Genomic DNA, 124,252 nt, shown 5'->3' with positions numbered 1-124,252 from the left:
CAATACTTTTAGTTTGAATTATTCAATTTTTTTATTAAAATCAAAGAAGTAATAATAAGAAATAAGAAAATAATAATAAGACGTAATAATAATTTTATTAAGAAGGGATGATAGATAAATGTTGCTGGTAAATGTTTTTAAATAAAAGAAGAATTAATAATTACATGTAAATAATATTATAACTTCTATGCTGATGACAGGTACGATATCTGGATCTTCTTTGCTTATTAATAATCGTATTATGTGATTGTTCTATCAATTGTTAATGAAGGGAGAGTATTTTAAAATTTTTGTTTTAGATTTGGCCGGTTTTGCTACAAACGAAAGCTTAAATTTCGTTAATGTAAATACTGTTTTTTTTTAAAATTACATATCGGAAAAAATATTTAGTTTACTTAAATTGAATTAAATAAAAATTAAAATCATAGTTTAGGTAGAGAATCAGTGATGCAATCACATTTTAAGGGGAAAAATCACATTTTAAACACGCGACATTTTAAAATTGGATGACTCAAAAAACTATTCGTCCGATTTAGTTCAAATTTCGTATCAGATACTTTAAAATGATGTAAGAATTTTTATACCTTATGATTAAAAGTGTTTCGACTATTATTAAATAAATAAAAAATACTAAAGTGTTAAAAAATATTTTTGCATTATTTTTATATAAAGGCATTTTGGATTCGCTTAAAAAGTTCTTGAGATAGTGAACTACACAATAAGTGAGATTAACATTAAGAGGTCCAAATTTTCGATCCCTCTTTTCCCTGAACAATAACGACCATATTTCCTTGATTGCGGTCACCCATTTCCCTTATTTTAAGGGTCAAGAATCCAAATCTCTCGTAGAAAATTTATTTTCATTCGAAGATACGGTTTTTTTGTGTTTTTTCGTAACTTAAAAAGTCGACAGAGGTAGTTAGCATATTTAAGGTTAGGCCTGCTAAATCATTAATATTGAGTCGTGAAATCCGTTTATATTACTAGTAAAAATCTGATCATTAAATCAAAAGTTATTCAGAGTTTTTACCTTTTTTGCGCTCCATACGCATAGTTAAAATGTATCCTTTACTTTCCTCATTTTAAAATTGCAATGTACCTAATAAAGCATCCTCGATTATTAAAATTTGTTTTTATTTTCAAATATGTCACGTGCAGGATCACGATTTTCCAACCCAGCGAAGTTTAACGACCCGTTCTCCTGTTTGGCATTTTCTTAAATGAAAAAAAAATCCTGATTCGTGATCTAGTTGGCCGCAATTATAATGGCAATGCTAACTAAAAATCCTGATTCGTGACTTTTTTCAGTTAGTGTTACCATTATAATTGCGACCAACTAGAACAAAAAAAAAAAAAAAATTCTCCGAAAAAGTGAGTCGTTAAAAGCCGCTGGATTGTAAATTAGCTGCCGAACTGTAACTGATTGTGTATTTATTTTTCTGTTTTTCATATTACATCAAAGGTTGCTAGGCGGTGTTGGTCCGGAAACAGCAATACCAATGAGGTGATGCAGCAAGCAATGAAAGAGGAAGACAGACTTGAAATTACAATGCCGAATGATGTGGTGGACGAGGATCTTCTTGAAAAATCTCTTAAAAGCAACTAGGAATTTGAAACATTTCGCGAACTTGAAGGAAGATTTGTAGAGTTAAAACTTTTGTCTACTTAATCCTTACCTTATTCACGCTTAGAGAAATCATTTAAATGACAGCAAATATTTTGTAAATAAATTTTTTAAATATCATTTGTCTCAAGAATGTACATTCTTGTTCGTAACAATTTTTAATATTGTTTACTATTATTCAGACTTTTTTTGAACCTTACTTAAAAGTGTATGCTTTGTGCTCTCAATTAAATCGATTTTATTACAAAAAGTTTACTGAATTATATTTAATCATAATCAATCTGTTATTTTTAAGTTTTAGCACAAGAAAAGAAAAAATAATAAATTTTTTATATTTGATAGATTTCTGGAACATTATTTTTAGCTACCATAGCATTAAACCGTGCAAAAAAAAAAATTGTTTTTTGTGAGAAAAAACTTACAACATGTAATAATTCTTTTCGAATAACTGACGGAATGCTGGTTTTTTAAGTACGATTGCACGGCTAATTGTACAACGATGGTGAGTGAAGAGAGAAAAAGTAAAAAAAAAAAAAAAAAAAAAAAAAAAAAAAAAAAAAAAAAAAAAAAAGAATGTTTCAAAGATTTGAAAAATATCTGTACTATCCAACAACAGTTGTACATTAATAGTCGTAAACTCAGAATTGGGTCGGCTGTTCAACGCCAGTTATAAAATAAAATATCCAATAACTGAGTAGTGGTGGCTCAAGGGATAGAGCTCTCGCCTCCCAATGAGGTGACCCAGATTGGAATCCTAGCGATAGCTGGTCGATATGAATACTGCACCCGGCTCGCACCGATCATGGTGCTGACATTAAATATTCCCAGTGGTAGACAGATCACGAGTTAAAGTCTCCTTGTTGTCTGGCTAACCGTTGGGGTTTTCGTGGTTTACCTCTCCATGTAACGAAAATGCGAGTTAGTTGTGCCAAAAATTGCTGTGCGAAAGCTAGGTTTTCTCCATGACTGATCCAGAAGTTCTCTTGTCTTCTGGGTTTGATTCAAAATTACAAGGCTACAGAGTTGATGATTGATAGTTGTAAACTTAGAATTGGGTCATTTGTCCACCGCCGGTTTTAAAATAAAGTATCCTATAATTATCCTGTTCATTTTAAAATTTTAGTATTTTGCTGATGATATTGGTGTTATATTTTATACCAATTAAACATGGATAGATAAAAATTTTACAAAAAAAAGAATATTTTATCATTATTTGAAAATTTCATTTGTTATATAATTACATTATATAATTAAATTATATAATTACATTATATAATTACATTATATAATTAAATTATATAATTACATTATATAATTACATTATATAATTATATCTCTTATAATTACAAAAGAAAAAGGAATTTTTATGTTGAAAAATCATTTGTATAGTGTCATAGTTTCCCAATAACCCCTTCAAATAAAAATTCGTATACAGAAGCAGCAAAATTACAATTTAATGTTTGAAGGAAAAGTATTCTACTTAGAGAATGTGGAATAGAGAAATGATAATGTAGAGAATGTATTTCTGCCTCGTGCCTTTTCATTACATTATTCGCACTTTTCTGTACTACGTACTTCATACTGTCTTTTTTTTTGAAATCTCCATTATACTTTTCTTTACGTCACTCTTTAATGAAAGTTTATTGCGCGTCAAAAACTAAAAGATACTTAAGTTGTCGTTCAATCATAGTTTTCTTTCCTCAAGTAACACACAAAATATCGGATTTATCAGCGAAAAATAAGATTTACCCGAAGAGGAGAAAATAAGAGACACCACTCCACCTTTAAAAACGTATATAAAATTTAAAACGAGCTCGCCTTCTAATGATACTATCTAGGGACAATGATAAAAATAAAAGTTTTTCCTTATTAATTTCAAGAATAAAATATACAATAAATGTCGTTTTTTATGCTATTCCGGAGACATTAAAATAATTTTCACCTTTTTTTCATGGAAGAAGGGATAAAAGAAGCCATTTTTTAAAAAAAGAAAATTTCATAGCGTAGTTAATCGATATCTTTGATTTCAATGAGTTAAAAACTTTATGTAACTATTAACTATAATAACTGGTGCTGCTATCTAGTGATGTTTATAGAAAGTAAATGCTTATCATTTTCCTTCCTTACAAAAAATATAACTTATTTTGGTATTTTAAGAAAATGCGCACTTTTGAAAAAATATATCTAAGAGTATTCAGCTCAAATATTATTTACTTATATTTCGATCGAAGAAATTAAGCAGTACGAGCTTTTAATTGCTATGATAAGAATGGGAAAATGTCGCCAAAACTGTGGTGGCGCTGGTAGTAGAACAGGACTAAAGAGAATAGAAGGGCTGGTTCACTCCTTTGAAGTAGCTCTCGCCGCGCCAATCCTCCGATTTTCTCTAGTGACGTCACTTTGGCGCAAAGATCACACTTTTACTTCAAGAACGGAGCGTTCGGCCTTACTAGCTCTAACTAATATTGGAGCATTTCCTTTTGCGAGATATTCTAAGACATTTGTTATTTTCTATAATGACTCTCCTCAGTTTTTGCAGTGAATTTACAAGAATTTAAAGCTATTTTCGAAATGCCAGTTTGCGCGATTGCAACTTGAAAAAATTTTGATAGAAAAACAAAAGGAAAAAGTATAATTTTTCCGCGTTTTCCCTAAAGTAAATGAACAACTATGCAAAGAATGGATTTCGAAATGACACAGTTAATATAAAACAGCAATACGTTTATTCTGTCGTTAAGAACTTTTATAAAAATTCATTATCTAAATAGAAACCGCCTCATTACTTCAAAAAGAAAGGCAGGTGAAAAAAATTAAAAAATGGATAAAGTCAAAGAAAATTAAAATGTAAATAAAAAGTATAAATAAAATATATAGTATATAGTTGGAATTCTCCTAATTTCATAACATATTTTTTAATGTAGTTATTTTAAATATTTATGATTTTTTTTTTAAAAATTATGTTCTCTTAAATATCTATAAATTATATCATCGTAAATTTAAATATCTATAAACAATTGTAAAATTTCTAATGTCATTATGAACCTAAATTATTATTTTGTTTCAGTAATTAGTTCTTAAGGTTGATGTTTCCTAATGATTAAGTATGAACAAATTGCTATTAACGGCATATTTTAAAATCAGGGATTCTGAATTTAACTCAACTTATTGTTAAAAAAGAATATGTAGAAAAAAAAAAGTGTTGATATATGCTTTCATTTTTCTTAATAATTAAAGTTAAAACTGAGCTTTTTAAAATAAAGTATTTATAGTGTCATTTTCGACAACTAGTAAAACATTTTTATAAGTTTAAAATGGTATTTTTTTTAATATAATGGCCAAGAAAGTTTTTTTGAACTATGTTTATGAACGGAAATAATGTGTTAATTACGTAAAGTTTGAAAGCTAATAACCAGAAAAAATCTAACTTATTTTTACAAAGAGAAAGATGCAAAGTTATCATAATATGTTTGCTTGCGATCTCCGAGATCTGTGAACACAGTGACGTCATGAGGAGGGAAATCGTAGCTTCAGCTCTAAGAGCGGAGTGAACTAGCCCTTCTATTCTCTTTAGCCCTGGTAGTAGAAGGCGGAAAAGCCCCAGATGTTCAGCAATATCGCATCGTTTTTTTTTTATAGATATTTTGGCTGGAGTGGTTTAGGATTTACTACAGTTTCACAGCTATTTACTCTGATTCAATGAAATTTTTTTTAATTAAAACAGTTTCATAGTGCACGTCTTTTTGTACATTTCTCGCTGATGTGTTACTATGTTATAAAAACAGAATTATAAGAAAGTTAGCAAAAAGTTAGTCTCAAACAATTCAAATGAATTTTTCTTTCGCTTATTTTCTTCTTCTTTCTCTGAACTCTATTTCTTTCACACAGAATTACATCGGAATAATGTCATATTCATGCACTAAATAAGTGCTAAAAACAATAATGCATCACAAACATAATAAATAACAATGTATCTTAGCGATTGCTTAAAATAGGATAGCAACAACATTTTTATGAGTATGTATATACTACAGTATGATCCATGTTTGTTTATATGACAGGACAACTAAGACTTATTTCCTTAAACAAGTCAAAAACAAGACGATATCTGTGAAATCTCTTAACCCTTTTGACCCTGATGGGATACCGGTGCCACTTTTATATATATATTTTTCCGATGCTCTAATTACAAGCAAAAATATATTTCGGTATTTTTTAGTTATTAAAAACAATCTAATAGTAGTTTTAAAAAAATTTGTTAAATTATCGAAATTATATTTGTGTTAAAATATAAAATCCAATAAAAATTCATCGTCAAAGGGTTATAAAGTATAGCCTCAGAGATTTAAAGATATTTTCACTGGGTTCAATTAGAAATTTAACAGTTAATGTAATTTTGTGACTTAATTACCTTAAATGTAACAAGTTTAAATGTACATTTCTTGTTATGTAATTATGTTCGAACGTTCATATCTATCTATGAATGATTATGATTTGAGTTGCAATGTTTATATCTGCAAGAGAAGAGCAGTTCCTGCAATGACCCACTTATCTGGAGGATCTTGAGTACGAAGCGGAAATTCCCAAACAAATGTGGAGCCCCTCTGTCGTGTTCTGTAAACAGGACATTCATAAGCATTCCGAATGTCAACTTTATCCGAAAGAACTGCTTTCAGACAAATAACTGGCATCGGTGGGTGAAGATTTTTCAATAGTGGATCTACAATGCAACCGGTAGCAAAATCCCAGCGGCCACCCTGCAAAGAAGAGAAATGTATTAAGAATGATTTATTGCAGATTATACAAAAAGTGACTTATTAGAAATAGCAGGCAATATGTGAATTATAGAGACTTATATATGAAATTACGAATGATAGCCAATTATATGACATGAAATTGTGAATTATAGATACTTAGAAAAAATTTATCTATATTTTAATTCCATGCCATGCATATTTTCAGGTGACAAGGGACTTTCAAAGAAGCAAAAATTTGTCAAAAAATCGATATTTTACATTTTATATTTCTGAAATCTTGGCATTTAACTGAACATTTAAAAAAAAAATTCTGGAATAAGAGCAAAACTGATGAAGTTATGACCATTTCAGTTTTGACCACACCCCTTTGTTTACCTTTTTTTGAATGCAGCTCACTGTTACAATTAGTTTAGTTTAAAATTAATTTTAAATTAGTTAAATATTTTGTTAATTTTTTTAAAGAAATTTAAACTATATAGTTATTAAATTATTTCATTAGACAATATTTATAGGTATTTATATTAAAAACAAGAAATATTTGTTCAGAAGTAAAATTTGCAATGAAAAAGTAGTAAATGTCATTTTTCTCAAAATGTCTTTTTTGACAAATTTACAAATTTCAAACTGTTCCAGCATAATGAATTTTCGTTCTATTGACCTGGGAATTTAATGCTATATATTGATGAATATTATTAACATTTTGTTGGAAAAGTTTTTTGAATTAAGTGAATAGAATTTTTTTTATACATGATATTTTATAGAGGTATGATGATTTTTTACTAAAAATGTAGGTTTTTTACTGTTTTTTTAATGTTATTTGTGTCTATAATAAAAAATAAAAAAAATACTCCCAACAATTTTTCAATATTATCTAATATTTTATTATTATAATTTTAATATATTAATTATTTTAAAAGAATTTTGTCATTTTGACAAAATTTCAGACGCGAGGAGTAATATAAAAAAACATAAAAAATTCAAAAATTTTAATTTTTTAATTTCTTAAATTTTGAAATATTTCTTTGAAATTTTGTATAAAAGTTGTTTTTAACAATATAAATGTATTCTGAAAATTTCAAGCAAATCCCTTCATAATTTCAAAAAAAAAAATTTGAAAGCCCCTTGTCGCCTTTTAAACATGGAGGAGAAATACTACTGCATTGGAACTATTAAATCTGTATTCTTACGTTAATTTCTATGACTGTTCTTATATTTTATTTTATTTTTTGGAGAATTCTGAATTTTTGAAGATTAATTTGTTTTATTTGTTTGTTATTTTTGTAATTGATCTTAAACATGCAGTGTTGAGTGCTCTATTTTTCTATTCTTTTTATTATCTTCTCTGGTTGACTTTTGATAAATGTAGTAAAAAAAGTATTGTCTTGCATTTTGCAGAGCGAAATATGTGTCTTTAACGTCAGTAAGTCTAAATGGCCCTTGCTCTGAAGTATCTGTTCGAGTCCACACTCATGTAAATCCGATGGAGGACATTCGGTTCCATAAACATGTGCCCGTTCTTTGTTTAAATAATTCAGAATCGGCAAAAGAAGCGCTTCCCCCGTCTCACATGTATCAAAAGTATGCGTACTAAAGAGTATATATAATACGAGATGTAATAGAGCGTTATCCAAAAGTACCCAATTAAAATTACATCCGTGTTATCGTGATTCGTGAGAGTCTGGCACGTCTCATATATGATACTGTGAACTATGAAGGGATTTCGTGATCAAATATATCCGATCACGGTCCTGTACGAGTTAAAGTGGTTGTTATAAGAAGCTTGATTATATATACAGTTTCTAAATAGTTCCTATTTATACAGTCTATATCTTCTACATGGTCACAAATGTTTGACCACTAAGCTACATCGAATTTGATCTGAATGTTTCTTAGAAAAAGTTTTAAAGCATGTAATGGCAGTTCAGAGAAAAGAAAAATGTAATTGATTTGAAAACAATATTAGATGAATTAAGTCTACTAGTAATTATAACTATACACAGTTAGTAGCGTTTAATATCACAATTGTAATCGTACTTTATGGTTGCTTAAAATAACAATTAAAATTGCGATAGTAATTATAATTACTTTTAATCACGACCAAAAGTAATTTCTTTCTTGAAATAAATTACATTTCCCCCAACTATGTCCCTCAATAAGGTGATTTTATTAGAACGAGAGAAGCATTCTGACCTCCATGTAAAGACCGGAGATATTGGCCCCTTCTCTAGGTGTTAAAACAAACTCTTCTGGCGTTTTCTTGGTGACCTCGCATTGAATCGATAACTTATCCAAAGGTAGGTCATGTTTCCTTCCCGATGTCTGTATGACTGCTGTCAAGAATGACTGTGGGCTGAAGAGTCCACCCAGCCAGACAGTTGGAGGAAGAGTGAAGTCAGCTTTCATCCAGGTACTTAATGCTGAAAGAAAAAACAAATAAAAATAAATTACTTTCATCTTAATTGTAGCGGAATGTTAGCCTACTAATGCCTAGCTCCAAAAAGTGGTCAGCATATAAAAATCATCTATGCTGAAAAAGTGGTATCATATAATTTCTCATATAGAATGGATATTTTTCTCTATTATTTACCACTTTAGCAGCTTTAAACAAGCACCGTATTTTTAATTTATTTACAAATAAACATGGTTAAATTACAGAACCTTAACGGTTGGATACTAAATTAACTTACCATCAAATATAATTATAAAAATCATAATTATAATTATTATAATTAATCATAATTAAGTAAATTCATTATAATAAAATTAATTATATGTAATACAATAGTAAAAGTAATAAAATAAAATGACTTTTACCTCCATATACGTCGGATTCAGTAAGTAAAGTGCCATGGCGGCCATAAAAAAAGTTAATATTTTATGCCTATAGTTTACCACAGCAAACTTCGAAAATAAAAGGTTTACAAAACGACCCTTTACAAGTTTACACCGATCAGTTGTTCGGTTTTAAAAGAGAAAGAATTGAAATAAATTATTTGATACCTCTATGCCTCAGCAGTAAATCAGAGAACCAGGATCCCAATGGTAACAATGAGGGATAAGCTTTGACTGCCCATGCCTGAGGTACAGCATCAGCGGCAAGTGACTCACCTAGTTCATCCATATCGTCACTCCAAGGAAGTTCACCCTATTGAGCAGTAATTTTCAAACAAGTTAACTTCAACAAACTAAACAAAACAAAAATTCTTTTTACCACAACGTATCACTCAAAATTGTTAGAATAGATTTTTTTTCTCGTTATAAGCTACACAGATGCCATCTTGCTCCACTTAGTGATAAAAGTTTTTCTAGTGGTAGCATCCTGTTTTAATGCATGATTTTTGGTTTATTAAATTTGATTTAAAATTTTTTCATCAACCACAATATTTAAATAATTTAAACGAATACATAAAATATCATTTTTATTCCCCTCAGTTCGTGATAAAGCTTTGAAAGTGTTATCAGAAATTTGCATAGTTCTGCAATCTTCAGTTTTTATTGCTTTTCCACTTTTCTAAATATTCTGCCGAAAGCGGAGCAGTTGCCATTTCTGAATCTATGTTCTTTTAAATTTGATTTATATATTGATTTATTTATGAAAAGATAAATATTAACAAAGAAATGTTTAAATAAACAAATGAGTAGCTTAAATACAACAAGTTATTGAACAACATATAAAGAAAATTTGTAACTGAAAACTGATGACCCTTTTTCTAATCAAATTTTGAATGTTTCTGAAATTTAAATTTTTAAATTTTGAATGCTGTAAAAACCTAATTATTCTAACATTTTTAATATTTCATCCCATAAGTACCGTTTCTAAAACCTGATAGAACAAAGATTTCATTTTAAAATGAAAATTGTATCAATATTTGCGTTATATATGAGTCAAAAATAAAAAAGGTAACAGCATTTAAAGTAAAAGATTTCTTTTAATGAATTATATCTTAAGAAAACTAGAAAACTACCATTTTTGAAACAATTGCTTCTCTTCTACGCTCCTACGTCTTAAAAGGTTGCAGACCTTTTTTTTAAAATTTTATTTTTGTTAAAATGTTTTCACATTGTAATGTTAAGTGATAAGAAAAGTTTGCTCCAAAAAATTTGTAGAACAAATATCTAAAAAAAAACAAAGCAAAACTTTTAAAAACTACATATTTAAAAGTAGAATAAAACGCAGAAAACAATTCTTCGTTTTTCAGACCAAAAATGAAAAAAATAAGTGCATCATTTAAAAAAAGAATTATATATATATATATATATATATATATATATATATATATATATATATATATATATATATATATATATATATATATAGATAGATAGATAGATAAATAGATAGATAGATATTTAAACGCAGTTTCAAAAATTCGATTTTAATTTGTTATTATTTTTTTTTTCTTTTCAGATACTTGTCAGTTTATTTATGAAAAAGTATCGAAACTCGATTGGTTATGGAATGATGAAATATTTTGCTTGAAATATGTATGAAACAGTTGTAACTTGTATTTTCAAAAGGCATAGAGTTTCAGTTAAAGTTTTAGCAATCTAACTATTTGGAAAGAGGTCGAAATTTTGACTGACGGCAAATTCTATCTAGTGATAAAATTCGCTTGCCAGCGTTCAGGAAGCAACTGTAATTTGCACTGTATAATCTTTAGTTAAAACTAGAACACTTAACTGTTGGTAAGTAGTCGGAATTTCGATTGTCAATAATATGGCGAAAAATTATTTTTTGAGCAATTAGGAAACAATTGAAACTTTTATTGTCATCAAACACATACTTCTAACTAAATTTGATAATATGATAATTAAAAACTCTCTTCACGATTATTTGCTTCTACTTGGCGAAAAGATAATAAATTCTTCGTTCAATGGTCAGGAAATGATTAGCACTTCTTCTGCAGTCAAGCACAGAGGTGTGGTTACAATTTGAGCTTTTTAGCTGGCTAGAAATTAGTCGGAATTGTCATTTGCGATAAACTCATTTGACGATAAAATCTTTTTGCAGTGGTTATGAGACTATTGAAAATTGTATAGCTATTAAGCATTTAATGCCCGTTAAAAATCGATCACTTAACATATTATAAACGTAATCAAAATTTTCACTGACGTTAAATTTTAATTGGATATATTATAAGGATAAATTATTTCATTAGCGAGCGTAAAATTACTAAAATTTGTGATATCATTCATCCATAGAGCGTCAGTTAAACTTTTAATACTCCTGCTAATCTTAAAGCTGCAAGAATTTCGAATTGATGATAAACTCTCTAGGTGATGATATTCTAATAAATTCTACTTGAGCCGTGGTGGCTCAGAAGATAGGGCGTTCGCTTTCCAATGAGTTGAACTGAGTTAGAATCTCAGCAGTGGCTGATCTATACGAATTCCACACCTGGCTCGCGCTGATCACAAAACTGACGTAAAATATCTTCAGTGGTAGACGGATCATGGGTTAAAGTCCCCTTGCCGTCAAACTAACCAGCGAACGTCTTCGTCGTTTTCCTCTTCACGTAACGCAAATGCGGGTTAGTTCCATCAGAAAAAACTCCACGAAGGCAAATTTCGGCCAATACTTGATACAGGAGTTTCTTTGTCTTCTGGATTAGGTTCAAAATTGCAAGGCTACGAAGCTGAACATTAGTAGTCGCAAACGCAAAATTGGGTCGGCTGTTCAATCACAGTTATAAAATAAAATAAAATTCGACTTGTAATGATCAGGAAATCATCGAAACTTACATAGCTATCATGCACAGAGCACCAGTTTAATTAGCGCTTTAACTGATCTTAAAGTAGTTAGAATTTTAAATTGACATTAAATTTAAGTTGGCAGTAAAATTACGATACAGATTTTAGTTGTATCGATAGGGAAATGATTGAAATATGCACTTTTGTTAAACACAGTGCTTCAGTTATTTTTCGATCATTTTAGGTAGCCGGAAAGTACGTTAAAAATGCAACGAACGAGCAAAAAGCATAAGTAAGATATAAATCATGACCTTACAGCTGTTTGGATGCTTTAGAGAAGTATTTAAACAACTGCATGCACCAGATCTATACATTACTTTTGCTTTTTACGATATTTATACCAATTTTACAGCACTTCCTGTTATTTCTGAATATAAAGAAATGTGGGCGGTCAACTGCATGCACCAGGTCTACGCATTACTTTTGCTTTTTACGATATTTATACCAATTTTACAGCACTTCTTGTTATTTCTGAATATAAAGAAATGTGGGTCTAGCAAATTCTTATATTCAGTGCCCATCAAGCATTTTCTAGCACACATCACATGTCCTAATCCTCCTAATCCCATGTCTTTTATAGAGACATATATAAGATGGTACTTGAAAGCTAAAATTATAATATTCAGGCTATTTAACATACCTTCAAACCTTTTTCAAGATCACTCAGGGAAGTGCTCAGCTCCAGCAAAAGAACGTTCATGCGTTCGCATTCCTGAAGTGCAACAGCAGTGAAAGGTGCTATGACACTTTCTTCAGAAGTTTTCCCATAAAGATCGGATAAAGGAAACTCCTTCGGTATTTTGTCCAAAATATCTTCCGATATTTGTCGAATCTGTACCGAAGATAGAATTTCAAAAAATTAAAATAATACGTGTAACAGTTAAATAAAAAAATATTTCATGTGTTGATTCGTTCGCGCAAAATATAAAAAACTACAGAATGCATTAAAAAACTTTCAACTGCTGTAACAAACTTCCATGTATTTATAGAATCATTCAGTATAAAATATTTAAAGCCGATTAAAATTATTATGCTTTATGAAGATATTCTAATCTCCTGCATTTTGAAAATGGACTACAAGTGCAGGGTTCTTATAAAATGCCGCGAGATGTTTAAAACCCAAGATGTACTGAGCGCAATGTTAAATCTAAACGGAACGGAATCAGGAGTGCAATTCATATGTATGAATGAAAAAGAAATAGCACTGTTGTTGTTTCCAATCCCAGCTGGGATAGCGGAGCTATGCCAGATCCCTGAGGCCGTGAGCCTTAAAAAATCGAGGAAAAGGAGAGGTCTCTCAAGAACCTCTTCCATGGTGAAATCCAGGCAATCAAGTAGATGGTGAGGACTAGCCTCGCTGGAGTTGCACTTTTTACAAGGTGGAAAAAGTTTAATTTGTCCACTGAAAGTGAGGTTCTTAGTATGCCCACTGACAAATCTACAGGTAGCGGTTTGGTCGGCACGTGTACCCTGAAGATCAAGGGCTCCTCCAGGACACTTGCGGGGATACCAATTGTGATCCGGTGGAGCAAGACAAGCTTTATTAACTTTAATATAATTTAAAAATAGCACTAAAAGTCATTAATGAGCAAAAATTTATAACATCAAGCATAGTTAATGATTGCTAAAACATCGGAGTGTGAGACGGTTATATTAAATCAGTACTACTAAATACTGTTTCTTATCAACAAAAAAAAATTTACTTATTGTTTCAGTTGACAAATACGTATTCATTTATTACACACATAGTGCTCGGATATTTGTTGTGTTATCCTGATTTTTTCCTACTGGCTACTTTTGGTACCAAATTATTATTTTTTTTAAAGAAATTGAATACATACTCCGCTGAGTGTATGCAATAGGGCATGTAACATGTAAAAACATTCCACCCAATATCTCTTGATATGGGGTTCTAAACACCTCTCGTTGTTATATGTGCACTATTTATACAAATAAAAGCCTAAAAGAAAATTAATCTGATGAACAAAAATTTAAAACACATCATCTGAACTAAATTTCAGTCTGCACAGAGCGCGTAAACACGCTCCTCGTTATGAAACACGTTTGGCTCACCGATTTTGCATTTTGCAATTAAGCCTTGCTTTGTACATTCCATTATGAAGGATATGATCCACTCCTTTTCGATCACTATTTAAAGTATGTATATAATTCCAAGGTTAATGTCTACAACTGAGTAACAGTCACAAGAAAAATTTCAGTGTGGAGCCTTATCCCAAAAGGAGAAAAAAATGGCAGTAAAACAACTTTATTTCAAAGTTGTTTTTATTTGTAGAAAAATATCCGGAAATTCCGCGACTTATTAATCTCGTTTTTATGATAAGAAAAATCAATTTAAAATGTATATAAAACTGTATAGAGTCTTACTCGGAAAAGAGAAAAAACTGGTAGTAAAACAATTTTATTTCAAACTTGTTTTTATACGGAGAAAAATATCTGGGAATTTCACGACTTATTAATCGAGGCAAAATGTAAGCAAAACTGTATGGAGTCTTACCCGAAGAAAAGAAAAACCTGGCAGTAAAACAATTTCTTTTCAATCTTATTTTCACGAGAAATAAAATATCCGGTTTAACAGTTTTGCAAACATACATTACTGTATTCAATTTTTTCTCATTTCAAGGTTTATGGCTCCCTGTAGCATTATATTTGTGCAGGTAGGTTAATACCTTCTCTTCATTAGGAGCAGCAGAAACAGCAGTCATTTCGTCAGGTTGGAGGAGAAGCATTGTGTCGTGAGTCTCAGCAGTTGATGGTTCCAGAAAATGCAGAGCCCTCAGCAAAGAATTTGACGCATCTGTCAAGCATCCGATTTCTGCATTAGGATGCAGACCGTACATGATAGGACTCTCTGCGGGTAGATTTTCAGTCACATAGTGATGGTATCCTTCGTAGTCAAGTATAGGAGGCATACCAAACCCTGGGCAAAGAGGGTAATCAGGTTCTAACTGAAATAAGAATTATAAATCAGTACCTTGCTCCTTTTGGGATTAATACTCTCTTTAGTCTGACTCAAAGATTATTACTAACAGGCCAACCTGCGAAAAAGTATGAAACCTCTAGAATATCTAATAAAGCTGAGAAAACTACGAAATACTTTACGTAGTATGAAATAAAAATAGAAATTAATTTCGAAAGTTTCATGTATATGTATTGAGTAGAATTTCACACTTTTTAATAAGTTGTCAAATTATATCAAAATAGTTTTCGAAACACTCGTAAAGTAATTAAAAATATTTTACGAAAAAAAGGAAAATAGAGAAAAAAGATAGAAATGGTAGAAAAGGATTACACATTCATATTTGGAGGAAATATTTGATAAATTAAAAAATATATGTATCAATTGTAAGACTATATTTGAAAAGAATATTTATTTCTGAATATTTTGTTCATTGATCAGTTTCTTGTTTTTGACATAATATTACGCGATATGGTATTTTGTGCATCCTGTTTTTGACGTATCCGTGTTTAATCCTTCCATTTCCTCCTGTTTTTGACGTATGCTAGTAAATAGTAAAGATTGCTCGTATACTAGCAAAAACAGATAGAAAAGCAAACTGTTAGGGGTTAAGCTTTCTTATGAAGTTTACTTGAGCTACTGTATATTAAAGTTTTAACGATTTACGAATTTCAGTAAAGTTACATTTTTTATAAGATTAGTGTAGAATTAATTCTTTTTGATTGAATTGCTTTGAAACTAAGCTAAGGAAACTTTCGTTGTGGTTGTTTTCGTGATCAGCAAGTTTGATTTAGTACAAGTACAGAACAATCGACCTTCTTTTAGATGCCTAAAACAAAAAGTTTCTTGTTGTTGTTGAATTGCGTTAGTTATCAATGCGTTTAATAATAGCATGCCTATGGCATTCCTGTATCAGTTATCCGAGTTCAATTCATAATAATTATTAACATACTTAAAATGCATAATTAACAAGCATTTTCCACCTGTTCGTTATTGAAGTATCTGTTTAAATAAGCAGCACAGACTTTACGATCCTTGTCGTCAGTGATGTGTCCACCATACATAATTTCGCCAAACAAAAATCTAAGATCATCCCATGGAATGTGCGACGTCCGACCTCCCTCACTATCCAGATGATTATGAAGAACATTTGCGCTGCGTAAGGAAAAAAAATGTCATTAAATTTAATTTATAATAATGTTATGTTAATACCTAACATATTTACGAAAAGATCATTTTGATATAATCCTTGGATTTTCATCTACTAACTAAAGGGCAATATTTTTAATTCGAAATGCCAACCAAGTGATTAAGTCTTCTAAATTGAGCTGATATATGAATGGTTAACTGTATAAAGCTATGCACAGGTGTCGCTAGGGGTTACATTTCATCGTAAGACTTCCGGATTACTACTTCCGATTTATTTTTATGCTTAACATGGTTTATCGAAGGTCTGTCACCAAGTAAATTTAAAAAAAGCCACTGTTTAAGTACCTTACACTTGAAGCAAAACGATAATTTTAAATTATATATATATCATCTTACTGTGAAGAATTATCTGGACTTTAGAGCGGACGAATAACTTAAATATTTTTAAGGCATTAAACATTTTAAAAAATCATCAATTTGGCGATATTTCTCCACCAACAGAAAAATTATCAAAATCACAGCACAAAATACCCTACAGCTTTTGAAAATTTTTGAGCCCAGATAAGGTAGCATTGGTGTAAGTTTTTAAGTATTAAAAAATTAGATCACAAACGCTTTTCATTTGGACAAAACTGTGGCTTTTTTAAACATTGACGTTTCACGCCTTTTTCAGCATAAGCATAGACATCGCTGGGAATTGATATGCTAAACTTTCCCCAACAGTCACAAGTAATTGTCCCAAACTCACAACAGTTATGAAAATATCATATTACTTGCAAAAAAGCATAATTTTATATGACAACGATACCTTCGAATATTTTTATGCTTGAAGTGTTTATAATATAACGCGTTCGTTCAATTTAACTTTCAACGAAGCAATCAACAAACGAATTCGAAAGATTTCACTAGCATACTCTGATGTTATCCAAGAAACTAAAAATAATAACATTTTACATAAATTTAGCCAAACAAAGGATAACATTCAAAACATGGGAAACCTTACGCTTTTCTTATGTTGTAATATTAATTTTCTCAAATTTACTTACGACTCACGACTTTTTAGAATTTATAAATTGCAGAAAACTCTTATGAATGTTAAAATCATAGCTAAATTTAAATAAAAATCATAAAAATTAAATTTTCAAAATAACAACACTGCTCAGACTGTATCGTAACATTCTATATCGTAACCGTATCGTGTTTGCGTTCATTCTGTATCGTAAACGTAACATAAGCGCGGAGATACACCAAAAATTTTCCATATTTTTTTCTTTTTTAAGAAACTTGTTATTGTTTACATTCACTCACCCATTTATAGTATACATAGAATGTTTTGAGTTTGAATGTTCAGGTTAAGTTTCGAGCTAGGCAACACTGTGCGGATTCGCCTGGATTGCTCGATTTGTATATTGACCCCGATTTTTACACTGATTATAATGTTGGTACCTTAAATTATAAGTAATTTTTCTTTGACTGACTTACAAAAGGTTTTCGCAGGTTTTCTCTCTTTATAATACAAATTCGGATTTATTAATTTCAAAAAGTCATCCAAGAAGGCTGTTAAAGTGTCTTTGTCTTCATATTTGGGTTTTAAATTACAAGATTATAAAGTCGAACGTTAAGCGTCGATTAAAAAATATTATACATTAATTCTGAAATTGCTTATTTTTAGTTTTCTATTCAGACAAACATTCAAAACCCTCACTATAAACTTCTAGGTTTACATAAACTTGCTTTTGTTTTAGTATTTCACTTTCTGTGATTCAGTTACTAAACTAAACTCAGCGGCGCGACAGCTCTAGAGGGCCAAGGCCTACTGTGCCCATCTCAGTTTTCTTGATCTTAGGCTCTGGGGTGCAGAAGCAGATGTTCCGGTCAGGTGGTCAGCCGAACATGGAACCCGCAGTGTTTAGTTCCCAAGCATGCCTGGTACTCATTTATCAACCCACTGAAGGGATGAAAGGTTGAGTCAACCTTGCCCGGCCCAAGGATCGAACCAGGGACTCGTGGCACGACAGCGCGGAGCGCTACCGCTCAGCCACCGGGCGTGATTCAGTCAGTACAGTTAAAACCTCGTTGATTTGTAATTGCATACAAAAAAAAAAATCGTGATGGAAACTTAAAATACTCTTTTTACTTCTTATACTGACTATACGAAATTTACAATTCAACTGTACTATATTTACAAATATTATGTAGTTGAAATACAATTATATTATGTTTCAAGCATTAGAATATACTACGAAAAAAGAGGTAATTTTTTTAAAATTTACCTTTGGAACAGATAATAATACCTTATAAGGAGATCGCTATCGTTGAAAGGGTAAGGATAGTTCCAGCCTTGAGATCCGAACTTCCTTCTTTCTGTAAGGACAGCGTGGAAATAACACAGAGTGAACAGTAAGTTCTTGAAATCGCTCTCTCGAGCACTGGAATCGAATGTTTCCTGTTAGAAATTAAAAAGGATTAGAAAACCTTATGGCAACAAATTATTATTATGCTAATAACCCCAAAACATACTGAAATTGGAAGGGCAATCAATTACACTTTAAAGATACGAGAAAATATGTATTTTAGTTTTTGTGTTAGTCAGGAGTGTTCTAAGAAAAAAATTACTAACACTAGGATCTTGTAAAAAAGGTTAAAAAAATATTGGAATGATAAAAAAGTTTTTTCTAATTGAAATTATACTTAAAGAAATTCAAAAGATAGTCTAAGATGAAATGACTTAAGCATTTTTAAGTTCTAGACGTGATAATAAGCCCAGGGAAGTGCAGAAAAATTGACTTTAAAATTTACATAAGAGTAAATATGCTTAAGCTCACGTCTCTGAAATGACCTAAATACCAAACCTGCGTCAACTGATTACCCCCAGCAACAAGACTCTAGCCTGTGATATATTATAACTGGCCTTGATATCATTGGAAGATTTACAAAGACATAAAAATTATTGAATTGATGAAGATCAACTGATTTTCCTCAGCCTTAAGAGTAACATAGTTGACTATGATTTCCTAGTCAACAACTACACTAATTCTAATTTGCAATTATTTTAAAATTTGCATCGTTATAAGAGATGCCTAAGCTCACTTCACTTAAGTAACTATACCTTCAAAATTGCATCAATCGGTTGCCAACAGCAACAAAACTCTAGTGCTTGAGACGTTGCAATGGGATACCTGCAAGTGACGTAGTATGTGTATCTCGATCAACGTTATGTTTCAATGTGTGATTACGTTAGCAACTATTCTTTCCATTCTATTTCGAGTAAGCCAAGCCCGTCAAGTATCAATTCTCTTAAGTGATACATTCTATATTCTTACACAAAGATTCTTTCATAAAGATTTCAATTTTTCACTATATATTTCTCACTTAACATAGAGGCAAACTTGAAGCCATGCAGAACATAAACAAACTTATTATGCATGGAAGTTGCCAGGAACACAAAAGAAATATATAATACAATTACAATAAAATACATAAACGAATAATAAATCTATGTTAAGTGAAAGACGTAGTCAAGAAAGAATTTTTCAATGAATTCGATGTGCGATACGGTACAGCATTTAATTAACTTCGTTAATTAACATTCTAACTTAAGCGAAGAAACTTAGCTGAACTTTAACTGGCCATTTTGCTTAGCAACGATCAGCTGGTGCTGACGTCATGAGTCATATGTGTGAGTATCCGTGATCATCTTCTTCTTGAAATGTAAGTACCCAATTGAAAAAAAATCTTGTTGTTTTTAGCACTTTAATGCAAAGACAATTGCTAAAGTGTTGGTCAATCGATCGATCCAGTTCAACTTTGGTGGTTGAAATTATCATTCACTAAATTATTTCTTACCTGAGAAAAGTTATCCAAAGCTTTATGAAGATTAGCTTGCATTCCTTTTGGGGGTTCATTTGTGATTTTCAAGCATGCTTCCAGCACACCGGGTGGCATGAAATCCGAATGTTCTTCTTCTTCAAGGGGATTTGCGCTCAGGAAGAGTCTGAATTCTGAGTGGACCTCACATTCATTTATCTCTTCGAATTTCTTCTCCAAGCAAAGAAGCCAGGCTTTCGCTAAATGAATATTCTGAAAAATTGAAGACGTTGTTAATTAGTCTCCAGTTTATACTTAAACTTATGATTTAATATTTTTAAGTGCAATATTGAATCTTAGAAGAAAAAAATCCATTGATTTATACCAAATTACTTTTGTATAAACCTATTCAACAAGATAACGAGTGGTTTATGCATATTTTATAATGATATGTTCTTTGAGAAATTGTTAATTCTAACCTGAAGTACAACCCAATGGCCGTTGCTCAGTCCGTCTGTCAGAGTCTGTTCCGCAACTGTTTCTTGGCCCTGACCAAGAGAAACGTTCTGGAAGTTCTTGAGATCTGACGAGAAACCACGTCTGATGCCACAAGCTTCAAGATCATGAAGTGGATCTACACCAGGACTCAGAATGAAGAGTATAGGAGTTTTGGCATTGCATTCATCCAAGATTTCCTCTAAATCGTTGCTTCGGCTATCGACAAATTCTGGGCCAAGAATTTCAGCCACAAAGTCCCTAAAAAGAGGAATTTAAAAAAAATTTTGATTGACAGTTTTCGTGTTTCCGAACGTTGGCATTATTTCTGGAAGAAAAATGTTTTGATTAACAACACAATTTACATTGTTTGAAACTGGCAATAGTATCTTTTATCATACTTTTTGCAACCTAAAGATGGTGTTATCTTGAACCACATTGTGTACAAACTCTATTTCCTTGACTTGGTTTCAAGTAAAACAAAAATACAAAACTTAGCCTAATACCTCATTGTTACTTTTTCAGTAAATTTATACGATATTATGGTTCAAACTTTGTTTATAGACAGTATGAGAGAGATTAATAACTCTCCTCAAGAAACGATAACAAGTTCAAAAGTTCAAAAACATTCTCAGATGTGATTTTCTTGAAAGACAATCATCAATTGGAGATTGGACAAGTTATGGCTAAGAGTGATGTTTCATACGTTTTTCATCAGCAACTCATTAAAATTAAGTTACCTGACGAGCAAAAGAAAGAGGCAAGTGAATTAAATCAAATGTAAAAAAACAAACAAACTAATACCTGATTGCGTATATGACTCTATCCGGTCTGAGACACTTAAGAATGCACAACTTGTGAAAGTTTGTAAATCTATTTTTCCATTCTTGGGGAAGCGCTTCTCTTTCTGGAAACTCAGAATCCAAAAATTTTCTCCAACGCTTTGGTGAGGCTTCCATATCACGATCGAGTCCTTGGAATTCGTCTAATGAAGCTAACGCCTTAAAAAATTTAAACAAAGAATCAATGAATAACATTTACTCAATATATACACATAATAAAATGAAGAATTTGTATGCCTGTATCTGTGACTGTATATCGATTTGCTGGTACACTTTTAGCACTAAAAATAAAACTATCAATATGAAGCTAAATGAGTATGTTTTCAAGCAAATTACGAAGCTCTATTGTTAATTTTTCAGAGGTATTTAACGAGCGATTTGTGTGAATTTTTCGACATGTCTGTACTACGACGCCCATCCTGTGCTAAAATATTTTCCATTTTTTTCCATCGTCAAGTTCAAACTTTTCCCATCAAAACTTGATGCATTTCATTTCATTCATCCATTTCATTTTTAAGGACGATTTTCTTCTACTTAAAAAATAATTTGAAAAACCCACTTTTTTGTCGTCTTTTCCCCCCCGAATTTTTTAAGTTATGCAATCAGTGAATCTATTAAGTTGTTAAAAAAGTTCTGCAGCATATTTGCAACATCCCTTGCTGAAGGATCTCGTTTATAGCAATAACGAATCAAAACCCGAAGTTCAGTTTTTCAAAATCATGTAGAGCTTGTGGATGAAAGTTTGAACTAAGAACATCAAGAAACAACAACACAAAAAGAAAATTCATAAAAGATGAAATTTTCGCAAGTGTTGCAGAACTTTTTCAACAACCTAATATAACAGATATTAACTTCGAATTTCAATAAACATAACAGGCTTCTTCCCCATTTCATTTAAGATTCGGAAGAAGAAAAATAAATAATGAGACTATTTTTAATTAATTTCTAAGCGGATAAGAAATTAAAAATTTCTGATTCCTTCGACAACCATTTCTTCTATTGATGCCAGATCATTTCGTTTTGATATTATCGTCTGCACATTAATATTCAATCATTACACTGGGGAACAATTTTTTTTTCGTTTTCTGTTGCATGAGATTGCTTAACGGATCTTAAGATGACTGGTTTTAAATCTGCAATAAATTTTTCTCTCCAAGCTACGGTTCTTTTTTAAAAATGGTACTTAGAGTCTATTTTTGTCGAAACATACAAGTTTAAAAGAGTTATATATAATAGGGGTCGCATAAATATTGCGACAAACTTCCAGAGAAGTTAGGGATCATTAGGATAAAAAGTGCCTTGGAATTAGAGCCCGAAAATGCCATCATAATAGAGAAGTGCCTCTTCGATGACGTTCTACGCACTATTAACCCTGATGACGTGCCCTAGTTCCCCTAGATGTTTGTCGCAATATTTATTCGATCCCCTATTTAAATATTACGTTTTTAAACTTCCACATTTTGACAAAAAATATATCAAAAATATCTTTTAAAAAAAATTGTAGCTTGGAGAAAGAAATCAATTGCTGATTTGAAATCAGCAATATAAAATCCCTTAAACTCTGTTAAAAAATCTCATGTAACAGAAGACAAAAGAAAATTGTACCTCAGTGTTATTAATCGATGGCAGTAACAAATCAACAAACATGTGTCTGTCGGTTATGAATCGTTGGCTGTAGTAAAATGTAACAGAGATACAGCATGGACATTTATGTTAGAAAAATCTTTGTAATTAATAATTAATAAATACAATTTTATTAATCAAAATCTCCTATATGTGTATCTTACTCTTATTGCTGCCCATGACTGATTACTCATAAACTCAACCGGACTTTCTAGAGTCGAATCCTCAATATTTTGATGAAGGAGAAATTCGGCTGCTTCTGCTGGAATCTGATTTTTCATCTGAAGAATCTAACAAATGAAAAAAATCTATAGGTTTCTAAACGTTAATAAGCTGTTTAATTAAAATTTTTAACACTTTGTTTAGGTAATTTAGGAGAAACAAAGTCAAGTCACAAAATTCATTCGCTTAAATAGACTAGTGTTTCTCAGTAATATGGAGTGTTTCAAAACTCATGCAAGATTAGAAGCTTGTAGTTGACCATTTGTGCACTAAAATGCTGCTAACGAAGGAAATAAGTCTACAGGAATCGTTGAGGTTAGTTAAATTTCTGCTTAACTTGATAAAACAACGTATTTCATGGTTCAGCGATATTTTGAATAATTCACTGGCCGAGTAATTTTTAATTTTGAAGATCAGAATTATGTTATTTAATAACATAATTCAGATAATGCTATTTAATAACATAAGACCTTTTTCTCTTGTTCTTCTTAAAATTTAATATTTATGCTCACGAGACCGCAGCCCTCATGCTTTGAATAAGGAAATTAAACGCTGTAAACAATAGTCAGCAAAATGGTCTAAAATTTCGGTAAAACTTGCGCTAGTAAAATCACGCAGGTCATTTGCTATTCAATAAACTAGTGGTCTCTAGGCCGGGATAGCCTGGTTGGTAGGGCACTGGGCCCATGTCCAAAAGTTCGTGGGTTCGATCCCAGCCGGCGGAAGACTTCCCGTGTAGTAAATGGTGACTGATGCATGTTAAATCTGTGGAGTCGCAAATTCCTCCATATTCCCATAACAAATCAATGCCACGGGGGGTACTTATCCAGGAGTTTCCTTGGCTGCTGAATTGGTTCAAAATTACAAGGCTACGGAGTTGAACATCAGTAGTCGTAAACCCAAAATTGGGTCGGCTGTTCAACGACGGATATAAAATATTAAAAAAAAGACAGTGGTCTACAAACCTAATATTTTTATTAAGTGTGCATGACTTTCCATGGACGACAGGTTAACCGGGAGCTGAGAGATGTCACCTAAAGCTGCACCAATACCAAGCATTTAATAGTATTCTATTTTGAAGGCACGCCCAAATACTATCAAATTAAAATTATTAAATCAAAACAATATAAAATATAGACAATCAGCGTTCTTAGTAGACAGCTGCAAAATTATCAAAAATTGACCGATTTGGGGTGATAAAAATGCTAGGGAGCACTGCCATAACAATCCTATTGACGAATCAGTAAAAAATTCTCATCTTTTTTACAGTAAAAATCAGTTCTTTTAAGCAAAATTCTTTCCTTTGGGAATTTCGGAGTATCCTATGCACATTTTGTTTTCCTTTGAGAAAAAAAAGCACTTATGCTGGAAAAATAACTAACTAATCCAGTCTAATTTTAAATATATTTAGATTTCTATGCATATTAGTCGAACGTCTAAACAACGTTTTATGCTTCTGAAAAACTTTATACACATTTTTAAATAAAATACATAGTTAGATTTTTTCATCACTTTTAATTTATTCGTTTACTGAAATATAATTGTTACCTGGAACGTTAAGTGGGTGGCCAGTACAATCTTATGGTTTTCAAACAAACCTCTGCTGACATACCGGAAAATAGATAATGTGACATCTTGAACGAGAAGTCTCACTCTCGCAGCTACAGCTTCTGTGTGGGCGCATTTATCTATGGCCTTATGAAATACTTCTTTGATGGACTGAAAGAAGAAAGCATTCGACATGAGCACAATCCAAATTTAGAAAAGGGACTTTTTTTAAATCTGGAAGCACAACCATACAGTATAAGTGCAATTTTAATTTTTATGTATAATATAATTCCCAACTTCAGATTTCAAAATCTGAAATCAATCAAATTCCAATCACTAATTAAATAATTCCTTTTTCTGCTTTTGGAATTATTATTTTGTTTTCAAATGATGAAACGACGAATTTAATTTCTTCTTGATTTATGTTGAGAATACACTGTTGAAATTATTAGCCCTAATAGCGGGCAAGTTAAATCTTTCTTACATTTGAGGTAGGTAGGTACTTTATTTACGTCGCACTAGAGCTGCACAATGAGCTATTGGTAACTGTCTGGGAAACACCCCTGAGGATGATCCGAAAACATGCCATCAATATTCTGATCCTCAGCAGAGGGGAACTCTCCCCACTTTAGTAGCCTGACAACCTGTGCACGAAGTCGAGCACTTTGTGGTAGAACAGTTTAACGAGGAGCGATACCACGCGCCTTCGGTCCCTTTGGAGGCTGATCAAAGTGGTCACCCACCTACTCACTGACTGCAGCAAGTCATGCTTCACTTCGTGATCTACTGGGAACAGTGTCTTTGCGATCAGTCCACGGTCGGACTTCTTACATTTTATTATTCGATATTATAAATGAACGAAATTATCATCATGCCGAAATCATTACCCTCAATATATATTAAGAATAATGATCAGAAATGGAGTGAATAAAGTGTACATATTAGGCGCCTCAAATCAATGTTTATACGAAGAATGAGCGAAAATTCCATCTAAATCTGTCTAATCACACTACGGAATAAAGCATTAAACATTAAAACCTGTTTGATTGACGACAGAAGCAGAGAGGAGTTGAAAGATGATTGCTAGAAGCCCCTTTAAATTGTATCAGGAAATTAAACTAATTTTAAAATTTATACCACGCCTTCTTCACTTATGATTTCACAAATCTTAAAAGCGTTTTTTTTTCTCTGCTTAAAAATTAATTTACGATCTATAATGTAATATATTTTTTTGTACCACTCATGACAAGGATTCTAAAAATAAACATTATGTGGGAGGACTACTGAAATTCAGATGTTAACGATATAAATGAAGAACTTTTCTCTATCAGAAATAAGGAAAACGAATTGTTTATTGTTATTTTCCAACTCGATAATTTTTTAATTTGTTACTTAAAGCAGTTATATGATCATATGAATTAATTCAGAACCTGGAAAATAAATATAACTTACTCACATTTAATGCATACAAAGGTTTATTTTTTTCTACTTCCTGTATGTCCTATTTACAACTTTCCAAGATTTTGTACACATTTTCGTACTTTATTATGGATTTAAGATTAGCGGTAAAAAAAGGAGAAACTTATGAAGTCCATTATTTATGATGTTCAGTTGTTCGTTAAATTAGAAGTAGTCATGCGCAGAATTAATATGTACATTTAAAATTCAAGTGTTTCGTACTTTTAATTTGGACTTAGTATTATCTGCGAAAGGAAACATATATATGATATATAATAGCTTTAAAACTCAACTGTAGCGTTGTTGTACAAATAGTTACACAAAGAATCAATTTGAGCATTTAAAATTCCTGATGTTTTATTTTTTAACATAGGCTTAGTAATCAGCAAAAAGAGAAACCTATGATGTAATGTCAGTTTTAAATTTCAATCGGGACGTAATTGCCTAACCATGCACTGGATTTACGTAATCGCTTAAAGATTCCAAATTTATCACATTTTTAACATGGGATCGCAAAAAACGAAAAAACAATAAATTAAAACAAAACTTATGAGGGTAGTTAGCCTTGAAGTTAAAATGGGTACTTGCAACTCGAGAAGAAGGAAAAGACGTGATTTGGCCCAACCATGTGATTTAAATCAGATTTAACTGAATATGTAACGCGTAAGAGTCTAATCTGATTGGCTATAGAATAGACGCATGTCACGATGACGTCGCTTGAAGGTATCCAGTTATGGCGATTATGACGTTCTTTTATGAATAGACACAAGATGACTGTGATAACTTAAAATTTTTTTAACTATCTTCATTCTCACTTACTTTTAATGAGAAAAGGTACATGGGACTGAGTGTGGCAAGGTCTTGGATAACGAAATATACTAGAGAAGCACGAATGGCAACATCTCTGTACATTTCCCTTGCCTCATTAATGGAAGCCTCAGTCAAACTGCCTTCCGTGGCTTTTGCTTTTATTTCAGCAGCCGTCGCTTTAGTGGATTCCAGACTTTCAACCAGAGATACATCTCCGACCAGATTACCTTCTGCTTGAGATAATCGCGAGAGAAGACTTTCCTCCAGACTTTTCAAGGTGGTGGCGAATTCACTTTGTTCTTTAGTCAATCTTGCCTGCATTTTACAAATGAAGAAACGTTTTAAAATTTTATACTCAGCAGTTTTATTGAGATTAATTATAAAGCCATCGTGTTTACAATTTTTTCCCTTAAAGAGTCCGTTTTTTTGCAGCATTTTTTCAGAGCATTAAGGAAATAATTTTAAAGAAAATGCAAAATCTTTGTATCATTACTGCGGTACAATATGAATACCTCATAACATCATCATTTAATATTATATTATTTACAATAATATGGTTAAGATGATTGATGAATTATGGTGTTTGTTTGTATAAAAGCTTGTTTAAATAAATGCCAATATGTATTATTATATTGGCATTTATTTAAACAAGCTTTGGCAAACTGTCAGTTGTGACAGTACAAGATGCAGCGTCATTAAATTTTGAGAATGTGAAAAATTTGTGAATTTACTCCCAGCTCAGTTTTTGGATGTTTTTATTTTCCTACGAAATTTAACTTCAAATTTTCAGCACTAAATTTTAATTTTAACACATATTTAATTTTAATACATTTTTAATACCTATTTTAAATTTAAACACAGAGTTTCAAAACAGAATCAATTTGCTGTGGTTTCATACCACTAATAAAATCTCAAAGTAAATTTCGAATAAAAAATCCATTGAAAATTAAATAAAAGATTAAGCGATTAAAGGGATATTTTTACGAGCTTAATAATACTAATCTTTAAAAAAATGTTTCTCTACCTTTTAAAGTGTGCATCTAGTGAGGGAGATCCCGCGTCACACATTCTATGAAAAGATATGGTTAAATTATGTACGTTTTATAATTATATTTATCGATAATACACTGTGTAGTTAAAGCTCGTGGCAAGTACAGTGTTAAACCATCATACTTTTTTAAAATGCGATGCTCCACAGAAAATAAAATTGTACTCTAGTGTTATCATTGTTTTGCACTCCTTTTTTTTATCCTTATTTCATATCACTATTTTTCATTGTTTGCATTGTTTGTAACAAAATAAAATCTATCCACACTTCACCTTAGATTCTTCGAGATCTGGTCTTTCTTTAGAAACAACTTCCGCCAGTAGTTGATCAGCCAGCCCTTCAGCTGTTACACCGAAATTGATGACGGTTGTCTGAGCCTGAATTTCTGGTCCATATCGTGGATTGTTCAATTTCGTGTGAAGAATGAGCTGGAAATCTGGATTAAAAGGAATTTCTTTCGTTCCTAATTTAATTGCTCTGGAAAAAAATTGATCAAAATATTACATTGAAATGTTTATATGATGAATTTATATATATTTTTTGCGGACGTTCTAATTACAAGTAAAAATATATTTTGGGATTTTTTAATTATAAAAAACAGTCTAATAGTTAGTAAAAAACTATGTCAGATTCTCGGAATTATATTAGTTCTAAAATGGAAAATTCAAAAAATAATGATTAATTTTTTTCATTCAGAATCAAAAATTTATCAATAATGGATTTCAGATATTTTAATGATGAATTACTATTTTTCTTTGTTCTAAGTAACTGCAAATAAGAGCAGATTTGAAAAATTGTTTGGAAGTGAGCCATGTTTGGAAAAATTTACCTTTAACGTAAAAGGACTGTATTTGCTGTATTTCATAACAAAAAATTATTAAAATACTAAATATAACATTTTCATTTTATTTTGATTTAAATTAATACAAAATAATAAAAAAAGTATGAAAAAAATGGATTAATGAAAATTCTTCATCAAAGGGTTAAAGAAACATACGAATTTCTTATGTTCAAGCGGATATTGACTGTAGGGAATTAAAAATTAAAAAGAAAGAATTAATTTATATAAAACTTTAATTTTGAATTAAAGTAAAGCTTTCTCGTAACTGCCAGCTGTGAACCAGTTCATGGAGAAGTAAGGCTGAACAATTTAGTGGCAAATGTGACAGTGTGATCAGCATTGCGCACAATGCAGCCCATTGTGATAAGCATGTGGTGATACCACTTCCCAGATGTAGTACTCGTCGATATGAAATTGGATAGACTCCAAGCCTCTAGTGAGGATTGAATCCTAGTTGTTTCTTTTGTGCTATTTTGAAATAAAATTAATTTCAGATTTGCAAAATAAAGCTTTTAAGGAAATTAATTAAAATTTTCAACTGATAACAATTAAATTAAAAGAATGTAAGTGCGAATAAAACTGCCCTAACACAGTAACCCTGTATGAAAAGTAAATTATTTACTTTAAACGTAAAAGTAACTTTAAACGTACTTTCCTTTTTTCACAAAATTGCAGAATATCAGTGGAAATAAAAGTGGATCTATTTTCTCAGAAAGATTTTCCACTAGAACAGCTTTTCCAGATGTGACAGCTTCTTCTATTATATCTAAGTACCTGTAAGATTGCAATAAATTTCTTCTTATGCCAATCGATGTAAAATGTTTTAGAGAAGAGTTTAATTATACTATGAAAAAATACGAAATGCATACAAAAATACTGTACCTCCTTTCAAGCACTATACTCATAAAAACAATCTCTAGTTACAAAGTTGCTATAATAGCACACGTGACGTGTTACTACGTGAGATTATTTATAGTGTCATTCATTGACTGAATTTGGAGTCAAAATTTTAATCCCCTTAATTTTTTAAGATATTAATAAAAATATAGAGCATCATTGACTTCGTACGACACAAGATTATTTTAAAGGGGAAAATGAAGCAGAAACAGTCATGGTATTTCACTACCATTCAGATAAAAGTTTAGACTTTTAGTTTGTAAGGTGAAGTTACTGCGGGAAATAAGTGAACATGTAATCTGTTTCGGGGAAGATACAAAATATCCTCTACTAATATTGAGCTATATTTTATCCATTCTGAAAGCAAATACCTTGTGTTAAGTAAAGCAAACTTAGTTTCCTATTTAATGATAATCACTTTAATTTGTAATTTTAAAGGTGAATATAACAACTAATTATTGCAAACAAAACACTTAGATAAGTAGATCAAATTTTAAAATGTCGATCCGATATTATAAATATCTTACCCTTTTTGATCCGTTCTTACAATTAAAAGTTTATTTCCAAAAATGGTTTTTATCCAGGGAATTGCTCTGATTTGTGGATCAATGATGAGTGGCCAACGCCACAGCAAGAAACATGAATTGAAGAGAACTGCGTTCTCCACTGAAGTTTTGTCGCCAGGTAAGCCTAAATTTCGCCATCTTCCAACAACAGTCTCGTCTTCTAGTAACAAAGCTATGATTGGGCTTTCTGTCCCAGCTCTATCTATGCAATCCAAACCAACTGGTAGTTTATTCTGGAAATTAAACAATGGTGATTTAAGTTTTAAAAAAATATTAGCCCTCTTAATTCAGAAATTTGGGAGATTGAGGGTGATGAATCTGTCGTAGTTTCATTGGAGAAAAAAATGGGACTCCTTGCAAATGTCGCCGGCTTTTTGCAAAGCTCCAGGTTTATTGAAAAGGTCTTCAGAAATTTTTAATCTGTATGTTATTTTTTAAGTTCATTAAATCAGTTTCTATGATTTTAGGCAAGTTAGGAAACTGCGAAGAATTACTTACACTAAATTTGCTTACGCTTATTGAAATAAACCCTATTTAATAATTATAATAAAGCTTATTTAATAAAGTCTATTTATTATGAAACTTCACTACTGCCTCATATAAATTTGGTTAATTGAGCAATAGATGATGTATTTTCCAATAAGCTTGGATATCAATAAGATTAAAAATTGTGTGGCTGATTGTAAATTGCTAGGGACTTTTTACAACAAGCTTTGAGCATTGTAAAATGACGGAGTCTGTTTGAGAGTCTGATTACTTAATTAACTTTCGAAAAATGCGTTGAAATTTAATTGTGCATTTCAAAAGTGATAATTCTATTCATTGTATACTACATTTAATGTTTACGTATACAACAATACAGTGCACCAAAACTAGAATGTTTCATACCCAAGTGCAAAGAGATTACAGGATAAAGAGTTAGGTCTGATTGCGTAAGTCACGTAATTACCGCTCAAAGTAGACAATGAGATGTGGGACAAATTTTTAGATTTATAAAAAGAAAAAAATACGAAATTTTAAACCGTAATTACGCAACATTTACATAAAATGTTTATTGATATGTTGCTAAAATTATACCATTTTTTTAAAATCAATTTCGTGGAACAGCACATCCACTAAAAATGTTTGTGAAAATTAAACCTACATGCGTTACCAAATTAAACTCAAAAAAGGACGAAATCTCAGTATCAACCATGAATATAAGTGAGACTAACTGATATTTTCGTTAAGCGATATGAAATTTGAAAAAATACTCCAAGGTTAGATCGATGATAACAAAAGACTTTGCACCAGTGGCCTATTTATAATTGGGTACATTTTATGTCTATAAAGTTGTCATCACACTCTTGCTGTCGTAGTATACAAACCAAGTAGCTATGAGAACCTGGTACTTTTGCAATAAAAATGAACTCTCTCGGTTCGTTTTTATTGCTCGTTTACCTTGAATCAAAATAGACATTATAACTAGTAACTTTCCGTGTTATACATCAAATTGCTCTTCACTATTACTTTATTTTTAAATATCAAAAATTATACAATTTAATTTCTAAAATCATAACTAATTTATTTAATCAAATGTTTTCCAATTTGTTTTCAAACTTATAAACAGTGCAGTTAATTTCATAAGTTTAAAATAACACAAACGATATAGAGGAATAGAAACCTTATATTAATCTTCTGCAATTTTTTCCTTGATCTGATATTTTTTTACCATTTCAAAACCAAATTTTTAATTTATTAATGTTTTTTGAAAGAAATTAACCTAGCCGCAAAATATTACCAATCTAGCTGTAAAATGTTATTTAGGACTCACTAAAATACTCACTTCATTTAAAAAGGGAGTCCAGTACTCGTGTATAAGTTGTAATCTATACAGTTTAGTGAAAGGACCTAAATAGGCCACAAAAGCAGATGACAGAAGTACATCTCCCGGTAGAGTACTGTCAAGGCGTCTGAAATCGGTTGCTAATTCTGACCATCGCTGTCTCTCAGATGCTAATCCTCCCAGAAGTCGGTTGGCTAGGTGGATGCTAAAGTTAGTTTTTTCAGCCTCCGCTTCACACTTAGCTTTTGCTTCTCTGGCAGTTTCACACCTAGTTTGCAACTCTGCCAGACGAATTTCAGCTTCCTAAAAATATGTTATAAGCAATAGGGAAATTAGCAATAAGTTTCTCTCAATTAATAATTCAAAATTAATACAGTTTTTGTAAAACACTAACCGTGACTTTTTCTTGGATCCGAGCCAATTTTTCTTTCGCAACGTTGTATTCGGCATTAGTTTCAGCCAATGCTTTACGCTTTGGATCTACATCACAATATACCTTCAATAAATAAGTGAATGAATGAAGATAAACTTTTGAATTACACAAAATTATTCGATAAAATAGTTAATGATTTATCTTATATGATTCATAAATAAGAAAGAAATATTTTAGCGCTTTGAATTCAAACCTAGAAGACAGAGTTACTAAAATAAACATTTGGGCAAACTTGCTTGACTCTGTTTGACTTTTTGAGTTTAACTAACTCGCATTCGTGTTATATGGATCGTTAACTGAATTTAAGCAGTAGCAGGATTTTAAAACTGTTATTGAATCTAGAAAAATTCCGGCGCAGTCGCATCCCCTTATTATGTTATGTTTTACGAGATGATGTGTGAACAGATTTCGAAAGACTTCTAGACTTAAATTTCTAAGAAATTTTATTATTTTGATTATATTTAGATTTATATACAATTTTACTATTCATAAGATTTTTTTTATTTCCGGAAGTCGAGAGCCACTAATGAATTTAAAGAAATTAACATTACGACCTAAATGAAGTATAAGGGTTGTCTTCAGTATCTTATGAATTCAGCTAAAGTTAAATGGCTTTTTTTAATTGAATTATAAATAGTTCAAGTAATATTATTAACATTATTTACAAGATGACGCCCGGTAGCTGAGTGGTAGCGCTTCGCTCTCCCGTGCCACAGGTCCTGGGTTCGATCCAAGGGCAAGGTTGACTCAGCCTTTCATCCCTTCAGTGGGTCGATAAATGAGAACCAAGCATGCTTGGGAACTAAATACTGGGGTTTCCTCGTTCGGCTGACCACCTGACCGGAACATCTGCTCTTGCACCCCAGAGCCCAAGGTCAAGAAAACTGAGATGGGCACAGTAGGCCTTGGCCTTCCATGGGCTGTCACCCTATGGGCTATGAGTTTATTTACAATGGTAAAATATGATGGTGAGTTTTTTAAATGAATCGGAAATTTTGAAATCTGTTTACAAGTTTTAACCATTAGAGCCCCCTGTGTTTAGCTATATACGGATTAACATCCATAGAGAAAAAAAACACAGTGAACCATCCACAGTTAACACAACGGCACAGTTATGGGCACTGAAGCTTACGTTTCAGAGGAATGTGACCTCTACTCAAGAGCAAAATTGAAAGTGACATAGATTTTTGTACTTCGTAGAAGTATGTTTGCCAATCAATCCAGTTGAGACGTCACGACTGGGCATGCGCATTAGAAATCATATGAGTAAATGTTTTCGTGATTATCCCCTACGAACCCATCATAACTCATTATTCGCGTACCATTTGTATTTCTCATTAGCAGTGTGGTCAATGTGAGCAAAAACGGCATATGAATCGACAAGCCTTCACCTGTATGACCCTGTTGGGAAGAGGCGTCATTGGATTAGGCAATTTTTGTAAAGATCGATTTTATTATATATCTTATTTTTACTTTTTTAAGAGTATAATTATTTTCATTCCTTACTTCATAATATTTGAGAACGTTGATGACCCATGAACACAATCCTGCAGCAGCTTGAGATTTGCCAACGACCACTTCCGGCTTGAATTCTGGACTCTTGAGGTATGTTTGGACTGCCTTCAAGCTATTCTCATGGATGTTGTTCTTGTCAAAATTAATCAAGGAATCTAGGAAATTATCCACCTGCAAAATTGAAAGGTTTGTAGATCATTAAATCTTTTGGTTCAGTTTAGCTTGTTAAAGTCATTTCCGTAATGAGTGTATAAAGTATTAAGCGTATAATGAAAATAAAGCATAGTATAAAGTACACATGAGTGCATTGAGTACCTTACTCATAGTAAGCTTGGCAGCTCTCCACGAAAGATCCTTTGGAATTTTGCCATCTGTTGCTAAAAGCACCATCACAGCTGAAGTTACATTTCTTACTGCTACAGGGGGCGATCCGAAACTTCTAAGTTCAGTCAAATTGCTCTGCAGAAAATTTTTTATCTTAGTATAACGGATACAGAAACGTTCAAAAAAATTGAGGCTTAATATATATATTTGGTACAAATATAATTGAAAGTTGCCAGTACTGTATGGGGCAAATCTAAAACTAAATTAGATAACATATTAAAACCATAAAATAGATAAAATAATCATAAAAAATTAAACCTAACTTGACTCGGAATCAAAAAATGGTAAGTGATATAGTATTAGTATTATCACCACAGAATGAGCATATGTAATAAAAGAAACTTAGCCGGCCATGTGGCCGAGAGGTTAGCACGCCTGACTGTGAAGCCAATGGCTACGGGTTCGAATCCCGCTCTGGGCGTGGATGTTTCTCTCTCTATGTGTTGTCCTCTGTTATGTGTGATGTGTGAAAGTGGCCCACCCTATAAACGGGTTTGTGGCAGTGTGTGTCGTGGGTAATGTTGCTTGTTTCCGTGACTTTGGTTCACAGGTGCCCACTAGGTAACGTGAGATAAGTAACAATTCCGGCATCTTCTAAGGCGAAGAATAATGTTCAGTGCCTGCCATTTGAAAAAAAAAAGAAGAAAAAAAAGAAACTTTTTTTAAACTTCTTCTAAGGTTTGAAAATACAGTCTATAATGCGTATTTTATTTACATAAGAAACGAATGCATAGCTAATGTTCAAAAAGAATACGGTATTATTACGGAGAAATTATATACCAAAGAATTAAACTAATAACGAAGAGACGGAAAGCTATGGGATTGAATTAAAGGTAAAATTTGGTGGTAAAACGACTATATGCACCAAACGTAAAAAACATTAGGATGTAGTGAAATTAAAAGGAGTTGAACCATGTATGATTCAAAAATAAAGCGGAAATCAAACAAAATAAAAGGTTGAAAGATCACTAGAGTGTTTAGGGGTCGTGGAAACCGCATATAAACTTCAGAGAGATGACTAAAAATTAGTGAGATCTATATTTTCAAGCAGCTAAAAACATATTTAACCTAAAAAAACTAACAAATATTAATACTCTAAAAAAATATGCATAAAAAAGAAAAAAAAATAACATTTTAAAAAATATATAAGAAGATAAAATTTTTATGTAAAAATCAAAGTATGATGGTTATTTCAGGGTTCAATCAGTTCATGAAATTAAAATAAAATCACAGTGAAAATCTGTTAAATTTTTGCGTAGATATGTTACTCAGTGTCTAAAACTAAATTAGAACTCCAGTAGAATGCACCGTGTTCCATTTGTCAGTTGTAAGTGCATTGACAGCACATAAGCATGTTTCCGTTAGTGCTTACGTTAATGGACTCTCCGACAAAGTGTGAAGTGTGTTCTGTGATTTGTTTTCGGCTGACAGGGAGACTTTCATAAAATACAACAACGATGCAGAACATATAGATTCTGATTATTCAATCGATCAGGAAAGGAATAGTGTCTTGGTGAGCCACCTATATAAAGAGGAAGGTGGGGGATTTGTTTAAGCTATGATTTTCATTATGGTTGAATTATAGTTTTCATTTCGCGACCAAAGGCGACCACGCGAGAAAAAAAAGGCATTGCAATTAGAAACCTTGTTTAGTGTGTTAAGAGCTTCTTGAGCAGCTACAAGAGCGGGTTCTGCCTTTGCTAAATCTTCTTCACATTCCTTTTGGCGTTTTGAGACCTCTTCGTGAATTCTCGTTACTTTGATTTCTTCTGCAGCTGCAACATTTTTTTCACGAGAAGCTATCTCCGTTTCTTGACCAACGGTTTCCAGAAGAGCATCGATGTCCTCACTTCTTTGTTGCAATTCTATCTCCTGTTCTGCAAGCTGTGTCTTCAGAACATCAACCTACAATCGAAAGAAATTAACTGCTTTCTTCTTCTAATTAATTTCTAATTAATACATTTTTTAATAAGCAAATGGTCAATTTCTTTAAGGATTAAAATTTGATGATTAAACTATTATTATGAATAGAAAAAAGAACTTTAAATGCGTAAGTGTGTATATTGTTAAAAACAATTAAATTTCTTTTTCGCGTTTGCAACAAAGAACTGAAAACTAAAAATAACAAGTGAGAGATCAGACATAAGTATGAACGTTTAAACATACATGTTTATAAATTTCTGAATGAAAATTATGTTCTCCAGTGGACAACGAAAAGTTGAAGCAAACTAAGCTATATGTTGGGCAGAAATGAAAAGTTAAAAGCTATCTAAACAAACTGTTCTATATTTTTGTTTTAATTATCCAAATCAATTTACGCAGGTAACATAATAGTTTTGAGCTTTATTATAGTTTTAATGACACCATTTTTAATAGTTAACCCAAGAAAGAGATGAGTTTTATCAACGCAGTTCGGACACCTATGCTTTTTTTTCTTATTTTCTTATCCTTTTCATTGGTTTTTTATCATTTTGAGAATTCATGAATAAAAGCCTTTTAAAACTGTTGTGTCTCCAAACACTTAAATTTATGATTGATTCCGTTTAAAAGAAAATTTTAGGGATTATTTATTGCAAATGCAATTTCTTATTTCCATGCAACACTGAAATGAATATAAATCGAATTGTAATGTATATAGATTGAATGAAATGTTTATAAATTAAAATTTTCACAAGATGGTTATTTTACATATTTTGAGAATTTTATTTTCAAAATAGTTCCAGCATACATTTAATGCTAGACTGATACATATGAGTATCCAATAATCGAGCGAAACTTGCTCGAGCTCTTGCTCGGAAGGAGCTGCGCAGCGCGCTTATGGGTTTGTTAGCTGGCCCCCATGAAATAATTAATTTTCATAAACGTATAACAAATGAAACAACTTTCTTATTTTTTATTTAAACATATTTTTTCATATTTTGTTCTTATTTTATATTTTAAAAAATAAGCCCACATTTTTTGTGCATATTTTTTTTATGAAAATGTCACTTAATTCTAACTAAGGATAAAAAAAAATTTACGAAACTGTGACATGATGTAAAAATATTATTTGAAAAGAATCAAATGCAAAAATTCTTAATCTACGAAATATTATTTTATTTTCATGAAAAAATCAACTAATTCTAGAAACTTTGCTCTTACAAAAGTTTTTTGTATTTTTTTAGCAGGCAATCAAGCCAATGAGATATTTCGTACCTATATAAAAATAATTCTTATTAATTTATTTTAACTTTTAAAATACTATTTAGATTTTTTTTGTTTAAATATATTTTTCAAATATAAAAAAAAATAAAAATTTTTTATTTTTTTAAAAAAAATATATATATTTTGTTCAGGTATTTTCAACAGTTGCGAATGCAGTACATTCTCAGTATTTGATCATCAAATTAACTTATCAAAACTTTATGATAAACTTAATTCTCGTTCGAATTTTTTTAAAAATAATCTATGGTTATACAAAGATAAAAACTGTTAGAGCAAAATACAGTAGCTATAACCATTACATGAAACCACAATTTTAAAATTAATAGGAAGATAATTAAACTCAATGGTACTATAGTGTTCGAATTAATTGGGACAAGCAAGATTTTCTCATTCGAGTTGGTATGGGATTGCCAGTGATGTCCCGAACTGCTTCAAAACAGTTATATCTGCCTTGAGCTGCGGTGACGGATATACCTTCACTATAATTTACTCATCTGACTGGTTTTAGTGTATTTGTAGTTCAGTTGTGAGCATTTCAGTGTGGGAAACTGGTGGTTATGATTTTGAGTTTAGTCTAACACAAGTTATATGCTTATAAAAGATGGATATTAGTCCGAGGAAGCGCTCTAAAATTATCGCTCTTAATGAACACACTTCTATGACTGTAAGAGACATCGTTACAGCAGTGGGTGTAGGGAAATCTAGTGTTTCCAGAATTCTTAGAACATTTCAAGATTCCAGCTTATCCTCTCCAAAAAGAAAAGGAAAATGTGGACGCAAACGGAAAACTGCTCCAAGAACTGATAAAAGTCAAATAAGAATAGTAAAACTTATCCAAGAAAGATGAGTACAGACCTCCGAAGGGACTTATTGGATTGTGGTGTTGATGTAAGTATTTCAACTGTACGAAAAAGGCTTCTAGATGTTGAACGTAAGGCAAGAAGACCAAGGAAAAAACAATTCCTAACGCAGAAAATGATGATAAAACGTTTAGCATGGGATAGAAAATACCAAAAATGGACTGTAAATGACTGGAAGAAAGTGGTTTTCAGTGATGAAACACATTTATTTGTGCAGGGATAAAATCAAGTGGAGTTAGACAAAGTGAAGGCGAAAGTCTGAAACCAGATCATATCCAACAGACAGTAAAACACCCTTCTAAACAAATGTTTTGGGGTTCTGCACAACAAATAGCACTGGAAGCTTAGTGCCTCTAAAAGGCATGATGAATTCAGCCAAATACATCGATATATTACATAGTAGGATTGCTCCATTCATGGAAACATTCGACGGAACATTTCAACATGATTTAGCCCCTTGTCACAATTCTCAACTGGTCCAGAATTTTATGCGAGAAAACAAAATAAAAGTGCTTGATTGGCCTGGTAATTCACCAGACCTAAATCCCATTGAGAACCTGTGGCATATTCTAAAGAATCGCTTAGCCAAGATGAATTGCACGACAGCAGAACAAATGATAAAAAGTGCTATTCAAGTATGGTTCCACGACGATGAAGTCAAGAACATGTACGCTACACTAGTGGAATCAATGCCAAAACGTGTTCTTGAAGTCATATCTGCTAAAGGAGGATATACTTCATATTAATACAGACATGTATCAATGTAACTTAAGGTATGTAATGATTAAAAGCTAAAGTTTCAATAAATCACTTTTTTTTCATTTGTCCCAATTAATTCGAACAGTATAGTATACCTGCTTACTAGTGTCCACAAGCTTCTGAAGTCCTACTTCTAGCCTTTCAATGTTATCTTTGAGAAAACTATGCCTTTTCTGCATCAGGATCTTGTACGTCTTGACATGCTGTAGGAAACTTTTGGGAGTAGTCTCTACAGAACGACGTTCCTTCCGTAAATATGCTTTGCTCACCTCATTCACCGATCGGTAAGTGAAGGCTACGAAGTCTGCAACTGAGCATCTAAGTTCAGGCTGATGTGTGAAAGCGGGGGGAAAAACAGGTTTAAAACGTCATTTTCAGCAAAGGATTAATTTAATGTGGCATGTAAATAAGGAAAATTATGTTTTTGTATATTATTGTACCTCGACTTACAGGTTTATAAAAATTTTATTTAATTAGAAACTGATTTGTCACTACTTTTTTGATTCAGTTATTAACTTTATTCCTTGATCTTTTTAACAACTGGAAAAGTATTATAAATGATTAAATATATGATTTGAACTACTACACTGCAACACTAACAAACAAAAGTCTGTATCTCCATTTTTGTAAAAAATTGAATTAAACATATTTTTTTTTTTTTGTAATTTTTCTTTTAATCCAATGTAAAAGTTTAGTGACGCTGATGTGTAGCTATAAGGACAAACATTTTTAAATAAATATTTTATGTTGCCTTCAAGGAAGGAAGGCTTTGATTGGTCGAAGAAACTACGTCATCACAAAGGGAGGCAGTTTGAAACTGAAATTTTTGACTAATTCTTCAATATTAAGCTGCTTTCTTACAAAAGTTGGTTATTACTATTATTATCATCATTTTTTTAAGATCGTGGAGAGAATTTTTTTCCGAGAGAACAAAATTTGGTTTTGTTTTCAAAGTTTGTTAAAAGTATATATTTTTGTTACATTTTTTTTCAAATCTGGAGATTTTATACCTGGAGGAAAAATGCCTGAGTACGGAATAACGGGCAATCGCCCTTAATATCAAAAAAAAATCAGTGTAGAGAATACCGGTAAAAGGCAAACCGTGCGATATGATTAATTTGCATTTATTATCACGTTTACCAAAAGGTGTGGTTATTATTAATGATAACTGGTTTGATTGGGATAATAACTCTATATAATAACTCTATATAGCAGGATATGGGAACCATTGCTGGATTTACATTTACATGGAATTTCCCCGCTAATGTTTTTCAGGTTAGAAGGTAATTGTCCGTTTTACATTTGCCCGGTATTTCCTATACTGATGCTTTTTAAGGTTAAGAGTCATCGCCTTGTTTTCCTTACATTGATGTTTTTTAAGGCTAACAGTCTTTGCCTGGTTTACACTTGTCCAGTATTCCCTATGATGACATTTCTATAAAATTGAGGCTATTTATTGGTTTACACTAGCCCGGTATTCACTACACTGATATGCTTTGAGGTTGGTAGCCACTGATTAGTACTCCCAATACCGACATTTTTTTTCAGTAATCGAGACAAGTCAACAACAACAACAAAAAATTAGAATCATTTTCTAGATTCTAAAACAGAAAATGAACTTTGTCTACTGTGCCCGTCCCTGGAAGATGCAGGCACACATTCCTCTTATACTCATTAGTAAAAAAACATATGAGGCAATTTGGAATTGAAGCCCCAGACAAAAAAATCAATAATTCAGTTTCAAACTATCCATCTACATGAAGTAATTTTGACCAATCATAGCTTTCCTTTTCCTTGTAGGAAGCTGGATGCCAGTGGGATCTATTCTTACATTTTTTAAATAACGTCAACTATATGAAGCTGCAAACTCGTAAACTTAATCTTTAATTTTATACTTGATTAAAAATTCAACTGTTCTGCGTTAAGCACGAAAGCAATATGAGTAATAAATATTTAAAACGGAAATTATTTGCTTCAGAAAATCTGTAGGCGCTTATACTCATTATAAGAACTCTTATACGCATGTATATGTTTACAAAACCGACGAATTTTCTTTTCTTGCATTGGCAATGAAAAGAAAAAAAGCAATTTGAGTAATTTTATTACCTGTAGCACTGGTATATCTTCGAGGAATTTATTACAGACTGTCACGAGGGCGTCTTTGGGCCAGGGGTGAAACCAATCTATGCAAGTACAGCTTGTCAAAGTCGGGAATTTTCTACTGCGAGATCTCAACATCGAACCCGCTGGAGAAAAACACAACACTACCTAAATATAAACATTTCATTAAACATTTATGCTCCAGGTTCAAATTACTGTGAGGTAACAATTTAAGTTTTTGGCAAATTCATTATTATTTACATTAGATTTTACATTTTCGGAAAAACTAAAATTTAAATTTGTTTTGCATATTTTGTTGCAGATTTTTAAAAATTTATGATTATACTTTATACAAAGTCGTATTCATCCAGATTATTATCCTAGTTTTGAGAAAATAGTCATTTATTAATTTGAAATATATAATTTAAATAAGACTATTTACTTAAATTCTTCTACGACTAAGTAGTATAGAAAAAATTATCTCAAGAAATAAAATTATGTTACGGTTTTCTGATATTAATTATGACATTTAAGGATTAAGTATAAACTAAGTACTTTTATATTTTATTTTATTTTATGACCGCCGTTGAACAGTCGACCCAATTTTTGGGTTTATGACTACTAATGTTCAACGCCGTAGCCTTGTAATTTTGAACCAATCCAGAAGACAAGGAAACTCCTGGATCGGTACCCCCAGAGGTAAGTACTTTTATATTGACAGTATTATGCCCAGAAGGACATTCAGATAAATGTTGACATCAGGGTGATATACTAACATTATTTAGAACCACCTGTCCAAAGCTCGATACAACAACTGAAATCGCACTAAACTTTATACGGAAACTAATGACGACATGAGAAGTATAATTTTGTGAAGAAAAAAAAATTGTTCGAAAAACTGGCGATAAAAGTATTTGTAGTATAGCTGTAGTTTACCAAACCGAGAATCAGCAGGAATAAAACACGGGTATCAAGGTAAAATACAAATTTATGACTTTGTATAAACACGCCGTATCGTCAACAGCACTGGTAAATTAAGAGTCAGCTTCGTATCGTAAACTGTACCAGTAATTTAGGCTATAGAAACTTGTAGATAATAATATTTTCAGTTGAAGTGAGCCAGTTCAAGTGAATAAGCGGCTTATATTACCAGAGCGCGTTGTTTGTTGTATTATTTTAATCAAGTGCAATACATTCACAGTTCAACATAAGCTTAGAAAGCGACATTAGCTACTTGCGGGGACTGATGTTTTGTAAGGAAAGGTTACAGCAAATGAAATTCCTTTATCCAAGAGTCTTGAAACAAATTTTTTTTCGCGAAATCTTACTTCCCATATCATCATTAGTCTTCACACCAAGCTTGATGCCATTTCGGTTTTTTTCATTATTCGGTTGTGCAGATTAAAATATAGATGGATATGGATAGTGCCAATTAAAATAAAATAAATCAAACGAGACAATTTAAGGAAGTTTCGGTGAAACTTACTTTTAATTTTCGCTTTACTTTGTTGATGAAGTAGTTCCAGCAGTTTTCCCGTGAATCGAATATGCCGGCTGATTTAACTTCGGACCTCAAAGCAGATACGATGTTTTCAACTTCTGCTTCCGGAAAGAGATCCGGTATGTCTCCCGAAGAAAGGAGATCGTTAATGAGGACCAGAAAGCGTTCATCAGCTATTTGAGCATCACTCACCATGAAAAGACATCCGATGTTTTTCACACCAGCTCTCAAATACAAGCTTGCTATATCAGCCTTGAGAAAACAGAAATATGCTTAGGAAAATTTGTGTTAGATTTAATTTTTTTTCATTAATTTTTTATTAAAAAAAAGAAATATTTAAGAATTGTCTTGTTTTATTTAAATAAATTTTTTTAAACTTGATATTAGGAATGAATCAGGCCTTATAAATTGTGCAGAAACGCCGAAAATGCGGAAAATCGCATAATTTAAAATTGTCCACCTAACCACCGAATACTCGAATAATTTAGTCTTTTTTTTTGCAAAATATTTTCACTTTCCAGATTAACTTGTCTTTTCACTAACTTGTTCTTGAGCCTCTTTACCTTCCTTTTCTACTCCAATGCTGGCCATCTTTTGGATACCAGCATTAAACTTCATTAAAGCTGTTTGAGTTTTCGATCCAGAAAAAATGAAAAACTAAACTAAACTCAGTGGCGCTATAGATGCAATAGAGGGCCAAGATCTACTGTGCCCATCTCAGTTTTCTTGACCTTAGGCAATGGGGTGCAGGAGCAGATGTTCCGGTTAGGTGATCAGCCAAACGCGAAATTCCCAAGCATGTACTCATTTATCAACCCAGTGAAGGGATGAAAGACAGTCAAGCTTGCCCAGCCCGAGGATCGAACCCAGGACCTGTGGCACAGGAGTGCGAAGCTCCACCACTCAGCCAGTGGGTGTCCCAGAAAAAATGGCCAATTTAAATAATGATGACGACTGAGTATTTTAGAAATGTGTGATCTGTCTTTAAATCTAGAGTATACTGCATGCAAAACATATGTTAAAAATTGTTCTACGCTTGACTTTATCGGAATATGGAATTCAGCAATAGTATCGGAGAGATTTCCAAAGCTTTCTGTGCTGCTTAATTATGTGAGACAGGTATAAGAGCTGAATCCTGTGACGGCCAAATTTCTGCGTCGCAAAGACAAAGTTCAAAGAAATGTTTAACTTCTAAACAAATTTCTCCTTTCTTTAATAATCATAATGACGTTTGATATTATCTTAAAATATAGTTAAAATATTGACTGTAATAGTTGAAAAATTTAAGTAAAACAATTAAGAAAATGAAATTTGTATTTATTCAAACTGAGTTTTTTCTATTCTGTTTTAATTCATATACAATCAGATCACACAGTTTAAAAAAAATTACTGCGTCCTTGTTGCATAATTGTCAAAATATTTCCGCATAATTTATAGGGTCCTAGGAATGGCTTAGCTAGAAAAAGTGTTCTGCGTTGATGCCTCATTTAGCTCAATTCTCTGTAGCTCGATTGATTGGTCGCAAAAATTACGAACGAATAATTAATATCATTGGTTATGTTCTTCAAACATAATTTTTCTGTAGCATTAAAGTTGAAGTAAACATGTATTTTTATATTTCATGATTTTAAAGAACTTCTTCCTATTCAGTTTCGCATTGTAAAAAAGGCTTTTCAATTTATAATATTTGGCAAATAAATAATGAAAGAAAATATTTTAAAACTGTAAGCATAAAACATGGCTTACTTTAAAGTCTTGTATATCATAATCAGAGTGCAAAGTGGGCTGATAAAGATGTAAATTGCAGATGTATGCAGCCAAAGAGGCAGATGATTGTCGTCCGCTACCCCCAACACCAATCAGCAGGGCATTACCACCAGATTCTAGAATTCTCGTTATTCGGCAGCTTTTATTTATGAAAGAAAGGAATTATATTATTTCCTTTTCAAAATATATAAAAGTGAGATAAAAGAGGGTTCGAATTTTAACCAAATTACAAATGGATTAATCAGAAAAAAAGCTGAATTATACTAAAATAGTGTTATTTAATTAAAAAAAAGAAACAAAATAAATTAGGAGTACCTGTTTTTAATAGAAATTGTAGATTCTCTAAGAGTTAATAAACGTTTATTAGATAGAAATATTTAGAAAAGCATGATTTTTACTCGAATCAGTTCCAAAGTTGCATTTACAAATACTGAGCAAGCATCTTTAATGCTTGTAATATAAAGGTGGATTATAAATAATTCATTAAGTTACCATATATTTTCTATTACAAAAAAGGAGCTACATAAATTTTTCATTATAGATTTTCTTTAAATAGTTAAGGGAAATTGGAGCAACCAGGAGGAGATTGGTGCAGTAATCTCATCACTGCGTTTAACCAATATTTTCATTTTATTAGTCATTAAATAAATAAGGTTACTCACATATGACGTATAGCATCTTCGAAGAATACCAAATCCATGGGTGCACAGATGTCATTGTATGCATCCAGGGCATCATGTAGCAGCCGGACAAGCTGTTTCATATCCGGCACAGGCTGATAACAGGATGTGCCAATGCCTTGAGCAAAATGGCAGTGAATAGGAATGTTGGATACCCTCACTAGTGCACTCTGATCATCCATTTCCTGTGATAAAAAGTTATTAACATTATGTCATTTTTATGAGCAGGATGTTTTGTAAGGACCACTCATAATATTTGTTTCTAGAATGCCTGAAAAAATGATGCCTTTGAACGGGTAACAAAATAAATATTTAACTGACGAAAACACAAGCATCAATAAAATCTGATATAAGAAAGACAAAATTAAAAATTGAGGAAGGAAAATTTGTTTAAAGAATCACTAAAACTAGTTTATTTATAACCCACAATGGAGGATTTTTGCTTTTTTAAATTCTATAGTAAACAGTAATTAGTAATGATACGAAAATTATTTTTGCTAACAATCTTATAGTTTAAGTTTTCGTTATAAATGGGCAGGGCTAAAGAGAATAGAAGGGCTAGTTCACTCCGCTCTTAGAGCTGAAGCTACGATTTCCCTCCTCATGACGTCACTGTGTCCACAGATCTCGGAGATCGCAAGCAAAGATATGATAACTTTGCATCTTTCTCTTTGTAAAAATAAGTTAGACTTTTTCTGGTTATTAGCCTTCAAACTTTACGTAATTAACACATTATTTCCGTTCATAAACATAGTTCAAAAAAAACTTTCTTGGTTATTATATTAAAAAAAAATACCATTTTAAACTTATAAAAATGTTTTGCCAGTTGATGAAAATGACACGATAAATACTTTATTTTAAAAAGTTCAGTTTTAACTTTAACTATTAAGAAAAATGAAGGCATATATCGACACTTTTTTTATCTACATATTCTTTTATAACGATAAGTTGAGTTAAATTTAGAATCCCTGATTTTAAAATATGTCGTTAATAGCAATTTGTTCATATTTAATCATTAGGAAACATCAACCTTAAACGCTAATTACTGAAACAAAATAATAATTTAGGTTCATAATGACATTAGAAATTTTGCAATTGTTTATAGACATTTAAATTTACGATGATATAATTTATAGATATTTAAATTGAAGAGAATATAATTTTTAAAAAAAATCATAAATATTTAGAATAACTACTTTAAAAAATATGTTATGAAATTAGGAGAATTTCAACTATATACTATATATTTTATTTATACTTTTTATTTACATTTTAATTTTCTTTGACTTTATCCATTTTTTAATTCTTTTCACCTGCCTTTCTTTATGAAGTAACGAGGCGGTTTCTATTTAGATAATGAATTTTTATAAAAGTTCTTTGCGACAGAATAAACGCATTGCTGTTTTATATTAACTGTGTTATTTCGGAATACATTCTTTACATAGTTGTTCATTTACTTTAGGGAACACGAGAAAAATTATACTTTTTCCTTTTGTTTTTGTATCAGAATTTTTGCAAGTTGCAATTGCGCAAACTGGCATTTCGATAATAGTTTTAAATTCTTGTAAATTCAATGCAAAAACTGAGGAAGGTCATTATAGAAAATAACAAATGTCTTAGAATATCTCGCAAAAAGAAATGATCGAATATAAGTTAGAGCTAGTAAGGCCAAACGCTCCGTTCTTGAAGTAAAAGTGCGAGCTTTGCCAATACCTCCTAGAAAGGAATCAAGCCTCACGACGGGTTACTATAGGCGATGATGACGTAGTAGAGTTAGGCCCAGAGGGAAACCAGTCAGGGTAGCTATTTTTACGAAAAACTCCGAATCTGATCAAACGAGCCATTGGCGATATTCTCAAGTATTATAACCTGTGTCGGCATTCAGCCAATTGGCGAATATTTTTGATTTGAATTTGTAAACAACCGTGTGTGTTCTGGTGTCAACGTTCTTCGTAAAATTTATATTTATTCAACAAATGTTGTAAATGTCAGCATTAATTTAATTCTTAGTGTTATGGATAATTGCCAATGAGTGCTGTGTACCAAACTGCAGAGGATTTTACAAAGTTGATGGTACAAAAGCATTAAATTTTGGATTTCCCAATACGTAAGAAATGGCTTGCCGCCATGCCAAGAGATTTTGAAGTTGCAAAGAATTCTAAAGTGAGTAATATTTGTTCTTATTTTTAAAAATTTAATTATGCTTCTTTATTATATTTTTACTAAGAGTAAATTATTTTAAATTGTGGATAAATTATTTATAATAATTAAGTTGTTCTTATCAATCATATCGCAAACTATTGTAATATATAGTTATTTTTATAGAGTTTTATTTTATAAAAATATTAATAATTTTAGTATTTTATTAAATTTTTGCTCAAACTTTAAACATTTTTGTTTGACCATAATATATTGTAATTTATTTGATTATGAAATTTAAATCTATTAATTTTTCTACAAAAATCTATTAATTTTTCATACATGAATATAGTATGTACTATTTATTTTAAATGCACATTTAAATATTGTATTCATTTTGTTATAGGTATGTGAGATGCATTTCAAGGAAAATGACATTAGAAAAGAGATATTAAATGACATTAGAATTATTTTTAAATGCTACTGAAAGTTAAACATATATCAGTAAAATTTATGTTTACATTTTATTTATCATTTTTTGAATTTGCTATTTAATAAAATATTTATTATCTAAGGTTGCTTACTTTATTTTAGTTTATCAGTGTGACGGGTAAAAATTATACTTTTTTAAATGTTACTGAAAGTTTAACATATTTCAGTAAAATTTGTGTTTACATTTTATTTATCGTTTTTTGAATTTGCTATTTAATAAAATATTTGTTATCTACGGTTGCTTACTTTATTTTAGTTTATCAGTGTGATGGTAAAAATTATACTTTTTTAAATGTTACTGAAAGTTTTAACATATTTCAGTAAAATTTGTGTTTACATTTTATTTATCGTTTTTTGAATTTGCTATTTAATAAAATATTTGTTATCTACGGTTGCTTACTTTATTTTAGTTTATCAGTGTGATGGTAAAAATTATACTTTTTTAAATGTTACTGAAAGTTTTAACATATTTCAGTAAAATTTGTGTTTACATTTTATTTATCGTTTTTTGAATTTGCTATTTAATAAAATATTTGTTATCTAAGGTTGCTTACTTTAATTTTAGTTTATCACTTCTAACAATCACACTTCCACAGGAAAAAAATACAAATTATAATCATGCTTTTGATATGTTTTTTTTTACTAGCTAAACCTTGTTTGAAGACTGCATTTGATTTTCTAAATTTTTTTAAGCTCATTTTATGTCATTGTTTATAAACAATTTCTATTTTATTTCGTATGCTCTAGTTCTAATAACATGCAAAACATAATCATTAAAATCCAAAATAATCATCTACTAAAAATGTAAGTATCATATTATAAAAATTAGACCCCTTTCTTAGTTTTATGTCAAAACTATAATAATAATAAATGTGTAAAATCCCTTTAAAAATATATTTCTTTGTTTTTAATCCATACATTTTATAACAAAAAGTTAGATAAAATTTTCCAATTTATAAAATAAAACTGATATTTAATGCTTAAAAATATATTTTTTTTCATTCACACAACAGTTATTTTTGTTAGAATTGATTTATTGTTAATCATTTCTGAAAACAAATAAATATATTAAGCATTTTTACACAATTTAAGAACATTTAATCTAGACAAAAAAAAAAATAATAATTTGTAGAAAGTAAAAAATTAGTAGAAGAGTAACGAAAAAGTGTCGAGAAACAGAAGGGAAAAAGAGAAGCTTCGTCAGAAGTGATCAGCAAATCTGGGCCTAACTGTATGAGTCATCGTTTTCCGTCCTTCGGCTTTCTTCAATCTAGGAGGTATTGGCTTTGCACCAAAGTGACGTCACTAGAGTGACGTCAGAGGATCGGCGCGGAGAGAGATACTTCAAAGGAGTGAACCAGCCCTTCTATTCTCTTCAGCCCTGATAAATGGGTATATGATATCAAATTGAAGAAAAGTTATAATTTTTTATAATTCTTGAATTCTCTCTATTATAATTGTTTAGATTTTTAAAACTTTTTGATAAAAATATTAAAAATACAATGCAGAAATAAAAAAGACATTTTGAGTTTTTAATTTTTAATCTTTTTTAAATCGCAATAAACAAGCTTTTTATATTTTGTTCTTGCTGTTATGATATAGTGTTCAGTATATAAAGGCAGGATTAAGTAATAATTTGCAATATACAAATTTATGAAAAGTAATTTATGTTATGAAAAGTTATTTTTAATGAAATATATTTGCTGCATGAAAATGAAAATAAAAAATAAATAAAATTAATACTAAATTAATAATTTTTTGTAAAAAATGCTCTTAATAGATGTTTAATGGTTATTTTTAAAGAAACATATTGTTTCATAAAAATTAAAAGTTAAAAAAAAAAGAAACAAATATGTTTTGGTGTCTGGAGCTAATTTCATATTGGTCAAAATTTCTACTAATGCTCCTATGTAAATAAATTTATTTTTAAAAAAATGTTCAAGTTCAATTCAAAAAAATTTCATGTTTCATCTAAACCAATACTTTATTCATAATCATCATCATTAATTATTGGCTTCAAAATTTCCTCGTTTTTCTAATAAATCATAATTTTAAAAATAAATTCTTACAGCATGTTGTCTAAGAACTTCAGCTAGAATTTTATCAAACTTCTCTAGATCATCTTGATCAAGCAGTTTATCTCGATACACTCTTTGGGATTCGTGTAACCACAATTGAAAAAGATCTTCGCTTTTCACCAAGCTTTCACTTGAGCTCAATATAAGACCCTATAAATATATTAATAAATAAGTAGATAAATTTAAATATCAAGAGTTGAAAGACTATGAAAGTGCTATAAAGAGTTGAAACACATGAAAAAGTAAGCAATTATTCATATTAAAAATAAATTTATTTTAATTTTCAATTGGCATTGTCGAGGTCGTAAAACAAGTCGGATTGATTTCAAGTCCTTTGTGTTGCATAGTACTAAATATTTTATTATTAAGTTGCATTAACTCTAATGTGATTTTATATTTCATCTTCCTTGAAATATTTTAGTATTTCAAGGAAATTTTAAATAACTGTATAAAATAAAAATGAAAATTAGCAAATTCGACCTTAATAACTCATCAAAGCTGAGACGTTAAATGAAGAAAAAACTTTAATCCATGCTGTTGGTACGAAATACTAGAATTCTCCTGGAAACTGCCTTCTTTGTGGGAAACTTTTTCTTATTTTGAAGAGCATAACAGAAAACGTTTTTTTGCTAGGTGTTTGACCAACTTCAGAAAGAGTTGTACAAGCATAAGTATAATATTGTTGCAAATAAACGGAGATTTACCCTGAAAACATTAGAGATATCTCGAAGATTGAAGAGGTAATGGAATTTGAAGGCTGTCGGGTGGAAGGATGAATTCATACGCTTGTGCAGAGCTATGACAAGCCGTACAATCTGTTGCTGGAAAGACGTTTTGAGTTCTTCCGTATCCTCTTGGGCCTCTCCAGCTGGGCAGATCCTTCTCAGATGTTCTCGAAGTTGCTGACCGAAGATAGTTTGTATGGTATCTGCTGTGGTGGGAGGGACAGAGAGAACACAAAAATGGCGCTAAAAAAGAAATTAGGAATAAAACGTTAACGTTTTACTTATCTTTTTTTATGAAAAATTAATTCAGGAGTTAATTTTTAAATGCTTATTAGAGTTTAGTCTCTATCAAGGACAGAAATAACCAGAGACTGATGAGAAGCAGTCTTTTCCTCAAGCAACTTTCCAAAATTTAACTTTGATTCCTACTTTAGGCAGTAAACGTCACTGTTTGAAAACATGCTTTAGCTCTATTAGTGATTTTAGTAGCGTCCACTTATACACTATCTATCTTTAAAGAAAAAACTACATGAAGTCTAGCTGTTCTCCTCTGAAGCCATAGCAGAACGTCACAATTTTTTTCAGACATTCCTTTTTAATGCATTACTCAATTGAATTTGGTTCCATGCGTATTTAGGGAATAGAAACAGCTTTCAGATAACAAATTAATTAGTGCTTCGACGCATAGTGCACCAAAAAGCAGAACAACTGTCCCACTTGTAGGGGAATTTTTCGTCCTCGAAAACAAATAATTATATTAAAAAATAAATCCAAAGATGATGTATCAATAAATATAGAAACCAATACAAGCGAATATCCCCCACCTCTTCACATAGTGTCTCCCTATCCTTGAGAACACGTTCGAGAATAAAGTCAATACCGATCCTTTGAACATTAATTTATAAAAATTAAGACAATCCTGAATTCATAAGGCGGATGTCCCATGAAACTACTACTAATAAACTGAAAGCTGCTATTCAAATATATTTAGAGATAGCAGCAAAAGTGAACAAGGTCATTCTCGTAGTGATACCTTCACCGAGACTCCTATTTCCAAGTTTAAACCTAAAATATAAAGTCAAATTCATGTTCTCTGTTCAGGTCGGAGCTCATCATTATTGTAGGAGGCCTGAGAACTATTTTGAGAATATTGCTTAGCCTAACTTTGCCGATATTTATATCTAACTGTCATTCTTTTTTCTTCAGTTCAACATCTAAATAACTGGACAAATGTTGGGGATAGGGTTTACATATCCATCTATAACTTACAGTTGATTCGGAAATTAAAATTTATTGGATTCCCTCTCATGTTAGTATTAGTGGCAAGGAGACTTCGGATTCTCAAGCAAAAGCTGCTTCTTTGGAAAAATCGTCAGTCAGATATGTTTTGTACTTGTTCACCGAGAACTAGAAATCACTTAAAAATCTATAGAATGCCCCTACAGTACATAAACTGTAACTCGAGAGATCGTCATGGCGGTGTCTTATATTTAGTAACCCATAGACGTCAACAAGTTTGTATATCACGTTTTGCCATTGTACACTAAAGAAGTTTTTATATGAACAAAGTTAGAAGGATTTTTAGGACCTGCATTAAGTGAAATGCTCAGCCATCATCTTTATATATTTTAAAAATATCTAGACCCGAAATTTTTAAATCTGTATACATTTTAAAACCTTAGACGAGCTTTATTAAAAAATCCTTCCCTATTTGGATAACTGATTTAGACTTGACTAATTCCAACAGATCATTTTGAGGATTGGTAACAAGAAAAACAACAGCAATATTTCTTTCACTTTTGAAACGTGATTCTCTCTCTTTTTTACTCTTTTTCAGTTTTCATAGTTAAAAAAATATTCTGTTTTTATTTCTAAATGTTGATTTTCATGATAACAAATGTCACATTAATAACAAAATTTGAGTTTATTTTTAAGCAATCGAAACAACTTAAATTTATAGATTAAAACTACCTATCTATAATTTATCGTAAACAATGTTGATTACGGATATCATCAGCTCATGCTTACTTGTAAGCGCGAATGAATTGTACAGTTGCCTGCCGTGGGGCACATAGATACAACATACTGACAATTGGTGACATCCTTTATGCTCAACTTGTTACGGTCATACCAATGTCCATAATTTAGATGCTGTTGTATAATTGTATGTGCTTGGCAAGTACCATATTTGTCTACCTGAAAAAGTTACAAATGTGTTCATTTCTGGAAGAATATTTCAGACAAAAGTAAAGAAAAACAGTAATATCATTTTAATTAAAGTACCATGTTTTTTTATTTAGTTGCAGAGACTAGACTACAGTTATTTTTGAGAAAAGTTACAATTTAATATTAATATATAAAAAAAAAATATCGATAATTCAATTCAATATCTTCTTTAAAATAATGTAAAATAAAATCCATAAAATAAAGTCGTATACATAAAATTAAGCACATTTTATAATTTCAATCATTTGTTTCCCTTACATTTTCAGGTGTATTTCAGGCGCGTCCTTTTGTGATTTTTTCGATATTTCTGTCTTCAAAACTCATCGCGTTGAGAATTTTAGTTATTTTTTTTCCATCGTAAAGTTCAGACTTTTTTCTTCAAAATGAATAGGTAGGCGGGAAGACGAAAATCAATGAAAAGCCGCGAAGCGGTGGTTCATGTAGAATAAACACCTGGTCACTGCAGGCAACTAGTTATTCCATTAATTTTATTATTAATTTAAGGTAGTGTTGTCTGATATCCATGAATTTGAATCGACAGGAGAGCTAGATCCCAAACTGCATCAACTCAAATGATTTAAGTGCTAAAAACAGGATATTTAAACGGTGTCATAAACTCTGTGTTATATAATATGGTACCCATTTTAATTAGCACCAACATAGATCCTGTAGTTGAAGAAAATATATTCGGAAGGGACTATTTTAATTAAAAATATAAAAGAACATCCTTTTTTTATCATTCTTTGATTTCGATTAAAATATTTTATTATATTCGTTATTTTTGCATCAGGTTTTTTTTTATTAATTGTGCTCTTTGATGTGCTTTAATAAAGTAATATAGCCTACCTCGGGTATATTAAAATCATCAATGAAGTAAATTAGCTTCTTCTGCCCAGGAGGTCCGAAATTCTTGCCCACTTTCTTCTCTAAATGGAGTTCCATGGCTCGTTGAACGGTTGCTGACGAGGTATAAAAGTTGAATGGGACATTCACAACCAGAAAAGTGGATTCCTGATCCAAGGCGTCGAGTGTGGACTTAACGACTGACGTTTTACCAGATCCGCTTGCTCCCACCAACATTACTGGATGGCCTCTGGCAATAAGTAGATCCATCATATAATTAATTCGATGAGTTTCTTTAGTTGGAACTAACGTATTCTGTAGGATGTGATAGAATCCAAAGTAAAACATTATTAGAATTGCATCTATGGAATAAAAACAGTAACATCAATATAGCATCAAACAGCAAAACATAACGCCAAAATATATTATATTGTAGAAAATAGTGACACAAAAGATATCGTATTATCCTTCTAGAGATAAGGCATGTGAAACACATATGTATATGTATAAGGGTAATAAAAGAAACTCACAGAAAGAAAGGAAGTTTTCTCCGGGTGTCTCTTTTATTTTGGTTATTTTAAACGAATTCGATATAAGCTAGTACCAATTCATAATCCTTGAATTCAATCAGCTACATCTAACTAAAAATAACTGATTACATCAAGACTGTCTTGTAAATAGTAAGTTGTCTTTTGTCAGATTTGCTTTTTAGCGGAATAAAAACTATTTTCTCCCCTCTACATCATTTAAGAAAAAACGCACATAGCACGTATTGTCTGAAATTTGCCGGAAACGTTAGAACGTCCTCAGATTAAGTTTAGCGGTAAAAGTTACTTAATAATATGCCAAAATTGCTTGAATCATTGTTGCATGATTTCCTTATTAATCTATTAAATTAATACTATTATAACATTAAATAAATGATCCCAAGAAACTGAAGCGGATAGGTATTACTTTTTAATAATCAAAAGAAGCTTTAAAGGTAAGGTATTACTTGATTAATGCATTTTACCCTGATTTGCCCCTCTCGGCCACAGTAGCTTTCTTTGTTTTGTTTTTCTTCTTTATATTTCCATTTTTCGTTGGAAACTTTATGGTTCATATTTAAAATTTCTTTTGTTTCTTATCATTCATGTCTGACAAGTGGTCCTGAAAATAGGTGCCAATTTTTGAGCGCTTGAAACATTATTTCCTATTTATTTATTTTTGGAGGGAACGGAGTTTTAATTCAAGTAATACCGTTATACTATACTGTATAATTACGAAAGTAATATGTTGTATGGATATTCAATAGGCGTAATAATCTACACTAATAAACGCGTCGGTTGAATACCACGATACGATATCAGCCGATACTTATTTTAATAACTTATTGAATGGATGGTACAATTTTTATTTGGGGAAATAATTGCTATCTCAATATGTTAAAGGACAATTATAATAGTTATAATAATGCACTGAACGAAAAAACATATTATTCCATTGAATGATTAGTAGTAAAACCCATAAATCAAAAGTTCTAAGTTCTAATTAGGTATTTTTTAATTGTAATCAGCTTTTTTTCCAGCAGTTTGCAAGCGCAGCGTGCAGTTTTAGAAGCTCAAATCTTTAATTTGACCACTTACCTGTAATGAAACGTCTAGAGAAGGCTGGTATTTTTGCAATTTTCTTGTCCAAGGATAGAATCTTTTGGTGTCAATGTAGTAGTCAAAGACAGTGGGAGCCTCTCCGCCACCCTGTGGAGGACCCTGAATGCCCGATATTGGAAACTTAACGGATTTGAATTCCCCAAGAAACCAGTTAGAAAAATCCAGTCTGCTGTCAATAGTGGTCGATTGTTTTAAGGCTGATCCAAAAGCCCAAACACAACAAAACACAAAGTATAACTCATAGAGTTCATTCGGAGAATCGGGTGGTGTATTCTCTGGTGTTAAGAAGCACTCCAAAAGACAACACAAGGTCTATGTGAAGAAAAATAACTACAATTTAATTAAATAGTGATACAAGAATTGTTATCAAATAATACAAGAATGATTTGAAAATTGTTATACAAAGAAGTAATCTTTAAAATTTGTATTTTTTTTACTACATTTTAACCAAAAATTTCAAAACTATACATTAAAGTGGTGCTTACTCAACATTCTATATCTGTAGTCCCCAACCCCAAGGCCGCGGACAGGGTGCGGTTCGTGGATCAATTCATACCGAACAGCCCTATTAGCGTTGATTTATTTTCATTTAATTTACTGTGGTGAATTTTTCGCGGGTTTGTGCGTTTTTCTATGGACGAGAGGCTAATTGGGAGCTGAAATAAAACTTAATCTCTGATAAACTTAAAGCAAAGATACGTCACCTGAATCCGTACCCAGACCACGCATGTAATTGTATTTTCACTTCAACAAAATTCTACCTAGAGTAAGATTTGAATATATATTTTTTTAAATTACTATTTTTTTCATGCTGTTAGGGAATCACATCAAATATATTTGTAGCTTACGTATGTGGTTCCCAACCCCCTGGTCGGTACCGGCCCGGGGATCAAATCTTACAGATCGGCTCTAGGAGCATTAAATTATTTACATTTTATTGAGTGTGGTGTTCTCTAGGGTTTGTTGGACTTTCTAGGTACAAGAGGTTAATTGGGAGCTGAGATGAAACCTAATCTGAAATAAACTTTAAACTAAGATCCTAAGACCTGAAGTCGCACTTATAACTTGCAGGTAGCTGTATTTTGTTTTGAAGGCATGTTTAAATACAATTAAATTACAATTATTAAATAAAAACCATCTAAAATATAAACAATCAACGTCACCCCTTCCTTTAGAGGGCCGCTGTAAAATTATCAAGCGTTGACTAATCCTCAGCGATATAAAGGTTGGGGAGCAATGCTCTATTTAATCAAAGTTTAGAATCCAAAGAATATTGATGCATTTATTTTTAATAGTCGAATTTAATCTACAAGAAGCTATCCTCTGCAATCAATTCTTGTTTCTTTTCTAAGGATTTTGCAAAGACTGGTACATACTTTTTTATTTCAATTAAAAATAATTACCAAAATTTATTAAACATCATTGGCGTTAATAATAATAATTTTAACGCTTCTTCTAAACTATCTGTACCATTTCTCCGTTAATTTTGCTTTTTGGAGCACATTTTATTATTTTTTTTATTTCAAGTAGTTCGCAGCAAAATTAATCAAGTATCATTGGCATCAATAATGGCATAAAAAAAATTTATGTACTTTTAGACAAATCAGTACTATTCATTAATTTTGCTTTTCAGTGCATTACTTATTTATTTTTATTTTAAAAGCTGTTGTTTTTTGAAAATTATTTTGCTTTATAGTCATCTTTTTAAAAGCATAACTATAAACTCAAGAAACACATGGTTTCATATAACTATAGTAATACTAATTTGGTGACGTAATCCCTTCATGTCAGCACGTTCACATTAATCATTGAGCTTATATGATCTAACAAATAAAAAATAAATTAAATAAAGCGCAAAAAACGATTTTTTTTTATTAATGAGAGCTATGAGTAAGTAAACATCAATCACTTATATCTTTCATATATTTTAAAATATATGAAAGAACAGAACCATCAGCAGTTTAATTTATACAATTTATACGAATGATTCAAGCGTCTCTCAAGAATGATCTAGCGAAAATATTTAAACCTTTTTAAGTATTTGGGGGTAAAATTGACCCTTTCATCCACTATTTAAACTATAGGAAGCTAGCGCCTGTGGCAAAACTGACACACGGAAAAATTTTTAATTGTCTTTTTATTTTAGATAAAAATCATCAAACTAAACTTTTAAAAAAGTTTTCTTTGAAATTAAATTTGTACCAACTGTATAAAAAGTAGCGCACACACAAAAAAAAAATTTGAAGATTAAAACAGGCTTGACGCATGCAAGCCTGTATATCCTTGGATAGAAAGACGTATAATACATGCAATTCTGTCTCTTCAATTATTGTCACGAAAATTTTAGCTGCAAGTTACTTTCCGCCGTAAAAACTATTTAAAACAAAATGAACAGCTGCCGTTTGAAGGTTGTAATATCGAGGACATTTGAAGTGTTTAAAATTACAAAATAAAGATAAACTCAGTAAATTAGTTTAACTTTTCCACCTCTATATTTTGTTGAAATGAATGTTTAGAATACATTTTATATTGACATTAAGAAAAGCATTTAACTTACTTGTACGTAGCAAATATCAGAAATGGGCAAGATAGTTTGAAATCTTTTGTTCATTGCTTCAAGGCACGGAGGCACATATTTATCGAAAAATATAATCAAATTTGCTTTTTCCGACTGTATCGATCTTCGTTCGATCCAGCTTACCACGAACGGATTCCAACCAACGTCTGATGAGTCAAGGTAGAGCACTCCTCCCCGTGACACAGTGGCCGGTGTAGCCTGTTCCAAAGATGACACTTCGAACAAAAGACGCATATGCGGGGTCAAGGATATCCGTTCTCGACTTGCTAAAGTTAAAACCTATAAAACAGACAATCGACTTATTTTTGTAACACAGGATTTGAGAACGTGGGTTAGCAGTAAGTGTAACAAATTAGTCAAGATGTCTTCAGAATTGAATATTTATTTGCAATTGAATTTGTTAACAAAAGCTTTTAGCAATAGCTTTCCGCTTGCTTTCATATACGCATAATTTGAAGTTAGCGTGTATATCTGTTATAAGATTTATCAAAACTGTATGCACACAGTTACTTCAGAACATACGAACTTGAACGTATGCTCTGAAGCAACTGAAGTGAAACGATATTATTAAATATCTTACTGCTAAAAGTCACGTATAGAGATATTTCACACTTTCTAGTACTATCCAGCAGGTTCACGTAGTACGTCTGTTTTTAGTGGCCGGAAAAACTATAATATTTTTGTCTACAACTTCAACAAATGTAGCTAACTACAGCGCTACAGCTACTTTTTTTTCCAATGATTTTTTTAGTGACTACAAACTACTTTTAAAGTGTAGCCACTACTTTAGTAAATTTAGGAGACGAATTTTGTTAGAGAATTTAATTTTCACCCATGTTATAACGGTTTTGAATAAAAATGAACTTATTTAAGCATGAGGAATTATTAAAAAATATGTATTCATGCGTACATGAGACAGTTTGTTATTCTGAACCATATTTTGCGAATTTATTCTTTTAACCTTCAACTTTTTATGTTTTTCTCTCAACCGTGAATATTTATTTTAAGTAATGTCAGGAACTTATTATATACTTGCAAGTTTACGAAGTGTTTAATGCTTTTTTATTTCCTCTAAGAAATAAAGTATACATAGAAAATTACGGAGAAATATGTTCCCCTTCATTAAAACAACAACAATGTTTTATTCGTATTTGAAGGTGGGGTAAAAGTGTTGAATTAGCAATGGTTAATTAAAATATTAGTAATTTTTACTAACGTCAAGAGTAGTTCCCAGAAATCACTACAAAGTATTGCTTTTGTATTAAATTACTTATAACAATACTTTTTTTAAAAAAAAAAATGAGCACAACCGCTTCAAATTATGATTTAAAAAAAGTAGCAACTACAGTAGTTTCACTAATTGTAGCATTCTACTTTCGACAACTGCATGTGCTTAAAAAATTACGCGCACCACAAACATTCTTAAACTGCCACTGCTCATTACTTCACTTGCTTGATGATATTTGAAAGTGTGACGTCCCGTTCTCACATCTCCGTCACTATCTCACATCTTCGTACACTTGTTCCAAACTAACTTTATTGGCATGCTCAGTTACTTCAGAAAAAGAATGCTCTAAAGTAAAGGAAACTGAAACGTTATTGTTTAAATGCCTTCATTTCTTGACATGAAAATGCAAGAATGATTGGAAAGTATAAGGTGATTCTGAATTTATTATTGATATCTGGTGGAGGGATGGGGCCCGTCAATAGGATTGAAAATGACATTAATCCATGGCTGAAAATGTCATCGTATGCAGCTGGGGTTTCCTCCTCGTTATGAATTTGCAGTTTATGTGCATATAAAATATATATCTAAATTATCACATATTATCTAAATTATCTTAATTGCGTGATAATTTTACGATTTCTAGTAATTATTGTTTAAAATATAACCTCAGAAACAGGCAATTTATATGGTTTATTGATTTGGCCACTAACTTGTCAAGGTCATAAAGTTAGTCACTCAATCATTTACTCAATTCCAATCAATTACAATGAAACAATTACTTGGAACCTTTATTTTTGATACTAATCACTTAAAAAACGTTAAATTATTGTTCGATTAAAGGCTTGGTTTTTTAAGACAGGTCGGCGTTACAAAACGTCAGCTTGAAGCCAGCGCTAACCCCTGATTGGTCAATTTGTGAGTTAGACAACATGCGTCATCGAACGCTCAGCTTGAACGACAACTGACGTCCGAATCAACTGCAGTTGGATTGTAACGTAACCTTAACGACAGAAGCAATGATGGACAACATCCAACAGAGCATTGAAATCAGCCAAGATTTTGATTTTAACATTAAACGTAGCTTGTTCTTCCTCTTCTTCATATAGCTAAGCTATACTGTGTCTTTTCTTGGACAAGGTCATTATTTGTTCTCTAAAGCTCTATTCGACAATATCAAAATCAATACTTGTTTACTTTATTAACGCATGCGTAATGCGAGATAATGTCTGCCTTGAAACGACTCCTCACGCTGATCTTACAAAACAGTATTTTGTTTGCGTCAGGGTACGTCAACTTCCCGCTGACGCCCAGAGTAGGCACTTGTCTTAAAGAAACCAGGCCTTAAGATAATTAAAAGTACCGTTTCAAATGCCAGACAGCTCATGATCCTTCTCGGCGTACAAATGACATGTGTTGCTATGTAGTTTTTTTTATGATGCTTGTGCTCTACCATCTCTCAAAATTTGAAACTACTGAGCAAAATTATAATGTGTAAGTAAACTCACCCTATTATCATCCATGACACTATTCAGTGATTCAATCCACATAGGATCGATGTCTCCGTCTAAAATTAACCATCTCGGACCCTCTGTCGAGGCATTGACCAAGTCTCTCACAAGAGATGACAACAAACCTTTTAATAAAATACGAACAATAGGTAAAATACTTATGAAATTTTTTTGGACTTAAATAGAGCAGAAAATGCTTAAAAACACAAATAAAAATATTCAAAAAATTTAACATGGCGTAGCGAACTTTTTTCGTGCGTGTGCTCTTAACGTTATCTGAGTTATTTTATTGCCAACTCAGAAAAAAACCTTACTTTTTTTGGTTAAAAAATGTCCCTCAACTAAAAATATTTGGTTAATGTTTTAAAAGATAAGCTTCTTAAAAAGCTATTATTTTCTTTTTTAGTTTGGGTATATATGAACTAAAAAGAAGAAACCCTAAACATTCAATTTCAAGTTTAATAGGAAAATGCACCTAAATATTAAAAATGCGTAACACTTTTTGATAAATTCTCTTCTAAATTGTTAGTTCAACTTTCTGTTCAACCTTATAAAGGTTATTACTGATTTCGCGTTCACATACTAGGTGTATTTTCAAAGAATAATATATAATAATATGTTAATTACAAAAGGCAACATTGGGGAGCATTTTTTTCCTTTTGGTCACTGCTGTATGAGATTTTTTTTGACAGATCTTAGATGCTTTCCTATCACTAATTTCAAGTATGCAATATGTTTCCCTCTCCAAATGTAAATTTTTTCTGACATATTTAGTCTATTTTTTGTCGAAATGTGCAAGTTTAAAAATGTTACAAATGAAGCGTGAGTGCGTAAATATTGTGACAAACTTCTAAGGGAGTTAGGGAACATCATCAAAATTCATAGTCAACATACGAGACTAGAGGCACTTCTCTATTATGAACTGTTTATTCGTGTACTTTTGAGTTGCTCATCGTGTGCTTTTGATCAGGGAGGCGACCCTAGTTGCATGCGACGACGTTTCCGGGCATGGGATCCTACACAATTTTAATCCTGATGGTGTAATAACTCCCCTAGAAATTTGTCGCAACATTTACGCTACTTACTTCCTGTTTTATATAACGTTCATAAACTTGTACATTTCTACAAAAAAATGACTAAAAATGTCGCTTAAAAATATCTGTAGCTTTAGGAGCAAAATTATAATTGTAATTCATTGTTAGAAATAAAATATTGAGAAAACTTTGTTAAGTGTTAATTGCCAATTTGATTCTATAGTGGATTTTCAATCTAAAAATGTTGAGTGCTTTAAAATTTAAAATATTTTTCAAGACTATTAAATTGCATAAAAAATTCAAAATCGTTAGAAAATTTTGGATTAAAACATTCACTAGTTTTAAAATTGAAGACGTAGCTTTTGATTCACTTCATTAGAAATTCAGTCAAAAATTTCTGAACGTACAGAACTGTTCGTTTAGAACTGCTGCAACCTCATGTTGGCTCTAAGTTTAATCATACTATCTTACTTGTTAAAATTGATTGCGTAATTGATTGCGTATAAATGAATCAGAACTGAAACTTGTTTCAGTTTCACATCTTAAAGTTGCAGCAAATTGACACCATATCATAGTTCAATATACATAAACTGATTTTTGAGTAAGGAGATATGCATGCAATAGTACGAAAATATAACATAGATTTCAAGATTCCAAAATTCCAAATGGATATAGGGCCATCTTCAAAATTCCTTTAACCAGAGACTGGACCCTATTTAGCAACCATCGAAGGAATTGCATGCTTCCTGTTTAAAGGTTCGAAGGCTCCGTCGTAATATGAAATGATGCTTTTTTGTGAATAATATGCTATTTTTGTAACTGGAGTGAGGTTACTACTCGTGATTGTTCGGTCAAGTTTAGCCTATCTAAAGTCAGCGCTTTTGAAAATGGAGCAAAACGTCAAGATGGAGAAAAGCCACAGTTTTGTAAAAATGAAAAGTGTTTGTGGTCTAATTTAATTGATAATTTTCATCTAGGTGGAGAAATGTCACCAAATCGGTGATTTTTAAGAAAAGTTTAATTACTTATAAAATATTTAAGTTATTTGTCGGTTCTAATAAACCCCAGATAATTCTTCACGGCAAGATTATAAATATAGTTTAAAATCATCATATTGCTTCAAGTGCGAAGCACTTAAACTATGACTCTTTTTATTTTCCTTGACAACAGAGCTTCGAAAACCCTTTAATTCGTCATTAACTGCAGACCATCACCCCAAACTGAGCGATTAGCGGAGGCAAATGGAATAAGGAAGCAAACTGAGGCGTGAATCTAAGGCAGGGATGGGCAAACTTTTTTGGTCGAGGGCCAAAAATTGAGAAAAAAATTGTTTGGCGAGCCAAGTAAAAACTTCAAAATTTAAATTTTAAAAAAAACCAATATTTAAGTTTTAATTTAAGTATTTAGTGAGATGAATGAAATTTCGATTTCATTTTTATATGAGTAATTCCGTATATGAGGTTCGAAGTGAGATGTGCTTACTTTAAGGAACGAGGCTAAATGCTTGTCTGTTAGTCTACTTCTAAAATGATTGTTTATATTTAAGATTATTTTATTTTATTTCTAATATTTTATTTTTATATTTAAGATTATTTAAGATATATTTAAGATTAAGCAAACATAGCACTGATTTCCTGAGCATGAATTATTAAGATTTTAGGTACTAGCTTTTGGTAATGATTTGTAAAACTCAAACATTGGCATATTTAGAAACAACTGTATCAGATGATTGCTAGATTGTTCTCTCGTTGTAGCTCAAAATGCGCAGTCTGCCACACGTGAAGCATAATTCACCTATATTAGATTCCATAAGTTTGCTCCTCGATAAAGACAAACGCCAATCTACAGCTATTCTATAAAGAACTTCTGCTTTCAACATTTTACCAATTGAAGCTCTCTGTGCTATTTCCATCAATTTATTTGTAGAACAAAAATAGAGAAAGTAAAAAGGTCATCAGTACTTTGTTAAAAAGGAAAGAACATAAATAGCTTTAAAAAAGTCGACAAGAAAATGGATACTTATTTTTATATTTACCCTGGATCGGCAAGTTAAAATTCTATCCGCGGGCCGGATAAAACCTTCCGACGGGCCACAGTTGGCCCGCGGGCCGTAGTTTGCCCATCTCTGATCTAAGGGATTGACGGGCATCTACTTTCGGATGTCATTACTTATACAATTCTATTCTCCTCAGAAGATGTTACTTGCCTAGTAAATTTAAGCGAATGTTTATTTCCCCAGCGGTATTTGTTGATCCAGAAGTCAATCAGCTTCGACACTCTCGCGTGACGTCGCTTATAGGTATCCAATTAAATCTGATTTAAATCACATGGTTAGTTATAATCACTTCACTTCTTCTCGAACTGCAAGTACCCTATTCTAGAGTGTCAAACACGTTTTATTTAATTTCATTAATTAACACGAAACATACAAACACTTTACAATGCAATGCAATTATACATATAATAACCGGTCTTTACACCGGTTATGATACGCTTAGAGGTAAGCATTTGTGTGTAGGCATTTCCAGAAATAGCTATATTCCATATAGGAAAAAATTAGAATAAATTAGAATTCCATTTTATATGGAAAAAATATTGGGGGGTGAGAGCACATGGTCAAAAAGTTTTGCATAAAATCTGCATGTAATATGAAGTATGTTTTTATACATGGCTTCTTTTCTAGAGCCTGGATTTAAAGCTAGCTAAATCTATTTTCAAACAAATTAAGGAGCATTTTTTTTCTTAATCAAGCACTTGAATATAGATAATATTTTATCAGCATTTTTAATAGGGTAATTTAAAAATGCTGATAAGTTATAAAATATGCATATTAGTTACAAAATATTAGTTATAAAATATGCATATAGTTATAAAGTATTTTTTGTAAAAAAAATAGTAAATAAAAAATCCTTTTAAGTAAATTACAACGAACTTTTCAATAAATTATAAATCAACTATTTAATTATAATCGATGTATATGCACGTTAGGCAAACGTTTGGTGATTGATGTGTTTAATATTTGTAATCTAAATAAACTTTTTTAACCTTAAAATCTAAATAATTATTTCTACTGCTGGAATATGTCGGTCAGTACTCCGGCCAATATTTTGTTATTTTAATTTGATTGATAAAATAAAATAAAAATCTTTCAACACAGCTTAATCTTCTCAATACAAAGTTTCTAAATATATATTTTCTAAAACATTTTGCACCCTTTTATAGTTATATATATTTTGGCACAAGGTCTTTTTGCAGTTTTACTGCTTCTTTTAAGTTGCTGTTATTTATTCTTTATTTGTTAGAGTTTAATAGCACTGCAATAACTTTTAATGTAATCTTTTTACCATCTTTCCATTCCCTTGTAGCTGGATTAACGGAACCAAATAATTCATCATTGGTGACTGCTTTTGGGTTTAGATCCAAGGCTATTGGTTTTTCGCCTCGATTCTTATACACAGTAAACAGCGTCTTGAGGACGCTACTTTTTCCTGAACCAGCTGCCCCGATGACAAAGACAGAATGTCTAACTTCTAATAAGTCAGATAATTGTAACACCTATAATTTAGAAAAAATATATATTTGCAATTTTTGTATGAAAAGTGAGGTCAAATGTTTTGAAAGTTCTAAACATTTAAATGTAACAATAGAACCTACAACACTTCTAATGATTTCGGAAGGAAAAAAAAAATGAGTTAATCATTATCATCGCTTAAACTTTCTTCTCTTACTTCTTATGAATAGTAGCATTTGCATTGTCAGAATAATATTTGAATTTATAAAAGAAAATATCGCTTTTTGTCACATTCTTCTTCGTTTTCCTACCTTCAGGAGCAGAAAAAGTAGTTAATAGGTTTTTCATGTGGACTATTTACTTACCATAAATCAGGGTTACTTAAAATCAATAAAACTATGAAAGATTTGAACTCGCTCCTAGCGCAACAATTCACACTACATGCGAAAAATTTGGATATGCGAATGAGAGTCTAATTGGTGCTAATTAATCTAAATTAATATTTGCGTACGAAAAACTTGCCTCTCAGGTTCTTGTTCGCATCTCCAAATTCGTATGCGATTCTTTCGCATGCAACGTGAATGGCTCTTTGTGAATTAATGAACGTAGATTAATGAATTACACCAAGCTAGAAGAATTCCACAGTTTCTGGAAAAGTCCAAGTGGTTTCTTAACGAGATACGACTGAAGTATGAAGGAGGTTATGCTATTCTCGATAGTTTTTTTATTTTTATTTTTCTTGGCTTAAATATTGATTTTTGATTCCTACTCTACATGCTTGTTTGAGTTTCTTTTCGCGATAAGTCCAATAATATATACTAAGAGCAATGATTTCGAATCATTTTATATATAAAAGCACGCCAATATTTGAAACTTAAGAAGGTAAATTATCATTTTAATTAGTACAAAATGTTGCGAATACTAATGTGTCGCATATTTTACAGGTTGAATATGAATCAAATCATCTAAGCATAAAATGTTGCCTGAAAGTGCACAGACTGTTTTGAAGAACAGCATGTAAACTCCTTCAGATTCGACGAAGTGCTCCAAAGTGTAATACGCATTCCTTTAGACAGTAATTCCCAGCACAAAAAAATTTAATTATTGAATCATTATTCAGTTTTTTTAAAAAATAGTTTATTCAGTTTTCGAATTGCTTCATTATTAAAATGAACAAAATGAAACAAAATATGGACTCGAGATCAAAGGGCTACTTGGACTGAACTCAATAATTATTATTTTACGTATTATTAAGTGCAAAAATATCATAATAAGTGTCATAAACTGAAAGCACAACGGTTGTAGACTAAGAAATATGTGATATCCTATTCAGAATATTTTTATATTTATTTTAAAAGGAAATGCATCCGAAATTGAGATAAAAAGGATACAAAAAAACCTTGCTATGGTATTAGAATAAAATGTTCAGAAATCACAACTAATTATTGATACACGAACAGTCGATAAAGTTTTCGGTTCTTAAGACATTATCAATGCTGATGGGTATTGTTAAAGTCACATAAGATGCGACAAACAAACCTTCAAAACAAAGTTATCCTCCTGTTGAAGTTTGAGGTCGGCAATAGCTTCTTTCACCGCTTTCTCCAAAACAGGATTCTTCCTTCTCGGTATGTCAAGAGCAGGAAAGAGATCACCTATTAGACCCATAAATACACCAACATCTTCGCTCACAATTTTTGGAAGGTTAAAATCTCTTAAAGCCAGCATTAATATCTGTTAAAAAATGTTTCAAAGCTATAATCACATACTATTTGATGCACGTTTACTAATTTAAATAGAAAATAAACAAGAATAATGGATAAATTCATATTGAAAAATGAGTCTTATACGCGCACAAATACTACAAAAATTTCAGTTAAAACTCTTTTCTTTTAATAAAAATAAAAAATATTTTTCCCACATGTATTAAAGGCCTTTATATCAAATTAAAACTAAGCGTTTTCTGATACCTATAATACTTAACTAAAAGTGGCTGGTGAAACCGGGAATCAAACTCATCATACCATTTTAATGATAATGAAACGTCAAAGTCATAATTAGACAAGCAATATACTTTTTAGCTAAATAAAATTAGGAAAAAAATTACATGAAACTTTCAGAGAAAGTACAAAGCAGCTTTTTTGTAGCCTTTTGACAAACGAGACGACAACAAGAGGTTGCAGTATAAATTTATTTCATAACAAGATCTTTGTATTTTTAATTATTTTACTCAAAGTTTAATATTCGCACGATTGAAAAATGCGCGAGGTGTATCCAGAAAGTAAGTTTCCCTAATTTATAAAAAAAAAAGAACTCACACTTTCAGGAACATATTTATGGGCAGCAAGTACAGCAGTGTTTCAGCAATTTTTCAACATAGCCACCACCAGAATTGAGACACTTGTCGTATTGTGGGATCAACTTTTGTATCTCTCTGTCGTAGAACTCTGCCGCCCGTGAATGGAACCAGCGTGTGACAGACGTCTAGCGTTACTGTGAAGCACTGAGGAAAATGTAACGTAAAAAGCTGGAACATTGCTCTACTTGTTGCCAATAAATATGTTCCTCAAAGTGTGAGTTCTTTTTTTTTTATAAATTAGGGAAACTTACTTTCTGGATGCTCCTCGTATATAATAATGATGTCGGAAAAAATCGATTCAATATTATCCACCACTTTTGATTTTCTAACCTATTTCTGATCTCATAGGTGCAGATGCAGAATAATCAGAGTTTTACCGGAAGAATAAAAATAAACTTCAAAAAGCAATTTTTTTCTTCTCATTTAAATGTCACATTAATGTAAGGAAACTAAATCAGATGCACCGCAATAAAAGTGTATTATGATTAAAGCAAGCTGCAGTAAATTTTATAACAGAATAAATTCTTACGTGCTCTTCCGGTGTCGCTGGAGATGATCGTTTCAAAGATCCCGCAACTACCAATACAGATTTTATAGCCCTTAGGCCCCAGTCGTAATGATCCTGCTTACTAAGGAGCTGCTTGCACAATGAGTACAATGTAGTGAACTTCTGTCCCAGGCTCCTCGCTTCCACAAAACCCTCGGCGACCAGCATTATTTCACATATCAATTGGCTGTCCGGTGCAACCATTGCACAAGGCCTGTATACGCAATAGGAGAGATAGTTGTTATTTGCTTAAATTTGAGTTTTAAAAATAAATCATGAAAAAAAAATAACAGCAGTGATTTTTTAGCTAGAGCAGGATAAAATACCTGAAGAGGGTTTTCAGATTTTCTGGTAATTCTGTTCTGCCTGCATAACCGGGATTCATGGTGATAAATATACCTAAAGATGGTTTCAGTGGAATTTCGTCTCCCAGTAGACAAAGAGTAGGCTTTTTACCCCGAAGGGCATCTTGCACACATTTCACCTGAAATCGGACAGATCCTAAAGTTTGCAATTTTGCAATGTCCTAAATTTTTAAACGAAGTGATTGTGTTTTAACTATCACTATCATTCGAGGCGTTATAAAATTACTAAATTACTGAAGATTGTTTTTAAGATCGATCCATAATATCATGCGCTTATTCGGGTATTAATTTACACCCTGTTTCTGTTTAACATGAATCAATATCATGCAATCAAAAATAATGACGATTATCATGTATAATATAATAAATGTTTTATCTAAACACCTTTTGAGTTTTTTGATGACCATAAAATCTGGAGTTTTATTCAGAAAATGTGTTTAAAAAAATGGACCACATAGAGAAAAATTTCATTGGTAAATATGCAGTTAATGAAAGGCACAATTGCAAAATCTAGCTAGAGTATCATCGGATTATGATCTCAATCTGCTAAATTGATTTTAACATCAATCTTGTTGGTAGCTCCTGAGTTCTGAGACTGCTGAACTCTCCTTCTAGTACTCTTTTCTTTAACCTGAAAGCTTTTTCTCCTTTTTTGTTTGATATATACACATTTAAAAATTATTTATTGAATATCATTTAGATTCTTCAATTTTTTAAACAAAAAGTTTCTTGATATTTAAAAGTTATGGAGCATATTAGAGAATTATATCGTTAAAATATGTTACTATTTTTATATCTAAACAATTACATATTTCAAATTAAATTATTCTTCCTAAATCTTTATTAAACGATACTATAATTCAGTTTAACTCTTCGGTTGCAGCAATTTTTTGTTCTAATGCCCGCCTGTGTTAACATCCACCAATTCAGGCATCTACAGGGCGATTTTGTTGACCTCTCTCACAGGGGCACCGTATTAGGTGGGCCAACGTTGCTCCCACAGTAAGGACAGATAGAACAGAGAAGGAAAGAACATCCATATCTTGCCCGGGATTCGAACCCAGAGCCTTTCTGGTGCGAGGACAGCTCCCTGCCCCTTACACAGGCCGGTCAATTGCAGCAAATTTACATGGTATATATTAACAATGGTATATATAAAGTTCATATAAGAATGTTTGATCTTACTTGCACTGCGACAACGGAGAGTACTTCAACCGATATACGATTGAATTCATCAAAACAACCCCAAGCTCCTGTTTGAGCGAGACCTTTGTAAATATTGGCACACGACCTGTAGTCCATTTGCTCCGAGCAGTTGAATACATACACCAGAGTACCTAGAGCTCTGCCCAAGTCCTTGACTGTCTCTGTTTTGCCTGTTCCAGCAGGACCAGTTGGAGCACCACCCATCATGAGTTTTAGAGATTGTGTCAAAGTGATGAAACATCTGAAATTTTATGATTAATAATTTTAAGCTTTTGATGCATTTATTTCTTAGAACAGTTATTTTTTTATACTTATAAATAGTTTTGTTTGACATACTATTAGTAATCAACTTCGTATTCGTAAAAAGTTTTTTATCTTAAGCAAATTTTAACAAGCTAATTTGAACAAAATTATAATTTTAAGCATCCGAGAAAATTTCGTTCCAAACAATGCGTTGTATTTAGTGGCATCATGCAGTATCTCTCTAAAACTGAAAGTAAGAATCTATACTTAATATATTTACCACACTTAATATGTCTTTTAGAATCATTGTCCTTTAAGAAACAAAACTGCTATCAGAATCTGTTGAATCACTAAAGAGAAAGGGGAGACGTAAAGCACCGAAAACAGTTTGAATATCTGATAAAACGTAAATATGCTTCTTATAAGACCTTTCAACTTTTCCTTGTTAAAAATTTTAAGCTCGATTTAATCAGTTCGCTGTAAAAGAGGTGTTTATCAAAATTGAGTTAAATTTTGTCAAGATAGCTCCAAAACATAAAAAGTCAAATTTGAAAACCGATGAGTATAGTGACATGCTCAAAACTGAATCATCTCAAAAGTGAAACAACATGTCAAAATGACTCATTATTCTCATATATGACGAAGTTCACACTTTATTAGTTTAGAATGATCAAATATTTGGGGGAAAAATCTAATTAGATAAAAGTTTATTGCACACACCTTCAATCCAATTTTACTTCGGGAATAAAGAATATTTTCAGATCGCAAATAAAGAACATCTCAGATTTCAAATAAAGAATATCTTCAGATCGGTAATCAATACTTTTCTATTTATTATTATTTATTATATTCCGTTTTTATTTTATTTATTATCTATTCTATTTCTACTTATTAGTCCCTAATATAAGCAAAGATGGATTCTCAGAGCTGCTGTTTCAATTTTGAGCCTGCCTCTATATTCAATTATTAGTACACGGGGTTTTCAAATTAAGCTTTATTTCTTTCGAAGCTATTTTGATACATTTTAGCTCAAGTTTAAGAAATTCTTTTTTACAATGTAGTGATTAATTAAATTTCACAAGCATTTTTTTCCTCTTTATATATAAATTTGCGATGTTTAATTAGAATACTTTTGGGGGATATTTCCGTATCGTGATCTGTCGTGCCTATTACAAACGCTATGGCTACAAATGGATTGCAGTTTAAATTAAAATAAATAATAAATTTAAAAAAAAACACGTAGAAGTATACTCGGGGGTGGCTGCGAGTTAGACCCTTCAAGAAGTTGGTTCCTTCCTCCTGCAATGTTTTTCTTCTTTTTTCTTTTTTACAGTTTTTTTAAAACGCTGCCCAGAACTTGTCAAGAATTGGCGATTATTCTGCCGCAGATTACATGACGGAAATTTTCGTAAGGTTTTGACACAAATTCAAAAAATTATGCAAAAAAAAGTGTGTTTCATAATAAATAAATAACAACTGGCTAAACTGAGATATATAATACCTGTCTGTCAAAGGAGTAACAACCAAACGAGGAGTATTTCCTAAATATTCGTGGCAGTAATCGAATCTGGCATCACAGATGTGCACCGTGCAGTCTTCTTCCCATCTGTGTCGAAGCTGTGATTGCCAGGCAAAATCCGTCTCGTTTTCCACTCTGAGGGAAATAAGGCGAGATACAACATCTCTGGCGTGAACGTCCATCGTGCATATTGTCATCACTTTTTGGCGAGATTCTCGGTTAAGATCTGTTAATAGCAGATCTATCAGTTGGTGCAATTGTTGCATCTATAATACAAAGGGGAAAAATAGTTTAGATTATTTTAGAGATATTTTCCACAAACACTCTGACTGAACCAAAATATCCCGTAATATTCATTGTGTAGTCTTTTTCCTATCTGCGTCGTAGCTGCGATTGCCAAACGAAATCTAGCGAAATAAGGCGAGATACAACATCTCTCACATGAACATCCATCGTGCAGATTGTCATCACTTTTTGGCGAGATTCTCGATTAAGATCAGGCAATAGCAGACCCATCAATTGGTGCAATTGCTGCATCAGTAATACAAGAGAGATAAAATAGTTTAGATTATTTTACAAATATTTCAATAAACACTCTTTCTGCCCCAAAATATTCCATTCTTAAAATGAAATATAAATAAATTTCTATCAACTCTACTTTTTGAGATTAACTGTTATATTGCAAAATATACTACTTTCAATGTTCCACAAAATATTTTATGTTTGATGCCTGGGATTTTTATACTAATTTTAACTATATTTTAGTGCACTGATTTTAAGAAGAAATTTTTTTTTCTTCTCCAGTTACTCAATTTTTATAAATTCATCGTCTCTTTTCGAAAATGAGTAATTATTTAAGGTGATTCAGCATAACCAAATGATAAAGGAAAATATTTTCTATATTTAAAAATGAACATTAAAAATTGGAGTAGAAATAAATTTAAAATATGAGGATTCTGACACTTTTAATCTTTTACAAAATAATTTGGAAAAATTTAATTTAGATATTGCGAATGAAAGGAAAATTTATGATTTGAAATCAGTTTAGCTTTTCTAGTCAAAATCAGTCTAAAAATTTATGGCACCAACGAGAAAATAAATTTTTTTAAATCTTCGTTTGTAGTACTTACTTGTTTCTTATTGTATTGCTTCAAGGCTGTTTCGTGTCCTTGTCGCACTCGTTGAAGAGCAGCGCTAACTTCCGCTGTCCACCAAATTTGTGTTCCTGTTAGTGCCACTTGAGCAATGTTTTCAAAAATCCACGACTCTCTACCACCATCTTCGTAGGAGGAGATGGCTAAGGACAGGTCTTCTTTCAGAGTGGAACGTATACAGTTCAATAGACGATCTAACCAAGTCTCAACCGCTCCAGTACACAAGCAGGACTCCTTCAGTTTTAAGTGCTCCCCATCCCGGCTGATCACAGCTATGGCTTTTTCGTCTGCGTCACTTTCGAACACCAGTTGTGACACCGAATCAAACAGTTTCGGAAGATGACGAATGATCTAAAATTAAAACATAGGGTAAAAACTAGTATTTGGTTAATTTACGAGGTTAGTAAATCTCACGTATTCAGTGCAAACACAGGCGTCATAAAATATTCAGTAAAACTAAAAGCAAAATTACTGTGTGTTTCTTCAAGATCGATGACCACATTATCTCCATTAAAATACTTCGATAAAATTGATGCAATCAGAGCTTCGGTCGTGGTAATCAATGTCCAAGCGAAGAAAATATTGACATATGAGGGATCGTTAATTTATCATCATCGTTAATTCGACGGTTCTTAATGAACCCTAAGCTAAATCAAGCCCTTTCATAATTCCACACAATTAGTTGCTTTTTGTTTCCAGTTCTCTCAGTCTTTTAAATATTTCCTTGACTTGATTTTTCTATTTTGTTCTAGGTCTTCCACGATGTCTGGGGATTAAACAGATCTACAGGTTCTAGATCCATATGGTCGAGTCCTTGACATCACTAGGGGTGATCAAAGAGAAATAAAGGTCTATGAGGGATCATTCATTTATTATCATCGTTAATTCGACGGTTCTTGATGAATCCTGAGCTCCTAAAAGCCCTTTCATAATTCCACACGATTAGTTGTTTTTTACTTCCAGTTCTCTCAGTCTTTTTAATATTTCTTTGACTTGATTTTTCTATTTTGTTTTAGGTCTTCCACGATGTCTGGGGATCAAATAGATCTATATGGTCGAGTTCTTGACGTCACTAGGGGTAATCAACGTTTAAACGAGAGAAATAAAGGTTTATGAAGGATCATTCATTTATCATCATCGTCGTTAGTTCTTTAACCCTTGATGAAGCTTAAGAGCTTTTACCATTCCACGCGACGAGTTGTTTTTTCCTTATTTCCAGTTAATAACTTTCAGTCTCCTCAATTTTTCTTCCACGTGATCTCTCCAACTACTTCCAGGTTTTCTACTGGGTCTAGATTCACAGGGAAATCCATAAAATTCACTAGATCTAAATCTACATGAACTAGCCATTGGATTCTACTTATTCTTTAGCTTCGTGGCACTATCTGATTCCTTGTAACAATCATAGAGTCTTATAGATTCCTTTATTTGTTCTTATTCTCTATGAACTGTTTTCCCATACTGTTCCAAATTCTATTTTTATGTCTCATCTCTTCTTACAACAACTTTTCAGTACACTCTCTCATAGTCCATGTCTAAGCAAAACAAAACAACTGATCAACTGATCACAGCATACAAGCCATTAAATGCCATTACAGAGATTAATAGCTGATGGTGGAAAAAGAAAGCTTTAACTTGAAATACATAAGAAAATTATTACTCACTGTGCGTGGTCGAGTTCCATTGGATAAAATGTCGAGTAAATCAGCGGATGACACAAAGTAAAATCTCGGGAACACTCTCCTTTTTGTTTCTAAGTAAGACGCCAGCGCTTTTTCGCAAAGAGCTAACTCTGTTTGCAAATGAGCCAAATCTTTGTGAACTTCAGGGCGAGCAGATACCGATACTACTGTTTCAGTTTCAGCACTGAGAATATCAACCAATCGTTTGAAGGAAGCATCAATTAACTTAAACCTAAAAGAAAATGTTTCAACCGATTTAAATATACAAAAAACGTAAATTCCGTAAATTAGATTATTATAAAAGAACACCATGTTATCACTTAAATGAATAAAAACACAACAAAGCATCAATATCAAATATATCGAATATATCTTTAAACCTCACTCACTCCTCACATCAAAATTAACATTTTTTTGATACTCTACAGTAAAAAAAAATAGAAAAATAGAAAAGTTTCAGTTTCACTCGTGGGAAAGTTATGACTTTAAACTATAAATTCCAGCTTACCGTTAAAAATATTTATGCTTCCAAACGAACAAAATGAATTTATTACTTAAAAAACTAATAAACTTTATTAAAAATTGCCAATTTTGAGTGATTTTTTTCCTCTAGATCAAAAATTTTCTAAGTTACAGAATAGTTGCCAATTTTTGCAAATTTTTGTAAACCCAGATAATACATCGTTGAATAACTATTTAGATATAAAAAAATGTTTTCAATATTTGCAGAAACGAAAATAAATTTTTAAAAAAAAAACTTTTACATTTTTAAAAAAAAACTCTAGCTTTTCTTTATATTGATGTTTGGCGGCATTTTCAAGGCGCTGCTAGACTTAAAAGGCTAGACTTGATTTAACAGCATGAATGACTGTTGTAAACTTTCAACAGTTATGAAAATAGCATAATATTCATAAAAAAGACGACAGAATCTTTGCAAAATAGTCTTAACTTGAATAATCATGCATTTAACTCATGCGTGTCTTCAAACATTGAAGTCATGATTTTGTAACTCTGACTATCAAAGAGTAATTGATAGCTATATCAATAAAAGTTATCAATATAAGTTAGTTACTACGGACCAGACGAAACTTTTAACGTAAATTATGATTTTACATCACCTCTCACAGTCTTCTGGCAGTTGTTCTCGGATGTCTTCAGATCCCATGAAAATACTCTCCATTTGTGACCACGCTCTCTGGACATCTACCCAAATACCAGTCACTGATTCTACTTGAGACAATTTCTTAACCCACTCAGTTATGTTATCGAGAAAATGGGCCACATGCTTTGATGTCATTAAATTCTGGAGTTGAACCTACAATAATCAATCATAATGAATCAAGCTCTTTGGATACTGAAAGTAAAAGACTGTATTAAACATAGTGATAAAATAAATACGACAGTTGTCAATAAAGTAAATCTGTACCTTCAATGGTTTGTACCTAGAAATGTATTGTACCATATGCCAGGAAGCCATATGATACCGTTAACAAAGTGTTATTTCACCGATGTCAGTTTTGGAACGCTTCAATACTTGGATCATAGATAGAGACGACATTCCAGACGTTAAAATTTTTCCTTAAGTATGTGTCAAATTATTTCAGGACTATACCCAACTTCAACGGATAATTGATGGTCTATTGAAAAGATACCACTCACGATGTTAATGTGACAATGAGAAATATATGGCTGAACTGTGCTTTGCAAATTCACAGTCCAAGCAGCACTGGAAACTTTGGCAAATCGTGTAATCATCCTATATGGATACGCATTCTCCGCACAGATTTCAGAAGATTCCTGATAACATTGCAATGCGTTTTCGCCATGGCTACTTTGATTTTAATCCAAGACTGCTGGTCACTTTTTGAAAAAATGATTTGAATTGATAAAAACGACACTGCTTACTTCAGCGTCGTGCTTTATTGTATTCGACAGAAAACGTTAATAATAGCCTCCCATCACTGCTCTAATATCCCATTTGCGCATGTCAGTTGTTCTGCGATTTTCCGATCTACGTTGCAATTTAGTTACAAATATCGCTGTTTAAAATGGGCATTTATCTAAAACTAAACTCGGTGGCATGGCAGCCCAAGGAAGGCTGTGCCTATCCCAGTTTTCTTGACCTCGGGTATCCCTAGTAACATGGTATCCCTAGCATTTAGTACCCAAGCATGCTTGATACTCATTTTATCGTCACACTGACGAGATGAAAGACTGAATTAATTATCCCAGTCCGAACTCCGGTTCGAACCTGTGACGCGGAAGTGTGAAACGTTACCACTCAGCCATCGGACCACCATTTATCAATAAATGGAGGGAAAAAAGTAAAGTTTTGCTTGACAATCTAATTCATGAATATGCATTTAGCATCAAAAGCTAACAAAATACCTCTATTCCGTTCGAAAACTTATAATAGTAAATGGGCAAGTTTAAAATTGGATTTTTTTTTGAATATTTTTTCAAAATCACTTTTAGAATATTTTGACTAATTCTTAAAAATAATTGCTTTCATACCTGATTGTCTTCGAGTGTTGCAATAAGAACATCTGAAATGTGAAGAATATGGTGTCCCGTCCTCTGCTGCGTTGAGCGTTCGAAAACGATCTCCGACCATGTGCTCTCGAGTTCTGCTAGGATTCTTTCAGTAGCCAACTCTTTGGATGCCCTCTCAACTATTCCTTCCACTACTTCTTCGAAACGGTGGAGTTCCAGAGAAAGCAATTCTCCTAACGGTGTCAGATCAGTGACTGACAATGAAACCTGGAAAAAAACTTATTTCTTAAAATAGATTTCTTGTGCCACTTATAATCTTGAATTCCTTAACAATCCTCCTCCAGATTTTTATTAATTGAAGAGTCAAATGAAAAAGCATGTTGAATTTAAAAAAATAGAAAATTAAGAATAAAAAATAAAAATAAATAAAAGAACCATCAAAAAGCTAAAGCTTTTTAAATACCTGGGACTAGAAGCTATTCTATTCGAAGAGGATTATGGTGACCTACGGATCTTGTCTGTCAGCCGTAGTTCTCTCCACCACCTTAGTAATTGACCTCTAGTGGGCGACAGGATCAGCACCTCTATCCTGCTTAAATTAAAGCTCATTTCATTTAATCATGATGTTTATTTGCAATGGGTACCTTCCCATGTGAATCTCCACGGGAATGAAATGACCGATATTCTTGCTAAGGAGGGTTGCAGGATTACAACAACTCCCTCTTCCACACTTACTTTTTTGGAGTTACACTCTCTGAAAAAATCAAAAATCTCGAAGGAGTGAAAAACACCCCCAACCCAAAATTGGTACAAGGGATCAAAACCGGGTTTGTCCCTTGACCTCCAGTGCGACAGACGTACCCGGACTGTTCAATCAAGGCTTGCTAGCGGTCACATCAAGTGCCTCACTTTCAACGAGGGCAGGAAAACCTTCGTCACCTGCACCTTGTGCCAAATTCATCAGGCTTCTCCTGAGAACCTCTTGGATTGCATGGGACTCTCTAAAGAGGATCTCCTTAGCAATCCTCTCCTAGTGTTCGACTTCCTTTCAGTCAGCGAACTCGTGGATCTTGTCTGACTCCGTCAGACAGAGCGGATAAGCAACAACAACAACAACAAAATCTTTATGTAAACATCGTTATTACCGACTAAGTTTACTTTCGCTTCCAGTAAAAGTTGAAATTAAAAAGAAGAAAAGAAATTACCTGAGTTGCTGCAGAAAGTCTCGTCCAGTGACGCTCTTTAATGGCCGGATTTCTTAGTTGATGAATAGCACCAAGGGCCACAAGAATATTCTTTATGGTCTCTTGGAGCCAAATGAAATTATCCCAAGATCTCATTTCCTTGTCCATTAGTTTAATGTCCCTCATGTACACTTTACACTGCATCTCCAATGCGTCTAAATCTACTCTTGTCCAAGGAGTGTTTTCCCACTCAGTCAGCTGCTTTTTCACATCCCCTATATACTTCCAGAGTTCACGGAGCAACGCCAATTCATTTTCGCACTGCTTCAGCTGGCTGAACTCCGGTACATGTACCTAAATTATGAAATTTTTTTTTTAATTGTGGGTGTCGAAGGCCGTATTAAGATGTATATAAGAATTGTTCAAATGGAAAGTGGCGATAAGTGTGAAAGCTTTCAGAAATACAGTAGCGATAACAATAATTACAACACTAAAGGTTATATTAAAAAAAAAGGTAGAAAGAATGAACTGAAGTTCTCTCATGCAACGCAGAACCATTTCCCACGAGAGCATTTTTAACAAATGTAAAATCGCACTAAAAATGAGTCTAAAATAGAATAGAAAAACGCATAGTGTATGATTTTTAGATGCGGAAGGTGATTGCATCGTGCCTTCGCTCAGAGTGCTACACAAATATAACAAGTCATAACGTTAAACGCATTTCAAACGGGTCATGTAAAAATACATTTTCGAAATTTCTGTGATCCGTACAAGAGATTAAAAAGTGGTAGCAAAACTACTTCGTTTTTGTTCCGTTTTTCGAAGAAATTATCCATTCGTGATTACTACAAACATAAATGATTCAGTATATATTTAATCAGTACTTAAAATTGTTCCTCATAGTGATTTTTTAAATTGAAGTTGCAGCTATAGTGACAAGTTTTCTCCAATTTTTAAAAAATCTTGCCTACCACTTTTTTTAAAGAAAGTTTAAAAGTATAACAGCTGTAAAAAAATTTTTTGGAAACGTTGTCCGCATGCAATATGTTAAGATCGCCTTTCATTATTTAATCAACAACGGCTAAAGATATCCATTGGAAATAACGGTGTTGATTAAACTGGTTTTGCTATATCCGATACTTATACCTTTTTACAACAACTTTTACTCCATTTTTTCAATGTTTCGGGCTATTTATCCTTAGATAGGATATAAATAGCCTCCATTTTAAAAATGAATTTATGCTGCACGCAAACCTTCAAGCATTAAAAGTCTTACCATTGCACGCTGTTCTATTCTGATTTACTCCATCTTTAGTGCAACTTTACATCCACTTTAAATGAATGCAATCTGAAATGCATATCTTCTACTTTTTGTTCCAACCTAGAAAGACGGTTCTACTATAGCAAATATGTTTTTGACGCTACACCCATATCCACTTTCATTTGAGTAATCCTCATAAATTTTTAATTTCATTATTTATAAACTGATTTATCCATTTTTTCCATTATCTGATTCACCGAATCACTGTTTTGCCTTCTTTATTAAGCTGCTACATCGAAACTAAATACATTGTAGTGATTGTCGTAGATGGGTAGATTTACATGCTCGCAAAACTAAGTACCAGTGAATGTCAACAATCACATAGTTGCTTTGGTAAATGTCCAAAATATTAGTTATATCTGACTTGATGATAATGTATTTGTTGATATTATTGTACTTATACGATATTTTAATATCTTCCTAGGATAGATTAGGAGAAACGTCAATGTTCGGAGTACCGGTTGAATGCACGGTCAGTGGCAGTTGAGCTTAGAAAAAAGCATTGATGTAAGGCATACCGGGCAAATATATACCGGTCAGTGGCACTTAAATAGACCTAGCATATATTTTGGACATTTACTAAAGCGACTATGTGATTGTCAATATTTATCAGTGGTAGTCAACAACTACCAATTTCGGTCATTCACAGTAACACACACATACACCGAAGAGCCATTACATTATGATCACCCTGTTAATAACATGTAGGACCACCTTTAGCCCTCAAAACTGCTAGCATCCGCCATGGCATTGATTCCACAAGGTGCTGATAGGTAGTCTGAGGTATCTGGTACCAAGCGCTCACCAACTGGTCCTGCAATTCCCTCACATTGCGAGGGGGTAGCGTGGCAGCACGAATTTGGTTTTCCAAGTAGGACCACAAATGCTCTATTGGATTAAGGTCAGGTGAATTTGGGGGCCAAGACATGACTTGAAAGTCACTGGAATGTCCCTCGACGATTCGACCCTTATGACATGGTGCATTATCCTGTTGGTAAACCCCATCCCCCGCAGGGAAAACTGTTGCCCTGAATGGGTGAACCTGGTCTGCAACTATGTTCAAGTAGCTTACAGACGTCAGGGATTGTTCTAGGAGGATTATGGGTCCTAATGTGCCCCATGAAAACATTGTTCCTGGGCGAGAAACCATGAAAACCTGGGCGAGCACATTGTTATAGATGGAGGGTGGTCATAATGCTTCGATGTATATATAAATGCAAACCCAAGATTCCTCAGACTAGCTAATACAAATTTATAAACTTTTACAAAAAGTTCAAAATATTTCTTAACTTCGAGATCTAATTTAAAAAAATGCATAATAATTGAAATTTAAAAAAGTTCTAGGTGCGGCCAAGAACTTTTTTAAATTTCAATTATTATGCTGCCAAGAAAATGTTTTTATGTATAGAAAAATAATATTTAAATGAATAATTTGCTAATACCGATGCCGATTTTGAAAGTTCTGAGCAACATGATATCCAGCCAAGCATTTTCTTTTAAAATTCTTATCCTGCCTCTGTAATATCTAAAACTTTGAATAAATGTTTTCTATTCCATTCTTGTTCTTAGATGTAACAATTTTCAAAAAATACAAATCATCCCACCTCAAATAATTTTCCAGACTTCGTTAACTCAACAACTTCTGTCTGTAGAACTCGAATGTTGTCTTCCAGCTTCTGAAGCATGCTTTCCACAGGAAATGGACAGTCCCGACAAAAGGCTGGAGACTTCCGAAACTCTTCGCGAAATTGTATTTGTCGAGTGCTGAAGGCGGCAACTTGAACTCGTACAGTCGATGCCTCTTTTGCCATGGGAGTTGCAATCTGTTGACGCCAGGTTTCGGATAATTTCTTTGCTTGCTTCCAGCGTTCAGGAAGATTCTGAAATAATTAAGTTACATTTTAACAATTTACATCGAATTAATTGAGATTAAATTATGTGTTATTTAATCAATAATAATTCATATTTAATCAATAACAATTTGACATTAAACATTTATTTGCTGTTTCTAAAGTTTGATTTTCAGAAGGAAATCAAAATGAAATCATTTCTTTTTCGATTTTAGCCATTATTTTATTTAGGTGATTGTACATTTGTTCAACAGATAATGAATCTTTTTTAACAATTTTTTAATCGGACTAATAAATCGGATAAGATTTTTTACAATCATCTGATGTTATCTTCTCTTTATTACTATTCACCGAAGTCAACCATCACAAGCAACGATGGGTGAGCTTGTAGGTGACCGTTCTGATCAGCCTGCGAAGAAACCGAGGATGTACGGCAGCTTAAAATGTGTTAATTAATTAGTGCAGACGAATTTTTAAGTTACGAAATGAGATATAAGAACATGCTTTCTCTTTGTTTCGACGGAATCGGATACTTGACCTACAAAACATGAGACGGGGGAGACTCACAATCTGAAAAATATAGTTCATTAGTTTTGGTAAGAAAGCGGTTGAAATTGTGAGCCCTTCCGTGTAAATTTTTCACTTTTTGCGTATTATGCCATAATTCGAGAGCTTTTTAAGCGAATCAAAAGCTCTTTGAACGCAATTATAAATTTATTTTTCCATTGAAAATTCCATAGAAAAACTCATTTTTAATGAATAAAATTAGACAAAACAAATCTTGAAATGTGAAGTATACAAATTTTTGCATTATTTTTAACTACATAATTTCAAATGGCAAAACACGAAATTTATATGATATCGGTCGAATAATTTGTAAAAAATCAGAATTTTAAAAAAGTGCCTTTGATAACTCAAAAATTATTTAACTGATTTTGCTTAAAATATTTAGTACGTAAATACACCTTACAATTTGAAATTTTTTTTAACCTTTGCTAAACAAAATAATAAAACCACATTGAAAATTATGTTTTACACGGAATCATCCTTGAATAAATGAATTTTATAAACGTGTGCAAAAAAGTTTGATTCATTTTAGAACTCCTGGGCTGTAGTTAAATATGCATAAAAGGGATTTGGCATTAAGGGACCCAAATTGTCGTCCGCTGTCCTGCCATAACTATTGGGATCTTGTTTTCTAGTTTGCGGCTTTCATATATTGATAATCAAAAATTTAAATTTGTTGAAAATAAAGGCATGCTTGTTCAGCGAATTAATAGTTAGCATGAATTAATTTACGTATTTGAAATTACCCTATTGAGCAATTAAGATTGGCACTTAGTTTGTGAAGATCCGATCATTAGAAGGAAAGTCATTTAAAATTATATCTTTTTAATTTGCACACTGTAAGCAAACCTTTTAAACTGACGTCTTGAAGAAGAATGAATTTTTTGCGTTAATATCACATAAAAAATATATGTAAAAAGTTGTAATCCTGACCGTTAAAAAAATTGTCACTGCAACAGCTTCAATTAAGGTGAGAGCAATGGAATCTAGTTACCACATGTATATGAGTAGTCGCTAGAAACAATTCAAAAATGAGCTAGATTTGCTGACACGAAAGCGTTTCCCAAAACTCTGTGATATTGACGTCAATATCACGTGACGAGATAGTTACCGAGACTTGCTTTGTTCCCTTGCAAAGTGATACCAGAAGCAGTACTTTGTAGTGATTGAGACTTGCAAAGTGATGCCACCTTATATCACCGTTCAAGTAATAGAGGCAATCGCTGGTGAAATCACCGATGCTGAGATACGATTTTGTACGATCAAGAACGTCAGTGGAAACTCTTACTTGTCGAACTAGACTCCGCGCTTTCGGCTCTCTCAATACCAAGGACTCAAACTAAGACAAATAGGACTAAGAACCTATTAAAGGTGTGAAGTTCAACCATTGGGGCTCAATTCCCACTGCTTCGTGTCATTGGGTCGTGGGTTTTTGTGCCAAAATAGCCTCCAGGAATCGATGAGGATCGAGTACAGACTGTTATTATTTAGCCATTAGTTATTAAGCAACCTTTCGAAGCTCGCATATCTCTCCTTACTGTACGCTTTTAACATGGCCAGGACGTCCTCTAAGAGATTTCGGGGGCCGGAAATACTTCACGTCAGGTTAGTAAGAACCAATTCAGCACAAATGTAAATCTTGCAGATTTAAATAATGTACAATACTTCCAATTCAAATTACGAAGATCCATTTGTTTGCTGTGTAAAGCCGGCATGACCACTGATATTATGCTTACACTGCATTTAGTTAGAACTATAATGTAACTCAACTATTTTGTTGATTTTATAATTTTAAGAAGAAAAAAATAAGATACGAATAAAGAGACCTGTTGAAGAGCTTGAATGTTAACGTCTAAACTAATGTTGCATTCCGTTTTCAAGAATCTAACGACAGAGCTCAATGATCCAAACATATCATCAGTAGTGGTTTTTCTGTCCTGAACAGCTTGAATGCGAGTAATGATCTTCAGCAGGGAGGTGGCATCCATTTGATCAGTTGTTGTGGAGAGTTTAGACTCATTTCTTAATTCCTCTTCAGTTAGAGTACAGAATCTGTCCAAATCCATAAGACAGCTGTAAACACTCTCTAAAACAAGCTCTTGGAAACGATTACGCCAGTTATTGACGGAAGTCAAAAGATATTCCTTAAAACTGGTTTGGTCCACTCTGAGCCATTCTCTCACCATTCGATAAGGTTTGATGTTCTCCTTAATTTGCGTACTCAGAGCATCACAGTTTCGAATCTGCGAATAAAATATGGCTTAATTATTGTTTGTAAAATGCTCCATTCATTATTTTATACACAAATTCGTTTAATTACTTGTTTAATTGGAAGATTAAAAATTAGTTTACCTGCTCGATAACCTGTGATGCGTTATTGAGTGCATCTTCAGGGTTGGAAGTGAGAGATTTGATAGCAGATTCTGGTTCTTCCTTCCATAGGTATGAATAAGAATGGACATCTAGAAGGACTTCTTCGGCATCTCGAGTAGATGCTGACAACCTCTCTTTCAGTTCATCTCGAATATCTTGAAGATCCTGCAAACTCTCCAGCTCAGTCTAAAGTAAAAGTCAAACAGTTTACGTAGTACAAAGTATTATAAGCGAAATATAATTATAGATGAAAGGACATAATATGAAAAATGATAAGCTGGATCAGCGGTTCACAAATGTTTCGGCTACGGAACCCTAAATAATCAATCATCTTTCGGCGGAGCCTCGACTTTATAAATAAAGATTATTAAGGTAATTGTGAACGTTATAACCCATGAAAGACCATTTTTAAATATTTAACTAGAGGCATGAAGATTTTTAAAAGTTTTGTTATTATGCATCATACATTATGCTTTATGTCCAACTGTCAAATATACAGTCCTTCTCGAGCTATATATATATATATATATATATATATATATATATATATATATATATATATATATATATATATATACTGAAAATGAATAAAATAAGGCAAATTATGGCTCGAAATGAAAACTTAAAGGAACTGCGTTGAAAATAGTTATTAGGGGAAACATCATATTGCTTTATTAAAGAATTTAGTTATTTTATTTTGATTTGAAAAGCATAAAGGGAAATACTCATGCAATATTTTATAAATGTTTCTTTTCATAATTTGCTCAATATATTGCTATTAAAATATATTTTCTTTTAAAAAAATACCATATCTATTTCTTTGGAATTTTACTTGAAATAATATCATAATGGCAATCGAAAGATTAAATGAATTATGAATTGGTTTCAAAACTTATCACTGGCTATAAAAAGTACCAACTCGCGTAAAAGTACTAGTAAAAGGTCTAATTATAAAAGTAGAAACTTATAAAAGTGCTAACTCATCCACAAAGCCTTAAGGTTCAATGGAACACGATTTGTAAACCACTGAGCTAGATAGTATGGTGGGCTGTATTGCCGCTAACATTTAGAAAGAAACAAAATATGGAAAGGGAAAATAAAATTTACGACTCTTTACAAAAAAGAATAATCGTACTATTCATACCAGATGATGGAGTGCGATTTTCTAAAATACTGCAATGAATTATTTTGAAATATAAGAGAGAAACACATATGATCTCCATCTATAAAAATACCCAAGCTGAGTGATTTTTACGTTTTTTTAGCTAATTTTCTGAAAATATACATGGTGTTCATAAACTGATAACTTAATAAATATTATGATGGAATCGGTATCAAAATTGAAGTAAAATAATATGCAGGGGTCACAAACCAATGTTTAAAGATGAAAAAAAAAATAAGAGTACTTAAAATCTGACGAATCAAAATTTTCAATAGGTACCTATACAGAACTTACCAAGTATTCTTTACAATCATGAGTTTTATCGATTCTCGGGACAAGCTTTGTCACATTGAAGAGACTTTCTACCATCCCTTCCACCAAACCTTGCATAGTTTTCTCCTTCGGGCCGTCTAATGGCGGTTTGAACCCCAGTTGAGAGTTGGAGTGGAGATGGACATGGATCAGAAATATTGTCTGACCATCCGATTCTGTGTTTTGCAAGAGAAAGAATAGATTTCCTTTGACCAAGTAGAACAGATTTTCTCTCACCATGTTATCAACAAAAATAACATAAGCATCCCAGGCTTTCTCTTGATCACAGCTGATTTTGAACAGATCTCTGTTTTGCTGTAAAAACATTGTTATTTATTAGCTACATTGAATATTATGGTATATACAGGTTTATTACAGCATGTTCAGAAAATTTGTATGTTTAAGATACTAAAATTGAAGAATGTAAGGAAAGGACAATTGAGGAGCTTGGGGCGAAATTAGACCTGAAAATTTAAATTTTCAGTTAGTAGCCAGTGTAGTTAGTAGTCGTTTAGTAGTCGGTAGACTCTAATAACTTAGTAGTCACTGATAGTTCGGTGATTAAGACCGACAGGCTCTGTTCAGTCAATAGTTTTTTCATTTAATTTCACTCAATCACTTTTATTCATTTAATTAACTTTTTAATTTTTGCTTCGATTAAATTATGTATATTTTTAAAAAAAAATTTCATATTAGAAATAATCTACGGCTATACAAAGTTAATTCTATTTGAAAGATAATATAAATATGTGACAAAAAAGGTAGTTAAACATACTGATTTGGCTTCACTGCGCAAGAAAATTCGAAGCGCAATAAAAAATTTTAAAAAAAGAGAGAAAAAATAAAAAAATAAAAAGAGATTAGGAAAAACGACTGGTCGCTTATTTAATTTAAGTCGCCACTTTTTTTCGTTGATTCGCCACACGGCGGGTAGGGAGTGATTATTTTCAGGTCTATTTGAAAACCGGATGAGTTCAAATTTTCCCCGCCGCTTCCCCCTCCAAAAAGAAAAAAAAATAGCACATTTTTATGTGTCAACAATATAGATATTTTAATTAGTGAAAAAAGCAGGGGCAAATTTAACTCTTCTAAAGGTAAATGCTTCTCTTGTTTGCTAAATAGCGCGATAAAAACTACATAAAACTATTGTCATCACTAATTTCATCAAGACTTCTCCATCAGTTTGTAACTCTGAACCTACTTGATATTTGCACCAAGCCCATCAAGTAAAATTATAAAAAATAAATACTTTTTTTCCAGAAAGTCTTAAAGGATGATCGTCTATAAGTAAGAAAGATTAATTTCTGTTAAATTTGAAAATAATAGGTACTGTAGCTGATATCAGTGTTTTGTTATGAGCTTTTCATTTTTTTTCTTCAAAAAACTTGTTTTTTTGCTCATTAAAATGCTTGATCACGAGGTCATAATTAATTTTTAAGGTCGGCTCCAAAAACATCGCATCATGAGATCAGAAAAATTATTTTTTTGACATATATTTCGCACAAATTATTTTCAAGTACTATTCGCATTGTGAAAAAAATATGAGGTTAGTTCATTTAATAATTAATCAATGAATTCTCATTCGTTAAACATTTTAGCAAAAGTAATTTAAGAACACTTTTCCTTAAGAATTTTCCACAGATTTAAATAATTTCTTGCTTGTTTAAAACTTAATGAATCTTCAACTTCTTTTTTAAATACGACGAATATGTAGAATATTTTTTGGCATTTTACCAGATAATTTAATGCCATTTTAAGTGAGTATAAATATAATTATAAAAATGTGATTCGAGAATTATCTGTTACCAGTTCACAATAACAAAATTTTTCTGACAGTTTTTCAATCTTCTTTAATCCAAAAAGCTTTTTTCTTAAATAATCTAAAATAATTAGTTTTGCAACAGTTTAAATCATGCTTTTACGTACTTCAAGTAACGAATTGACACGGTGCCCATCATCGGTTAGTTTCGAGTAAAGTTTTTGTTCTACCAGTGATCCAGCTGTTTTCAAAGTGGACAAATCCAGTGGTAATATATTTTCAGAGAGTAAAGGTTCGTCGCTGCTCCACGTAAAACAAATGTTTTGTATTTCACGTAGATTCTTTTTAGCTGTTTGTATCTGCAGATGAATGTCCTCAGATGTTGCATCAATTTCCTTCAAATACTCGGATACCCCTTACAAATGAAAAAAAAAAAGAATGAAAATAATTAAGCATAATCAACACCTTCATAAGGTAATTCTTTTAGACTTGAAATTAGTTTTTTATAAATATTTCTTATTAAATTTAATTTTCGAGTGAAAAATTGTAGGCCATCCCCATTTATTAGTCACCATTGAAGGATATTTCTACGGCTTTTTGGAACCCATGAACTAAGATGGGATTATTAAACACGAACTCATGCTAAAAAAAATTAATACACCATTACCCACTGAAGATCAATTTTTAACATAGGGGCATGTATATATATATATACACTACTGGCCATTAAAATTGCTACACCAAGAAGGCGACACAACACGAACGTGAAATTTGCAGGACGGATAAAGCATGTTGTGGTATGTAAATGATTAGCTTATCAGCTCATTCATGCAGAGCAGGCGGCGTTAGTGATGCCTACAATGTGTATATAAAAAGAAATTTGACAGTAAGTTTCTTAGGCAGAAACCGAATTTGAGCGTTGTTCTTGGGTAAAAAAGTTTTTGTTATGCCTCGTGTAAGAAGGACAAATGCCTGTCAGCACGTGTCTGAGTTTGATCGAGGTCGAATTGTGGCCTTCCGGGATTGTGGTTTATCAACCGAAGTATTGCTGCTCGCGCTGGTCGATATCCCATGACTGTTATCAGAATATGGAATCGATGGGTTCTTGACGGTCTTATGGAATGCCGTGCAGAATCTCAGCAGCTCCGCCCCCATCACTTACAGCCGAGAAGACAGACATGTTATCCACATAGCCTTAAGGGATCGTTCAGCCACGTCACGAAACCTGAGTCAACAAATGAGGTCATTTGCAAGACGACAAGTGTCTGCATGAACAGTTCAAAGACGTTTGCAGCAGCATGGACTGTCAGTACGGCGACTATGGCTTCGGATACCTTTGACGCTGCTTCACAGACAGGAGCTCCTCCATTGGTGTGACCAACGACGAACCTGGACTCAGGAATTTCATGCCGTCGTCTTTTCAGACAAATCCAGGTTCTGTATATATACAGCATCATGATGGCCGCATCCGTGTTTGGCGACATTGTGGAGAACGCCCATTGGCAGCTTGCATTCGACATCGTCATACTGGCCCACCACCTGGAGTAATGGATACACGTCTCGATCCTGAAGCGATGGGGTGCCATTGGATACACGTCTCGATCACCTCTTGTTTGCATTGCCGGCACTTTGAACAGCAGCCGTTACATTTCTGATGTGTTACGGCCAGTTGCTCTGCCTTATCTTCGAGGCGTCCATAATGCTACATTTCAGCAGGACAATGCATGACCGCATTTTCCTGACCTTCCTTGACACAGAACATGTTAGCCTGTTGCCTTGGCCTGCACGTTCTCCTGATCTCTCACTAATTACGAACGTCTTGTCAATGGTTGCCGAACGACTGGCACGCCTCCACTCGTCCGTAACTACGGTCTATGAATTGTGGCATAATGTTGAAGCTCCATGTAATGCTGTACCCGTCCATGCTATCCAATCTCCGTTCGACTCGATGACCAGGAGAATAATTGTTGTTATTGCTGCCAGGGAAGGCTGCTCTGAGTAGGATCTCAGGATCTATACATCCAAATATCCTGAAAATTGAATCACTTGTTCCTCCAACTATAATGTAAGTGCCCAATAAATATCATTCTGTTATTTGCATTCCTTCCTAGTGTAGCAATTTTAATGGCCAGTAGTGTATGGCCAGTACAGTAATGGCCAGTACATATATTACTATAAAGAGACAAGAAAAGAGAAATTTACTAAGAAAATTAAGAAGTTTCATAAACTACGCATAAACAGCAATTACATAGAACCCATATAATAACATAAAAACAAAGAAAACAAGAAAAGAAATTAAAAGGAAAAAACACTGTTCTAAAGGAGAAAGACCTAAAACTACCAAAATAAAGCAACAAATTTTTTTTTTTAAATTTCTTACAAAAAAAAGGAAGTCAAACAGTCAGAAAACAAAATAACGGAAAGATATATTCTCGTCGTCATCACACGATTATATCAGAAAATTAGAGAGCTTGATATGTTTTATTTTCGCATTGATTTTTTTTTTGTTCATTTCATCGTATTGTATTAATATATTTTGCTTTGGCTATATTAATACAATGTTAGAAAAGACTCTAATTTGTGGATAAAAACGTGTAAGCTGACAACTAGATTATAACTTTTCGTCATTTTGTCATTAAATTTTCTTTTAAATTTCAAGAATTTTTAAAACATTTTTAATCATTTTTGGTAGTTTTTTTCTTTTCTTTTAAAAAAATCTTATATATATATACTTATTTAATAAGCCGATTTTAATTGCTGTATTATTTATTCTTATTTAATTTCAATAATTCTATTCTACCTTAACATCAAAAATTCGAAGGTGTCAATGGCATCCTTCCATACATAAAATTAGCATACTTATGGGAATAGCTTGTGGAAGTACATAAGCAAATTTACTTACCAGATCCGCTCCATATGATGGATGTTTCTCCAGCTTCTAACGTTTTATCCATCTTTCGTAACATGGGCAGCATTAATGGTTGCTCCACTTCCAAAAGATCTTTTTTTAATTCATTGTAACGATCCACTACTGATTTCAGAACTACTTTCTGTTCGGCTAATGTGTCGCGTTTGTGGTAAAAAGTCAATGCTTCTTGGGGAATGTAACTTTCATCCTTCAGTCGCAAGAGGTGTTTCACTTCTTTTATAACTAACTCCAACTGAAAAAGTTTATTTACAATATAAAAAAATGCAACTAACTAATGTGAGTACAATGAGCCAAAAAAAATGAAATCACCTGAAAACTTTTGTGTTAATGATAGAATTTTAACGTACTCAAAACCAATCTTGATGGTTCAAAGAGTTGATCGCAAATATGCTAATAAATGAGTGCTACTTATTAAGTTACGACATAAGATATAAAAAGTATTTTTTCTGAATAAATATGCTTTTTTTAAACTGGATTTTGATTCTAGACTATCAAAATAAGTAGTGCCGGGATAGCCTGGTTGGTAGGGCACTGGGCCCATGTCTAAGAGGTCGCAGATTCGATCCCCGCAGGCCGAAGACACGCAGTGTAGTATATGGTGACTGATGCACGTTAAATCTGTCGAGTCACAAAGTCCTCTATGTCCCCATAACAAATCATACCTCTGGGTGTACTGATCCAGGAGTCTCCTTGTCTACTGGATTGGTTCAAAATTACAAGGCAACGGGGATGAACATTAGTAGTCGCAAACCCAAAAATTGGGTCGGCTGTTCAACGACGATTATAATTATAATATTAAAATAAGGAGAGCCGTGGTGGCTCAGGAGATAGAGCGTTCGCCTTTCCAATGAGGTGAACCGGGTTTGCATCCCAGCAATGGCTGATCGATACGAATTCTCCACCCGGCTCACACTGACCACACTGCTGACGTAAATTATCCTCAGTGGCAGACGGATCATAGATCCGAATCCCCTTGCCGTAAGGCTAACCGTAGGAAGTCTCCATGGTTTTCCTCTCCATGTGTCGAAAATGCAGGTTAGTTTCCCCAAAAAGTCCTCCGCGATGGCAAATTTCTCCCAATACTTGATCAGGGAGTTCCCTTGTCTTCTCAATTGGGTTCAAAATTATAAGGCTACCGAGTTGAACATTAGTAATCGTAAACCCAAAAAATTGGCTCGAGAACTTTTTAAGCGAATAGAAAATCTTTGAAACCCAATTTTTAAATCCATTTATCCAAAAGTGTAAATTTCATGTAAAAAAAAATACTCAATTATTTTTTATAATTTTATTTAATAATATTCGGAAAAAAACTTTGAATATTAAAATATAAAATTTTTGCATAATTTTAGATTATGTTATTTTAATTGACAAAATTTGAACGGCATCAATCGTATAGTTTCTGAGCTAATAAATTCAAAAAAAATTCTCGCATTTTAAGATTAGATTTCTAGATAATTATTCCACAAATTTTACTTAAATTTAAATTCGAAGTGTTGCAATTTTTACGCTGCAAAACAAATGAAAAGGCTAAGTCATCGAACAACACACAATCCAGTTCGCGCTTTCGAATTTGCATTATAGAGAGAAATTTATCATTGACAATTGAATGCAACGATTCGATCATTCTTTCTTTTTGTAAATGTAGAATGATTAAATCATTATTTATTCAACATACACACATCTTACCTATTTTTATACACATAATTATTACTTCTACAATTTAGAAACTTGCCTGTGCTGATCTTACACGCATATTTTAGCCAGTTCTATAATTTTGAAACATACCTGTACGTCAAAATTGACATCAATTTCTTCCTTTTCTCGAGAAATCAATGGCTGATGAAGTTTCTCCTGGAGTAACTGAGGTATGTTCGCAGACCATTCTTCAAACTTCTGTTCTGAATATCTGAAATATTTAAAAACTAATTAAATCTTAGATATTTGCCATAAACTATTATTTGCTTTCATCTTATTTAGGAGAAAAGATTTGAAAAAAGGTTATGTTTTAAGGATTTACATGCAAAAAAAATTACTACAAAGCGCTGTTAAGATTTAGTTTGGAAAATATTTCTCGAATTGTGCATGTTGGTTCTTCAGTTTTCTTTCTGAGTATTGTATATGTTTTGCTTTATTTGCATAAAATTTATTTAAGTTTAATTAACATTAGTTTAGTCCATCACGTTTTTAACTAGATAGTAGGATTACGTACTAGTATTATTACATACTAGTATGTTTACATAATATTACTCTTCCCCTAGAATTTTCTTTCTTTTTTTTTTTTTTTTTCGTCATGGATTTTGAACCGAGTTATTAGAACTTTAATCAGAAAGTTTCAAGATTTAGAACGTTTCTTATATTACAGAGATGCGAAACAAAATAAAAACAAAGAAAACTGAAAACTTTAGCAATTAAATCCTGATAGATTTAATAAACTAGATGAGGATAAACTAGATAGTATGATTACATACTATAAAGTTTACATAATATCACTCTTCGACTAGAAATTTTTTTTTGTCATGGATTTTGAACCGAGTTATTAGAACTTTAATCAGAAAGTTTCAAGATTTAGAACGTTTCTTATATTAAAGAGCTGCAAAACAAAATAAAAACAAAGAAAACTGAAAACTTTAGCAATTAAATCTGGATAGATTTAGTAAACTAGATAAACTAGATGAGGATAAACTAGATAGTATGATTACATACTATAAAGTTTACATAATATCACTCTTCGACTAGAAATTTTTTTTGTCATGGATTTTGAACCGAGTTATTAGAACTTTAATCAGAAAGTTTCAAGATTTAGAACGTTTCTTATATTAAAGAGCTGCAAAACAAAATAAAAACAAAGAAAACTGAAAACTTTAGCAATTAAATCCTGATAGCATTCATTTCTTTTGAACGAATATTACAGAACTTTTAGTAAGCGATAGCGAGCAGGGTAAAGCCTCCAATTATTTATATTATTCTTGAGTATTGAATAAGTGGACTGAGGCAAAATGGGCTAGAAAAGCGATGCGAAAAGAACTGCGCAGTTCTGGGGTTGGCGAGCAGGGGGAGCAGCTGCCTAGTAAAACTAAATAAATACACTTTGTTTTAAATATAGATAGAAAATATAAAACTTAAGTTACTTACTCGGTAAATTTGTCAACAAGCTTTTGGTTTTTGATTTTTATGGCTTCTACATATTTCCTCCCAATGAATCTATAATTATAAAATTAACTTTAAAAATGAAATTAAGATATTATAACTAAATTTTTCGGGGTAAAAGCTTCATGAAAAAATATTTTTAAGCTTATAAAATTATTAAAATATAGTTAGAATCAGAAAAACCAAATTTATACGGCAGAATTGAAGAGCTTAACGTCTGAAGGTTTTAAGCAACATTTTTGAAAAAAAATTAAATTAAGAAAAGTCTCAGTGAATGAAGTTCCTTAACGACAATTTTTGAATATAAATTTATAAAATATTTAATGTTAAAAAAATGCACCTAAAGATTGCGAAATAAATATTTTGTTTTAAGATCGCCAAATAGCAACCTTGTTGTTTACATCCGTCTCCCGAAAATAGCATCATCGGATAACGCGTGATGAAGACGGAGCCAAGTGCCAACTCCTGGTGAACGAACTATAATATTAAAAAGTCTTTAAATGAGTGGACAGGAATAATAGATTTCGTCAATTTAAAAAAGTATAGGAAATAAAAATTAGGCATAATCTTTATTTCTTTACCCATCCTAAAAACCTTGAAACAAATTTACCCAAATTCAATAGTGTTTTTAATCTTTATCAACTCTGCCTTTCAATTGTATTTTAAACTCAAAGAAAAATTATTATTTTGAATGAAAAAAGTCTCTTTAAGTAAATTAAAAATTAAAATACATTAGATATAACATTGCGAAACTTACAAGTGACAAACTCTATTTACTGAGTTAATTACAGAGCATAGCTGCTGTTTCAAATCCGTAATCCACTGAACGATTCTTGATACAGATGGCATTCCCAAATACACTTGAAGATTGGGCGATGCAGACTCTCCCAACTCATTGAAAAATTTTTGAAGTAGCATATCCATCTCTTGATTTGCCGCATCCATTATGTGTTTCTCGCATAGACCTAAGGCGACAGATCCTATGAATGTCCGCATCAGTAGAAACTCGCATACCTGAAGCACCTAGATGAAGACACGGGGAATTAGTACATACTATCTTGAGAACAGAATTTTAGAACCAGAATTTTAGCACTATTATGTACCATGTTAGGGTTGTATCAAATATGAATGACATTTTGTTTTAACACGCCTAAATATTATATCTAACAATGTATGACCAAGTTTATCAATTATTATTATGCACTATCAAAGCTAACGAGATTCCGATATTGCACTATCATAGTTCATATTTTTATTGTCCTTCTACACTGTCTAAACTCTGCAACATAGACCCAAATCCCACAGACTATCAACTGCTTTATTCGCCAATGGTCTTTGACATTGCCAGGACTATTTTGGAAACCTTCGGTGCTATTTTATTCCTCTGCACTACTTGGAAAAGACAACAACGGCAACAAAGCTAAGCAGAAGGTTTAATAATACGATTTTTTATACCTCTAGTATTGTTTCGACTGTATTTTCCCTAGATAGCAAGCTTTAGGGAAGAGTGGGGTAAAACCGGGTACCTTGATTTTGGTGAAAATTTGGCTTGCTGACTAACTCCGAATTACATTTTACTAGTCAAGAAGAAAGACCTACCATATTGGCGTGTTGTCGTTGTTGCCCGTATAGCACAAAATAATCCTGTGAATGTCCACTAGACGTCATCGCAAAGATCTACGAAGATCCATGCGGTCGCCAGATGCGCAACCACAAGATATTCATATATGATTCAGCGAAGATCCAGTAGAAGTCTAAAAGCCGTCCATCAGACATACACCATATTTTTTTTACGTGGATGAGATATGGATAACTTGATCTATAGCTTATCCAGGGGTAGACGTCTCATAGGAAATATTCCTGATCTTCTGGAAAGTGAGTAATCAACAAACTCTTTGTATATCGTTCATATATGAACTTTGTAGTTTAGTATTTCGCATTTTTATCCCCTCAATCGATGTAAGAGTGTAAAAATGTAATTAAACACCTTTAATTTGGTTTTTTCATTCTTACATTGAGGGGATGAAAATACAAAAAAACTAAATTGCAGAGATTTTATATGAACGATATACAAAGGGCAAGTTCGTTACACGTCTTCACTTAAACTTTTTAAAACTATTCAGTTATACCTGAACAAATGCGTTTTTTTTAATTATTATGAAACTTTAAGGAAATCGAATGTTCAAGATGATTTATAAAATTCTTCTGCCACCTAACTACTCAGCGAACGAAATTATTTTCTTCAATTACTATATTTTTGAAATCAAAATATGTTTTTAGAAACATAAATGCAATGCAATTTGCATTTACTTTATTTTAAAATAATGAATTTTCTATAAGTTAATAATAACCAGCAGGCCAATATAGTAATTCTTTGTAATGTTGGCCTGCAGGAAAATTGTGATTAAAATTATAAAACAAACCGTCGAGGAGATTTTAGCCCCAAATCAACTGACCCCAGTCATGAACCAACAATCGAACTTGTCATCGTTATTTTATACTGATCAACTTTTAGCCTTACATTTTGAAATTTCATCTACTTGTGATTTTAGACTTCATCGACTTCCATTCAGACTTTTACTTTTAGACATTTACACTTAGGACTTTTAGCTCTCATTGATTTTAGTTTTGAAATTCGATTTTCATCTCTTGTTTCCTTATTATTATAATCATTTAATTCTCGACATTTACACCGGCGCTTTTAGCTTTCATTGCTTTTAAAACATGTTTTTAACTGTCAAAATTTTTAGTTAATTGGGTATACTATAGCCTACGTCACAGGTTGTGTTATTCCTACTAAATTTAACCCATGAACGGCATTTTCTGCGAGCCTAACTTCAAGCCACAAATAAACAAACGAAGTGTTTGATCGTTTAAATAGCTGCTCGCCAGATTTTATTGCATTATAAAGAAAAGTAATTAATATTCGATTTTTGATTAATAATTGATTTATGTGGATAGTGGCATAGAATTTAGCATTGCGTCATGGTAAATGTTATTCCTACTAAGTGGAAGTAGTTGTGTTTTTTTTATATTATACCCAATTCACTTTTAACTGATCACCACCACTGTCATTTGGCAAAATTTTACTGTATTTTTAGTTTTTAGCGTAATTTTTTAAAATAATAATTTAAATTCCTATCTCCGTATACCCCTCTGGGGTGGGTCGGAGTTCAACCTATTTTACAAGCGAACTTGTTAGGAATGTAAAAAGTTTTGGCTTAGATGCTCACCAAAGTATGGGTTAAATTTTCATAAAAAGAATTTTACCAACCACTATTTAAAGTCGTCGATAAGGGAAAATTTGGCTCTCCAACCCTGATATTTAATTACTAGACCATCAAAATGACAGTAATATTGAACCATAATTATTAGTAATAATGAATATTACCTTCCATATATTTATTGTTTCAGTTTACAAACATGTATTAATTTATTTCGTAATGCTTGAAGTACGAAATGTTACTGTATCGGTGACTTTTGGCAGTACATTGCTACTTTTTGACTAAGCTTTTCTAAGCATCTCACGTTATTTTATGCTATTAGTTAACAATATGAGCACAAAAGAATTATTTGCGGTTTCATTTGAATCAGTAAAAATCGCTTATATGAAGATATTGACTATTAGATTAATGACTATGTATTTATTTATTGACTATTAGATTAATGACTATGTATTTATTTATTGACTATTCGATTTAATGAATAAATATATAAACTGATAAAAGTTTTTTGCACTTGGTCAATTATCTAAACTAAATTTATTAGAATTAGTGAATATTACTGACTTCATGTAATCGTACTTAGAAAAGTATTGTGTTTTAGAATTAAATTACCAATTAGAAGACTACAAAATTCCTGATTTTATTTATAAATATTATTCCTGGTATAACTGGATACAACATAAAATATTTTATTATTAGAAATGCACATTATTAACATGAACTTTCACGGATTCTTTTTTTCGAATTATCATAGGGAACAAAGTGAATGCATACTTATCTCTAGTTATGCCTAAGGTCTCCAACTCACGTAATTCAATCTCTAATAAATTATAGTGTCCTCAGAGTAATTTTCTTTGTTTGCAATCCTTTTTTTTGGACAAGAGAAAATAGATCTCACATAAACTTGAATGAATAGTTCCTCTCATCCTTAGCTAATTTTAAGTTGGCCCATAAGTTTTTCATAGCTATCTCATACTGGAAGAAAACTTTTAATCAACTCCTTAGCAATGTCTCCTTTTACGTATGGCTTGTGAGAAATACGAAAATTTATCATGATTATCCTAATGGGGATCTTTGTCATTTTTTTAAAATTGTCCAGCCATTTTTTCAAAATACTTAACCAGTTTCTGAAAAACTGGAAGTTGAGTTTTAGAATAAAGTAACAACGCATTTCTTGGCAAAGCATTCTCGCCAAATACGTAATCTTCTTCCTCAGAACTTGCAAATTTTATAGTTTCTGTTCCACAAGACGCCAACGATCACTATACATATGCTTCCGATTCATCAAATCAAGCCTCGCATGTTGCTTCATGAACTTCACTAGTATTAAGATTGTCTCTGATTTTCATTTCATGGTCTATCCCCCTCTTTTAACTTTTATTACCTTCTCCTGTTTTAGAGTTTCTCTTATTAAATTCTATAATGCAACTAACCTTACACATTTCCTCGGTGCTTGAACAACCAAGAATGCAGCCTTTAATCACAGATCCAAGCCTACCGTCTAATTCTTGTATTCTCTTATGAAAGTGATCTATGTCGGATTCAAACTCCTTTAAAAGAATGATAATATTTTAAAAAGCATAAAAATTTGATGACTTTAAAATTTCAATTAAAAAGAAACTGCTCGTTGAATATTTATGTGACCATGTAGAGCATTTTGAATGTAATTAAAAAATATTAATTCCGTGAAAATACAATTTAAATGTAAGAGTCAGTCATAATGTTAAGAGGTTTCATTACTGCAAATAAATTCATAGGCAAAAAAAGGGAAAAGAAACATTTGCATCAATTTATGTCTACTAAAGTTGAACTGTTTTTTTCCTCAAGCTTATTATTTTATTATTTTTAATAGGTTTAGAATTCATTTTCATTTTAAATTAGCAATAACTGACAGAATGAAAAATGATATAGCAATATTATTGCTTTGCTTCATTTAGTTTTCATTGAGGTTTAATAAATCTTGTTCATTTATTTAAAAATGGCTAACACATAGAATCTAACTAATTTTTGTTGAATAACTTTTGATTTTGTTAAAGTGAGTAAATGGCATGTTATAAAGTGGTTGTGTCATATATTAAGAACTTGATTACAGAAGGCTGATAGTTTGGTGTCATCGCTTATCATTTCTTTCAAAGGGTAAATTCAAATTCCACATTAATACTGAGATAGTTGTTAACGAAACATAGAAATGACAGGATGATTCATTAAGACAATTGATGAAAAAATATTCTTACCGAGATGGACGTGGCACAAGTTAATAAATTTAAGATAGATAAGTAATCAGTTCATGAACATAAATAAAAAATTCGTTGAAACAATTTATGAATCAGAAAGGAAAATTCTTAAAATGAGTTTAATGATCAAAATATAAATTTTTAAGTATCAATTCGTGAAATCTAGACGATCTATCTATGAAATCAGGACCTTAAAAATAATTTTGAATCCATCACTAAAAAAAATAAAATTTAAATTTTTTTAAAAGCATTTCCAAATTATCGATCAAATTTTTTCCAAAAAAAAAATATATCAAAAAATTCCGGAGAAAATCGGGCAGACACGCATGCAACGCAAAATACTAAATAATAATAATAATAATAAATAAAACAAAAAAATATTGATTCTTTAGTAGAGAAATAGCTTAACAATACATTTAGTTATGGATAAGGCAAAAAATTTACATGCTTTGAAAATGGTGAAAAGCTGCATTTTTCCCCTTGCAATTTAAAGCAGAAATAGTTCAATTATTCAATTTATAAAAAATAGCGTCCGGTTTGAAGAGATGGAAAATAACGTTTCAGAGCCTAAATGACTGTCCGCATCCGGTTACGGGAGTGTCCGCTTTGCGGAGAATGTACAGTCCGCAAAAAAAAAAGATATCACCCTGAATAACTTTCGTTCTAATGATCGGATTTTCACGAACTAAGTGCCAATCTTAATGGTTCCGGGGGGTGACCTTAAATATGCTAATTAATTAGTGCTAACTATTAATTAAGTTACGAAATCAGACACAAAAACGTACTTTCTCTGAACAAACATATAATTTTTTTTGCATATTTGGATTCCTTATCTTCAAAATGTAGGGGGTAGCCGCAATCTGGGAAATGTGGTTCCCATAGTTTGGTCAGTAGAGCGATTCAAAGTTTTGACCCCTTAATGTTAATTTCGTTTTTTGCGTTTTCAGTCATATTTTAAAAACTAATGAAGCAATTCAAAAAAAATTGCACCCACTCATAAAACTCATTTACCCAAAGATAATTTCATGAAAAAAATAATTTTTAATAATTATTTATTATTTTTTATTATTTAATTAAAGTGAGGATGAAAAAATTTTGAATTATAAGGTAGGGATTTTTTTATACCATTTTAATCTACATATTTTTCAATTGAAAAATCTAAAGTTTCTATTGTTTTCATTTATTAGAAAATGAGAAAAATTAAAATTAATTATTTAAAAAAATAATAATTTGGCGACGATGAAGATATGATTTAATGGGGCGATTAATATTAAAATGTGATAAACTTACGAGGAACTTGACTTAGCGCGAGTGGCGTAAAATTTCATTCATATTTTTTTCGCTAATAATCGTTTGCTAATTTTTTTATTTTTATTTCTTTAAAACTATAAAATACGATATTTCTTTTTTAGTCGTCTAAAATTCTATTTGAAATTTTGTAAAGAAATTTGAATAAAACATTTTAATCAACGAATGTCAAGTTTTATAAAAGCATGCTTGTGATAGTATATGATTATACACCAGATTTTGCTTATTTAATGTGATTATTTTTTATTTTTTTGTTTTTTTTTTCTCAATAACTGATACAATTTCTATAATATACATACGTATGAATAGATTTGGAATAAAATATTTATCAATTTCTTGAATATATTTTTTATAAATATTAATAAAAATACATAGTCAACATTTTTAAGCATCTCTCACATCATTGCAAATTTCTCAACATCTTATATATCGTCTTAATCTTAAAAGTAATTTTTAATCACCTGTCCGGAGGTGTTTCGCAGAACTATTTTACCAACTATTTAATTAAATGTTAGCATTTTTAAAAATCTTACTCTTTACCCTATTACGTTTATTATTTCATCATTAATATACTAATAAATTTTTTTTAGTACTTTAATTTAGGTTTTCTTTAAAGTAAAGTTCCTTTTTTAAATTATAGTCAAGTTTTTTTTTTAAAGAGTTATTGCCTGCTAGCTAATAAAACCTTGTTGAGAAATTAAAAACTTTCCGCTGTTTAATATTAAATGCAAAACAGCTGATTATTTACTAAGCATACTATTTTTTTCGAAAAAAGAGTATAAATTATTGATTGTCTTTTTTTGTTTTGTTTCTTGTGACTTCAACATAGATTATCTGAAATAGTATTGATGTTTTAGAACTCACTACAAAGAGTATAAAGATACTGAACATAAAAAGCTGTCGAATACGTAGCCAAAATTTTTAAGCGTCTTAAAATATCTCAGCATCTTAAATGTTGTCCTAACATCTTAGTTGTGAAATTTAATTTTCTGACCACGTGTGATTCACTTATTATTTCATTATATCTTTCACTCTTTCTTTATGATTCGATGTAGATTTTTTCCGGATAATATACTAAACTATTTTGTTTAATTTTTTACTTTAGCACGATTCCCAAGATATTATTGTAGTATAAAGTGTTATCAGGAAAAATGCCTTATTTTGTTAAGAAGGAAATAATCCTCATAGAACAATCCCTGACTTCTGTAAGCTACTTGAATATAGTTACAGACCAGGTTCACCCATTCATGGCAACAGTTTTTCCTGCGGGGGATGGTGTTTACCAACAGGATAATGCACCATGTCATAAGGGTCGTATTGTCATGGATTGATTCGAGGAACATTCCAGTGACTTTCAAGTCATATCTTGGCCCCCAAATTCACCTGACCTTAATCCAATAGAGCATTTGTGGTCCTACTTGGAAAACCAAATTCATACTGCCACGCAACCCCCTCGCAATGTGAGGGAATTGCAGGACCAGTTGAAGAGCGCTTGGTACCAGATACCTCAGACTCTATCAGCACCTTAAGGAATCAATGCCACGTTGGGTGCTAGCAGTTTTGAGGGCTAAAGGTCGTCCTACGTGTTATTAGCAGGGGGGCTATAATGTAATGTCTCTTCGGTGTATATTTCACACATTTCCTAGGCATTCTATAGAATGCCAAATGAGAAACCGGTAAAGTATAAAATGCATTCGTCAAAATGTCATTCAAAAATGACAATTAGGTTATTTTCTTTTCTTTTATATGAAAATTTTATTTCCCTAATAAGACAGGCATAAATTATGTCTTGCACAACTTTTTACTTCTCTTTACAAATTTTGAATAAATGTTTTTTAATGGAACTCTCATTTTTCTTTTTTCAGAATGACATCTTTATTTTTGAGAAATGCATGTTACTGTGAATGACCGAAATCTGGAGAATGTCGACTTTCACCGGTGAATGTCAACAATTACACAGTCGCTTTGGTGATTGTCTGAAATATTTTTTACATCCGATTTGATATTAATTTATTCGCCGATATAACTACATTTATTCAATATTTTAACACTCACTGACGATAGATTAGAAGAAACATCAGTGTAGGGTAAACCGGACAAATGCATACCGGGCAATGGCACTTGACCTTAAAAAAAAACTTCAGTGTAGGGTATACCGGGCAAATGTATTACCGGGTTGTGGCACTTAACTAGACCTAGTATATATTTCGGACATTTACCAAAGGTCTAGTCATACTACTTCTAGTTAATTGCCACTGCCCGGTATACATTTACCTAGTATACCAGACACTGATGTTTTTTTAAGATCAAGTGTCACTGCCTGGTATACCAGACACTGATGCTTTTTTAAGGACAAGTGCCCCTGCCCGGTATACCCTACACTGAAGTTTTTTTAAGGTCAAGTGCGACTGCCCGGTATACCCTACACTGAAGTTTTTTTAAGGTCAAGTGCCACTGCTCGGTATATCCTACACCGATGTTTTTTTAAGGTTCAGTGCCATTGCCCGATATATATTAGCCTGATACTCCAAACACTGATGTTTCTTCTAATCTATCGTCAGTAAGTATTAAAATATCGAATAAATGTAATTATATCCACGAATAAATTAATATCAAATCGGATGTAATAAATATTTCGGACATTCACCAAAGCGACTATGTGATTGTCAACATTCACCTTTGAAAGTCAACAACCACCGATTTCGGTCATTCACAGTAACATGCTCATCATTAATATAACATAATGACCTCATCAGTATGTTTTTTTCATATTTTGCCAAAATAACATTTGTCATTCTATAGAATGCCTAGGGAAAGTATGTAATACCTCTCACATTTCATACTTTGCTGAAAACATCCGGCATTGCATAGAATGCCTACGCATTCTATTCAATACCGGCGTTTTATACTTTGTCCGGTAACATATATAAGAAAACTAAAATAATCTTAGTAGCAGTATTTGGAGGTAAATGTAGCTGTAATCGGATCTGAAGAGTATGCTCTGCGACATTTTATGGTGAATTTGCGAATGTGAGTTTCAGAATGTATCGAAAGATGAGGATGGTATTTGCTAATCATCTTTATCCAAAGAAAGCCTTGTAACCTAAATATCTAGCAGAATGAAGCGATTTTTTAAACAATGAATCTTACAATATGCAACATATTATTTCAGTATCTTATTCTTAAACATAACATATTTCAATGTTTTTAAAATACCACTAAACATTCAGCAATTCCTTGAGTTATAGAAAAAAGAAATATCGTGAAAACCTTGTGAATGCACATTAGAATTACTATACAATATACATTTTATTTTTCAAGCACTTTTTTTTCTTCAAACTTTCTTGCCTAGAGCACTCGATTAAAGCTGTAAAAATGATTATCCCTAAAATTTTGTATATAGCCATAATAAGTTATGTTAATTTGATTTTAGTATGAAATCCTCGAATAAGTATAACAAAAACAATATAATCTAAATAATATCAGATAAAAAGTTCATGTATTTAAATTCTAAAAACTTAGAAAATTATAAATAATTTATAAATCGTTTCAAATTTTCTTTTCAAAGGAGATTAAAATAAAAAAATTTTTGCTTTTTGGGCAGAAATTAGCTTTAAAAATTGTCTATATCCTAGAAACTTTGAGATATTTTCTATTAACTTTGAGATATTTCTAATAAACCTCTCCGAGCAATCACAGAGCATTATTTAAATTTTTTTTTTACAGTCAAAAATTGGTTGCTTAGCAACCTGGTGAAATTAAGTCTTCTTCTTTTGAATTAGTCAATGGGTTACCTTAAAATATTAATTTGCGCTGGCGAAATTTTTTGGCGGTTTTCTGGACTATCGCCAAATATATAAACCTTTATTGTGACCCAATTTAAGACCCAATTTTTTCAAAATTTTGTCTACCCCCCCTTATTTCAAGTGTCTGGATTCCAAATTTGTAAAAAAAAATACATGTTTATTCAGAGAAAGTACGTTTTTGTGTCTGATTTCGTAACTTAATTAATAGTTAGCACTAATTAATTAGCATATTTGAGGTCACCCCCCGGAACCATTAAGATTGACACTTAGTTCGTGAAAATCCGATCATTAGAACGAAAGTTATTCAGGGTGATATCTTTTTTTTTTGCGGACTGTACATAATGGTTTTTTTTATAGAAGATTCCCGGGGAATTGAAAATATGTCCGTATTGAGAGGCGTCCGTTTTGCAGGAGTGTCCATAACAGGAGGTTTCACATATACATCACTGTTCCGTAATGTGTCAAGCGGAATAACGAGTAGCAATTGATTTCTTAAATATATTTTTAAAAGATAAAAGTAATTTGAATTTCACTTGAGTATCAGGCTCCAAGATGTCGTAAGGGCATTTGTCGAAAACCACGAGTTCTTCTTGAAATTCGGCATAAATCTGCTTGACTTGTTTCGTGGTCACGTGACCCTGGATCCCACCCACTTCAAGCTTAGCTAATCTGAGGAAAGCTGACGATGTCTCAAAAACTACCTAAAAGGAAAATTAAAGAGTAAATAGAACGAAATATTTAAGGTAATGCTATGACGTAATTAAATTCACTGAAAAATTCAGAATAAAAAGTATACTCTGAAGAAAATATTCAATAGACATTGTTATCGTATCAATTTAATGTAAATTTGTCATCGTGTCAAGAAAAAACATATTTCTTTTCAAGAAAAAACCGAATTATCATCAAAGAATTGCTACATTTAAAGTTAGAAAAATAATTTTTATAAATTTCATACAGAAGAATCCATGTAATTCTGTATTGATAATTTTAAGTGATTGGGGCATTAAATTGAGTAAAACTGTCGGGAAGAAGCAATATAAGAAAACAATTTCATTGAAGTTATACTTCTTATGCGACTTCCAACAAGGAAGCGTTAAACGTTTAACGCTACATTTTTATTGGCCGGGAAATCACGTGGTAGGATCCAGTTTTCCCTCATTCATTTCCATATTGTTTTGGTTCTCACTAACATAAAAATAATAAAAGTCATAAAACTTTTGTTTTTCCATAAATATTTTTTTAGTTTGTTTTGATACAGCAGAGGGGTTAGGGAGCAAGAAAAAGAGTCGTTGAATAGAACTAGTGATCCTTCTACGACTGCTGATTCTTCTACAATTAACGTCGCAGGTTACGAAGTTTAACTTCTTCCGCGCGGAGGGACTCCACGCACTTTTTTTTTGTATACTTCTTTAATTACATTTATTAATATCTTGCATACAGCAGTGTAGTTAATTGACATTTGCTCGAGAAAAAAAAAAAAATAGAAATTCACCAAATCTTGAATCTCAGGAAAATGACAGTCATTTTAAGTTGATAGTAAGTAACTCAACATAAGCCTTTATGTTCGATTGACAATGAATTGCTTAAATTAATTCTTTTTATCCACTGTAGAAGGAATCAACAAAAAAAAATTTTGTTCCTGATATGTATAAATTAAAATGTTGTATAATAATCTATCATTAAATAAATAAATAACTTTGATTACATTCAAGCATATTACAATCATTCATAAACTTGATATTAGGTTAATATTTGCTTTTCCTCTTTGCAATATACAGTTTAAAATGTTATCTGGTAACACTTCAGTGTCCTGGCATGTGTGGGGATTTAATTTTTTTAAACTGTGATAATATAAGGGGTGTTATTTTTTATCCTTATATTTATATTTTTAGAATTTTCTTTTTAAAAAAAATATAAACTTTGTATACACAAATTATTGTTTAAGCTTTTAAAGGCAAAAACGTTTTACGAAAGAAAGCGGTATTAAAAACACCAAAACCTGTTTGATTGCTCAAGAAAACTAAACGGAGACGAAAGGTACCTTTACTTTTCATAAGGTAATCAAATAAGTTTTGAGATTTTTAATTTCACCTTCCTTGTTAAAAGTTGATCAAGATATATTTTTTTGTTTTTGAACAGGTTAGATATTAAGTTGAAAAAGTGTTTAAAAATATATATATATATTAAAAGGAGTGGTTAAGAAATATAATAAATAGTAAAACAAAAGAAAAGACAAATCTGAATTGAAAATTCAATTACCTTTTCTATTAATGTTTGTCATGTATAATTTTTGTTTAGCATAATTCTTCATTTATTTAAAATTTCAAAGAACTACTAATTCTATGATTACAATCTTTCTATGAATAGTTTCTTTATTATTAATTTTTAGTTATTATAAGTTATTTTATGAAATAGTGTGATTCAATTCATTCTTCAATCAATTCACGCTTTAATCAATTCCTTAATACTGTTATTCATTTCATTGTAAATCCAATGCTTTTTTCTACTAATGTTTTTTATGAGTACGATTTTGGTTAGCACAACTCTACATTTATTCACAGCTAGAAAGTAAGTCATTTAGAAGTTATTTTATGTACTACGGAAAACTAGAATAACTTTTCGAACAAACAATTGACACTTGTTCGAAATATTTTCTTCATTTAGAACTCTAATGAAATGAAACTGAAAAATGTGAACTTAATATAAAACATTAAAGGTTTGACGTTAGGCTATTTAAAGATTTACTAACCTTAATAGATTGCAATCGCTTAATAAAAAGTTCCAGCCTGTCCTGTCGATCTAGAATAGTGTCACATGATCTGGAAGCTCTGAAATAACCCATAACATTTAGAACGAGATCCAAACGTTGTTCAGAATCATCTAATTCTCCTCGGAACATCGTTGCTCCGTCCAAAAACTGCTGACTCTAAAATTAAAAAAATAAATAAAAGGTTATGCATATTTACTTCTGTTGCTAGTATACTATATCTATCATTCAAGTACACTCAAGTTCATAAATTGAAGCATTTCAGAATTACACTAAAATAGAACTCTAAAGTAAAAATTTCCCCTGTAGAATAATCACACACATCTACAAATTACAGAAAGCCAACAGATAATGCCAATAGTGTGTCACAATGACGAGATTGTTATCTAAAGAATGGTAGAAAAGAAGTAAAATTGTTCATAGGAGTTCTGTAAGCCGCTTAGTACCATAACCGAATAGTTATGAAACAGATGACGTATGTGGATGATTTCATAATTATCGGTCACCTGGAATGTGGGCGTACTCAGACGGAGGTATCCAAGGAACTTGGAATTGCCCAAAGTGTCTTCTCTAAGCTTTGGCGATAATTCCAAGATGATGGAAATGTCAGTAGACGTTAGAGTAGAGGTCGTTCCCGAGTTACAACGCTGAATGAAGATCGGTATTTGCAGTAACTGCTAAAAGGAGAAGACGGAGCAAAGCACGGGTACCACAGTTTCAAGACAAACAGTGTAAAGATGTTTGAGAAATATTGATCTATATGCTTGTAGGCCTGTCCAATGTGTACCTCTCACGCTAACTCACTGTCACCAGCGATTAGCCAGGAGTAGAGAATATGCAATATGGACATCGTCACAGTGGGCTTACGTGAGGTTTTCTGACGAATCCAGGTTTAATTTGCTGTCTGATTCACGTTGGACTTTCATATGGAGAGTGTCTTCGGAGGAGTTGCCACTTCCGCCCTGTGGGTCTTGCACTTGGAGCTTTTCCGTCCTCCTCTGCTTTCAACGTGTCGTGTGTTGCTTTTGTCAGGCGTGACTCGGTGCCATGTGCAAGCGCCATTCGGTCCACCGTACTTATTTCGTACAGCGTACTTCTGAAGTATCTTGAATCCGATTGAGCATGTTTGAGACATGTTTCTGCCGACGAGTTAAAGCCCGTCAATCACCTCTTCTATGTGTGATGGAACTTTGGAGAACATTGTTTGCTGAGAGGAATAATCTTTTTCGTCTTACTTTTAAACTTGACCAAATAATAAAATAAGAAAAGAAGTTAAATACTTCTCGATAACACTCACCATTCGAACCAAAAGATGTGATACACTGTCATAGAGTTTAGCAACAAGAGCAGAGTTGTGAGATTCTTTCAAAGAATTGCAATTATCAACAGCATCTTTTATCATTCGAAGTAGGCCATCTACAAGATGGCGTCGCAGTCGAGGCAAGTCTTTGGCTTCCAAATCTTTGCACCTTCTATGCAGGGGAAACAGATGTTTTTGTATATCTCCTGCTTCACAAACCTCTTTATTATTAAAAAAAAATACATTAACATTTTTTGTATAACAATCAGTAACACACTAAAAAAATTCAATTCAAGAAAATATTTAGATACTTTTTGGCTTAGAACTGAAAAAGAAAATTACATTTCGATAACTACATTTAATACTACGTCGTTTAAAGATTTCAATGATGTCATATTTAATGCAAGTTTTTGGTGTAATCACCAAAACTTCACGGTATTTAATTCATTTTTGTAGCGTAGTTTTGCGGTCTTAAGAAGAAAATTAATATATGCTTCTTCTTAAAAATATAAAAATAAGTAAATAACAAGTAAATGATTACTAGAAACAAACACTAGAATTGCCGGAAAACGACAATAGTTACAGTTTTATAACTTTTGAGCATTAAACATGCACAAATAGAATCGAGTCAAAAAGTAAATTATTCATAACATCTCACCATCTTCAACTTTCTTAATGAGATCATTGAGTTGGGCCGCATAGGTACTGTTTCTGTCTTGAAGGATGCCCCCAACAAGTTCCAGGGATTCACTCTTCAACTAAAAGGAATTTTTATTATTCTAAGTGTGTTAGATCGTTATTTGACAATTTTTAAATATTTTAAAGAAGAATAATTAATTGACAAATATTTTAAAGGACTCAATTTACTCAGATGTAAGGAATACTTAAAAAGGAATACCATGCTCTATAACATTTTACATGATGTATTTTTTTAAAGGAAGTTTGCGCATATAAGGTGTTTTGAAATCACCGCTTTTTCATTAATACATCTACAATATATATCTTACTTACTTTACTTATCCTCTACGTGCCTTGGGCACTTAAGGCCTCCAGCATATCCCTCCAACGCCTCCTGTCTTTAGCAATAGATCTTGCTTCCTCCCAGCCAGATATTCCACATTCTTTTAATTCGCCCAAAAACATGCGCTGGATGGTAAGTCTGGGTCTTCCTCTTGTTCTCTTACCATTAGGGGCCCATGTAAGCGCAACAGATGAATTTTTTTCTTTGGGCATTCTAAGGATATGTCCGAGCCAGCTCCATCTTCGTTTTTTAATTTCATCTTCGATTGTTTTTATTTTAGCTTTCTTTAATAGATTTTGATTTGATACTTTGTAAGGCCAGAAAATTTTAAAAATAAATCTTAAACATTTGTTTTGAAAGGTTTCTAATTTTTGTATTTCGATCTTAGTCTGTTTCCAGGTTTCTGCGCCATATAATAGTACTGCTCTAACAATAGCTTTGTAAACAACTATTTTTGTCTTTATTTCAATATTTGACTCTCTCCAAAATTTATGTAATCCCTTAAAATATGTTCTTGCTTTGATTATTCTCTGTCTAATATCTTCACTACTTCCACCTTTTTTATCTACAATAGAACCTAAATAGCTAAATGACTCTATGTCATCTATTTCGTGATTTTCGATTTTAATTTTGTCATTTTTCTTTTGATTTATTCTTATAACTTCAGTTTTCTTCTTGTTCATGAATAACAATATATATCTACAATCCTAGAAAAAAAATAATTAAGAACTGTGCACATTAAATTTAAGAAAATAATTTTAAGTTAACAATAAAAAATTCTTAAAATTGTATTAGTCACGTAAATTTGTTGATATCTAACGACTGAAAGACATCAAAAGGCAATGCACACAACAAATATATTGCAAGGACATTTAGTGTCGAAAAAACTGATTAGCAAATGAGTGTAATGTTAACTCACAGAAAGAAAACAACAGTGTGTTGACCAATAAGAGTTAATGGTTATGGAAACAATTAAAGTTGCTCGGATTAAGTTCCCAATTTTGCTACCCCACTCCCCGTATTCTTCTGTTACAGCCCATGGTACCCGTTCGCCAGTCTCCAAATGATATTCTAGGGAAAGATGCAGATGATGAAGATATATATTGGAAATTAGTATTATTTATTTATTTAATTTTATTTTATTTATTTATTTAAATGTGTATTTATTTATAAATTTTTGCTGGTCATTTTTGTTTCTTTTTCATAAGAAAAGTATTCAAATCCTTGAGAAGTTTCTGAATGCATGGCTCACATGTTCTTAAAAAAGACTATGCTGTCAAATTATTCAATAAAATGATTTTTTAGGAATTAGTCTCGGCACTTTTTTGACCGATGTGTTTTCTTAAAATGACGCGAAGATGGTTAGAATGAGACAGTAACAGCTTAATGAATTTACCTGTTGTTGGATGAAACGAAGAGATTTTCCTCTCCTGCAATAAAATTTGTAGTAATCTGAGGGTAATGGGTAGCGATTACTTTTGTTGAGACCTCTATCTAAGACTTCTTGAATCTGTTCTGTCCAATGGCGAACACTACCTTCCAGAATGGAGACTGTTTCTCGCATCCAAGTCTCTTTTGCTTCGTCTGAAGATGAGTGACTCCTGGAAGCAAGAAAAACATACGAAAAAGGCATCATGTACAGTGCGGCTTTCAGGAGAACTCCTCCAGACACCCGTCTCGCGTCTTGGCGGGTACTATGGTTACAATGAAAGGTCCCTTCAAATAGGGGTGTAGGGAGCATAGTTTTGTCTTTATCTTAGAGTAGGCCGTCGTGAGTAAACCAATCGATGCCTTCTTTCCTCCATTTCACCCCCATTAGAAGCGTGCTCTCGCTTGTTACCATAGCAGCAGACAGCCCGAGACTTTCAGTATGGAGGAGTGCTCCTCAAAGCAGTACTATATGTTATGCATGCCATACATTTTAAAATACAAAGCATTATGCTACGCTTTTTCTTCCTTTTTTTAAAAGAAAAACCACTAAATATTTAATGATATACTTAAGTTTCTTGCTTTAAAAAATCTAATTTTCCATAGTTAGTATGCTTTTTATCAACATTTTGAAATTTGTAAGAAATTTTCAAACCTTAAAAAAATTTTGAACTTTTCGGCAAGCAATTATTTTTTTTTAATAGTGAGTAAAAATATTTTTTTAAGACTTTTTATCCTATGAATGTCACACGATGGACTAATCGAAAGACACGGTTCCAAGTATATCAGCGAAGTCAAGCATCACTGGCAGCAGTCAGTGAGCGGTTGGGTGATCACTTGCATCCAGCTAGTGAAAGTAATGAGAGTAGGCGGTATCGGTCCTCGTTAAACTGCTTGTTGAAGTGCTCGACTTCGTGTTCAGGTCATCGGTCTACCTAAGCAGGGGAGCCATCCCCTTTTCCGAGGCTCAAAATTGTGATGGCATGTCTTCGGATCATTGCCAAACTGTCGCCGACAACCCATTGGGGAGTTCTAGTGCTACGTAAATAAATTAGTACTATTTTCTGACTAATGTAGTTAAGAAGGATTTCAATAATGCTGATTAAGGAGATATTTGTTTAGAATATCCTAATTTTTGTTTCATTTAGCTTATGCTATGCAAAAGTATACTTAAGTAGCACTATGAAAATGTTCAAGACTGTGTTTTATATTACTAGAAATGTAAACCAGAGCTATGAAAATAGGTGAAATTCAATCAATAATATTTGTAGATATTCATAATTAAAAAGCCTAATAATACATTTAAAAATTATAATTAATGAATATATTTATCCTAAAATTTTAGTTGTTTCTTAATTTAAAAAAAAAAGAAATTATCATAGTAACTTAAATATTTTTGTTTAATAACTTGAAAAGTCAATTGAGTTAACTTATTTTTTAATCATAGCACCAAATCAGCCTAGAATAGTCGAAGAGATATTTTTTATTCAATAATTTACGATATTTAATGAAAAAATCCAGTATATTGAAAATTTAATATATTCAATATAATTGCATTTAGAATGAATTTTAGTTATAACCTATAAAGTATATAACCTATAAATAAAACTAATAAAGTCTCTTACTAAAATTGGCTCAATGTTAAACCATAAATTCTCTCAATTCTTCATGAGGTGATCAGTAACCATAATAAGCTGTAAGGTTTAATTTGGAGATCAGTAAACCATAATACACTGCAACCTTAATGAGGAGATCAGAAACCATAATACCAATTTTAATGAGATGCTCAGTAACGATGATAAGATGCAACCTTAATTAATTGAGCCATCTTTCAATTCAAGTGGAAGTGCAATCTTTAAGTTCAAGTCGTATCTTCAATATTAAGAAGTAAGCTATTGTAATTCCACAAGGTCGTATAATTTAGCACTGTAAAAGACCATACAATAGCATTTAAAAGATTCAGTTTTTTTTTCTTTTTTAAAGTTAATGCTTGACTAGACTCTATTTGCAGATTAAAGTACCATCTTATATTATTTTTAAAACTAAATAAAAGGAAAATGTGTACCCTGATGCATATATGTGAGATTCAAAAGGTTGGATGGGTGGTACAGATATGATAACATGGCCTTTGCTTTCAGCAACTCCACGTGCCACAAGACTTCGGAAGCTTCGAACGCTATTCAATAAATCACCCGCTAATTCTCTTGACCAGCCTTCGTGACAAGATGGGTTGCAAAGGATTGGTACGACAGCCTGTAGTGAGGAAGGAAAAAAAAGAAAATTTTACGAAAGAACAAAAAGAAAATGGACAGAAAACTCAATGAAAACTAAAAATTTAAGTTTACCAAAAATGATGAACTTAATAGTTAGGTTTTGAGCACAGCATTGCTCGGGTAAAAAATGTGACACATTATTAATTAAGTAATCTGTGTGAGTAATAATTATTTCTATGTGTTTTGGTTATTACTATTTTACATCACTTTTCGGTGAACAAAGCATAAGTACCGTTATATCCCTAGCATAAATTTCCCTATTCTTTTAGAGATTAGGACTTTAAACTTCATTTTTTTTCTTGCTTATACCTTCCCGTTCATTTTGTATTATTAAATTTATAAAAACATGGTTTAACACTCTCGCTGTGTGACTTTTTTTAAATCAAAATTGGTTCAAAATTTGCATATTTTTTTTATCACATAGTTCAAATCTGCACACATTTTAGAGTTGAAATATACAAACATTTTTTGTAAAAGAGTTTTTTTTTTCAATATAGGGATAAATTAAAAAAAGGTTGTCGGAAAATTGCAATTGAAAAAGAATCATATAAATTCAAAATTTTTAAAATTAGTTTCAGCTAAAATATCATTTGTTTAATGAAATACGATATTAAAACGCATACACACATGGAAATATGCAAAATACTTACAAAACATTTATTAAAAATAAAGTTTAGCATGATAAATTTCCAAACATGGTTTGAGGCAAAATCTTACCTCGCAATGTTTGTACCGAATTCGCCTATCTTTGCGATGTTTTCTTTGCCAATTTTTTATTTTTATTTCATTTATGTATTAATTAATTCATTTTTTGAGCAACAAAGAGTACATTTTGAAAAAAGCGGGCAAAATTCTGCAAAACATCCTTGCTTATTTTGCAGAAATATGGACAACTAATGCCCTCTATCAATCCAAATTTGATTCACCAACTAAACGTCATAAAAAAAAACGAAAAGAAACCATGAATGGGAAAAGAATGGGTTGCATAGTCGAACAGACGGCAAACGTTCACCTCCGCGGAAATCACGGGTTTCGGAAATTTTGCTACTTCTACCTTGGAATCGCGGAATAAACAGCAAGAGGGTTAAAGAAACAATTGTCATCAAAACTTAATCCAACTCAAATTACGATATGACTTTAGGTTGAAGTTCAAGGGTCAGAAAAGCACATACTCGTGGAATGCTTCTTGAAAGAAATTAACTAATCTGTATTTCAAAGTATGATTCTAGAACAAGAAGGCTCGAAAACTTGTCACTAATTTGACAGCAATATAAATTTAAACCAAAAATCTGTTTGTACCAATAAAATAATTTTCAATTCAATTGGGTATAATATGAAAAAAGCACAACTACTTCCACTTACTAGGAATAACATTTACCTTTTAGTTTAATTAATAAACTGAGTTTTAAATATGCTTACTAAATTCATAAACTTCGGTAAAACAACAATATAAATTATTTCCAAAGGAACTAGACTAATACAATTCCAACCTGGCGAGTAGCGACTTATAACAAGACACTTCGTTTGATGCTTTTACTTGTTGCTAGAAATCAGGTTCGCAGAAAATGCTGTTTACTAGTTAAATTTAGTAGGAATAACACGATCTGCGACGTAGGCTATAGTATACCCAATTGGAAACTTATATTATGGTTGAAACTTATACGACGGTATGTTGACTGTGGCTTGTAACAGTTAGGTTTGTTCCGACATCAATGGAGAATTAGTTTAAATAATTGTTTTAAATCGTCTGCCAACTCTTGTAAAAATAATAACTGCAACTCTGGCTGGTTGCTAGGCAACCAAACGACTTTTTCTTGTTATTAATGTTTTGTTTATCGTCTGTCTGTGTATGCCAGTGGAAATAAAAGAATACGATTGCTGTAAAAGCTAACAAGGTCTATTACAAGCATCAATCAACATGTGTATTAATCTACAGGTAATGAGTGTTTTTCTTAGACTCTTGTACCAAGCGACTATCGACCACTTTTTTAATCTGGTGCATTTATCAGTTAATGAATAACAGAGAAATTACTAATATAAAACAAATGACTCTAGCTTCAGAAGCATTACTTACGTAATCCAGAAAAGCTTGTAACTGTTCAACTGTTGAGGAAGATAAGTCCCCACACGTAATTATCTCTTTAATATTTTCTTCCGTAGCTATTGTTCCGGGTGATTTCAGAAAGTACACAGCTTTCTGCTGTTTGCCAGCCACGAATGGAAGATCGCTGGAAGATTCATAAAGAGATAACACGCCACTGCTGGTCTCAGCAACGAAAATGCATTCACTGTCTGCATTGTCAAGAAAATGCGTCGTTAACTGTATTTTGTTTTCTTCTACCTGAAGCATTTTCATCCATTTTTCTTCTGATACTCGAAGAGTCAATTGTGTAAGGCCTCCCAAATAATCCAATCGGAAATCTTTCGCTGATGCAGCATTTGCAGCAGCCTCATCTGTTGACATGCTCCAGAAATAGGTACTAAATGTAACTATACTGTTAAAATCAACTGTAAGAGAAAGAAAAACAACGAAAAAAAATAATTATCACAAAAGAAAATTTTTTTGAAAAAGTTAAGATTTTTTTCTGTTTTTAACCGTTATCCACAAAGTGTAAAAAAATTCCCGTTTTTTTTACTGATTTTCTCTGTATATTTGAGGGTTTAACTCTGTTTTATTGATAAAACAGTTTTTCTCTGTATTTCACCCAAAGTATTTCATAGTTTTGAACATCGTATAAATAAAACTGCGAATCGACTTTATTCTCAAAATTATGCTCTCTTATTTATGTTACTTTAGATATAATTTTTGGTAAGTAATGTTGTCAGACAATTTTATAAGGGTGGTGCACTATAGTTTTAAATGTTTTTACATTTAAATAAAATTTAAGGTAAGCATAAATTAAGATTTTTCTTCAAAATGGTAACTAGATCTTTAGTAGCTCAAAAAACCAAGCAATCGCCTCCAAATGAAGCAAACCAGGTTTGAATCCCAGTGTTGACTGGTCATATAAATTTTGCAAGCGAGTCTCATCGACCATTATGCTAATATTCTTATTTTATAGTGTGTGTGTGGGGGTGTTTTTTTTTTTTTTTTTTGTTAAAATAGCACAGTTTATTTGATAAAATAGCAAAGTTTCTCTGCTAAAATAATTGCATATCGATATACAAAACAAGTGACCGCTTTTTAATAACAGAATTTCCTGTGAAATAAATGGTCTTAGACTGACACTGATAGTTATCAGCTGATAGTTTTTTTCCGTAAATTAAAATTTTTTTTACAGTGTACTAATAAAGGTAAACCCGGTATCACGTTTTATGGTTCGTAAAATTTCGATTATTTATAAACTTTGACCACAGACAAAATTTTTAAAAAAAATTTTTTTTGTTAAAACTTATCATTAGTGGAGTGCTCAAAATTCTTCCTAAAAAACTTCTAAAAATAGGAACTTCTTGTCAATTTCAACGAACTATAGCAGTGCACCAAATTATTTGACACACGTAGCAATGCTGCAAAAAATCTCGCATTTGTATTAGAAGTCGACAAATAAGACATTTTTTCATTAAAATTTAGTATGATACTGTAAATTAAATTGAATATTACTTTTAATGGCGCAAGGACATAAAAACAACTACTTTGCCCAATACACATACTATGCGTGATTGTGAAGACAACATTCTAGTATTGTTTTAAGAGCTGACAACACTAAATCAGGAAGTTTATAACAATTTACAAGTGTCAAAGATGAGCTGCATAACTTTTTTTTTAACTTGAGTCTTTTCTTTCTTATTTTAATTTAGATCGTTTTTTTTATTTTTCAGTGTTATCATTCTTTAGCTGAATATCCGTCTTTCGTACAGATAAACTTCAAACACAACATTAAATCAGTAACGGTAACCTTAAATATAACATCAAATGAGTAATGATAACATTGAATATAACATTAAATCTGGGAAAACGGTAAACATTAAATCAGTACTGAATAACACCACGAAATAATCCACAAAATTTCAAGACATATACCAGCACAATTAATAAAGCTAATATATTTCCAACTTTATTTTTTATTTACTGCCCTTGCCGATAGCTTTAGTTATTAGATTAAGCATAACCCTTTTAGAGAAGTTCTTCGCACGAAAAAATTAATATTAACTATAGTCAGTATCATTTGGCTTGATGATGTTGCTCCAGCTCAACTAATGGTAGACAAAAATTTTCTCGGTCGAGCAATTTTCTCTGGCCATTCCTTTTTAAGGACCGAAAGAAATCTCATTTCACTGTATCAATATTGAAACTGCATAGTATTTGGTTCAGTTGTAATACTTATCAAATACACTAATATAGTGCTTTGTCACTATAATAGCATATTTGATACCGACTAAAATTGCATTACCAGCATAAAACCTGTGATGTCTATTACCAAAATTAATTTACATTAATAATAATATGGTGATTTTTAACTTTTTTCCTAAACGAATTAGAGCTATTCTCTATTAATTTTTTCTTTTTAGTACACAGCTAATGTTTTTATTTCACTTAGTACCTATTACCAAAACATATTTACCATCATTGGAGACAATAAAAATAGCGTGATTTCTTACGTTTCTCTTACTCGAATTAATATTTATTTAGCTTTATAGAAAAACATTTTAAAAGCATAACTTTAAACAAAATAAACACATGGTTTCAAATAATTTCAGAAATGCTAATTTAGGGACGTAGCTCGTTTATGCTATCACATTCATCATATTACTCAATGAATTCATCTGACAATTGGGTACTTCACTTCAAGTAGAAGCAGACCTCCAATACCTACACATGTGACCTATGACGTCAACGCCAGCTAATCTTTATCAGAAAAATGGCGTATTAAAGTTGAGCTAAGTTTCCCTACATAAGATAGAATGTTAATTGATGATAAGTTAATTAAATACATAGTCGTATCACACATCGAATTAGTTGAAAGATAATTAATACTCGTCTACTTCTTTTGCTTAACTTGGATTTATTATTTGTTTATGTATTTTAGTGCAACAGTGATAATTTTTATTTTGTAAACCAGGCAACTTCGATGCATAGTTAGTTTATGTTCCACATGGCTTCGTGTTTGACTTTGTGTTAAGTCTCTGTGTAAACATATATAGTGAAAGAATTGCAGTATTTGAGAAAGAACCTTGTGAAAGAATTTAGAATCTGTCACTTAAGAGAATTGATACTTGACGGACTTGGCTTACTCAGAATAAAATGGAAAGAACAGTTGCAAACGTAAACAAATGTCACGTTTCAACAGCCAATCGGGATGGAGATACCAACACTACGCCACTTGCAGGTTTCCCATTCGAATAAAAACTCGTTTTTGTTTAATAAGAGCTATAGGTTAGCAAACATCACTGATGCATTTTTTAAAAATTTTGGAAAAAAAAACATAATCGTTTGCAGTTTCAATTTAATCAATTGCTGGATTTAAAGCAATGAAAAATTTAATTTTTCATACATCTCTTACAAACTATCTGATAGATATTTTTGAATGAATCATTATAAATCTTTAACATTTTCAAATCAATTTATATACTATATTTAATGAGTAATAATTATAAGTTTCTAGTATTATTTTGATGTTTTAATTTAAAAAAGCATTTCAGTTTGACCAAATTGACAATTTACATAATTACTACGTTTTTATTAACTTACTTTTGCGTCTGTGAGAATGGAATCTTGGAAGTGAAATTTCAATCCTTTCCCTACAATCTAAAGTACTCAATTTTCTACAAGAGATCAAGCCTGATAATAAAGCAAGATTAAATAGTTTCCGAAATGCTACAGAGATGATTTATTGCATTATTTTGCCAAGAGGAATTCATCGGTTATCAAAATTCCAACTAGCTCGTGTACTGAGTTTAACTAGAGCTTTGAGCTGGATCACCAACAAAATTTATCGCATCAAGAAACTTCTCGTCAGTCGATTGTTTCCAATCGAATTTCGATCACTTTTCGAACAGCTAGCGTACTGAAATTTAAATTGATGTTCCGTACCTTATGACAACATAAAGTTAGGATTTTTTTCTAAACGTTGCAAACAAAATTTATCGCAATTTTACTGCCAACAAAAATTTTGATCACTTTCATAAACAACTAACGAACACGAAATTAGATTGAAGGAAATAATAATAATACAAAAATAGTTGATCCCTTTTTAGTTTTCTTGTATATTAAAAGGTAGAAAATATATTTTATTTCTGTCAGACATAAAACGAAACACGTGCGACTCATCGCTTTCTTATTAATTTAGCCTATATTATTGCTATATTATCGACTATTTCGATGCAATGACCATTTTTCTTTTTAGTTTTGACAAAAATAAAATTAAAATTAAATAATAATTCTTCTTTTTATTCTATATAATTTTATTTAATTACATTTTTAATAACATTTAATTACATTTTTAATATTCTTTAATTACATTTTAAATATTTTTTAAAATAAAAATACTTATTAAGGCAGAGAACAGACAACCAGAATAAACAATCTTACCTTTATTTTTTATCAATACGCCGCATATTTTTTCTACCAGATTACTTTTAAATGCACACTATTTTTCTATAATCCGTTGAATAATAGTGAGAAACTTTATCTTTAGAACTGAAATATATGTGACAACTAGATCTCGTCGTAAGTAATGTACTGTTTGATACTTTCTGTCTCTTAGCAACACTATAGACTTTGCAAAAGTTGGATGTAAGAATGTTCATCAACATCACTAGTCAAAAAACATTGTTAGATAGCGAACAAAATACATTTCTGTAACTATAGCAACCAACCACGGAAACTGAGATTGCATGAAGGACATTTAAGATTTTTCATTTCAATGTCAAGAAAAACCTATTTTCGTTTTGGAATGTCTAGTAAGAGATCATTATAGTATAATATATCAATATATCCTCAATAAGAAATAGTTTTGCGTTAAAACTTAATTCACATAGTTAAATAGGTGATTAGAAAGAAAGATTGATTTCCTCAACATAAAACAACATATTTGGTTAAGAAATGTTTATCTTATTATATAAAATAATTATAATATGTATGTTCCATTAATGCCGATGAAATTTCTCTTCTCGAGTTGGCAACGATTAAACTGAGCTAGAAGGTAGGCAGAAATGAGATGATAAGGTCGTTTTTCGAAGCCTCCGTCGTACAATATTAAATTATGCTTTTTTGTGAATAATATGCTATTTTTACAACCATGTGAGTTTGCAATTGTTACTCACTACTGTTAGATCAAGCTTAGTCTATCTAAAGCCAGCGCTGTCAACGCTTATTTTGAAAATGGTGCAAAACGTCAATATGGAGAAAAGCCACAGTTTTGTGAAAATTAAAAGCGCATGTAGTATGATTTTTTAATATTTAAACACTTACTCCAATGCTGCATAACCTGGGCTCATTAAAATTTGCAAAAACTGGGAACATGGCAGTGATTTTGGTAATATTCATCTAGGTTAGTGTTTCCCAAAGTGTGGTACGCGTACCCCCAGGGGTACGAGAACAGTTTAGCGGGGGTACGCTTTCTCATCCGAAATATCTTGCAACAAACGAAAATTTCAAAAAATTTTATTCAAAAACAAAGCTAGTCATGAAAATTTACGATTACGTATTTTCTATTGGCTATTTTTTGCTGAGATGTCGATAATTAGTGGTGTCAACAGCCAGTTGCGATTTTTAACTTTTGTGAAATTTTTTTACAGAGAAATTTACATTCATTTTTCTATTAGTGGTACGCAGCGTTACGAAAAATTTAGAAAGGGTACACAAAAGTCAGAAGTTTGGGAAACACTGATCTAGGTGAAAGAATGTCTCCAAGTTGGCGATTTTTAAAAATGTTTAATCACTTTTAAAATATTTAAGTTGTCTTTTCTAAAGCCCAGATAATTCTTCACTGCATGATGATATCTATATATTTAAATATCATCACGTGTTCATGTGTAAGGCATTTAAACTATGGATTTTTTATTTTTAGATTTATGGATTTTTTGCTTCGAAAAACAGCCTTAAGAGCAAACTTGGCCATTTAAAAAACCAAATGAACCTTTTTTTTTTTGCCTATTAATTTACGTAGGTCACACATGTAATAGATTAGAGCTATATTTTAGTTTTAATTATGCCCAATTATTTAAGCAGATTACATAACAACTATGCAGGAGATAGGGACGTTTTAATGATTTGAGCCAAACCAAATCCAGAGGACAATAGAACTCCTGGATGATGTATTGGGAGAAATTTGCCTTTCAGGAGAACTTTTTGTTAAAACTAACCCGTATTTGCGTTACATGAAGAAGAAAACAACGAAAACGTCAAACCGTTAGCCTGACTTCAGGGTTATTCTAACCTATGATCCGTCTGCTACTGAGGATATTTTACATCAACACTGTGGTCGGTACCAGCCGGGAAAAGAATTCGTATCGACCAGCCATCGTTGGGATTCGAACCTGGGTCACCTCATTGGGAGGCGAGTGCTTTATCATTTGAGCCACCACGGTTCCTCATAAAGATTTTGTCCGAAAAAGTAAAGGCAGTCAGTTTACTACGTCAAAATGTGCTAGCAGATTTAATCAATATGGATAATATAAATCTAACCTCAAAGAAATATCTTAATTAATAGTTAAATACTATTTATTAGTAGTAAAAAAATGTAGAACAAACCGATAATAAACAAAAATTGAAAACTTATTAAAAAGCAATTTTATTTCAGAAAATAAATTTTTATTTATTTTTTACCGATAAATAGCTGAATTTTTTTGGCGGGATTTTATGAAATTTTTGCTAAAATAAAAATAGTCTAATAAAAATTTATTTGATTTCGTTAGTTATAATGTTTAACTTCTTAAATTTGTTAGCGGATTTTAAACTTGTACGTAGTATTTGTTTGTAATTAATACTTACTGTAATATAAATACTAACTAATGTTTATTGTATGTAATGTTTGTTGTTTTTTATATTTGTTTGTAATCACGTGGTTCATTAGCCGCAGCATTAGTCAAATAAAATCAAGGAAATTTTACAAGGAAATCGAAAAAAGAAAAATTAAAAATCATGAAAACTAACACTGCGCTTCCCAATTTTATATTTTACATAGTCGCTTCCTTTGCATCTTACGTGTTTAAATTTCATAACACAGCAAATACAATGATGAATTTCTTCGCGTTTTTTTTTCCTTTCTTTTTTTCTTCATAGTTAGATTTTAACTCTTTTTAGTGATATTTTTAATAATTTTATCGCACACCAATATGATCATGCGAATTTTAACTGTCTCTTTACAGAGGATTTGTTTCATAAGGATATAGAAATATTAATTGCATTGTCAACATTGTATTTCTCATTTAGATCAATTATAATTATGTCACCATGCATAATTTGTTGAGTAGTTGAGTTCATCTACAACAGCAAAAAGACGACAATTTTTGAAGGGAAAATGCTATCTGTGATTATTATCAATAGATGGCGCCAAATTATAAATTTTAAAATAAAGATTCCAGTCTAACATTTTGAACACGATATTCTCGACATTTTAAAATTTTTATTTTTCCGCTACAGCTTAATTTGTTCGTAAAAAAAAAAAAAAAAATGAATTATAGTTTCGTGCTGCCTGGCTCAAAAAAATTTGCCTTCTTGCCTGAATTAAACTTCTGCTTTTCTTTAAAAAAAATTTTAAAATTGGCTTTATTGGGAAAGTTTTTTTAGCAATTACAGAAGCTTTTTTTAAAATTAATTTTAGAATGTAAAATTTAAAAACTTTTTTTTCTATTTTTTTTATATGAAATAAAAAATAAAAAACAATACCTGCTACAATTCTACTTTTTTTGTTTTGAAATACATCGTTGATCAAAATAAATTTTCCAAATAAAATTATTGCGCTATCACTGTTAAAAAAGTCCTTATTATTCAATAACTTTCTTGAAAAAAAAATTTTACAAATACTTCAGTAATTGCCTCCAATTTTTTAAGTTCAGTTATGAGAAAAATTTGTGCCTGGGCTGGCTATATATAAAAACTACACTTTTAAATAATACTCGTTTGCCATATTTTTAACTTGACTTACATATTATTTATTTTTGAACTTCACAAACTCAATTAATTACTATTTCATAATTTGTTGAGTTCACTTAAAACAGACAAAAAGACAATTTTTGAAATAGGAAGATGCTATCTGTGATTATCATCAATAGATGGCGCCAAATTATACATTATAAAAAGATTTATTACCAACATTTTAGTAATTTTTTTTTTAATTCAAAAATCGTGGGTTTCTAATAAAAATAAAATGGTGCTCAGTGAATTTCTGACATTATTCGACTATTTTGTGATTTTAAAAAAAAATTATTATTATTTTTATTACAATTTTAAGTTTTTCATTTTTTTAAGATGCGTTAAATAATCCAAAGAAATAAGGGCATAATTTACAAGAAACATTGAAAGATTCGTTAACATGAACGCTATTTTTGCAAAATGTACATATCGCGCACAATTAACAAGGACCTGTCTAAAAAGTACATACTGATTAATATTTTTTGCGGTCTAGAGTGTTGAAAAACACACTCTTTCGTTCGAAATTATTGATAGTGGTTTTCCTTATTCGTTTCATGACAAATTTTCCTTGAAATGTCTGATTAATCACATAATCTTCACATATAAAAAAAAACAATAATTTTGATTTATCATGTTTGAAAAATTTAGTATTTTGAAAATTTAATTTCTCACGAACCGGTCGACCGATTTCATTCGAATTTTGCATTTTGTTACTTCAATTTACATATATTCTTTATCCACCATGAACAGTTACTATAATACCAGTAGTGCCTATTACCAAAATTAATTAAGCCTTTCTGGCATCAAAAAATAGTTCGGCGATTTTTTACTTTTATTCTAACCAAATCTATCTATATTATATAAAACGCTAATACGTACGTATGTATGTATCAATAAAACCGATGATATTTCTTTTCTCGCGCTGGCAACAGTTTTCATTTTTAATTGATTGGATTCGGCGCGCAAGAGCACGTAGTGAGCAATCAGATAACAATAACCAGAGTGAGCATTATCAGGTTGTTCAATTCAGATTCATGCCCTAAAAACATGACAATATTTAATTTAAACTCAATTAGGAATTAATTAATTAGTTGAAGTGAGAATGCTTTAAAAGGCCGCTGTTGAATTAATATTTTTCTACTGGGTGCTACCTAAACGTTTAAAAAACGTTTAAGTGTTTGTATTGAATGCAT

General features: G+C 31.7%; 2 protein-coding genes across 2 annotated transcripts in view; one reads left to right on the top strand and one right to left on the bottom strand.

Annotated features, from left to right (window-relative positions):
* The window catches only part of LOC107438048 (urocanate hydratase), a 45,032-nt gene extending 43,158 nt beyond the window's left edge, over positions 1–1,874 (top strand). The window contains exon 22 of the mRNA XM_087157453.1: positions 1,463–1,874. Within this exon, the coding sequence (XP_087013579.1) occupies positions 1,463–1,606 (144 nt within the window). The 3' untranslated portion in view covers positions 1,607–1,874. The remainder of the gene's footprint in view (positions 1–1,462) is intronic.
* A 2,715-nt stretch (positions 1,875–4,589) lies between these two features.
* On the bottom strand, positions 4,590–119,665 carry Dhc93AB (Dynein heavy chain at 93AB). The gene is made up of 62 exons (XM_087156600.1): positions 119,514–119,665; positions 115,059–115,492; positions 112,777–112,964; positions 110,680–110,884; positions 108,921–109,020; positions 108,260–108,483; positions 106,945–107,121; positions 104,729–104,896; positions 98,281–98,397; positions 94,381–94,646; positions 93,609–93,677; positions 92,262–92,382; positions 90,450–90,708; positions 87,715–87,962; positions 85,771–86,103; positions 84,294–84,500; positions 83,768–84,184; positions 81,129–81,404; positions 78,225–78,557; positions 77,041–77,286; positions 75,645–75,841; positions 74,509–74,758; positions 72,821–73,195; positions 71,673–71,956; positions 69,908–70,169; positions 68,684–68,841; positions 68,340–68,571; positions 66,991–67,185; positions 65,285–65,495; positions 60,904–61,031; positions 58,150–58,449; positions 55,569–55,904; positions 53,947–54,258; positions 52,903–53,070; positions 50,854–51,117; positions 50,141–50,299; positions 45,423–45,625; positions 44,740–44,899; positions 42,979–43,245; positions 41,499–41,660; positions 39,488–39,721; positions 36,214–36,474; positions 34,501–34,644; positions 34,177–34,356; positions 32,632–32,733; positions 32,238–32,540; positions 30,374–30,645; positions 29,601–29,723; positions 28,381–28,585; positions 27,070–27,375; positions 24,793–24,963; positions 23,187–23,312; positions 21,362–21,558; positions 20,542–20,818; positions 20,102–20,335; positions 18,550–18,701; positions 16,090–16,261; positions 14,817–15,095; positions 12,770–12,961; positions 9,379–9,523; positions 8,569–8,795; positions 4,590–6,378 (listed from the first exon to the last, which is right to left on the bottom strand). The coding sequence occupies exons 2-62, from the start codon at positions 115,446–115,448 to the stop codon at positions 6,130–6,132; spliced, it is 13,518 nt and encodes a 4,505-aa protein (XP_087012726.1). The 5' UTR covers positions 115,449–115,492; positions 119,514–119,665; the 3' UTR covers positions 4,590–6,129.
* Positions 119,666–124,252: the final 4,587 nt, after the last annotated feature.

This window comes from Parasteatoda tepidariorum, chromosome 2 (genome assembly GCF_982258835.1).
Source record: "Parasteatoda tepidariorum strain Cologne lab strain chromosome 2, Ptep-v5.0, whole genome shotgun sequence".
Lineage (NCBI taxonomy): Eukaryota > Metazoa > Arthropoda > Arachnida > Araneae > Theridiidae > Parasteatoda > Parasteatoda tepidariorum.
Note: the sequence above shows the minus strand (reverse complement) of the source record. Positions and strands in the feature narration are given on the sequence as shown.

Bases quoted from the DNA above. Each gene is read 5' to 3' on its own strand.
- Dhc93AB (XM_087156600.1), bottom strand. From the start codon at position 115,448: ATGTCAACAGATGAGGCTGCTGCAAATGCTGCATCAGCGAAAGATTTC. The intron at 94,647-98,280 runs GTTAGTTGCATT...GTCTTCATCTAG, and splicing joins GCACCGAGGAAATGTGTAAG to GTGCTTCAGGTATGCGAGTT. The intron at 12,962-14,816 runs GTATTAACCTAC...TCTTCGGTACAG, and splicing joins CTGCTCCTAATGAAGAGAAG to ATTCGACAAATATCGGAAGA.